Source organism: Neopsephotus bourkii, unplaced genomic scaffold, assembly GCF_033783945.1.
Source record: "Neopsephotus bourkii isolate Nb327-2 ecotype Australia unplaced genomic scaffold, CSIRO-AGI_Nbou_v1 NB_234, whole genome shotgun sequence".
Taxonomy (NCBI): Eukaryota; Metazoa; Chordata; class Aves; order Psittaciformes; family Psittacidae; genus Neopsephotus; species Neopsephotus bourkii.
Window position 1 is genome coordinate 16,688,567 of NW_026900744.1, and position 133,800 is coordinate 16,822,366.

The 133,800-nt window shown below is 42.7% G+C and overlaps 4 protein-coding genes and 1 long non-coding RNA gene across 21 annotated transcripts; 3 read left to right on the forward strand and 2 right to left on the reverse strand.

Annotated features, from left to right (window-relative positions):
- Window positions 1–662: 662 nt before the first annotated feature.
- On the reverse strand, window positions 663–77,223 carry CEP350 (centrosomal protein 350). 7 transcript variants are annotated; one of them, XM_061345568.1, is made up of 39 exons: window positions 77,155–77,223; window positions 67,924–68,009; window positions 66,281–66,324; window positions 65,230–65,344; window positions 61,991–62,123; window positions 58,897–59,513; window positions 58,307–58,417; window positions 54,441–54,554; window positions 50,944–51,087; window positions 49,455–50,107; window positions 48,677–48,798; window positions 47,538–48,601; window positions 46,034–46,187; window positions 44,604–44,767; window positions 44,064–44,253; window positions 42,407–42,627; window positions 42,131–42,294; window positions 41,357–41,467; window positions 40,985–41,116; window positions 38,712–38,839; window positions 38,242–38,361; window positions 36,357–36,523; window positions 35,447–35,643; window positions 34,749–34,933; window positions 33,815–33,902; window positions 33,259–33,405; window positions 32,316–32,473; window positions 28,660–28,782; window positions 24,871–25,070; window positions 23,166–23,374; window positions 21,719–21,863; window positions 18,359–18,519; window positions 17,803–17,942; window positions 16,953–17,035; window positions 14,197–16,271; window positions 12,803–13,204; window positions 12,569–12,715; window positions 11,439–11,561; window positions 663–4,763 (listed from the first exon to the last, which is right to left on the reverse strand). In XM_061345568.1, exons 2-39 carry the CDS (start codon window positions 67,997–67,999, stop codon window positions 4,599–4,601), a joined length of 9,492 nt encoding a protein of 3,163 aa, XP_061201552.1. In that variant the 5' UTR covers window positions 68,000–68,009; window positions 77,155–77,223; the 3' UTR covers window positions 663–4,598. The 7 variants fall into 7 exon arrangements, with proteins under 7 accessions (XP_061201552.1, XP_061201553.1, XP_061201551.1 ...); XM_061345569.1 differs by having other exon boundaries at window positions 35,447–35,622; window positions 49,455–50,110; XM_061345567.1 differs by having other exon boundaries at window positions 49,455–50,110.
- A 5,726-nt stretch (window positions 77,224–82,949) lies between these two features.
- LOC133208016 (torsin-1A-interacting protein 1-like) lies at window positions 82,950–94,186 on the reverse strand. The gene is made up of 6 exons (XM_061345592.1): window positions 93,751–94,186; window positions 93,385–93,453; window positions 89,227–89,346; window positions 87,791–87,847; window positions 85,595–85,654; window positions 82,950–84,767 (listed from the first exon to the last, which is right to left on the reverse strand). Exons 1-6 carry the CDS (start codon window positions 94,148–94,150, stop codon window positions 83,965–83,967), a joined length of 1,509 nt encoding a protein of 502 aa, XP_061201576.1. The 5' UTR covers window positions 94,151–94,186; the 3' UTR covers window positions 82,950–83,964.
- A 3,094-nt stretch (window positions 94,187–97,280) lies between these two features.
- On the forward strand, window positions 97,281–105,652 carry TOR1AIP2 (torsin 1A interacting protein 2). Of its 3 annotated transcripts, none has more exons than XM_061345593.1 (6): window positions 97,281–97,510; window positions 98,466–98,666; window positions 100,374–100,664; window positions 100,883–101,203; window positions 101,595–101,759; window positions 102,644–105,652. In XM_061345593.1, exons 2-6 carry the CDS (start codon window positions 98,633–98,635, stop codon window positions 103,408–103,410), a joined length of 1,578 nt encoding a protein of 525 aa, XP_061201577.1. In that variant the 5' UTR covers window positions 97,281–97,510; window positions 98,466–98,632; the 3' UTR covers window positions 103,411–105,652. The 3 variants fall into 3 exon arrangements, with proteins under 3 accessions (XP_061201577.1, XP_061201579.1, XP_061201578.1); XM_061345595.1 differs by having other exon boundaries at window positions 101,595–101,693; XM_061345594.1 differs by having other exon boundaries at window positions 100,377–100,664.
- Window positions 105,653–106,780: 1,128 nt separating this feature from the next.
- LOC133208018 (uncharacterized) lies at window positions 106,781–109,510 on the forward strand. Its single transcript, XR_009724208.1, has 2 exons — window positions 106,781–106,825; window positions 108,199–109,510. It is a non-coding gene; the product is annotated as an uncharacterized LOC133208018 (long non-coding RNA).
- Window positions 109,511–111,902: 2,392 nt separating this feature from the next.
- On the forward strand, window positions 111,903–133,333 carry LOC133208019 (ADAMTS-like protein 2). Of its 9 annotated transcripts, none has more exons than XR_009724209.1 (18): window positions 111,903–112,123; window positions 118,767–118,909; window positions 121,074–121,149; window positions 121,623–121,725; window positions 122,681–122,826; window positions 123,051–123,174; window positions 124,378–124,458; window positions 124,894–125,069; window positions 125,347–125,764; window positions 126,365–126,785; window positions 127,683–127,789; window positions 127,975–128,104; window positions 128,442–128,655; window positions 129,298–129,453; window positions 129,840–130,010; window positions 131,727–131,903; window positions 132,535–132,674; window positions 132,789–132,918. XR_009724209.1 is itself a non-coding variant. In XM_061345596.1 (18 exons), exons 1-18 carry the CDS (start codon window positions 112,049–112,051, stop codon window positions 132,905–132,907), a joined length of 2,982 nt encoding a protein of 993 aa, XP_061201580.1. In that variant the 5' UTR covers window positions 111,903–112,048; the 3' UTR covers window positions 132,908–133,333. The 9 variants fall into 9 exon arrangements, 8 of the variants coding, with proteins under 8 accessions (XP_061201580.1, XP_061201582.1, XP_061201584.1 ...); XM_061345596.1 differs by having other exon boundaries at window positions 132,530–132,674; window positions 132,789–133,333; XM_061345598.1 differs by having other exon boundaries at window positions 127,978–128,104; window positions 132,530–132,674; window positions 132,789–133,333.
- Window positions 133,334–133,800: the final 467 nt, after the last annotated feature.

Sequence of the window (133,800 nt, forward strand, 5' to 3'; positions counted from 1 at the left end):
TCACCACCTGTGTGCACGCCTCTGATTTGGCACTGGAAGTATTAGGCAGTCTTGTTAGAGAGCTCTGTGACCTTTCACATGTTAAAGCATAGTTGTGTGTTTTCTTTTCTTGAAAACAGCAAAGATTTAGCAAAGTTCCACCAATACATGAAGTTTCCAAGGAGCAACATTTGCCCCCTCGGTGAAGAAGTGATCAGCGCTGGTAACAGCAGCTCTATACAGCTGTAACAATTTAGGAGCCTGAGGGATCCAAAGTAAGACCAAGACTTTGATGAATTTAATTCCAAGATGGTTGTTTTGCATAAAAATAGCACCCCCACCCCCAGTGCTTTAAACCTTGAGTTTTAGAAACCTGTTTTAAGTAAGTATGTCCAAGGAGTAACTTTACTTACAGAGATTATGCAGCACACTCCTCCAATGATTACACAATACTATTTTCTGGTTCTATCAACACTCAGCTTTAAAAATAAGGAAATATCTAATAATGTTATGAATTATAATTAAGGCAACTCTAATGGGATTTTGTGGACTGTGATTGGCATCCCAAGTACGGCATCAGACAGAAAGGGGAACAACAACAGATGATTTCCAGGACACTGTAAGAATTAGCAACCATTTGGGTAATTATAAAGCTCCATTTTATAAAGAACCAGGAAACAAGATTAATTTATAAATCAGTTTATTTACAGATTTTGTTCTCTTAAAGTACATTTCAGTTACCAAAGATATTTACACTGGTGTACACAGGGAGCACCCTGGTTATTTTACAGTTCTTAATTACAAAAAAAACCCAACAAACAAAACCCCTCCACATCCTTGGGTCTGTCTACTGTGCAAAGCTGCTCTGGATGTGAACATTAGCTGAAACTGGCCCAAAACCCAAGTTACCAGGTTATTTACACATACACAGTAAACGGGCTTCTTTTCAGCATCTCCACAACACAGTACACAGGGAGACTGAGCCTCCCAAAAGGCAGCTTTGCAAATGTGTATCAAAAGGCTCTGCAAAGTCAGGGGAAAAAAAATAGTAAATGCAGGTTAATTACAGTATTCTTCTTTCATCTGTATATAATTTTGCATTTAACATTTAAATTACAAGAAAGTTCAACAGCTTGCTTTTCTCCGTTTTAGTTGATTTGTAAACACTTCAGATGCACTAAATACCTTGTAAGAGTCAACTGTTTTTCTGCTGAAAAGTACTTTATTTTCCTAATATTTTTAAGGTAGCAAAGGGATATGAAAGTTGGAACTGCATGCAGCTCCTTCCAGAATAGTAATTTAAAAGGTCTCTATCACTGTGCTACTGAAGATCTTCTGCAGGTACACACTTATTCAAGTATTGCAAAAAGCTAAGGCCACTTTTTCAAGAAAGGAAAGTGAACAAGACGGGATTTTTCAATCCCTCATTCCACCCTGTGAGCAACAAGCCTTTTCTGAAAGGCAGAAGTACTGATACTCCACAGCTCGCCTCAGGGAGCATCCTGCTCTGACAGAGATACTCACACTCCTTGTCCTCACAAGCCTGGGCTTTCCTACCTGGCACCAAGATCGTTCTGAAGAGGGAACTGCATCTCCCCAGTGACAACAGCCACTGCCCCAGACAGCTTAAGGGTCTCAGAAAAATGTCTCAGCCTTGAATCTTCCAATCTAGTTGCACCAAGATAACCAGGACCCAGAAATATCATCTTGTTTTTTACAATGGGAAGGTTAGGGATTAGAAAGAAACAGAGAATTCAGTCTGTCTGTGAGACTCCAGGCTTCCCCATACCTCCTTGCTACCAGCTGCGACAGAGACAGACCATTTCTTCATCGCAGTAATCATCAGTCTACAGGTACTCAACACACTTGAGTATATACTCAACTCAAAGCAACTCAACACACTTGAGGTATTGAGAAGGTAATTCATGTACGTTCAAGTCTTTTTAGGGTTGCTTCTAGCAAGGATTGCTACCAAAAATAAACAGAGATGTTTGCAAAGGAATAACGCCATTAATTAGATACAGCTTCCTTCTGCCCAAACAGCTGCAAAAATAGCTACTACTAGTGTTGAGGGTACTAAACTAGTGCTACCCAAGCCAGCAAGACAACAGGCACATGACCTCCAATGGTCTCTGGCACCACAGACCAACTGTACAACCTTCTCCCTGCTGGTGGGCAGTCCAGAAAAGCTATGCCAGCCCTGCAGAACAGCAAAAAGTTTCAGAGGCACAGGGCAACCTTCCCAACACCCGCCATGGTATCTACAGAACAGAAACCAACTTTGTTTCTCTGATACTCCATCTATAAATCTGTGCTGCTGGTTTCTGCCTTCTTTCTGTAACTGCTACCTATAAAAATAGCAATCCCCACTTTTGAAAGTGATATACCCAGGAAAGGGAATCTGAGGCGGTGACCCAATCAGTGACACCATGCTGGTTAAACATAGCAGCTTTAGTTTGCTTCTATCTTAAGCAGTCAAGAGTTTCTTGGTTCAGCACAATGACATTTTATGTGGACAAATGAACTACTTGGGGGGGGGGGGGGAGGGAAGGGGGTAAACCTGAACACTGCTCCACCAAGACCACTTATTTCCAGCTAGCCAGAAGGGCCACTACAGTGGAAGAGACACACATATGCTTGTCGGAGGTGTTCCTATACACCATTACCTCCTCCTCATTGTTCTTCCACTCATTAAGCTCCCATCAATATGGCTCTCCATTAACTCTCAAGTGAGGTGCTGGCAATACTACATCTGAGAATCTGCATGGACCTCTGACAAATCCAACATTTCCCAGTGCTGTCCCTGAAGAATTACCAGCTATGTGTCATTGTGCAAAATGCAAATATTCCAATGATAGCTCCCCTCCCCCCTCAAAAAAAAAAAAGTGGAAAAGAAAGCAAAATCAAGAACATAGCAGGAAGCCCAAGAACCAAACAGATGAACCAAGTGGTAGAGATCCCTGCCACACCTATTGTGGGCTGCAGCATCTTTGGGGTACCTCTGTGGGCTTCAAAATGTCTTTCTGCACTTCTGTGTGTGTGGAGAAAGTGACACTCCTCTGGGTCTTGACCCACATTAGCAAACACAGACATCCACTATTAAGGCATCAACATTTGACCCCAGATTGTCTATGTTCCTCCAACAAAAACACAAGAATGGGAGGAACAGGTTAGGAACAGCACTCAACAGAAGGATGCTGCAGTTGAACCCAGTACCAAATCAACCATGTAACGGCTGCCTATGGCCTAGAAGGTCTGGGATAGGAAGGAAACAGACAAGAGCTTTTTCAAGCTCAGCCCATTCAACTCTCCACTGTCTCTGAACCAGGTATGGTGAAGCTTCATTCCTAGTGCTTGCCCTTGCACCCACTCCTCGTTACCAGGGTTTGGTTCTTCTCACCTTCCCCCCGTATTTGCCTCAAGAAGCTGGAGGTTTTGTGTGAATAGTACAGGGCTCTGGAATATTCCAGAACAGATGCTTTCTCAAGTTCGGCTGTCTCAAAACTAAGACAGTGCAGCCAACTGCACAGGACACTCTGCTATAATCCACTTAATAAATTATCTGAAAATAAATAAAAAACCCACAAGCACAAAACATGCAGACAGTCAAAGCACCAGACCCCACTTTCTTTGGTGAATACACTCTGTTCTCTAAATTGTTCAAGTAACAGCTTCTCCGAGTTATTAGGGTGACAGTAAGGGAGGAAGCTGAGGGACTGAAGGCCAAATTTTTGGGAGGAAAAGTTTCCTACTCCTGCATGTCTCGTGCCTGAGTAAATCCTGAGTATCCATTATCTGGGAGCAGCTGATGCTCTAGGAAGAGAAGTGCTACACGGTAGGAGGAAAGTTGTCCACGGGCTCACCTTTAACACTTGATGTTAGGCGGTGTTTATCTTGCTCCACCTTGGGACTGAAACTTAAGTTATATAGGAAAAGCAGCAAGAATTTTTTACTTGAATGCAGAAAGCAACATCATCACCCTGGACTGGCTGGCACCACACCTGGCACCATGTCACAGAAGAAAGGTGAAGACCAATTTCACAGAAAAGGGAATTAAACTGGCTCTGGAGCAAAAGAAACTGATGCACATTGGTAAGGTTGGCTGCAGGAGAAGAGGTGTTAGGATTATATAACACTGTTCAGTATGATAAGTCTCCATTTAAGACTAAAACCTGACCAAACCATTTCTTCTCCCAATTACTCACATTTCTAAAGACAAGGTGAATACTGATGGCCGACAGCCATTCCAGCAAAAGAGCTAATATTCCAACTTACCACAACCCTTTCAGAGAACAAGCTGAACATGTCAAACCCCCAGGCCAGGGCTCCAGACAGCTGCTGACAGTTATGTGACATAACTGTACTGGCACACAAACAGTCTTGAGCATTCCCTGGTGCAGCCTCGAGTGAAGGATCAGCTTGTTCCAAATCCAGTGCGAGGTCTCTAGTGGCAGCGGATGCAAATTCAGATTCTTTCAATCACATCTGAACTGCCTTTAAACCCCACACATGGAAGGAAGTCCAGCAGCAGCACTTGCAGTGTGGAGAGTATGTCAGGAGTTGGAAAGGCTGGCTTCTGATTCAGTGGTTAAGCAGCTGTAAGTTTATTTTCAGCACTGTTAGACAAGCAGCAGTCTCCTCTGTTTCTCATTTATCTGGTTGAGCACATCAACAGTGTCTCTGATTAAGGCCTCAAAGATCCCGTCTGCCAGCTGCATCTTTACACACAGTTCATCCTCATCATAGTTCACCCATTGCGCTTCTTCCTCATGAAGTTCCTGTACCTTGGAGGGCAGAAAGGCAATACAAATATTACAATTCTGTTGCTTTAGGATAGTAACTCCTGCAAAGTTCCAGAAAGAGTCAAAAACAGCACACATCTGCCAACAACATATCTGTCTTTGTAAGAGATTACAGGAAATGCTTTGAATAGCAAAATGAACACAGATCTATTTGAACCAGGCTATTTCACTGTATGAATGCTTTCCATCTTTCACTGTAGTACCCATTTTAAAGGAGTTGTGCACAAGTTTTTCATTTGAAAGAACTCAGCTAATGAGATGCTCTTGGCCAACAGCAGAAGCTCCATTTAAAAAATCCCTAATTGTTTATTTGCAAGAAGCTGATTCCATGCAGCTTAATCTGGTCAGAAATTGTGCAAGGGCCTTGAACAGGGTAAGGAGAAAAAGAAAAGACTTTTCTGCAGTTCAGTTTATGTAAATAATAATTAGAAAACCTAAAGGAAATAATTTTTCCAGGAAGACAAAATGCTGGCATGTGTTGTACGACAGTATTACAACTCCCTTTGCACAGAATATGCCATACTTCGTTGGATTTGACATCATTATTACACGTGGAATTTTGTGCCATTACATTTAAAACAGTAACTCGAAAAATATTTATTTCTTTCTATTCCTAAATTGTCTACAAACAAAATCCTGTTTTACTGGCCACTGGCAAATAGGTGTTTTAGTAACAGACAGAAATATGCAATTTCATTTGGCAAATCAAAGTCATATCAAGACTCTCTCCAAACTGGACATTTCCAATTAAACTTCCTAAAAATTTGTCTTAGTGACCGTTTCAGTATTACAGACACATCCTGACAAAGCTCAAACACTTGAGAAAAGAGTGGGTGCAAACATCACTCATTTAAAATGACAAAGAAAACCTGCTAAAAGCTCTTTCCCTGCTCAGCTTCAGCAGAAAGCTCCTCTGACTGTAATTCCTGCACTCTGAACTGAAAATGCATGTCCACATAAACAAGTGAGCCAGACACTTAAGACACTGACAGAACAAGGTTAAAACATACTGAAAATCCAGTATTTCAGTATCAATATCTAATGTTATCATCTAAAGAGAGTACTAGTGCTATACCCCCAATACCCTTCCTTTTGCCTGAAGCTAAACCACCCACAAATTTGGCCATTTGGAAGGTGACAGCTGCTGTAGCCTAATGATGATTCAATAACCCAAATGCAGTGTGAAGCCCAAGATCAGGCTGCTATGGGAACCCCAGGGAACTGGCACTGCTTCAGGGTTTGTAGCTACTCATAAGGTCTTAGTTGTACATGTGGTTTCAGTCTGACAGCTTCTTTCTCCCACTCTTAAGACAGCTTGAGGAAAGGAGCTGGGATTTCATCCTACAAAGAGCTTTGTAAGAGTCATGCTAGGTGCTCACAAATCTGTGTCACCACAGCGAACACTGCTCTTTGGCACAGCCCTCATTTGCTATATAGCTGTGAAAGGTGAGGTGTTAATGGTTTCACTACACTTTCTAACAAGGAAGAAGCAACAATATTGGCAATCAAACTCTGAATGACTGCTGTAAGTGAAAAACAATTTTAAGTGAATACTAATAAGCAGCAGGTAATTGGGTCTAAGTTTGTGTAGACATGGATGTCTGAAACAGCCTTCTGAATTCTCCAGCAGAACTGTGCTCCCTGCAAACACTATGTACTGGCTGTAAATTTTGATAAACATTGGGCTAAAGAATAGCAGCATGTCCCAGATCCTTCCATCAATAAAGAGGCATGGGACAGAAGCACTGATTTTGAGACTTACCATGTGCTGTGTGTCTGCATCACGGACTATTTATATGAGGAAAAGCAAGATACAGGGGTCACAAAAAGAAGAGGTGGCGCTAAAAAGAAAGGTTCCCAAAAAGCAGAAGTGGTCTGAGAAAGAGAACAGGGGTCCCAAAGCATGAAAGGGAAGATCCTGGCTGTAGGGAAGATTCTGGAAATGGGGGAAGATCCTGGAGATGTTGGAGGTGGATGGAAACAAATGCTGGGACACACCCAGGGACCTTGACCGATGACACCCAACACTGGTAACTGGGAGCACTGGCACCACACCAGTGGTGAGATTTTCTGCTGGGCCCTCCCAGGCCAGCAGTGACCTCACTGCTGGGAAGCAAAGTCAAGACCTTGTGAATGTAATGCTGGGGGTGTGTGGAAATGAGTGAGTCAAATAATCAATCAGGCTAAAAGCTTTGATCACACTGGCCCTTAAGCAAACCCCAATATCAAGATCCACACTAGGGTGCTGTTTATTCTGCCTCACCTGCAACAACATGATGGGACAATTCCTTTACTGTGCTCCAGGAGGAAAAAAGGGATACATGGGATAATATAAACAGGGGAGGAGAAGGTAACATGATCCAGGCAGAGAAGGGCTGGATGTTAAATAGCAGTAGAAAGATGAAGAAAGGAAAACAGTTATCAGTGATTGATTTTCTCTTGCCTATGCTATTCCCCTCTCAGATGCTCAATTTCCTTTGACATTAGGACTTCCTCAACTGTAGTTCTGGAAAACTAAAGAGAATATGCAGTTTGTGTTTGTGTGTGTGTACACATGTGTGTGTGTGTTCTGAATATAGTATATCCAAGAGCATGCATGGAAACTGCTGTGCTGCTTTGCAGTCTTAGCTGCAGACATCTGAGCCAAGGCAGTTGCAACTCCTTGGCCAGGGAAAGGTTTGACCCATTTGCTGTATTACCACAAACAACTCTTAAGCAATGGAGTAAGTTTGCTTGTATTTGGTGACTATTACGGCTTTGATGGAAGTGGACTCTGCACTGTCTTTAGTACATGCAGAGCATGTAAGTTCTTGCACATTGTTGTGACAAAAATAAAACTCCACATATTTGATATGGAGAAGTTCTTTATACCAAAGAGAAACTGCATTTGGGGAAAGTCAGGAGAACAAGTTTTAATGAAACTGAATTCCATCCTGCAGGAAAAGATAAACAGGGATACAGTGCAGAAGGCTGTTGTATGTTTGTTTTTTTTAATGTGCCCTTTGTTTTTGTACTCATGTTTGGTTTTTTTAAAAAAACACAGAAGGAAAGCAAGGGGGCATGCACACAAAAGAAAAATCATGAGGTAACAAAATAGTGTGACCCTGCTGGCCATTTAATAAATGCTACAGTACCCAAAGACATTGCTTAAAATAATATAATCTGGAGGAAATTTTAAAGAGTAACTTATTAAGTTTTGATTTCTGAAGGTTTCCATTCAAAAGATGAATATCTGCAAACTAAACTACATTTGATGACTAGATCATTTAGGAGAGTAAAACTGCAGATGTAAACTAGTGCCTTGAAAGAACACCAGTAGCAGGAAGGCAGGCAGATGCATTCTCACAACTTTCTGCTCTCCAAGTGTCTGGAAATCTTAAGACCCTCAAGTGTGTGTGCAAACAGGCTTTGATGCTCTTTAACTCTTACGTTCCCCTTGGGTTTAGAGGTCAGGTGCCACAGAAGTGGGACTCCTCCTTAAGCCAGCTTTATAGGAACAGCTTTGCTTTGTTACAGAGTTTCTGCACAAAGAGAAACACCTTAAATGTTAAGTCAAAAGGTCAGAAGATCGAATACTTTTCAGCGCTCTGTTGGCAAGCTTCTCAGGTGCAAAAGCTAAACACATAGGCTTGGCAGTATCATGTGAGCTTTGCTTTCTCAAGCTCAGGATAAAAGGGAAGAGAGGGTGGCAGGGAAAGCAATAGCAGAGTTTGTTCTAACCCCATGCAAACTGATCAGCATCAGGAGTTTTTGGCTGAAGACCCAAGTGGAAAAAAAAAAAAAGAGTGGAAACAGTCTATTGTTAGCACCTGAAATTAAATGAGGAGGTATGAGAGCTCTTGCTGTAGCTTAAACAGAGGTTTTGAAAGATGAAGGCAGCCCTGATGAACTGAAATGCAGCACCTCAGCCTGCATCTACATTTGTGATTTTCCCACAAAGCACAGACAGCATACACACGATAAAGGTGGCAATGCGAACACACAGAAGAAGAAAGCAAACACCTAAACATTCCTTTAACCTTATTTTGAACAAAGTAGTTTCTCACAAATGAGATCTTCCCTGTACTTATTTACTGAAGATTTGCTCTAAATGTTAATAACCGGAGCAACTATCCAGCAGATGAGAAAGAGCTCTTAAGAAATACCAATATAAATGCCTTCTGAGGACCAAAATGCCTGATCAAACTTAACAGTGCTGCAGAAAAGGGTAAGAGGAAGACATTTTTTTGTCACTGGAAGAAAGAAAAAAGGCTAACTATATTGGTGTCAATGCTAGGGAAGCACAGAGAAAAGTGCAAATGCATTTAGGATGCATTCCCATGCAGTCACCCACACAACCCAGATCACAGAAAAGCAACAATGCAGCACAGGCTGCTTCTACTGCCCTGCCCCTTCCCCACAGGGCTGAACCTTTGGTGGAGATGAGAACTACTGGGAATTGGTGTAGTATAATAAACCCAGAAAGACACATCCAGGGATAAACAGTGAGAGAGTAAGCCTGGCACTTGCTTCTGTGCCTTCAGAAGAAATTAAGTCATGCCTAGTTCCTGTCCAATACTGGGTCAGACCGTATTGAACAGTCAGATGTGTTCAACCCTCTCACTTAAGTAACTAATAATGCATAGTTGCCTCAACAGAAAACTATCAAAGGATGTTTTCATTTGAAAGTTAGTTTTGCTTGGGGAAATGAAGAAACTGGGAAGGACCTGTGCTCAAAGTTTACATGCAAATAACAGAAGCCTAAGAATGTTTACCTTTGCTTTAAAGAAATCATGTTTTATTTTAACAGCCTTTGCCTTATAAGCGGCAAAAGAATGTGAAGAATCAATCAGCTCATATGTATTCACTTGACACTTCCTGCACGTTGCAAGAGGTGTCTATTGGCTAAATTTTCACAAAAACTTGAACAATTTTTATTATGATTTCTGAAGAAGCTTCCACAACACCTAAACTTAACAAAAAAGCCTTGATTTGTCTTTCAGGAAACTGCTGTGTTGCACTACTTAAATATACTTCGAACAAGATTTGTAAAACTCCAGAACTGACCTCTCCGTTTAGGGCTACACTGTGAGTGTACCCACTACTAGGGGGTAGGTAGCAGATCTCTCACAGGCCTGTATATCCGCTTACGACATAGGATTTGTGTTATCACAGAACTCATGACCTTAAGCACAAGTTAGAGGCTCACTAGGAAACTATCCAGATACTTCGTGTTTTACAGAAATTTTAATAAAACAAGGTAAGATAAATTGAGCACTCCTTACATTTTCAGTCAGAAGTTTCTCTTATAGTGTCTCATATTACAGTATGAATTTGCTAGCACTGCCACCAGGACAGCCTTATTCCTAAATCACTGCTGCAACCTTCACAGAGTTATTCCCAGACTTCAGCTAAAATTTTATTACCATATTCTTGTGAGAACAAAATAAAATTAAACACATTACTTATTAAGCCAAACTTGTCAGAGCTCCATTAATCTCTGATGTCTGAGTCTGCATCTAAGTTGCAGATCAGATCATCTGAACTTGTTGATTTAAAGCACTTTGGATGCCTTTAATTAGAATAATTTTTTCCAGTCAGGAATCTTTCTTTCTAGGTATGGTTCAAAGAAATTAGTAATTAGTAAATAAGTTGTACCATTAGTTTTCTCAGGGTTCTAATCATAGGACTTTTTTTGTGCATGCTTTAATAGCCTTTATATCCCCAAGTCAAGCTTCCTATGATATGCAAGTTCTGTGCTTAGATATTCTATTTACACACAATTAAAACCCTGGGAAAAAGCCTGTGTTGGAAACCTTCCACTGATGGACAATTAAAAGACCACACGACCCATGACTCAAAATTACTTATATGTGTGGAATCAATTTCAGGTATAATTAAGTGAAGCACAGTCCATGATGACTCATATTCCCAAACAGAACCTTCACTATCATTATAGCCAATAAAGATGTTAATCTTTGTGCAATACAAGCCAACAGGTAACTTTCAAAAACTAGTACACAGCCAGACACGCTCTCTTACGCAGTTTTAACACAGAACTGTCTCTGCTGTAGTGGCAGCTGCATTCACTAGTTCATGTCAAGTACTAGAGGAAACGCTCAGCTGTGTGTACCATCTGTCAAGACTGGTTACCTTCTACCAGGGACTATCATGTTCCATACTATCTCTTTGAAGTCTTTGCAGTTCTAGCTCAATGACTCTGAAACATTTCAGGTGAATCTGGTTAGCAGTCTGGCCTATTAAATTTTCCATATTACTATCTCCAATGATTGACAGTACTTCAATATTAAAATATTTTAAAATAAAGTAAGAAGAAAAACATATTCCCTTCCCAAAGAAAAAAGTTTACTCTCCTTTCAGTCAAATATTTCAGTGCTTCCTCTGTGAATTCATGCTTTAACCTTTTGGCAGTAAGCAAATTTATAACCCAGCCAAACTAGCAGGTATGAACAGCTAATTCACTCAAGTCACCTTACTTCACTTACTGGTACTAGACTTCTCTTTTTGTCATTCAGGTGCTCTCTTAAATAAAACACAACCTCACAGACACTTTGGATTCTTTAAACAGCATGACTGAATACTGAAAAATGCAACTGTATGTCACGCTTTAGTCTGGTGGACAGTATGTGACATAACTGCTTATTTTCATCCACTGACCAGTATATGATCCACTCGGTCTCGTTTCTTCCGCCCAAATTTCATCATCTTCTGCCAGTCTGTTTTGTGATTAGGCTCCTTCCTGAGGCTGAACAACTTCAGTACTTCAGCTGCAATGAAGCTCTACAGAACAGTAAAGGTAAGATTTATCACACTGGGCCTAAGAAATTGAATGTATGCACAAAGTACCTTTCTGTTTATCTAAGACACACAGGGTGTATGCATGAAGTCAGAACGAAAGTTTTTGAGGCAGAACAGGAGGAACAATTATTAAATCCAGAAGTGTGTGTGTGTGTGTGTGTGTGTGTGTGTGTGTGTGTGTGGAGAATGACACCCACTTCTGTGACAATCCTGAGAACAGAAACTTTCAATTAAACACAACAGCAAACAGATTATGACAATTCATTTTAAATACAATTACCACCTTCCAAAGTGGGGGAGGGGGGCAAGAAGAGCGGGGGGAGAAGGAAGTCTTCATAGTTTGAAATTTTCATTTGTGTCTTGGTGAGCTGTATGGAAGGCTCTTTGTTGTTCATTTTCAGAGACAGTTTTTTTCCAAATGTCTAGCCCTGCAAGTTTAACCTAGGTGCAGTCATGCTCCAGCCTTCTGGAGTTTTGTCCTTTCTTGAGCACTACCTCAGATAACAGGAGACCTCCTCTGGTGTACCAAATACAACAATGCCCTCACTAGTCAATTTTTGGGTCCCTCCTACAAACTCCCACTGTCCTCAGCGAGGCTGGCACAGGTGTGTCTGAGCAAAAAAATCCAGCTCATCCCATTTGGCCCAACCCTACCCTTGGATCCATGCCTGTACAGAGTTCCACTGAAATCTGCTAAAGCAGCAGACTGTCAGCATACCAATTTTATAAAATCAAGGTCATCCTGGCAGTTCAGCACAGAGGACTGAGGTTTAAAAGCAACCAGTACCAGCCAAAAGGACAGGGAAGCAAGCATGTTGAATAAAAACCTGGACCATTTTGACAAACTCCCTTTCAGGTTTGCAATCTCATTTGTTTTCTCAGCTTTTATCTTGGTGGATACACCTGGTATGATCTTTCAACACTCAGGCAAGTGCCAGTACAATGATTTTTCATCTCACATTCCCTGAAATGCAAAGGTTTCTTCCTACCTTGATTTCATCCAGATCATTTGGATCTTTCACTCGGCGAAAGTAAGCAGATGCAATCCTACATGGTTTCATCCAAACAGGCTGATTTAGATTAGGATCCTCAGCAAACATTTCCCCAAAGATCTCTCTTGTTAAATCAAATACCACCTTAATAAAAAAAGAAGTAAAAGCTAAGGCTTCTGTTGTTCATGAGAAACATTAAAAGGGCAAGAACAAACTGTCTGAAGACTGTACCTTCTTGTAAACCTGTTTGCTTATAGTGTCTGTGTCCTGCTCTTTGAGAGTACTATCAAGATCTGTATGAAGGCTGAAACTTTGAAGATCATGACCCAGCTCCTTTAATTTCCAGAGTTCTTCAGCTGCTGCGTGCACCATAACTTCCACCTCCACTGCAGTATGAGGGACTGCCAAAGGCTCCTCACATGGCTTTGTTGGCACTTTCTGAGGTTCTACCTTGGGCAGCACTGCTGGTTCCTCAGCCTGCTTCTGCTGGACCTTACGGGAACTCAGGCCATAGTCCTCATCAAACCAGTCTTGATCATCTCCCAGCACACTCAGGAACTCCCGATTGAGCTCCAGCTCTGCCAGTCTCTTGGCAAGCTCTTCCTGACCACTGGCACCAAACACTGGACTCTCCTGTGAATTAAGAGACACAGATTAAATATAAAAGCAGTGTCACACTCCTGTCTAACTCAGCTTACATTTTTAAATGCCCTACTTGTGTAACTGGCAATATATGCACAAATACTCAGGAAAATAATAAATATCCCACTGTAAAATTAAAAATGTTTTGATTCAAATACTTGGGGTTTCTACCACTTTTGAGAAATGCTTTCAGAGTGTTCCTACAGAGCTTAAAAGACTCTGCATCCTGCCCACTGTCTGTCCTAACATTTAATTCCATAAAAGGCTGAGTGGTTTAAAAACTGGTAATGTGACATACAACTTTTCACTTCTCTTACAAGCAGTCTCAGATCTAAATCAACAGCCTAAAAGCTTTTAGCAGGTGATGGCTGTTTCAGTGACTGAGCAGTGCTCACACTGGTGAAATGGGCCAAAGCTTCCTGTGATGATAATATATTGAGATCAATGGCAAAGCAGACAGATTTACTGGGATCTTCAGCAGAAAGGCCAAGCCCTGTATCTGTATCATTAATGATTGTTCTGAGGAAGCCTGAACTTCCACTACTCATGGTATATTAGTTGAGAGGATAGAGCAGTCTGATACCTTAATGACCTCTAGAGAAACTATGTTTAGAGATCATTATTTCATATCAAGAATAAACAGAGGTAAGCTAACAATCTATTGCATTTTGCCATTTTTAGAGTAAAAACCAAAGATAAGGATTAAATACAAATTGAATGTGTAAGCAGAATGCAACCTAGAAAAAGTATTTTTCACTTTCATGTGCCAAAATGTGTCTTCTGGCCTGTAGGGCTACCAAAACAAGCCATGAACTGGGATATGTAAGAAAAAACACATAAGACAAGACACATAAGACATGGACACATCATCCAACAGAACTTGGGAGAAAACAAACTGGTGCTACATAGCATTCCTCAGATTCAATCATCATCAGTCAAAGGAATTATTAACTTAAAACCAGTGCAAGGCATCTGCTACTCACTGGTCTGGGACACATGTCTGGAGAGGAAAGTTCTTCTCTTTCATCTTCAAATTCAGAACTCAGGAAAAAGCTATTCAGTCCATCAGGAACTTGCTTTTCTACCTGCTGGGATGGGGTACTGTATTCCTCTTTTACATCACAGAGCTCCTGGTTGCTGAGCTGGATTTTCTCATTCCTGACCTTCTTTATTTGCTGTAACTGATCAACTGTGTCTTTTACAAAATCTCTAAGTAGACGGTCTGTCAGCAAACTGACTTTTTCCAGTTGGTCTTTTGACTTGTCTTCTTCTCTAAGTGGCAGTCTAAGCTGTGCTTCCAACTGGTTCTTCTCTTTTGTCAGCAAATCCAGAAGTGGAGTTGCAGGCTTCTCCACAAGTCCAGGAAGGAGGTCATCTACCTTTTCAGCACATTCTTCTCCCAGTGTCTTCTGCCTCTCCAGTTTTTCAGAAAGGAAATCTGAGATGTCATCCAACTGAACAGTGGAAATCTCATCTGCAACACTAGAAATAAGAGGAGCAAGGCTGGCCTCCTCTTTTACAACATGCTTCAGATAACCCACCACTGACTGTTCTTGGGTAAATGATTCAATAGCTACAGAAATGTTTTTGCTGTTTGCTTTAAAAGACAACTTCTCATCAAGCCTTTCCTCAGCTGAGGCTTCTGAAACAGCTGTGTCTGCAGGACCTTTATCCTGGGAATAGTTCCCTGTTACATCTCTGCTCTGGCTTTCATCCTCTTTGCCAGGTTTGGAACTTCCTCTGTCTTTCTGGTAGGCTTTGTATTGCTTCTCCAGTCTATCATCAAAGAATGAGTTTTCATCATTGCTTGTGTCTAAATAGCTATTGGTACTTTCTGTAATGTGAGAGATTTTTTGAGGAGGAGCAAAAATACCATGCTTTTCTTTGCAATCAAAATATTTGATACCATCGTAAGTTCCATTGTTGTTCCCTTCAGGCTTATCCAACTCTACACCAGCCCAAAAGCCTTTGGCAAATTTAGTCAGACCTTTGAATCGCAATGTTCCAGGTTGAACTTTACTCACAAGTACTCTATCACCAATGTTGAAATCTGGCAAACTATCTGTTTCTTCTATGATTGAAACAGCGGCCCACAGTGGTGATTCAACAGAGGCCTGCTCTTGCTCCACATCTCTACGTTCAGTATTTTTTATAAGTTCTGTTGGGGACTTCAGTTCTAATAGCCTCTCTGAATGCACACTGCCAGAGAGAGAGAGAGACCTGTCACTGAGGTATTCACTGACTTCGCCATCACTGCCAAGGCTGGTGGATCTGCTTCTGCTGGTCTGTGTGTGCTGTGACCGCTCTCTCAGTGACTCCCCATTAGGGGAAAGAAGAGATGCTTCAAAGTCATCTTTGTAACGCTCCCCAGGAAGCATTTCTTCAATTGATGCTTGTTTTCTGGAGGTGGATCCTTCAAAGTCTTCAAGGTATGATGGCTCTTTTTCACTAAAGAGATGTTCCGAAAGCAGATAACCTTTTTCCTCTGCAGATCTGCTGAGCTTGCAAGAAGACTCTTCCGTGTTTTGGACAGTTACAGCATGTCTATTTGTCAGTCTCTGTTCCAAGATTTTTTCTGTACCGTGAAGACTTTCCACAGCCGAACTAAACAGTTCCTTCTGAGAGTGTTCATTTTCAGAACAGAGGACTTGCTTTGCAAGGATGTCCTTTGAGCTCTCCTGTTCATTACTTAATGTCAACAAGACATCAGAACTCTCCAAAGGTTTGACATGAGAACCTTCAATTTCATGTTCCTCTGACCTCAGGTATTCCAAGTATTCCTGTATCTCAGATTTGTAACTGAAGGCAGACTTATCACTGGATGCATTTACCGCATTGCTCACTGACCCATGGGATAGTCTGCTAACGTCTTTCACGTCTTTGAGAAAACATGATAACGGTACATTTTCTAAGGAATCACCGGATCCTGTTCTGGAATGCCCTGGTGACATTAAAACTGAGGAAGGTATTCCAGAAGGTTCTTCTCCATGAACATCTGTCACAGCCACCTTCTTGGTGTGTACAGACACAGATCTCTCCGTTTTTGATGACACAGTATCTTGAAGGAAAATAAAAAGTGAATTATAGTTGCATTGTTTAATGGAAAACTGCAACAACAGGCAACAAAATTAACAGTAAGGTTTCTGTGCTAAAGAAGTTACAAACTGGTGCCTTGGAAACATATATTTCTAGCTGTCCCATAAACATGAGCAACATTCTTTTACTTCCAGGTTTCTAATGCTTCTTCTCCGATACTGTTCCTGTACCACTATTTTGCAACGCCATACAACACTGACCCTGAAGTAAGGGCTCAGTTATTTGTTTGCAAGCTGCAAATACAACCAATATTAGAATGGTATATTATTATTAGACAATGATCAACAGCAAACATTGAAGAATATCTATAAAAACCCAACCCTATTCCTAAATTCTTAACTATTTTTTGTTTTCTTACTTTCCTGACGTGACAAATAAACAAGAAATAAAAGAAAGGGAAAAGGTTGTCACTTAATTATGGTTTCACATAAACCTCAGCAGAGTAAAACTAAATGCTGAATATACAGGAAACAATGAAACCAGAAGCCTACTAAATAAATATACAGCTTGATCATTACGCTTTTATGAAGTCTGCATTCTCTCTTAAAACCTCTTCTTGAATCAACAAGGAGAAGTTTAAAGAATTTTAAGAGACAGTCTTCCAAGATCTTCATCTGTAGTACAAATTCTTCCAGTTACATACCTGCATGTTCTGAAATGGATTCCAAAGATGCTTTGCATCGCTCTGATTCAGCCAGTGATTTCCAGTTCTTAGCTGTCTCAGGCCTAAATATGAAAAATATAATTGCATGAATCATGGCTACAACCAGAGTGTGTTGCTTTGTCTTTTTTTCTATTTTTGAATAGATAAAAGTGGAAATGCAAGCATTTATAAGGCCAAACCAATGATAACAAGCAGTTTGCTTTGTCACCATACTGTGACCCTAGAAAATAGGAATGGGGACGCAGAGAAGAGTTTGGCAAGTCCTGAAAAGTGATTTTTTAAAAATATTTTGGTTTTTACTGGCATGCACTAAAATTGCACCATCTGCTGGACAAAATGAAACACTTAAAAATACAGTAGGAAGTGCAGAAATCGGTTGAATTCTCTGCCTTTTAAAACCCAAGAACCAAACCTGATTTAAGTTGCAAAGATGGTCTGCCTCACACAGTGCTGCAGGCAATAATACTGGTCATAAGAAGTGACCAAAACGAGAAAAAAATTTCTTCCCATTTGTAATCCACTAAACCACTTGGCTCAAATCTTGCACAACTGAAAGATGTTCAGAAAGAACTTGAAAATAGGACCTGAAAGACTGGGCAGGAGAAAAGGGAAGTGCATACAATTCCAAGGACAGTCCACCTTATCTGTTTTGGGTTCAGTGAGAGCAGCAAATAGGTCAGCAGGATACTGTCCAGTCTCTAAACTAGCTAAAACTCATGGTTTAATGTTTCAGTTATCTGTTTGGGTTTAAAGTTTCTGCTAAACTCATGGTTTCTCCTAAAACAGTATTCACCACAGTTCCTCAAAAAGAAGAAGAAATCCCAGTTACCTATGGAGCGGTGGTGCCTTGATCTTAGGTTTTTCAGCAGCAACTGAGGATGGAGTTTTAATCTGAGGTTTGGCTGTTGGCGATGTCTCCAGATCTTGGCTCAGCTCTGCTTCAGTCTTCTTGATAAACTCATCATATGACTGCACACAGAAAAGTTATGGCTGTCAATCTATAAAACCACAATTACAATTTGGTAATCAAAACCTGTTAAGTTAATAAAGAAGACACTTGGTTTCTCTGAATACTATACTTAAAAAAATAAATAAAAAATCAATTACACTCTTTAATCTAGGCTCAGATACTAATGTGTATAAACATACATAAGCCCCCTGAGCACTGCTAGTAACCCATTCAAGATATAAATTTTAGAAGGGAATAGCATTTTTGCTTCAAGGCTGTGGTTCATTATTGAAAATGTTTTAATAGCCAGAACACAGTCACAATAATATGTCTTTCATAGCTGTTGATAGGATAGTCTGCCAACAACATCCATACTGTAATGGTTTATCCAAGGCTAATGATCTTTCACGTCACCCTTCTTCCTACTGTTGCTAACCTCTAGTTGTTTGATCAAACTGGCTTCCTGGGCCTTCAGTCTCTCCTTCTGTCTTTTTTTCTGTTCCTTTTTCAGCTGGTAAACCACAGACTTCCTTTTCCGCAGTTCATCCTTCAGGGCCCTGATCCGTCCTTCAATGTCGCTTTGATCAGATGTGGTTTCTGAAAAAGTTTTGTTTTAGTCTTTGCAAACTTCCACCTCACAGAACAGTTTTACACAAAGCAATAAACAGTCTAGTAAATAAAACATATGGTCCAAGCAAAATCTCAAAGAATTTAATGTCAACATGGTAACATCCCAAGTCTCTTAAAGTAGGCTCTCAGATTCATAACACTAGTATACAACATATGAGAGTTGCATCTTATTTAAAAGAGAAAGGCTCTGATACAGTACTTGTTCCTAAACTTGTTCACATCAACCACCGATGTTTATGCTGCTACCTCATTAACAGCTTATCATGTCAGCTGTTGCTGAAATTAATTTTTTCTGACATATTAAAAAATATGACAACTCAAAAATGCATATCAAAAATATATTAAAAAAATACTTGTTTACAATCACAGTACACAGTTTCAAGATGCAGGGTACACTTCAGTGATGAGAATTTTATTTGGAACAGCGGACTGCAAAATAGGGTTCTGGCCCATTTACATTTTTTGCCATGTAGATTAAATCCATCTATGAAATTGAGAGCTGACTGCTCAACTGCTGGAAGGAAAGTCAGTTTGAACCATGCAGAGATTTTTTCACTGTTGTCAGGCTTCAGGATGACAATTTATTCAGGGTGAATGGGGGTAGCACTGAACTTAGACATGTGGTGGACTGCTCAAAAATAGCTTATATAAAGCTACTTGGCTTATCTTTGATCCAAATTTAGTTTTACAGATCCTCCTATGATGTCATTACTGACTGTAGCTGTTTTCCACCTGAACGTTATTTTTCTTTAATGATTATTCTTCATAAATTTTAATATGATCTCCATTCCTTTCCAACCCCAGAACTCCCTGCAACCTGGTTTTCCAGTCCTGATTATGATAATGTTCTACCTCTTTTCCCTTTGGACACTGACACCAGACACTTAGATCCATTCTCTGCATGATAACCCCATTCTACCAGTAACTCTGCTACTTTTGATGTTTTTGCTGTAATTACCTCTCAGTCTCTCAGATTTTACAGAGAGACTGACTTCGTGTCTCGTTACTTATTCTTTTCTGCACACCTGATTATGTCCACTTGTTTCTTGTTTAAAATGTATATGAACACAGTGCAAAATGAGATCTTTGTCTCACACTGGTGCTACCACAGTTAAGTATCAAAACCTCTTCAAAATATTGATCTGACATAGCCTTACTGAAGCTCCTCCCAGCAGCTTATGTCCCACTTCCACTTGTACAGCAGCAGCTACAGCTCTTAAGAAGGAACTTGTCTGGTTTGCTTTTATAATGCTCAGTATTACCTACAATGTTTTCTGGACCAAAAAGCTTGGATGTTCATAATCATCAATCGCTTTATTGAACATCCTAGAATTAAAGTCACCAGTATTATCTGGTCAGCTAGCAGGAACAGCTCGACATTTTGCTAATCAAATTTCCCACGACAACAAACCACCATAATGAAGGATTGCACCACCACCAACAGGCAGTAAATACAATCAAACTACTGTATTCTTTTGCCATTAACAACTGCTGTTAATAATTTAGAGAATTAAAAAAAAAACAACAACAAAGGAAACAGCACAAAAAGAATGGAATCTTACTAGCTAATCAGGAGTACTTCATAATGTCCCTGTAATGAACAAACTCCTCTCACGTGACCACTATATAATTATATCTTTTCTTGATCAACTCATAACGGAAAGATCTGCACATGCTTTCATCTTTAATGATCTTGTCTACGCATGGATAGGATTGACATAGCAATGACTTCATTACTACTCAGCAGCTCGGGAGATTTGTCTCTTTACAATGGAATGATATATTGTGAAACCAGCACCATTGTGATCAGCTTCTCACCTCATAACCTTCCTCAACATTTGAAATCAAAGGTTGCAAACACTTTATTTTACAAAAGATTGTTTTCATGACCCCTTTTTACATGCTTTAATTTTCAAATAGCTTTCTTACGTGGTTGCTCAGTCAGAACTTTAAATAATCAAGTTATTGAATGCTCTCCAGACAGAATCCCAATACAAATCACTCAGTACACATACCTAGGTGTCATGTATTCATTTATCTATCCATCAGGAGAATGGCTGCCTCCAATTTCTGTGTTTCTACTGCAATCACGTATACAATATTAACAGAAAACCCCACCCAAAATAAAAATTATTAAGCTTGTTGCATCAAGCACCACAATGACTGGGTATGTACACATACCAGGAAGCCATCCATCTAGACACGAACAACAGCCAGCACATACAATAGAGCCACTTGTGTTTTTTTTTTCCCAGTAAAGACTTAAGAATGAGTTTAGGAAATTAAAACAAAAAAAGGCAGGAAGATGCTGTCTCATTTGCTAGAAGTATTTCATGATACTCTGTCAACTGCACTGGGGAATACACATTTGAGAACCAGAAGTACAGAAAGGTTCAAAACAGACTTTTAGTTTACCAGAGCTCACAATAGTGACCACTGAACCACGGCGCAGGAAGTCCTGCAATCCATGTGACTAACAGACTGTGAGAACACACCAGGGAAAGGACTGTTCCATACCAGTTCACTTCTAATATTTTCTCCCTTAGCATTTACTGGTAGCCAGCTTTGATACTGGGTAAAAGAGTATAATGAGTCCATATAGTAGATCTTGCAATTTACAGCTCAAAATGCAACCTTAGGCCCTATTTTACTGCACACAGTTCAAACCCTCCTCTAAAAATAAAAACATGGTTCCTGAAGCACCCATCCATTCTGTGCATGCTAGGGCAGGTGCAATGGGCTCACTCATACTGCCATGATAACAAAGCTATACTGCTTCTGAAGCCAGGCTGTGTTCAGAAGGAGAACAATCATGTTTGTACGCTGCTGAACCATATTCTGCTTTCTTACAACATGACAGTTGGAGATGTGTCACCTGTTAAAACACAGATAAGCTTGGTATTTTTAAATTCTAGGACCACCCTGACTACTCACCCTTATTTCATACCTGTTTGCAGGAACCTGTGTTGTTTTCTAAAAGAAGAGGTAATACATAGACCTTCTTAAGCAGAAGTGATCAAATTACGTCATGGGAAAATATTCCCACAAATCCACAAAGCCTGGCAATTTCCAGGCCTCCCCACATCTGTGTCTGCCTTTCAAGTTTATTTGCTAAAAGCAAAAGCTATGGAAAAGCAATTTAAACCCAAGCAGATATTACACTTACCTGACTGTGTCATAGATAAAGATTCATCAGACCAGTTGTGAGATAGCTGATGAGACTTTACAGGTGAACGTAGCTGTCCTCCAGTTCTATGGCTGCCTTTACTGGAATCTTGCCTTGATACAGATATGCTGCTTCTGGAAGGAGACTATGGCAAAAGAGAATGACAAATAAGTTATTGCTTGTAAAGACCTGTTTGAAAAGTAGGAGATCACTGTCATCAGGAGCTAGTTACAAGGAAGGAACAGCATGACTAGAGAGTATCTCACAAGCAGTGGTACCTATCCAACTGTCTTAAGAAGAATATCAGTTTGCTAGACAACAAAACAAGAATACGAAGAGCAGAAATAGCTGACTGCTTACTTTGAGCCTAGATTTCAGTAAACCTGCTTAGACTACTCTATTTTCACCTATGTAAACTGACATGGTTCTGACCCACAGGCATTCGATACAGTTTATGTAATCTTATTTGGTAACAAGCACAGCAATAGGAATTCCCAGTAAATATATCAGTGAAATCAAAAGGACCATTTGATGTAAGGGGTGCAATATGACATTCTAAATAAGTAAAACAACAGAGCATTTCTCTGAGGCGAGGCAAACAATTCTAAGAGCAAACATTCTCCCACAGTGCTGCTTACTGCTTTGACATTATACCACAAACCTTTCACACACCTTGGATGTAACCTCTGGCACATATTAGACATTTTACCTCACTATCTTCTCAGCAAACTTTCCAACAAAATATTTGTAATAACTCTAGAAATATTTCTAGAATATAAAACTGTGTGGATACTCGTATAGCATAACTATAGAAACTCTAGATGAGCAGTTCTTTTACCCCACAGACACCACATTTTCTGTCTCACTAAGCACAGAGCAAAGTTATCAGGATGAAACTGACAAAAATTATAAACCAAGTAGAAATAGCAGTTATGGAACAGCTGGAACAGAACAATAAGGTAGAATTAGCTACTGCACAGACATAATCTGAAACCCAAATGGTTGTGCATGGCATTACAACTCTGCTTCTTCATCCTATACTTATACTTTGGGGTACATTACTTGCAAATAAAGCAATGCGGAAAACCAGAGCATAGTTTCCATGGCCTCAAAGAATTTATACAATGGTAACAAGCTAGCCTACAGCTAATTTATACTGGTAAACTGGGTCAGTGTTCCACCACTTAATACTGCATACTTACGTGACATACGCAAAACGTTTTGCAAGACTACCCACAAGTTTAAAAATATCTAAACTCTGTGATGAAGCAATTTCTCCTCAAGACTTCAGCACGTACCTGATCACAATGCGTATGCACGATAATGCAAAATGGTACTGCCAACAGAAAATAGTTTAATCTCTGCTTTGACAACTGGCATGGCTGTGCTTACTCCTTCTCTCATAGCTTTTTTCAAGCGTTAAAATACATATAGCATAAAAACTCACAAGTTTGCCAGGTGAGGCAGACTTGAACTCCTCAGAATAAACCATTTCTTCATTAGCTGTACTCTGATCTAGGCTTTCTGGCTGTCCATGGCCCATAGTCTCTGATGGGACAGCCTCAGCAGCTAGACTGCCCAGATCTTCTGGGATGGAGCTTTCACTGTTCAGATGAGAGCAAGAAGGTGCTGGAGACTCTTCTTCACTAGCCGTTTCTGAGATTCAACAAAAGACAAAACAAAGCGCTTAAGAACCTGTCCTGATTTACAGGCCTTCAAAGATGCTACTGCCTGTATACAAAGTAGTAACTGCTACCAATACATGTCAAATTGGTGTTATTTCCCCCCCCACCTAGACACTGAGGGTGGAGCACTTGGCAAGAACAAGCATGCTTATTAGAAACTAGCTATGATTTAAGACTGTCAAACCTTCTAAGTGATTGCTGAACATATAAAGAGGGCTTCAGGATATTCTAACATTTTCCAGACAACACACTCAAAAAAGAGCATTAGCGAAACCTGTCCTTCTGGTTGACCATACACCATAGCAAGAGTCACTATTAGTTTGAAGAAGTCATGGAGGAGCATATAATCTCCAAGCCAGATACTGAATTTACAGCTTCCTTTACAGTAGCTGCGGAAAACATTTTAATGTTATGATTTCATCATGAGTGTCTCAACTGGCAGCAACTAAAATAATAAGCTGGGTTTTCAAAATTCCTGTTTATTAAATTCTGCAGGAGTCACAGCATTACTGAGGCAGTCACAGAGAATTATTCAGTATTTGAGCAAAGGCTGGGAAGCAGAACTTCTGAACATGGGCTGTGCTCCAGTGCTTACTAGTAGATACAATTAATAGGAAGCAAGTATATTTTCTCATTCTGAATTTTTGCTAATCTGAACTTACTGACTTATACACATATCTTCAAAATGTCTTACAATACCCAAGATCCACATGTCTCTTCAATAACAACCCTAATAGGGCATAATTCTGAATTTCCTTTGCACATTCAAAGGACATGCTGCCTGCCTTCAGCGAAGTGGGAGATAAAGAAAATTGATTGTTTCTAGAACAATCCCAAAGTTCCATTACTTTCTCTACTTCTCTGTGCTTCATGCTGAAAGTATGGTCCAGTTAAGACAGAACAGTAAAGCTGTGGCTCCCAACATCTGGGAACTTTTTTTTTTCCTAACAATAGCATTATTCATGCTAGTTATATCCTTACACACTTAAGCACAGTTGCACATTTGAAATGGTTATCCTGCATCAACAACAGAGGGTAGAAAAAAATGCTGAAACACAGCCTCTGGTAAGAGCCATCCTCACCAACAGTGAGGAGGCTAACAGGACAGACACTTTGAGCACTACAGAGGTTTTAATAAGAGTAAGTTCAGAAGATGATCAGCAGAAGATCATGAACTATTTTTGTTCTGAATTGTTTGTAGAAATGTCTGATGGGGCTCTGGTACACTGTTCACTTGAGAAGATCCACAGCAAAGGAGGAATACACTTTTAACTGAAGTGTAAAACGGGGCTAAAAGAACAAGGCAACAGAAGGCACTGAAGACTGTAGAAACGGATATTCTAAGGGGGTCCAGAGAAGAACCACCACCACCAAAACATCAAAAACGGAAGAAAGTGCAAACTTAAGCAATCGTGTCAAATTATGCTTTACTTGTTATTTGTATCGCTTCCCCCCACTTCCTTTTACCTTTGGGTTCAGTCCTCTGATCCCCCAGCTCTTTCTTGGCTGTTTTGGTTTTGAGCAGCTCTTTGTCCCAGGCAGCTAGAGCCTGCTTTTCTATCCGCCGTATTTCTGCTTCTTCTGCATCCAGGCGGCGTTTCCACTCCAACAATTCTTCAGCATGTTGTCGACGCTGCATCAGCTTCTGTTCTCGCTTGGTTAGAAACCTAACAGAGCAGAAGACAATGAGAAAAGAGCCAATCACACTCAAAGGTCCCAATACCCAGATGCTCTATTGCCACAATTTCTGGAATTATAGCTGTTCAGATTTTTTTCAAGGATAATACCCACACTAACAACTATCTTCTAGACCTCCCACGTGCTGCTGAGAAACCCCCTACAACTAAAAAAGTTTTTTTTCTTTGCAATAAGTCTTCAACATCCTGTAGTGGTAGGCTACAGCAGACTACAACATATGCTGCTTACATTTTAAAGATCTTCAAAACCATTAAAGTGCTACTAACTATTCAGTAGAACGAACAGGCTAAGTTCCCAATTTCAGTACATGAAAAGTACCAGTGATATTAAACTGGAACCCTCAAGAAAGCAGTGACTGTTTGAAAAAACAAACTTTTCACTAATCCCAATGACAGAAAAATTGTAACTCCAAGTTGCCTCACATATTTTCCAAATACATACTTCTAAGAGAAGGTGATGCTGTATTAATAGATCTCCTGAATTACTGGAGTTTCTATCCTTCTTCCCTTAAGCATCGTCTCTGTGGATAACCACATCTGAAATGTTAATTGTGAGCTGACAGCATCAAGAGAATATGGGACGCGGGACTTTTTTTTCCCAGCTACTAACATATCTGGTTCCTGGTTTAACAACAGATAGAAAGCAAAGCTCATGATGAAAATTATGAAATATTTTCTTTCTGACAAAGATTTCTTAGGTGATCCACAAAACCTCAAAAATGAGGCAATTCTTATAGGACTCTCTAGGTATGTATAAATTTGTGTGAATATATGAACTTGCTTTGACAGCTCTTGAACAACAGTATCTCTGGTCTTATTTCTAAACATTGAAGTAACCAAGACCATAGCATTTAAGCTTTAACACAGTAAAAGAAATCAAGTTCAACATCAACTGCATGCACCTCCTCTGACATGCTAAGTCTAGAGAAGAGCGTGTATCAAGTCATTAATCTCCTACACTTAAGTTATGACATCATAAAATCATTCTGCAGAAAACATAAGGTTTGCCAGCTAGAGTTCACCCTCTACAGGGGGTGGGGTGCCTAAAAAGGCAGTCTTCAAACATTTGCGCTATTTGCTTTGCAAATGCCTTTATAATTTGTAAGTTTCAAGCCATACCAATCACTTGGCATCTAAATTTTTAAGCTGCAAAGCAGATGATGATTTCATTTCTGCTTTTTAATCTCTCATGTTTCAAAAAAGCCCTTTTATTTGCAGACACTGGAATAGCCAACTAGCTAATTTCCACGTCTTGCCTGCTAAGGGACACTTCTTGTTTGTTCACTTCATGTTCATTCTGCTCCCTGGAAAAGTGAGCTGGAAGCTGACCAGAAAGGTTAAGATTCAGGTAAATCCTTCCTAAGATCGATTCATGTAAGGTAGACAGTTATGATTTGAAGATGAAAGTTTTAGAAGCCAGTAAGATTGACCACAATCTTCTTTCCTATGATCAAAACAAAAGCAGGCTCAAACCAGAAGCATCTCAGAGTCTCTGGGAACACCTTCAAGCAACAGATTCAATGATTTTGTGCATTACTTTATTACTTTCTATAGACAAACATCAAACATTGTCTACTTTTAGACAAACCCAACAGATTAATATCATTAAGAAATTAGACTACCAACAGTAATTGCATTACAAACATGACATGGACAGCCATGTTGTGCCTTTCAACAGCACTATCAGATTTGTCAGCTCTTTCTTTCAGATACAAAACAGTTTCAGTTAATCTAGCAGATCATGTATTTGGAACTCTCTATATAGAGTCATCATTGCAATGATCTTACTGCAAAAGGCAACTTTTTCTTCTACCTTGTAAATGGTTTGATATAATCAGAATGTCTGGATCTTCATAGCTTACTGGATCTTTACGAAGGCAAGTCCAGTTGAAATAAAATGCAAGAGACAGGTTGAAATAAATGGATTCAAAAGAATAGGACTCCCTAAAAGCATTAACCCCTAAAACTAGGGGAGACAGAAAGGAGAAGAATTAACTAAATGACAATGAAACTAACCACCACACAAAGACTACTTGCTAGTAATGAAAGTCAAAAGAAGGGATGGGAGTGAAAGAAGTTTCCAACATTCCACCTATAGAAAGAAGAGGATTAAAGCAGCATGCCTAAAGATGCAGACCCTTTTATAACCCTGGGGTTTGAAAGGTCAGAGCCACAAGGTAGTATACACACTGCTTTGACATTTACTACGATCTAGAGGGTTCCAGTTGTAACACCAAAGGTATGCATTTACCCTCAAAAGCAGTAGCACCTTCATGAGAAACAAAAAAAAGGCAAAACCATGCCTGGCATCTACGAAGCTGGAAATCTGGGGGAAAAAAAGAGCAGCAGCACTTGGATTGCATCAGCATGATTTAAAAAATCGAACTATTTCTCTAGTGCTAACATCACACATTTTATCAATGCATCCCAAATATTAACCTGGAAGCATAACTTGCTGTTCTGACCTGTGCTTGTACATTTATATCCAAGGTATACTGACTTCAAATCCAAATTAGACAGTTTCAGCAGGTATTCTGAAGTGCTAACCAGACAGTGGGAACAAACTGAACTATCTGCCATTCAGAACACAGTAGGAATAAGAGATGAGATAGGATGATTTAGATTTGAAGTGACCTTGAAGATCATCCAGTCCAACTTCCCTACCATGGCCTGGAACACCTTTTACTAGATCAGCCTGTTCAAAGCCCCATCTGTTCTGGCCTTCAACACTGCCAGGGACGAGGCATCTACAACTTCTCTGGGCAACCTGTGCCAGTGTCTCACCACCTCCATCATAAAAAAAAACCAAACGAAATCTTCCTTATATTTAATCTAGACCTACTGTTGGTCTAAAACCATTACTCCTTGTCCTATCGCTACACGCCCTAGCAGAAGGTCTTTCTGGTTATTATTTATAAGCCCACTTTATATATTGAAAGGCACAAATAAGGTCTCCCCAGAGCCTTCCCTTCTCCAGGCTGAAAAACCACACTTCTCTCAGCCTTTCTTCATAGGAAAGGTGCTCCAGCCCACTGATCATTTCTGTGGCCCCCTGCTGGACCTCCCCCAACAGATCCATGTATTTTTCATCCTGGTGACCTCAGAACTGGAGGAAGTACTCCAGATGGGGGTCTCATGAGAGCAGACTAGAGGGGAAGCATCAGCTTATATCCAGTGGGTTTTTTTGTCCACCAGCATCCCCAAGTCCTTCTCTGCAGAGTAGCTCTCAATTCATTCATCCCTTAAGTCTACAGTGATTCTGGGGATTGCCCTGACCCAGATGCAGGACCCTGTTATCTCCATGAGGTCCACAGTGGCCCACTCCTCAAGCCTGTCAAGGTCTCTCTGGATGGCACCCCTTCCCTCCAGTGAATCAACCACACCACTCAGCTTGGTGTCATCTGCAGACTTTTTAAAGACATACCCAATCCCACTCACTGTCTATGCCATTAAGAAAAATCTGGAAACAAGTTCACTGATGGAAGAACCTCTTGACTTCCCAGGACTGAACAGAGCATGCTCTATCAAAGAGTCTATCACTTGAAAAAGATGCAGTTACCTGACCAATTGGTTGTAGATATACAGCTGGAATTTGGGGTGAAGGTTGGGAAAACAGACACTGAGAGAGGCCCAGTGGTGAGACGTAAAGACAGAGAAGAAGTAGTGAACAGGAGAGCAGTGTCTACAAAATAAGGAGGAAGAGTTTAAAACTAAGATAGCAAAAAAGGCAGAAAGAATGAGAAAAGGATAGCATCTAGCAAAGAACTTTAAAATTAATTGCATTTAACATTGTATAGTTATTACCCAACGTCTGAAGTAGAAAAACTATACACTGTTATGCAGAAGGTAACAGAAAACACACACACACCACTTCATTTTCTGTTAACTAATGGCAAGCTACTTTCACACTGCTAGATTTTTCTTTAAATTTTGGAAAGAGTTTTATTTTGATGCAGACTTCCACATGTACTGGTTAACATATTTCAATGTGATCTTTTTGCAACTCCTGTTGTTGTAATTGTCTATACAGTATACAATGAGCATTAAATAGCATGCTAGTTTTGCTACATGAACAACTTTGCTTGTCGGAAACTTGAAACACATTTTCATTCACCTGGTGAAACCTCAGTAAAATTAACTCTCCAAAGGTAAGCACCAGTGAAGGGGGGGGGGGGGGATTAAATTACGTATTTTAAAACATGAGCAAATCCAGGAAAAGTCTGAGAAACACCTGTAATTTGACCTCTAGCTGCTGTTTTGGTTTTTGGCAATGAAGTGCAGCCTTGGTCTCAGAATACTTGTACATTGCCTCTTTCATGTGAAGTACTAACTGCAGAAAGATAATGCCTATTTGTTTAAAAAAAATTAATCTACCTACCTAAACTTACAGCTGTGCTTAAAATGGTATTTCTTAAACAATTACCATTTTAAGTTAATTCCTAAAGAATTACAATATTTACAGAAAAATGCCATGCTCCACATAGCTCTATGAACTACAACGCAAGCTAAGCAGCATATTAAGGAAAGGCAAACAAAAATGAGCATTTAATCAGTTCTTCTATAGCACAGATTATCATTAAAGTTGCATATGCAAGGAAAGCAAGGGGAAGTGGTTAATTCTCTTTGACAGAGCATGCTCCTGTTCACATGCAGGCTGTTAAAAAAATAACCATTCCTTCATTCCCCTTTTAGCAGAAGAGAAAAATTAAAGCTGCCTCTTAAAGAAGCCACAGGATTTCCACCTTGCTATGGACAACACCAAATCCAGCATAGTGGGCTCTCCTAATTCCTTATTATAGTTCCTCTACTACTTCACTCAACATTCAGCCTCTTTCCTTTTGCTGTACCTCACTCATACCCTGATTAAGCTGCCCTTCAGACAGCAGCTTCCTATCATTACACCCCAAACCAAATGTCTTTATTATGTTATTATTCTTATGCATTTTACAAATAAGGACATTTAAAAGACTCCAAGTCAGCACTGGTTTTCAACCAATAACCACAGCTATTGCAATCAAAATGCCTGCAAAAGGTGTGCAAAACCTATATAATTGGGAAGATCCAAGTACTACTTCCTTTGAATATGTCTGTATCAATCCAAGACAAAAACATAAAACCAAAAATACATGACCACATATATCGCACACCTTCCACTTGTTCAGACTAAACACAGTTATTTTAGCTCAAATTCTGCTATCTACCTTTTGAAATTTATTCTATTTCGGACTGATGATTCAAACATCTCTAAGGACAGAACATAATTTGTATCTACTACTATCCCTTGCAATAGTAAGAACAATTATTTATTAATAAGTCATTTTTTCTGCATAGTTGTTGCTTAGAAATGAAAGTACTTTGAAACAGTAAAATTTCAAAAACAATACTAACAAAACCACTACCTGATAAAAAGTAGCAAAGGAAGTTTTAAATACAAAAGTGTCATCTCCTATAGTGTTTATTAACACTGTATCTCAAAAATGGTAAAATGTTACTTGGTTTTGTTACACCATCTGAAATTTTGTATGCTGAATCTCAGGTGGTAAAAAAAAATAAAGACCCTCCTTAAAAAAGGATCAGAAGAAACCCCTTGTTTTCTTGAAACTCTGTCAGTCAACGTGGCCTCCAGAGCACATCCTTCTCAAGTCCTCATCTTCAGCCATTTACCAACTTCAAAATACATTTTGAGAAAAAGAGTTTTCCGCTATACCAATGGGGTTGGTTTCCACACGACTTGGAATGCCAAGGGTTTAGTTTTGGAAATATGACAATTCAGAATCTTGAAATCATTTCTCATTTTGGCTGTTAAGTATACCAGAAGAATCTGAATAAAATAGCAATGAATTCAGGCTAGAACACGAGGACTATGTATACCTAGAACACCGTTTTTGATTCTTCCTAATGCTCACTTAGTACTACTGGCTTTTATCTTCATCATATACAAATACATGCAAGTCTTGGAAATGTGCTTCTAAAAAGATTACAAGCAAATAAGGAGCTAAGGAGTCACAAACAGCTTGCAAATGGCAGTGCTTGCTTTTTGATGTTTTAACCAGCTGTGTTAGGAGTCATACGAGAACAAAAAAAACAACCATTACATAAGATCTCCCTTATGGACTAAAATACAGTGACATACCTTGGTTATAATAAAAAAAAATAATAAATGTTTAAGCAAGGACTATCTCTTGCAGAAATTGGCAGAGATCAAATTTTTAATGGATTAGTCTCAAAAATAAATGTAAGGCTTCAAACTAAGGAGCACATGCTGGAAAAGCATTTGGGATGTTTAGTGCACACAAAATAATCCCTACACTGAAAAGATGCAGAAAAATAATTTCATTCAAAACAATTTAATAAGTGAAACCTTCAGCCCTAGTTTTCAGATGCAGGAACTGCACATATATTTCATTGTTTCCTCTGAATACTAACAACCAACTTCAATTTTTTTCAACCCATGGACCAAACAGGATGAAAAGAAAGGTCTTATTAATTGCCCATCTTCTCAGTCACACACATACAACCTCCATTAATTAAGAAAACACTATAAAATGCATCCTAGCTCACTTTAATGCAATTAGAATTGAAATTCTGAAGCTGGATAATAAGGTAGAAATCACAAGCCTGAGAAGCTCAATGACTTTCTGTGAGCCAGATCTCAAACTCCGTTACTAGTTTTTGCATAAAATTATTCCTGTTTTTAAGTTATGCTTCAATTCAAGACAAAATTGGTACTGTAATTGCAGAGTCTCACTTCCCATATTTCTGCCCTTTAAAATAAAATGGGAGATACAAAATACAGGCACTATTTTGACCATTTGACTTCAGAGGTGTCATTGCTAGAGGAACTCTTATATCATCAAGCTGGAGACTGTCCAAATTCCTTGAGCATACAAGTATCAAAATCTCCTAAATTGATGTGCTTTTACGACTCAAAAAAGAAGTACAAAGAATATTAAAATCAATCTTGTATAATAAAAACTTGACACACTGTCTGCCAGCTAACAATGTCCAAATCTTAGTATTCATGCAACAGTTGTAGCCTTTGTATATTATATTCAAGAATTAACACAGTTCTATTAATGCTTCCCAATCAGCTATTTTTCAGGCAACTCAGATCAAAGCTGATGTGATATTAATAGTGCAGATACTGGCCAAACCAACTCGCTCTATTAAAATAGTAAAGTCTTGCATAAGAAGAGAAAAAAATAAATTAATTACTTCTCATCCATTCTGCTGCGCATTTTTTTAAGTTTCTGCATAATGCTGCTAGTCTCACTGCTGGAGATTGAGATTGGGGAAGGGCTGCGTGTTTCTCCATCAGTTGGAAGTGGGCTAGAACCATTGCTCTGTTTGATGTCGTCCTCACTGTGAAGTTCCTGCAATTAAGTGTAAAAAACCCAAAAAGGCAACATTAAAAGTAGGAAAAAAAATATTCTACAATCCTTTTTAGACATTATGATAATTTAGCTTACTTCTCTCCAGACTACATCCAATACTACTTCAGGTAAATCTGTCAGCCTGCAGATTTAACTTGAGTATACAACTTCATTTTTATGTGACACAAAGTTTTTTAGTACATGCTTTTCCACCACAATTTAAGTTCCCTCTAGCTTTATGTAGAAAAATCCCCAACAACACCCCAACATCAGAAATGAGTTACCAAATCAGGAAACAAATCCTTTCTATACTACTATTATTCAATTTGTTTCTCCTCAAAATTTTGTGAAGAAGCAGTCACCAAATCCTGTCTTGCTGTCTTATAAAGCAGATGGAATAAACTTAGTGTAATGACACTAACACTCACACAAGGCAGCAAGTTTTGGGTTTAACACATTTATTACTTTGGAGTCTGAAAAATAATCAAACAAAATCAGAGCCCAAGAGATCTAAGCAACAAAAAGCTGATACTCCCAAAGTTATTGGTTAAGCTTCAGAGTTAAAACACCATTTACTGCACAGTTAAAACATTTAATAATTTCCTTAAAAAATGCTTTTAAGAAATTAAACACTGCTGAGATAAAGAAGATGAGACCATTTGAGGCAGACAAAACTTTCAAGTGATAGGTCCAATCCAGTAGCTTTCCATTACTATAAGCACTGAAATCAAACACTAGATGCATGGACAAAGAGGGAACACTCCAGCTTCTGTATGAACACTTACTAGTTTGTTTTCCCCTGCAGACTTTAGCTTCTCTTGCAGTTTAATTGTAGTCTGACGTATTCGTTCTATTTCCGCCTGCTGTTTAAGGATCAGCTGCCTTTCCTTCCGAGCAGCTTTGTTAGCCTCTTGAAGACGTTTAATTTCTGCCTTTTATGTATAAAAGATTAAGCATAAGAACTGTGACAGACAACTCTCAAGAACACACTCTAAAGCTGCCACAGTGTCCTTGCTGTTTAAAATTACTGCAATTACTGATGAAGCAACTAGCCTGAACTTCAGCAGCGAAGAACAGAAGATAAATTAATACTTCCAAGTCTCAACAGGTGAGATTACTGATATAGAAAGACCCTTTAAATCAATGTGTTACATACCACCAAAATGCAAGTAAGAAATACTGGTAGCTTGCTGGTAATACTCTTGCTGGTAAGAAATACTGCTAGCTTCCTATCCAAAAACCTGGTATGGAAGTTTCTTAATTCTTAGCTTTTACAGTGTCTGAAACATTTAATGGCTACAGAGATGCTTCAACAGGGTTTTCCTATAGAGCATCAGCTACCTTTTCCTGCTGTAATCTCAGCAGCAGACCACGCTGCCTCTTTCGAATAGGAGGCATTTTATCATCCTCGCCCTTGTCTCGCAAATGCCTGCAAACAAATTGGAAGAAAAGATTAAATAAGAAAAAAGTATATAACAAAGAACCACAAGCCTTTTACACTTTAAAGTAAAAAACCAAGATTTACTTTTCCTAATCTGCAGAAGAGTATATGCCTGTAATTAATCACTTGCATGCTCTATAGTGAAATATGTTGTACTGTTCAGTCAGACACACACAGTCGAAAGGCCAGTGCAGGTAATATGAGATTTCACATGAATGGGCAGAAGCTCTCAAAAGGTAGTATTCTCACCCTTTGAGAAAGGCAATAGGAAGGACACTTGGGTCACTACCTCACAATCCTTTGTCAAACCTCCGTTAACAAGAAATTGGAAGAAAATGCCTGTTGAACAATGGTAGTCTCAGGCAGAGAGTGACCATAGAAAAGTATTATTGATTAAATCTGGCCACTACCATCCTTCAAGTGGCATTCCCAGCCAAAGCATATGTTAGGTTGAAACAAATTATTAAGTACTACTCATACCCAGATTCACAAAATTTGGCTTGAGTCAACTAAAATGACCTCAGATAGACATCAAGCAAATACAGGTCTGTTTGACAGTTTTTTAATCTTCTTGAATTAAGACTTGTCAAGTAACAGTTGGGAACTACCTTCTCTGACAACAAATATCTACTGTTTCATGACATTCTCTTTGATCAAACCATGCTCAATGTGGTGCATCAAAGTAGACTTACAATCTGGGTTCTGTTCTTTCCAAGTGACAATAACGTTTGTATACATTACTGATGTCAGAAGATCAGTTCAACCACAGATACTTAAAAAGGGAGGGGTGGAAAACGGTCAGTCACCAACAGTGTATATTCAGAGCTCCCTTACTTCTTCTGGTGTTCCAGCCAAGCTAATTCAGCCTTGGTCTTCTCCTTCAGAGCTTTTTCTCGGAGCCGAAGCAGCGAGGACTGATGAGCTGCTCGCATTTCCTCTTCTTTCATGTACTGTCTTACCATCTCCATGGTAAATTTAGAGAAACTATCTTGTCCCCCTGAGAATGGCATGCTTAGCTCCTGGAATGCAAGAAAAATTTGGCATGATTTAGAGAAATTCCAAGGCTTTTTTCAATTACAAAGTGCGTGTGTCTATACAGACATACACAAAAAAACAGATTAAAGAAGGGAAGCTGCTTTTATTCTGAGCTTTGTGCAGACCAGCTTTTTCTGCCCTTGGCTTTGTGAAAGTTTTGGGGTGTCACCTTCTTGGCCCAGAGGGTCAAAGCATCCTCTTATACTTCCTATCTGTGTGTAGACATAATAGAAAGATTTAATCCACTGAACTTTTATAACCTGCCTCAAAATGTCACAATAGAATAGATAGAGGCGTGTTTTGTAAGTCATCATGCTTGTACAACAGTGACATATTGCATGATTCATTCAACCCTAAGTTTTGAAATGCTCAAAGAACCACAGGGAGGAAAAAAACCCTAACGTTTGCAAAGAGAGCTAAGAACAGCTCACCTGAAGCTCATCAGCTTAACAATTTCAGTTCAGTTAATTTACATTCACTACCGTTGCTTGACCTACCTTGATAGATGACAGAGCTGTTTTTTCTGGGGAAACTTCCTCATCAGAATCATCACGATTACCCCGCTTCTTCTCCAAGTTATTTCTGCGATGACTCTCAGAGGGCAGCAAAGACCGGAAAGACTTTTCCTCAATCTCATCCTCTGTCATGGACTCGTCAAATTTCAGGGAATATTCTGTTGCAACAGAAGCAGAATCTGAGGGAGAAATCAGGGAAGCGGTTGTATGCTTAGGTATGTAACATGAATGAGGTTTTACTCTGTCTAATCTCAATAAAGTCAGAGGGGCAGGTAAGACAGGGAGAGAACTAATGCAGAATAAAATGGGTGTTCAGAAAATCATGGAATACCAGGTTGGAAAGGACCTCAAGGACCATCTGGTCCAACCTTTCTTGGCAAAGCATGACCTAGACTAGATGGCCCAGCACCCTGTCCAGCCAAATCTTAAGTGTCCAGGGTTGGGGAGTCCACCACTTCTCTTGGGAGATTATTCCAATGGCTGATTGCTGTCATTGTGAAAAAGTGAGTGACCTGACCTTGAGTTATAGGACATCATGAAATACCATTATCCAGCTTGACAAACCTAACAGACTTCCATAAACAGGTATAAACGCATTTCTGGGCTGCCGGGTGTTCAGCTTCCACATTCAGCAAGTGAACTTCCAGCCACAGCTAACACAACAGAGCAGAATGGCCCACACACTCCACCACTCTGATGTACAGAATTTCAAAGGTTCCAATTTCCCTACGCCACCCTCTCTTACTTCTTAAGAGACTACCAATTCACCTGGGGCTCAGCTTTCTTCATGTATATTCCCTCATTTATTTCAGAAACTAATTCTGAAACAGCACCTCCCCTCCCTTCCCCCTTACCACCCTCAGATTCATCACATATGAGCAACACAGATTACCTTTTTCATCTGGCAGTGATAAAATACTATCACTTCGCAAGGAATCATCCACACCAGTAGGTGCCTGGTCTTCAATACTGCTATTTATCTTTTCACGACGGGAAAGCTTTTTCTCATTCTCTTTAGAAGATGGAACTGAAGGACTCTCTTGGCGGCTGCTGGTACTACTGTGTTATCAAAGAGATAAGGGTTTTTTTTAAATGACTCTGCACATTTCAAAGTATTTATATTGCATTACTACTGTACATACCATGATTAACATGCCAGCAACAATCCATATGCAGAGGGTTTGGGACTTTTTTTAAATACAGCTTGGCTACTTCAAAATTCCAAGCCACTGACAGCAGGACTTGCACATTTATTCTACCTTCGAATCCAAGTGCTTTTTAGGTATGCACACCCTCTACCTGGCAATGAGCGTGGATGATAAACCACTGCAAACAACTCTCCTTACAGTTTTTAAAAGGATGAGCAAGATGGCAATACTGTTTTAAATTAGAAGAACTACAGGGGACACAATCATTCATCTGGACAAGATCACAGAAGGGCTGTGAGAAACTTCATGAGACCTAACTAGATCAGGTAAGTCAACAGGAAACAAAAAGCTAAAAATCCATTGTTTTTATGGATTTTTAACACAGCTGAGATACTGAAAAGTAACACCAGAAATGAGTCAAACCTAAACCTCAGGCAAATAATAGTCCGTGCGCTTCATGTAAACTCTCAAGCCAGTGCATAGCAGCAGTGATAAAAAGCTCAAAAACTAGAACCTAACAAAATGTTCAGATACACAGAGAACAGAAAGGAAAGTAATACGCATTAGAGCAGAAAGTTGTACAGGTCCCTGAGCTGTGTTTTCAGAACACATGCTCCAGTCTGTGTTCTACTGCATTCCAAAATCACATAGAGCAAAATGAGAAGGGCACAAAATACAAATATTTAGAACAGGGAAAAAGACTCATATAAACAGAGACTTGAAGGGACTTTTAGGTTACAAAGGTGACACAATAAAAGTATGGAAGTAGGCCACAGCACAGAAATTGGAATCATCTCAGATAAAAAATTTCTGAACGTATTTCATCTAGCCAAAGTCAAGGCCATGTCTAAGTTCTGAACACCTTCAACAAAGTACCCCGCAATCTCCCTCTACCCCCAAGACTAGTGTTTGACCAGTTTTACAGTGTTTTTTTCCTCAGTGACTTTCCCCTTTCTGTAATGTCACCATTGCCTTTTGTCATCTCACTGTGCATCTCTAAAGAGAGTCTAACCTTATGTTACATAACAACCCATGTTTTAAGATACTGCAACTAGATGCCTCCCCCGTTAGCCTTCTTTTTTCTAGGTTAAGTTAGCTCAGGCCCTTTATCCTGTCTTTTAATCGTGCACTCTAGCCTCCCCTTGGTGGTTCACCACTAGACTTGTGCCTGTATGCAAATATCTTTTCTTTACCGAGAAGCTCAAAACTGGACACTATATTTCAGATACAGTCTCACAAGAGTCGAACAGAGTAGAATAATCATTTCCCTTCACCTGCTTGCTAGACTTCTGCTAAATCAGCTGAATGAGAAAGTGAAACTCCATTATTCTTAAGTTACAAAAGAGAAAAGCATTCAATTAGAAAAAATACAGCAAATTCAAAACTGAAGACATTAACACACTGTGGGCTACAGTGTATTACGATTTTTTTAATTAAAGACAAAACAAATTCTGGTAGGCATGTAAACCTTCAAGCTCCATAATATGAGACAGGCTTACCTGTTGATGGTTTAATGCTGACCACCTCTCTTTTTATAAAAAAATATTGAAGGAAATATCTTTATATTCCTTTGTATTTTATTTCTTACTTATAGCAAAACCACCCCTGTGTAATCCAAGCCCTTCTTACCTCTGATCATGAACCTTCGATCTTGAGGACTCTGAATAACTATCAAACATCGACGAGTATGTCTGTTTCGAGTCACCTGTCCCCTCTTTACCCTGTGATATGGCACCAGACTCACATTTCCTAAGAAAGCAAAGTGTTTGGTGTAAATCTATGTTATCTTAAACCAAAGAGGAATACAGTTTACTAGAAGTAACAGCTAAAATTTCTGAAGAGATCACTTAAAGCTTAGACTAGTTAAATCATCCCACCAAACATTTAGGACATCTTTTTCTACACTTTTTATATAAAGGTTCACAGGACTAGTAAATGTCAATGTTGTCATACACTATTAAAGGGCATAAAGATGGAATCTGAATTCTTCTTCAATACTCACTCATTACAACATCTCAAAATTCTCTTCAAGAATAGGTGAAGTAGAACCTAATAAATTTTACTTCCCCCTTCCCAAGGTGTGAAACATTAGGCAAAACCTGTTTGTATCAGCTCGGGCTCTCAGTTGTTTCATGAACTCTGAATGATGCTGCCGCTGGTGGTCAAACAAGGTGGTGACTGGAGCAGCTGGAGTGCTGACAGTATCCGTTCGTGCTAACTCAGTCATCTGAGCACAATTGAAAAAAAAATAAAATCCAAGGAATACAATAAGCTTATCAGCACCAAAATCTTTTTGAGCAAGAAAAGTCATCCTCACAATTGAGCAAATATGTAAGATGTGGGTTTACGATGGCTTGTAATTATACATGTATCAGTTTTGGATATGGAAGGTACATACTGCTCTGTAAATACATATTCTTTAACTTATGCAGTGTGGAATTATTAATATGAAGCTACAGATAGGCAAGATACTACTTACCATATCATTCTAATCATCTTAACCAAACTCTGATCAGTCTAATGATCCCCACATAATAAAACATTCCAGACTTCTTATAATTGAAACAAAAAACAAAGCAAATAACCCCCTCCCCAAACAACCTCCAACCACTACCCCACAAACACCAGAAACAATGTTTTCATTTGAAAGTGCATTTTGCACAATACCATGCACACTGCCAGGTCTAAAATTAGCAGCATTAAATAAACATAGCCATAAATTATCCATCTTAATGTATGGCAGTCACTGTGTACTGGACTAGAAATAAGAGCTTCTTCAGAAACTACAGTAGATAACACTAGTTTTCAGAAGCTTCAGAATTACGTATTTTTCTTACTGTTCCAAGGTCTGCCTCTTGCAGAGCAGGGAAGTCTGGTTCATTTTGAAGGTACGTATAAGCTGTATTCCAATGATTTTTAATAAAGATACTGAGTTTCTTCCTTAATTCTTCAATTAATGTATATAAATTTTATAGAAACAGTGAATGTTTTAAATTGTATTGTCTGTATACATCATCCACTGTCTTAGCCTTCATTAATATGACAATCAATTCTAAGCAAACTGAACTGTATAGCAGCATGCTATATTCTTTTGCATAATACAAACTTTTAATTGAAAGCAATGCAGAAAATTAACTCTATTCTGTTATACATAAGAAATTACAGCATATGTCCCAAAATATTCCCAGCATATTGGTAACAGCCATTTCCACTGCTGCATTCCAGTTAGAATAAATGGTTGTTCAACTGAGTATCTGGAGTCACTTGTAAACATGGATGGAAAAGCTACTCTTGCTAGCCCATCATCACTGACTAGGTCATCCTCATCAACCTCTCCACTAGCACCTTTTACTCTAAAGAGTTTGAATTTAAAGCAAAACAAGAGATTAAAACCCTACACCAAATAAAAGCTTTGTTCCTTCTGCCTTGTTTCTTAACTAGTTTCTACCCACTTCAGCTCTATAAGCTACAAATGTTTCTTTGTCTTTATCCAAGACTTCACTACCTTCTATCAACAACCACTGCGTGTATCCAAGATGCCTGAGCTTTTCTGTTCCTTTAACCTAACCCATTCTTTTTATTAAAAAATTATTTAAAAGTCACATATTTGGCAAAGGCCAGAACAAGTACGTCACTGTTATTCTACAGTTACACTATGCATCATACAAGCAGCCTTCCTGAGCACTAACATGTGCATAAGCTGTAAAGAAACACGTTATGTTCACATTCATCAGCCTTCTGCATTCCATCCCATGACCCTAATTTGCAGGCACTGCTGCTGCTGAACTATGAAGCAGCAAAAGCATTTTTTTTTTGTTACTGTGTTTTTTACCTATGTGTGAAGCAGCTGCTACTTTGGAGCAAGTAGTATAAAAACTGATAAAATTATATAAAAACCCTGAAAGCTAATAAATATTCCAGAGGCCACAAAAGAACAAAGACCCAAAAAAAGAAAACTTCAAACTACCAAGTTAAGAGTGAAGATCCTATCTTTTTTTTTTTTTTTCCCCTCACTTCAACCTTCAAAAGTAAGCAAACTGTATTTTCCCTACTTTTCTAATTTGCATATGAAACAGATACATGATCAATCCCTGATGGAGCGCAACTTACAAATTAAAGATGTGCTCACTATTCTCAATCTATCCTGGAAGAACAAACCTCTTAAGAGTCTGCTAACTGGAAGACATTAAGAATAGTGAACAGGGATTTAAGGCTGCTGACTCTTTAGTAATGATGCCAGAAAAGCTCCTCTAAAGTCCTATCATTTGTTACATTATGGTGAAGAATGACATTGAACAGAAAATATCCTAGAGGTAAAAAAGTATGCAAAGTACTACTCAGAACAGTTTTTTCCTTTCATTCAGGGCCTCACCTCACGGGTCTGATGAGCTGCATCTGTAGTGAGATGCACAGTTTCTTCCTGCTTGGCTGAAGCCTTGCATGGGGTCTCCTGTACAGCCTCCTGACGTGCCTGGACAAGATGCTGTAGCGACTCTGCATGGACCTATGCAGAAAACACAGCCAGCTTACCTCTTCAAAGTTTTCTGGCTATAACAACTATACTTTCATTTCTTACAATCTGGTGGAAAAAAGTTTGAAATCAGCTCCTAAGAGTTTTTCAGCTATATTAAACCCCTTCAGCACCTTCATATAGCAGCTTCAAGTTAAGAATACTCGTAGGCATGGATTTACTTACAGCATTCTGCCTCTTACACACTCCACATTTTCTGAAGGGCAGCATTACCTGAGCTGCCTTCTGCCTTGCCTCGTCCAGTTGTCTCTGACTTTCTAAAGCTTCTTGTTCAGCCTTGATTTTTAAAAGAGCTAGGTCCCGTTCATGGAGCTGCTGCTGTGCCTACAAATCAGGAAAACAAGTTTTTAATCATGCAAGTTAAATGTGAACACTTTTTGCCTCAGTCTCTGGCTGCAATGACCTCTGAAAGATCTAAATCTTCTCTACTGTGATGTCTCTTCTGCTAAAGTAAAATTTTCAGGCTACCAACTGTCCTTCTCCCTTTTCAAGCAAGCAGTAGACAATGCACACTCCCTGTACTTTTCCACTACAGTGTAGAAAGAAAGAGGATTTAGGAGACCAATTAATTCAACAAACAAGAACAAGCAATCCTGCCAACATAACGAAATTTCAACCAAAAGTATCCTTTTCATGGGCTAAGACAAATGATCTAGCCTGAACAAACTACACTGCATGGCACTGGGACCCGATATCAAACTCTATAAACAATCAAGTTTTTATTTTACTGAAGTACACAATTAAAGCAGCGTTTCCAGCTAATGGTATATTAATGATACATGTTCGAGTCATCAGTTCCTTGGTGTCAACTTATAGTCAGAAAAAAGAACAAACACTAATCCTCAGAAATGGACACTGGCAGAGACACTCTATCAGGAATATTACGATTTCTCTGTATTGCCCACAAAAGCATAACTCACGCTGATTAATTTTCTTGTAAAATAAAGAAGAAAAGGTGGTTAAGACAAGGAAGTATTTTTCCATTACCTTTAGAATCTGAGCCAAGGAAACACTCTCCTGCTGGGCAAGCGATATGCCTCGTACTCGTTCTACATCTGACAGCTGTCGCACAGACTCCTCAATAGCACTAAGGTAGTTCAATTCTACTGATAAACGATGCTGAAGACCAGCAGGGGAGAAGCGCATACACCCTGCAGGATAAGACTTACTGGTCAACTTCCTTAGACTTTAGTGCCCCACATCAAAAATACAGAAAGAATTTAACTGCTTTGGGATTACTGTGGTTTTAACAAAACAACTCACCGCTTGTCGAGGCTGCTCCTGCTACAGACCTACTAGCTCCCAGACTCAAGTCGGGGGAGGCTGAATTATGCTTCAGCCCTGATGCTGTACTTCCAGCAAAGCCAGCAGGTGACTTGACTCTTTCTGCTGTATTGCCTATAGAGTCAAACTGCAACATTTTTTGGGAACCTGGAGATGGGGAAGAAGTTGGTGTCTTCTGGGATCTTCCCTTGTCTGAGAAACTGACAGTGAAACGAAAAAAGAAAGGAGTCAATAATCTCCTAAATCCAGCCATTTGATACCACAGTAAGGAAATAACCTAGTTCTTCCACTTACACACACCAAAAAGATCCACATAAAAGGCAGTCTTTTATAGTTTGCACTATAAAGGCCCAGTGTGCCTTTAGGAAATGGCCTCATGAGATGGAGTTTGTACCTATATCCCAGATTAAGTTTCTAGAGCACTCTACTTTTCCTCCAACTATTAAACCTAGTTAGCACACACTAAAGGGAAAAAAAAACAAACAACCAAAACCCAAAGCATAGTATCTACCATGTTCTACATGGCCAAACAAGCTGTTTCAATGCCTCCTTGTTAGGAACCTGCCATGACAAAGTCTGGATGCACTCACCTGCATGTGCATTTATATATCTGTTTTGAGAGTCTGAGTGAAGAATTTTGGTTTACTTACAGAAAATTAGGGCCATATTTTGATAACAGAATACAATGAACAGAATTTTTAGAAAGTGAACAGATTGCACATGAATGCAACTGAATGTGGTTAAGTCACTGCCCTGGAGCCAACTCTCAACAAAATGCAATGAAACACTTGAAGGCCAAAACTTGACAAACAATTAGTAAACTACTACGCTTCACAAAGACATCAAGTTTTTTACACATACAGAAAATCATCCAGATGCTTCTTAAATTTACTATTCCAATTTCCTTTTATACCCAATACTGGATATCAGTGAAAGTCACCAGTATAAGTCAATATCTCTGAACCGCCCTGCACCCACAGAGATGAGAGACCATTTGTATTATTTGTTGCTCTTTTAGAAAAAACTGCAATGGAAACTAAATCGAGTATTTCATAATCATCTTCATGGCACAATTAGCAGAAAATTAGTATTTTTTTCCTTTTTTTTCTATACTCTTTTCCAAGGATCAGTTCACCTCTCAGAATGCATCAACTCACGTAGATGGATAGGCTTATGAGTATTAGCTGAATACAAGTCTAGCTAAAAAAGTCTGTGAATTCTACTGAAAAGAGCAAGATGACTTCACATGCTATTTCCCCCCACCCCACACTTCCTACAGAACATCTATAGAAGTGAAAAAAAACCTAAAAATATTGTATTTCAGTGCTGAACCTGACAGGACAACTATATAGGCTGGTTACCCACACAAAAATAGAGGAAGCACCTGGGGAGGAATCACTGTTTTGTATTTTCTCTTACAACAGCCATCTACTTTAGGCTTTGACATTTAAAATACAGAGGACAGGGAGTGGGGCGGGAAAAACTACAAAATATTTTCTGCATTCCCATTTTACTAACATTTGATCATTTCTGTTACTTTCCCTTTGCACATCCAAAGACACTGCCATTTCTGATACATGACATAACACCGTAAAGTTAGTTATATTTGCACACAGTCTTACAAAGTTCATGTTACCTCATCAGGGAGTGTCCAGACAAGTTTTCCAGCGTACTGTCTGTATCTGGGTTCTGCTCATGATCTTTACTAGAAACTCTGCTGCTTGATAAGGATTTCTTTGTCAGTTGGGATGCCCTCTCTAATTCAGATAGCACTTTATCTTCTTCCACAGGTAAGTGGTGAGAAATTCCATTGAAAGAGTCCAACCCTAAGAAGAAACATCATTGCCAAAAGTTTATGTTTGGAAATGAAATATGAATCTCTCACCATCAAGAGCCCCAAAATAGGTAATTGAGAACCTTTTTCCACAATTAAAAAAACCTCTGAGTTAGAAGTTTGTAATTCCAGCAAGCAAGAAATGTAAATTTGGCAGCTTCCTACAAGAGATCAAGTACTCTTCTGCGTATTGTGTCCACTACCAAGAAAACTGTCACTCACCTTTCAGTTCTGCACATTATTGGTTTAAATAAAGAAAATACGCATTTCACTCCTTGATGTTGATGATCTGAATAAAGCCTAGCTTTCTTTGGGTAAGCTACAGTCAGGTATTGCACTTACGTTCCTTTTTCCCTCTCTTTTTAGAGGAAGCAGATGAGCGAGAAGATGCTGCAGACCGTGGTCCAGATGAATGCTGAGAAGCAAGCTCTGCAGATTGAGGTTCATGGGGAGACTTCCTACTCGCAACTTCTTCCTGAATGCTTGAATTACTGCTGCCAGCAACACTAAAAAGGAGCACATTGACAGTGATTAACTATGGATTTCCAGCTCCCACATTGCACTGTGCACAAGAAATCCACTACACTTTAATTAGACAGATGGCTAAAACTAGACTAATTAGTCCAACTTGAAAAGCATTGATTTTAAAATTAAAAACTATGACAGCTGAGACACTAGTAAAGTTTGATGTGATACTGAACATATTGAGACATGCTTCCAACAACATGAAACCGTAAAAGATGGGTAACAACCCTCCTTTCCAATGCTAAAAACTCTTCAGAACTATTTGACTACAGATCTGAACTTAAGAATGACTCCAAGTAAAACTGCATTTTAAATAATCTCTGTGCATACAAGTATCATCAACTGACAGAAATAACAGTGATTTTCAATAAAGGATTAGACAGGATTTGCAAAAAAAGATTGCAACGCATTATATAACAAATAATACCAAGAGAAGACCTATTAAGAAGTTTAATCAGAAAGAAACCCTTTTTGCATTTGTTTTCAGGTTGCAAAATGCCTTCTACCTTCCTTTCTTCTGAGGTAAAGTATTACTATATAAAAAGTATAAAAACAGTACTTCTGGCCTTCTCTGAGGTGCCCAGAAGATGTAAATATCTCTCAATCCAAAAAAGAAAAAAAATGAAATACAAAGGGGTCTTAGGAAATTCAGGACCATGACATGAAGTCAGTAGTAACATGGAGAGCCTAGGATTTGCAGTCTTCAAACTTTAGCCTGAAAGAAAGGTTTTAAAAGTTCTTACAGATGATTTACCTATCCTTTACTAAGCATTACCAAACCTTTACTGAAAGCAATTATAGGCTTTTAAAATTTTTTTGAAGTACTGAAGATATTTTATAATTTTCAAATGTTTTCTCTTTTTTTTTTTTTCCCAAATTACAAAGACTAACCAATTGAGCTTTAGAGCTGCAAAACGATACGGAGAACTAATTTTCACCTGACTACAATGGGTAAAAACCTTGCCTAAAGCTACCTGGCCAGACTAAAGAACAACAAAAATTAGACAGAGAACAAGAATATTTGACTCTAATTTTTGTGTCTTACATATATATATAATATATATAACGACATGCTGGTTGTTATATTAACTGCAAAGGTCCTAAAGTTGTACCTCATCACTTTGACTAGTATTACCATACAGCATAACAGAAAAGATATCCAGCATACTGTGAAACAAATATTGCATTAACTACTTTCTATTGAATTCTGCATTTTGATTTTAACAAGAAGTCTAACATGCAGCTACCTGAGGTCATGTGCAATCTTTTTGTCTGTTAAAGTGCCACTTCCCTGTGATGAGACAAAATCATCTTCATAAGAAACCACACTCTCCGGAGGGCTCATGGCAGGAAGTAAAGGGTGTAGAAGGGCAGACCCTCCATTCAACCTTTCATCAGACACTAAAACGTGGACAAAGAAAGGAAAAAACAAAAATGACACAAAATGACAGTGTGCATCAAGCAGGTATTAAAGCTACAGGAATTATAATGCTCCCAACCATGAGTTACAAAGACTTCCTTTCAAACACAAAAACATCAGGAGAAAAACGGTGCAGCTGTCCTGTGGCAGTTTTAATGCAACATAACAAGCACAGTCCTCTTTTTGTAAATTATGAATTGAATACTGCATTAACAAACTCCAGCTAAAACATTCTTGAAGAGCACAGTGCCTGACTAGAGCCACCATGCAGAAAATTTAAATGCAATAATATTTAAGGGAAATAAAATGAAGCAAAAAAAAAAAAATCATGGGAAAAAAACCCAAGTGAATATAAAAAGCAACTTCTTAGAAAACACTGCTCAAACTTAGGAACTCAAGGCAAGAGAAACTACTCATAAAATGAAGAATGAATTTGTACAAAAAATTAAAATCAAATTACGTGTTCTGCATGGGACACTTGTAAAGCATGCCCTAAGACATTAACACTTGAAAGGGCTCATTTAAACAAGAGACTGTCCCTTATTTTCTCAAGATCCAGTATTGTTAGAGAAGTTTTAATTGCTGCACAACTTTGAGGCATTATCAAGTAACTCGTATGAGGAAAGATGCAAAAGGAAAGAGCACATCATTCACCCACTGAAGCTAGTATAGTTAAGCTATATTCTTGTATAGTAAAGTTTACGGCAACAGCATAGTAAAGCTATATTCTTGCATAGTAAAGCTATATTCTTGCATAGCAAGTTTACGACACTTATGTTTACACCACAAAGTGCTGCATAAAGCATGCATTTCATCTTTCTGCTTTAACTGAAACAGGGATGGCATCTTATTACAGATGATCTGGACTGCATACATAATAGGAGGATACACATTCCAAACCAGAGGGTCTGTTCGCATAGTGGAGAGACCATTTCCAAATGCATTCTGGGCAATTCAAATTTAGCATGTAATTCTGGATACAATTAACTTTACATTCATAATTCCGTAACTATGGGCATCCTTAATAACTGTAACCCAGTATATATGAATTAGCTACTGATCTAGAAACACACAGCCATCTAATATTAAAATAATATTCTTCCAGCCCAAAAGCATGTGTTTTTTTTTTTCTTTTTCCATAGACAAGGCAGCAAAAGAAGGCAAGGGGAAGTAATTTATCATTCGAAAGTAAAGTGAGAAAGCCTTGCACAGATTCATGTTTGAGACACCTAAAAAGCACATTCCTTACCTGTGAAGTATAAAGTGTATGAAATAGTAAAACTGGGAAAACAGAAATTCACAAGAACTTTGAGAATTTTTTCCGATTTTACCTTTTCCATGAAGCTGATAACTTTTTGCAAAGATGTTGATGACACTGTGAGGACTCCCCTTAACCAGCTCCTCCCATGGCCCCTTGTTGTGTGCATCACTTGTCTGAGTGAAAAGTGGCAAATATTTCTCAGCTGCTTTCTGAAACTCCTTTATGGGCTCAAATGCATTTCTCTCCCGAATGCAGAAATCCTTCTCCTTTAATGTCTCCAGCATTTTCAGTGGCAACTGTTTGTGCTGCCCTACTTCCTCTTCAGAGAGGCTTCCGTCACTTAGGAGAGGCCCTTCGCTGATGGACTCAATGCTGGACTCATGAGGAATTACAGCTTTGTTCAGAGTGTAAGCCTGGTTTTCATGCCCTGGGGAGTCTGTCTGTCTCTTACATAAATTTCCTGGTATCCCTTCATGCCTGTTAGCAGCAGGGGACCTCATTCCAAGGCTGACTACATCAGCATGAGGCCTGATAGAGTCAGGGAGCTTTTTAAATTCACTAAGGTTGCCTGCACCAGGAAGGCTGTCATCAAAGGCTGTATGAGACATACAGGTACCCAACATTTTTTGAATTCTGGCTGAAATAGCATCTTCATTTTCCTCTCTCACAGGAGGACTCACAGCCTTTGCCCATTGCCCATCATCCTGTTTTTCTTGCATGAATTCATGGTCAGAGTTCCACATGGTACCATAATTGATGCCAGCCCCAGCCAACTTTTTGGCTTCACTTTCAATCCTGCTAGAAAGCGAAGCAGCTGTAGCTTTCAAAGCTTCAATCCGATCTAATTTGCTCTTATATTGGTTAGAAGTTGGTTTCACTAAGAAGTTTTGCTGCGCTGCAGGTGAATTCAGGTACAGCTGAGGCATCAAGGTCAGTGATCCCATGGGTGCAGCATGGCTCCTCCTGCCTGCCAACACTGCATCACATTCCTTAGACAAAATATCCATCTGCTCCAGACTCCAGTGTTGGGAGCAAGGGCCTCCACTTGAGGCCATGAGCGCTGATGGATGAGAGAGCTGGACTCTTGGGCTCAACCTGTCTGGCTGTATCCATGGAGGTTCCATCAAATCGGTCCTGAAATGAAAAGCCAACATCTAAGTACTGTAGTACTTGAAAAGAGAGAAAGAGGAAAGGCCCACAGTGGCTCACCTCAGCAGCGGCTGCTGCGGTTCCGAAAGTGACATGTCACTACTTGAAGATGCACTTGGAGGACGCTCTTGAGCCTTGTTTTCTTTGTCAGATTCCCCAGATGGCTGATAACCAGGTCTGGGCTAGAAATGAAGACAACCAGAAAAATGAATTTTCAGAATCTGTAGGAGTTTAGAAGCTTGTCTTTTTAAAATTGAAAAGGCTTACATTTCTCAGTGTAGTATCCCATCTTTCCTACCACACAAAGACTTAAAAACACAAGACGTTTATGTTTTTGTCTCAGCAAAATGTACTGGGAAAAAAGCAAAAAGCTTTGCTTACATACTTAACTAGTTCAGCCAAACCCATCAAACTGATATTAGTCTTTTACCATATATTAATCTTTTTTTTCATGTTCAGTTTCTGATTAGCAAATTTAACTCACTGCTGAAGTTTGTCCACTGACTGAAAGCAACCTAAAAGTTCTCCAATTCAGAGTTGGACTTCAGTTTTCTTAACAGACAACCTTTATAGCTGCTTTTAGTTATTATCCAGAATTCTGCTTCTATTTGTAACAGAAAGGTGATTTCCAATCACCTTTCTTATAGGCCTTGTTGTGACAAAAAGCAGCCACTAGCAAGGAGGGTCCAGACCAAAACCACTATATTCAAACAAAATCTATACTTTTCCTTCTATCCTTTTTCTTAACTGATAACTGGACCAACTCATGACCTTCCTAAACATATGACCTCCTATTCCCGCAAACAACTGCAACACAAGTTAGTGAATCAGCTATTACCTGTGTTTCCTGCACTGCAGGCAGCTGAGGTGGCTCTTCTAAAATTGTACGTTCCAGCAATAACTTAGAATAGGTTTCCTGTAACCGTCTGGCTGCTGAAGGCTCAGGAGGAGGCACATTCTTCACTTTAGTAAAAGCCTCCTTCTGCTTTCTGTAAAGCTCTTGGAGCCTTTTGTTCTTCTGTTCCGTTGCCTCCTTCTGTGCTTTCTTTTCTTCATTCTGCTTTTTTTTCCTCTCCTCTTGTTGCCTGATGATGTACTGACGAACCTCATCTGTATCATAGTGACGTTTCTTAGAGATCACCTGAGGCTCCTCACTGGCGGCTATCTTGTCCGGTTTCCTTTTGGTAGGACTGTGACTCCTGGCATTTTGAGTGGACAAAAGAGATTTCTGATTCTGCTTTTCCCCATCTTTCTCCTGCTTTGTACTCATGGAATCCAGCTGCAAGTCATCGAGAATTCCACGTATCTCTATGGGCAGGAAGTCTTTATTTACAGAAGCATGATCTTCTTGCTTATCATCTGGAAGAGCAGCTTCCAGTTTCTTCAGATTATTCTCGGAACGTACTTTACTTCTTGACCTTTCAAAACTTCTTGAAGAGGTTTTACAGGTAACATCCAGTCTAGAATCTGAGCCTGTCCTTCCAATACAGCCTGCTAAAGAATAAGACTAGTCACATATTTCAGGTAAAAATAAAATTTAGGAAATTGCATGAGAACATTGCAACAGCTGCAGAAGTGGGGATGAGGGAGGAGTGCAAATCTCACTGTAAATGTGCTTTTGCTTCATTCGGTGTCATAATCTGAATACAGTAGCCTTTGCTTCGACTGAGCTCACACCCTTTATAGTCTTAACCAGCCTCACCACCTCACAGGCAGTAAGAAGCATCACAGCTACCACCATTCCTTACTTGTGCTGTCTGAGATTCTGGATAAATTCTAAAAAGGGTTGGTGGAGGAGTCAGTGAAGATTTATGATGCACATAGGTGATGGGATAGTATCTGGAAGAACCCCAATTCCTGTAAAACAGGGATGCCCAATTCTAGCTTACATATTATATACAGCATATCTGGAAAGTTCATCGGGCCTGTGGACCATTGCTAGCCATTCCTTTCCTCGCTAGCTTCAAGAGGTAAAGACTGACTGCAGGTGAACTATTTTTTTGGTTGCAAACTTATCTCCCATCTTTTCCTGAGCACCTTTGCAGCATGTAACGTACCTCAAGTCATATTCATAGGGTAAGCTTCCCATGACACCAAGCAAAGTTCATAATCCACCCAGAAAGAGAGGTTATCCATCACAACTGTGGACATGAGCAAAATCCCTCCCCCAAATCCCAGGTTAAAAATAGGAGTTACTAAAATAAGAACCTGATTTAATTCTATCTCAGAAGTCTGCCTTATTCTGCAGACACACAGTGTTACGTAATAAAGTAGTAAAAAAAAAAATATTAAAAATTAAAAAGTCCAGCAATAAAAGTACAACTTACCAGTCTTGGCAGCTCTCTCTCGTCCTGTTCTGTCACTAGATACAGCTCTTCTGTCCTGTTCTATTCTGGGAGCTGGACCCAGTATCTTTTTTACTAGCTTTTGTCCCTCCCGCCAGGAGGATGCATTTATTACATAGTTTCCACCTGTACAGTAAGTAATAAATAAAAGTCAAGCATCAGATGGATTTTCCAACATATTAAACAATATTTATTGCAGCCACAGATTATTTCTATACCATTTAGTTCTGGCGTAAGTGGTAGGACTGCAGTTATGGCATAACATTAATGTACCACAAAGACACTCAACAGCTCACACAACTACCAGTGCTTCATGCCTAACACAATCTAAACATCCAAACCCCACTGTAGCACATTAATGCCCTACAAAACTTGATTTAAAAAAGAAAAAAGGAAAAGAAAAAAAAAGGGGGGGGGATTACACAGGTCTAAACCATATAACCAAATGTTACTGGGGTGAGGGAAAATATCTGTAGAGGTCTGAGAAGAAGCTGTTCATCTTCACTCAAATAAGGAAAATAAGAACAAATAAAAGGAACAGAAAAAGAACAACAATAAAGGTGGGAGATAAAGAACAATTCACCTTCATACAAAAAGAACATTAGTTGTTACTCTAAGGGGAAAAAACAACCTTCAGAAATGTTCAGATAACCACTGCAATACGTGTCTTGGGAGAGGCTAGACAAAATAGAGAGCAGCAGTTGTTCTAAGCCAATGCTAACACTCTGTCCTCCATCTGGGATTTCCATACTAAGACTGAAAATATTTAAAATAAATGCTATTAGTCGATACTTAATTCAAGAGCAGACTACCTTGTGACAGAAGCCAAATCAAAATGTTATTAGTATTATTATATCATACCACATATAATTATATGATAAAAAACTGGGTATGATGGCTTCTTTACCTAATACTGGTTTGATCAAATGCTGTTATTCAGCAAACCTTTCATCCCAATAACTTCCAATATTGTTAATTTTTTATTATTTTTTTAATAATGACCTTAAAGAGCTCTGGAGAAAAGCATCATATAAAAAAATAAAACCATTAATACCCTGCTTCAGACAATTCAGCAGTATCTTATTACAATCTGCAGTTGCTTTCTAACCATTCAGTTTCAGGTTCTACCTCTGACAGCACTGACTAAACAAACCCAAACACTGCAGCGTGAAAACCACACAGCCAAAGTAAAAGAGACTGTTGTCTGGGCCCAACAGGATTTGAAGATAAAATCCAAATGAACTTCAAGTGAAATCCAGGCCAGCAGAACAACGGTGTTTCAGTAATCCGAGTCCTTAATTTCCACACTCTGTCCCCCTCCTTTTGTTTTTGTTATTATAAAACAGGAGGAAACTTGCTCAGTCAGAAGTCTATAGCTCACTATTCTTCCATTCACTAACAGTATTCTTTGATTGCATTGTAAATTACCCAAGTATTTTATAAATCTGTCACCTAAAACACATCACTACAAGCCTCTTTGAAACAGATGTATCAAAGTGGTTCTCTTGTGGAACTCACTGTTCTCCATTACTTCTATGTGCTTTTAAAAAGGCAGTGTAAAGTCTCATCTTCCATTTCAAGTCAGCTGTTGGAACTAAAACACGCTAACAGAGCAGAACATGAGCTCTGGCTATTTATAGCCTTGGCTATGTAAAGCATTTTCTTATTGCCATGACTGGAGGCAGACAGACCATCACAGATATACCACTCAGTTATGCTTTTTATCTTCTAGGGATTTCAGGACATCATTCTCCTCACATTTAATCCATTACGGAGAATAATCATAGCACTAAAACTTGCAGCAATCTTTGCGCTCCCCCATTACTAGGAACTGTCACAAATACGTAAGTTAAGATAGTTTTGTTCCTTAAGTATGAACTGATCAGCACAGGAAGGAGCAAAACCATATTATCACTCTAAGTGACAGGCTGAGAAAGTCAGGGCTGTTCAGACTGGAGAAGAGGCGGCTGCGCGGAGACCACCCAGCAGCCTTCCAGTATCTGAAGAGGGCTTACAGGAAAAGTTTAGATTGGATATAAGGAAGAAGTTCTTCTACTGTGAGGGTGGTGAGGCACTGGAATGCGCTGCCCAGGAAAGTTGTGATTGCTCCATCCCTGGCGGTGTTCAACAAGGCCAGGCTGGACAGAGCCTTGGGTGGCATGGTTTAGTGTGAGGTGTCCCTGCCCATGGCGGGGGTGGGGGGAGGAACTAGATGCTCTTAAGGTCCTTTGCAACCCTAACTATTCTATGGTTCTATGATTCTATGATTCATTATCACAAAATAGTCACATGCAGCTTCATGATTTACAGCTTGCAGAAGCACATTCACTAAAAAAAATCTTTGCAATGATTTTTTAAAGCATTTTTTTTTTTCCAACAAAGTATTTACCAATTATGGGTCACTGTATGTAAGGAGAAATCAAATCTTTAGAGGTGCAAGAGATACCTAATACCACATGTATTCAAAGAAAAAAAAACCTACTCTGTAATGGGATTGCAGTCATAACCACTTACTTTGTATGAAAAATAAAACCAAATGCAAAGCAGATGTGGAAGTCTTCCTAATTCTTTTGCTACACACAATCAAAGATTAACATTACTGGAAAATGAAGAAGTGCTGACAGAATTGCACATATAGTTAACTCAATTTTCTACTGTAGAGGAGTGCCTTATAGTAATCTCACAGTCTTCTCCTAATACTTTAATTTTACTTGACAGACAGTGGAAATATCAGACAACAGTGGAAAAAATTAATTGGTTAAAGAAATAAACATTCCTTTAAAAATATCAAAATCTGTAAGTCTTGTCAAGGAACAGGTTTTTATAAGTTTCACTAACTTAAAAAGCCAGGAACGGGTCAAGCCAGAACTAAGGGTGCAGGACAGCAACAACTTGACAAAGGACATAGAAGGGCAACAGCCAGAGAAAAGCCAGAAGGACATCTGTTCTCTGCTTCTCCACTGAGCAATCATGCAAGTGAACAGCCTTTGCTGCAGCCCCTCTTTGCAGAGGAGGTCAACCTGACAAATCCCACTGGCACTGATTTCAATACGACTGCCATTCCTCTTCTCAACATTAGTTGAGAAGGCACTAATCAGCTTTGACACAAGCAAAACAGAAGAAGAATCCGAACAGAGCTATTGCTACTTTTTGTCTGTGTTAGCCTGACTGGTACCTAAGGATACCCATCCCCACACCCCAAGAAATACATGCTCTTTAGCAGTTTCCATAAAGTGCGCACAGCAAGTGGAGAGGCAGAAAATTAGAACAAACAAAAAATAGCACATACAGCCAACCAACCAGTAACAAAACCACACACATCCCCAGTGCAGCATATAGTCTACAAACACACTACAACAGCACTGTCACAGATCTGAGAAGACTTGGAAAGTAACATGCTTTTATTTCTCTTAATTTCTTGAGACACCTCATCTCTGATGGACAAGTGACAGCCTTCCCCCTACAGTAGAGCTAGTCACCTTGTTTGGACTCTGGACTTGACAACCGTGTCAGTTTTTGTACTTTCCGCACTGGTCTGGTTGTTTTTTTCTCTTTGTTTCTCTCACTAGGTTTTCCTTTCACTGTTGAATGCTCTAAAAACAAACAAAAACTGTTTAGTGATATCCCATAGTAAAGAACATAGAATGACAAGCTTGCTTCAACATTTACCTTAAAAAAAAGGGAACTCAGAAAAACACAATAAAATTCGCTGACTTTCACACATTATATGTTGAGACCAACTACTCCCAGTCCAGCATTTTAAAATCCTGGTAGCATGAAAACTTTAAACCAAATGTTGCTTACCTACCCACTGGAATGCAGCAAACGCACAGCAATGCCATAATAGATCTTTACAAAGTTCATGTTAAATTTTAAAAGAAATGCTAACAGTTTGGCAGGAACAATTGTTGGTTTGCTTCTACTACAGATATTTTTCAGTATTAATGTTCCACAAGAACATGTAGCTCCTTCAGCTTCTGAAACGCACAGGCTGCTGTTTCCACTTTACCACGAGAGCACATTCACTCGTTGCTGCCATGCTGCAGCATGAAAGACAGGATACCCGTGTACTCTACTTTCTGCAAAACTTGTCATAGAATTCACCCAGCAATGCAGAACTATTCTGTATTACTTAAGCCCTCATCTACAACACAGTTAGGTTTTGGCTTTAGAGATGCCAGGAACACTTACCAAAGTCATATTTTACCATGTTCTCATGTTGGGGCAAAAAAAAAAAAAAAAAAGGAAACCAGAAATGTGGCTCAACCACCACCCCACTGAGTGGGTTTCCCAGCTCCTCAAGGTGCAAAGCAGAGACAAACATTACTCAAGAAGGAGAGGCAAGCTATATGTTCGGTCTCAGCAGTCTACACCAGACATGTTCAAAGATTTCTTAAAGCACTTCAGTTTGCATGCCTTGAAGATGCTCTCAATCCTGAAATGATAAGGCACTCCATGGCCATTACAATCACTGTTTTCCTGTACCCCTTTAGAAAGAGTGTGATCGACAACCTAAAATAACCTCTCCATGGACAGACCTGAGGCATTATTTAGATGCCAATACTTTTACAGTCACTAATTTCAGCTGAATCTGCTCTCTAGTGGATGTCCATAGGAACTATAAGAGACAGAACAACAGGTCTTATTAAAGGATGTAGGAAAGGAATTTTAAGAGTCTTTCTCCCTTTTAACATCCTTTCCTTACAAATTTTCCAGTCGTCTTTGAGGCTTACAAGTGCAGGGAAGACAGAATAAATGCATCAAGTACTAGTGGCCTCAGTGACTGCATTTACAGAAGTCTAGCTTGCCTCCTCACCTCTTCCAGTGAAAAACAGTTCCTTCCTGATACCAGGAAACTGCAGGCTGCCTCCCACTCTATTCATATTATAGCAGTTTTGTTTTAGTACTGCAAGTCCTGAACATCTTTCAGACAGAATTACTGGAAGCTTGGGGTCCATACAAGTCCTTCAGCCTAACTGCTAAACAAAGAAAAAGACGTTCTGTATGTTCTACACTTACATGTAAAAATCTTGTTACAGTAAAGAACAATGCTTCTCAAGATATAAGAGGTATTACAGCTTATTTTAGCACCACAGAACACAGACCACTTTTGATACAACTGACTGTACACACCCAAACCTTAAGGCTGTAATTTAAAGGCTGTACCTTTAATACAGAATTAACACATAGATAGATAATCCAAAAATCTAAAAATACATTTAGAGAATATATTATGTACAGCACCAGCATCTGATTACTTGGAATCAGCTATTCAGTATTATCTTTTCAGGTCAGAAAGAAGACATGTTCCACAACAGCTGTTCTTTGCATGGCATCAAAACAGGAATATGGGTGAATGCACACACAGCTTCTTGCTTTTGTAGGCAGAAGTCCACTGAACACATTATCCAAATGCCTTTTTAATAAGACCTCTTCAATGAAACTTCTAAAAAATTTTGATTTCTACAAAAAGCTCATTAATTATTTATATTTTGCTTGTCAAAACTACAAAAACCCCCAAAATTAAATGCGAGTGTAGATTAAAAGTCTTTGGAAATTTTCATAGGCTTCACTACTTTCACAGGCTGATGCTGAACAGAGTATTTGAAAAACAACCTTACTGAAAAGAAGTGGCTCTTCTTTCTCAAGAAGAGGTTTTTATGAGTGATTCCAGAAAATTTCCTTAGCATCTTGTCAAGTTGTACTGGAATCTAATAATTTCTATACCAGCCACTATACTATCAGCATACAAAGACACCTACAAGTTTACAATCTCATCACATACTCCTCTGGTCTTGAATGTATTGCTCAATAAGAAAGGTTATTTTTAATACACAAATTCTTAAGCTGCAAAACTATAGGCTGTTAAGGGATTTGATTTTCCATTTCCTTCCTTTTCATTCACCTAGTATCTCCTCCCCCTCTCCCAAGTCAGTCAAAAGCAACTCAACCTTACAGCACTCCACTGTAACCAGCCTAGCAAATTAAAATGCACACTTGAGCATCCTACCCTTCATTACCCAGAGAAATGAGCTGCCAATCATACTACAGTTTTCCAAACTGAAAAATTAATAAAGACTGTGACTTGGAGCATTACATTTGAGGACATAACGCATGTTATCACTGTTGGTCTTTTAGCAATGTAACTGTTAAGTAAATACAGGTTTTTTAATTATTTTTGCTCACAGATTTAAGTGTCAGAATACTTTGTTGCTAAATGAACTCATCACCTAGAAAGAGATCTTTTCTCCTGTGTTGACATTTTGCAACAATGGTGTTTAATGTTTTTCAAAAGACCATTAGGCAAAGAGGACTGAGTAACAGTTTTCTAAGCTTTTAGCATTTAAGGTTCCTTCCTACACCTTCATGTGGAATAAATCCCAAAGTTAACAGATTCTGTTATTTTCTCAATGCAAAGTCATTCAGTCTTTCACCCCACATCCTATCCATGCCTTATAATACTGAAGGTAAAAGTTGACAAGAAATAAAACATAGAATATTTACAAGATTTCTTAAATCTTCCTGATCTATCTGTTCTTCCCCTCCTCAAGGAATTCATGTAAGAGACCTCTAAAAAAAAGTGCATGTGTGCAAATCTTTAGGATACAAATTTCTCCAACAGTTATAATACTGTTCTACAAGTTCAGAGATATTAAATCAACTTCATGTCATATAAACTCACCACCACCCTTACTGCAGGCTACCTACCCCATTTTAAATAAGGATTCCCAGAGACCTTCTACAGCAGACAACTCCCATCTCCCCTTTAGCTACATGTATGTTCCAATTAAACCACTAACAATTCCCACAGCAGCTTCAGGTCCAACACTGTGTTAATAACATACTGAAGTATGCAGAATGCAGCCTCCAACGTAACACTGTATCACATTAATGGTGTTTAAAATGCCAAAAATAACCTCAGATTGTTCCCATGAGTGAATACAGGTTTCATCAAAACCAAAAGTGGATTGGATTTGTGCTTTTAACAGGAAATTGCACTCATTCATGCAGACGCATATAAAGAAGTTACAAACTTAAATGACAATTGTTCTAACAAAGAGTTGTTTGTGGTTTGCTTTTTTGTCTATTTCAAAGAAAAGACATCATTTGATTCTTTTCAGTATTGGTTTCCTATTAAAAGTATTTTAATGAGAGAATGGGGAGATGGATTTTTGTATTCATTTTAGAGTTCAGTGAGTTACTCCTCCCATGTAAAGAATACAATATATTTAACACTCATTGCTTCGATTTTTTGTTTCCAGGACTTTGCAGAGTTACTAAAAATATACTTTTCTGCCTCTTAAGAACAGGTTGTGTGGTTTAATCAATTCAGTTTGTATCTCACCTGTTAACTGTAGTGCTATATCTCTATACAACTCCCGACTAATGTGAAATTTTTCCTCATGCCAGATCTTCCCATCTGGAGTGCGAATTCTTGTTTCAGCTGCATTGAAACCTGAAAGTAAACAATTCAGGAACTTAAAATAACTGCAACAAGATGTAAATAAAGCTTTCTCGTGGTGGAAGGGGTGGGAAACTTCAAGTAAGAAAGTCTGGCAGTTGTGCACAGTTGAAAAAACAGTAGACTGCGTGAAGAAAAGATTATTAAAAATGTGAAAGGCTTTCTCAATCAATAAGCTCTGGGACCACAAAAAAAACCATACTAAAATAAAATTAAATGCTAATACAGTGTGGGTTTTTTATACAGTAATGTGGAATGAGACAGGAAAAATTTCAAAAGAATCCACACTTCTCTAAATAGGCAATAATTTCCTTTTTTTCTTGTCCATATCTTTGATCAAACCATGCTATTCCACTTCTGTACTGCCAAACACAGTTATGAGTCACATCCATGCTTTGATGTGTTGCTCAATGAATTGAACTCTACTCTTTCACCATGTATAACCAACAGGTAGGGATTCTGCACCTCCATACCTCTGTATGATGGAGCAGCAGCTGCAGTTGCCACTTTCCTGACTTTGGGAGTTACTGTATTCTCCATGTTTGTGATCACAACAGGCTGCTCAACATAGCCTGAGTGCTGCCCTCTGACACCCAACTCTTCAGAATGCTCCCACTGCTTCCGAATCCGCTCCTTCAGCTTCTCCAGTTTAGCATCATGCTGTTGCCGCTTCAAAATCTCCAGCCTATGAGCACTAGAAGTACTGGTGGCAGAAGAGGAAGATGCTTTCAGTTCACTGTCCTGGGATGTGTTACTCTGAGGAGTTTTAGTGCTACTCTCATCTCCTCCAGAGCCACTAGTTTTTTCCTCATCCAATCTTGGAGGTGTTGCAACCTTAAGAAATGCCTCATTATTCTGCAAGGCATCAATTGCTGGTCGGTCATTCAAATACCTAACAACAGTCTCGCCTGCAGCAGAAGAACATGGGCTTTCAAAACCTCTGCTCTGTAGATCCCGCTCATCTCGGTCATGTATCATACGGCTTATTATTTCCATCTTCCCTTGTGCTTCGCTGAAGTCCAAACTAGAGAGCAACTGACTGGCCTCAAGTTGGCTGGAACCATGATGAGAGAGAGAACTGTATGTATCCCTGATGCAATAGAAGGAAAAAAAGAAGTCACCATCAGAAATGCAACCATACGACCTTCCAACCCAGCAATCAACATACTCATTAACTGCAAGAATGACTTCCTATACCTCATCTCCACTTTAAAGGTAAGCTCTTTTAAAGTTTGATCACCACACATTTAATAGTGCAAGTGTGATGAAACTGAAAGAGGTTTCCTATTAAAGATTTCATTTTCTGCACTCTCTGTCTCAACATGACTATATATAAAGTTGAAAAGCTGAACTTAGGTTATGTAGAAAACCAGCAAACAGTAATGTTGCCCCTCAGTTTAAAAAAAAACCTTTACATTAAAAAATAAGTGTAAAACTTGAGAAGTATAATTAATAGCCGTTTTCTGAAACAAAGCAATGCCCAGTTTCTTGACAGCAGTCATTAGCTGAGAAAACAAATAAAATGGACAAGAAAACCCTGTCCTGTATTTGAGCATTAAAAAGGCAAGCCCCTGACAAGAACTTCAGACTGAACGGGATGTACTGCAACAAATATAAAGCCTACTGAGAGCTTAAAAATTCAACAAACTGAGGATCTCTTAGCATTTTGTATATGATGTATTTAATGTTTTCACCAATGAAGGGCTGAAGTTACTAAAACCTGGCACTTAAGCTACCTGGTTTGCTTCTTCAGCAAGTATGTTTAAAGAACTGACCTGAAGCCAAGTCATAACACTGTACTTGTGAAATTGTCTACCGCTCTTTCTCTAACAGCACACTGCTGTTACATAGTGCACTAATCATTACCAACCAACAAAACAGTTGCGTGGTTTAAATGCACAAAATTTCACCAAAACTACATATAAATATACAGAGAAGCAGGTTGTTCTACCCATTAATCTGGCTTTCTGGGTTTTGTTTACTTATGCACACTGTAAGCATTGACTACAGGCTGCTCTTAGAGCAGGAGTAATATGTTAACCTAGCAGCTCTGATGTTACTTCCCAAATTATTGCCCCCAGCACCACATAGTATTTTGACTGTAAAAAAGCCATTCTTTCCACCTGGATGTAACAGCATGAGTCTAGCTGCTCTCATTTTCTTGCTTTCCCCAAATTCCATTAAATTTACTATGTAGTTTTGACACAAATAACTGATGTAAATTATTGCAGATAGGGAAGACAATAAAACTGACCAGAGATTACACAACTGATTCACATCAGCCTCCCATGCAACAAACAAGGGAAAAAAGCCTCACAGCTGGCAAGAAGTGGAAAAGGGGACCAAAATTCAGGTCTTAGGATAATGATTATTAATAGAGACCTAGTAGAATTAAAAAAAAAATACCACTGTCCCAACTCCACTCTAATCAGCCATCAGCAACCCCCAAATCATTGTGAGAACATTTAGAAAAATACTCAAACTGTGCGTTAGAATCCAATAAACAGACTATTAGGAACCTAACAAAGCTAATCATCAGGGATGCCTGTGCAAAGAACACACACTGCTTAAAACTCATGAAGAATTAAAGAAGTTATGCTAGAAGTCTTTTAGGCTCTGATATTACAGCAAGTTATAGGGAGTTATTTTGACTGCATGTTCTCTAAGTTTTTAAGGCACCGTACAGCACTTAACATACACTAAGAAAAACAGGCTTTCCATATTTTCCTTCATTCCTCATACCCCACCATGCCTTATGTTCTCAAATATTCCACGCCACTTCTTCTCCTTGATACAGCTATTTTTATTTGGGTTTCTCACACAAAAGAACTGAATGCAAAATTAGTACTTAAATGTTCTTGCTATACACTGTCTTATGATAAAAAATTTGGAAATATGTGATGAAGAACTAATAAAACAAAGTTGGATAAACAGGAGGAAATACTCTTTTTAGTCCTTATAACTAAACCAAAATAGAATCATAGAATAGTTAGGGTTGGAAAGGACCTTAAGATGATCAAGTTCCAACCCCCCTGCCATGGGCAGGCACAACTCGCTCTAAACCATATCACCCAAGGCCTCGTCCAACCTGGCCTTGAACACTGCCAGGGATGGAGCATTCACAACCTCCCTGGGCAACCTATTCCAGTGCCTCACCACCCTAACAGGAAAGAATTTCCTCCTTATATCCAATCTAAGCTTCCCCTGTTTAAGTTTTAACCCATTACCCCTTGTCCTATCACTACAGTAAATAGTAGATAATAGTAGTAAAAATACCTGTCAAACTTATCAGGCCACTGAGGCCACAGTCACACCAAGTTGATGATCTGGCTCTATTTCAAGACATCTGGCTTTAAACACACATTCACTGAATGATAAATAAATTTGTATTTTATTTAATATTTTTTTTAAAGGAAAACACTTTTGTCCAACACCACATGCTAGTCATGTGGGTGGGTGAGGGGAGGAAGCAAATAATTTTTTGAGGAGCTTTCAAAAACATCACTATTAGCTTAATTTTGATCTTAGCATATTTTTCTTTTAACAGTCAACTGCCTCAGCACTAACCTGTATGAAGCCAGTGGTTCACGAAATTCCACATGACTGCTTTTTTTCACATTGCTTTCAAGAGTGGTTGCTCGAAGAGGGCTGCGTGAGGACTTCTCCTTGCTTGATTTATTTTGGCTGGAGGAATGGGAAGCTGAAGCAGAAACCAAAGAATTCTCTATGTACCTATCTCTCCAGAATGAGAAAACTCTTGGGGGAACAATTAAGAACACAGTTTTTCTTAGGTTTAAGCAGCACTCCAAAATAGCATCTAAAGTACTTCTTCTATATTTCAACAAGCTGATTTCAACAGCTAGGAGGCAAGGTGGCAAGTACTTGAAACAACGATCATATTTAAAGATATTATAATAATGTTTAAACATCAATTATAAGTAATTGAATTTGTGAAAGCCGTGTTGCCACTAGAGGTCGACCTGTCTGTTCTTCTCCAGTGGCACGCTACCAGAATGCTCTAAACAGTATTTAAAATGAGGGCTCATTTCTTATAAGCAAATGCTTTCCTTAAATGAAATAAAGGGACTGTCCTGGGTTTAGCAGTGGCAGTCATTTTTCTCTTTCTTGGTAGCTGGTGCAGGGCTGTGTTTTGACTTTCAGCTGGGAACAGAGCTGATAAAAATGATGTTTTGGTTTGGCCAAGGACTTTGTGAGTCTCATGCTCTGCCAGGGAGGAGGGGAGCCGGGAGGAAGCAGAGACAGGACACCTGACCCAAACTGACCAAAGAGGTATTCCATACCACAGCACGTCATGCCCAGGATGTAACTGGGAGTTACCCGGAAGGGCAGGTGGTCGGCGCGTGGTGTTGTATTCTCTTCCCTTGTTATTTCCTTTATCATTACTATTATTGGTGGTAGCAGTAGTGATTTGTGTTATACCTTAGTTACTAAACTGTTCTTATCTCAACCCGTGGGAGTTGCATTTCTTTTTGATTCTCCTCTCCGTTCCCCCAGGAGTAGGGGGAGGGCAAGAAGGGGGGGAGTGGGTAACAAGCTGTCTGGCTGTGGGTTAAACCACGACAGTTCTTTTTGGCGCCCAACGTGGGGCACGAGGGGTTGAGATAACGACAGATCTGACCGTCACAATGCTGATTTATTGGGTCTCAGAGTTGTTCCTCTTGATCTCACAGCTTCAGAATGTTGTAACTTACTTAGAGCCGGTATTTGCTGTGTTAGTGTTTATCAAGTGTGGGGCTTGGGCTAAGGTTCCTGTCTCACTGTACTTTATGGCAATGACTTGTAATACGGTCGGGCTCCAGCAGCAGGGCGGGACGAACGTGGCCGTGGACGGGTCCCTGGCCGTCCGGCTGCTCCTCAGCGTCCTGGCCCTCGCCCTCACCTCCGTCTGCGTGAGGCTCTGGGGAGCCGAGGGGGGGCGGCCCCGGGAGCCGGCGGCTGCTGAAGCGGCCCGGGAGAGCGGCCCCGGGGACCAAGCGGGAGCGGGACGGGAGGCCGCAAGGGGACGGCTGCCGGTGGAGGAGGTCGGGGCGGTCGAGGAGCGGGAGCAGGCGGCTGCCGAGCAGCGGGAGAAGGCGGCGGAGGAGCCGAGCCCCGCGGAGGGGCCGAGCCCAGCCCCGCGACGGCCGAGAGCATTTCCCGGAAGTCGCCCGCCGAGCCCCAGGAGGACGCAGGAGACCCCGCAGCATTTCCCAGCAAGGCAGAGGAGGAAGAGCTGGACTCAGGGAAAGAGAAGCTGGTGGTGGGAGAGCCGGCAAGCACAGGAGCTACACCAGCCCCAGTGACATGCACAGCAGCATTGCTTGAGAGTTCGGGTTTTGAATGGCCTTTGGGTACCCTTGGGGCCTGCCTGCTGATTGTGATGGGGATCAGCATGTTGGCACACACACAGAGTGTGTTTTACCCACCACCATTGTGTCTGATCCCAAAATTTAAGCAGAGTCGGGTTTGGGTCTTGTCTGGGGTTAGACAACAATATGGGAGGACCAAGAGGTTTTCCCCAAGGCTGGACAGCCATGAGTGGCAGGGCATGTGGGACAGTATGGGCAAGTATCTAGTCCACTGGGCCCCTCCAGTGCTTTGGAAACATTGGAGATGGAAGGACAATGAATTATTTTGAACCTGGTGGGCCCATGACCCTTAAGGCCAACAGAGCAGAGATGCAACATCGAGATGGACTCATGATCGAGGGGTGGACCTAACAATGGACACTACTGCCCAGGTTATTCATGTGTGTGAACACTGCACACAGCCTCTCCTGCTCTGAAAGACTGTTACAAGAGATGGAGCCTGGCATCATGGACCAGATGGACTCAGCAGCTTTATAGGGACTGGTCCATGCACTACGATGAGAGTGCACTTAGATAAGAGTGAGGGTATATTGAAAATGTGGGATCTGAGCATGACGTGAATGGTATGGAATAAGGGGTGGATAATGTCCTGGGTTTAGCAGTGGCAGTCATTTTTCTCTTTCTTGGTAGCTGGTGCAGGGCTGTGTTTTGACTTTCAGCTGGGAACAGAGCTGAAAAACATGATGTTTTGGTTTGGCCAAGGACTTTGTGGGCCTCATGCTCTGCCAGGGAGGAGGGGAGCCGGGAGGAAGCAGAGACAGGACACCTGACCCAAACTGACCAAAGAGGTATTCCATACCACAGCACGTCATGCCCAGGAGGTAACTGGGAGTTACCCGGAAGGACTGGCGGTTCGGCGCGTGGTATTGTACTCCTTTCCTTTGCTGTTTTCTCTTATCATTGTTGTCGTTGGTGGTAGCAGTGGTGATTCGTATTGTACCTTAGTTACTAAACTGTTCTTATCTCAAGCCGTGGGAGTTGCATTTCTTTTTGATTCTCCTCTCCGTTCCCCCAGGAGTAGGGGGAGGGCAAGAAGGGGGGGAGTGGGTAACAAGCTGTCTGGCTGTGGGTTAAACCACGACAGGGACCATCAGGGTGTAACAGTTGGCAAACAATAAAAAATAGAAACAGCTAATCCAGCATAAACAATTGTCACCCACCTGCCCCCCCCAGAGAACGCATGGTATCAGAATGGGATAAACACTGCTCACTCACAACGTCGAAAAGTCTTGTCCCTCCCTGTAACCCACTGACTGTGATAGTACACTTTACTCCCTAAGCTAAGGGAAGAAAATTTTAGTTTCTCATGGGCAATTAGTTTCATGAATAAAGATCATTAGCAGGAGACAACTTGAGGGCAGGGAGAAAAAAATCAAGTTTTCGCAGATCACAGTGGCTTTACCCTGCTGTACACACTATACCCTCAATAACACATACCTTTTCTGCTTATTTTCCTGTTAGCACTAGCAGAGGGCTTCTTGGCATCCATGACAGAATCAAATACAGCTGTGCTGGTGGGAGCTATTTCCAATTTGTTCTCTATATGACGTAACTAGAATTTGAAGATAATTCAAATTAGAATAGTGTTTGCAGTTTTTAGGCTACAGGGTTTTATTCCTCTAATGTGACCAATATTTCCTCATGTCATAAAGAATAAAGCCACAGGCAAAAGCAACTTCACAAGGCTAATACTGTAAAACTGCACAGCCTTATGGCCAGAAACTACATCAGATTATTAAGTTTTGTTTAAGAGGATTATCTAAATTAGGTTTTGTTACATAGTTCTGCTGCATAGTTTTGTTTCCATAAGCAGGCTATTGTGAAAAAAATAAAATTAAAAAATTAATAACAACATGCCATGCAGAGTCTTAATGCTTGGCCTGAATGAAATACTAATCTCATTTGGAATAAATTCTTTAATACTCTTTTCAAAATCGAGCATGATACAAGATTCCACATGTAAAACCCTACACTGATGCTAAGCTATTAAAAAAGAGAGATGGACAAGGCTATGTGAAAGAGCTGAATTCCATGAAAAAACAAGATGTTCGGCTTACCTGAAGCCAGGTTTTAGAAACAGGTTAAATTCTCACAGAAAAACAGCAATTCCAGTGCTCAAAGGTGAAATACACTGGTGTTGTCCCAGTTTCTGACCAGTAAGCAGGGGAGAGCTATTTTTTCAAGTTTTCAGAAGTCACCGCTTTCTTACATAGAAAGGTAATACTAAACTCAAGACTCAGCCTGTGTTACTACGCTCAAGACTGAGCTTCCTGTGGCAAACATTTCTTCCACTGCACGCGGAAAACTGCTTCCAAGATAGAACAGTGGCCAACATGCATGTACTCCAACTGCTTGCCTTATTTCAAACTGTTTAACAATCACTGAACAATACCTTAGTTAAAAGTTGTGTAGCCATTAACTGATTTGAAGAGGAGTAAGACCAAACAAAAAAAAAGGCGCAAAAGAAAAAAAATTAATCAGTACTTACAGCAGCCTTAGTCTGAGAAAAAGTAGCCCATGCTGCAGTTAGATCTTATGGAGCAGAAAAAAACAGAAATACGTTTCTCGTTAGTACATGTAAAACAATGAAATAAAATGCTGCTTCAAAACAATTTTCATGGGCTCACTAATCACATTATTTTAATGACTCAATTCCATCCTGTCAATGTCCTCTAGGAGAGGCTGCTATCAGTCAAGATACCAGAGCAATAAAGTATGTAATGTAAAATGAGCATGTAATGTTAACGAGTTCACTACACTAGGTCAAGTATATTATTACACTTGAAATTGAATCTGCCACATAATAGAAGTTGTTTAGAAGGCAAAATAAAAGCTGGTTATCTACCCCAATGCAAATATCTTGCATTTTTCCATTACACTATAGTTTAGCTACTTTTTTTCCCTTCCATTTTCTTCTTCGGTAAATTAAGAATGAATACATGATCATTGAAAGACGCTACTCAACAACAAGCTTTGAGCATGTGAATTTTGAACTGTACACCCTACAAACAAAATAGAAGCAATGTTTGCAAAGAACAAGCATAAGGCACTAATCAATTTCAGACTTTTAATCTAAACAGCACTTGCTCTTTGTGCAAACTAGTTCAGTTAGATGCATTAGTATTTTCCTCTAAAAGTATTTACTTTTTCAGTTCCCCTCTTCTTTGGATACTAATGGTTTTCTTATAATGTAATGGTTTACACAACACAACATCCAAAACTTTAACATGTGTCAGAACCATGGAGAGTAGTAGGGTCAGAGTGGTTTTTTTTTTAATAAATAAATAAATAAGTATTTTCCTTACAGTTGAAAAGCTGCCAATTTAATTTCAGGTAAGATAACCCTCTTCCTTTGTGCTGCTGTACAGAAGTAGAATAGTAACAACTTCACTTTGATTTTGAGAGATGGTGCTTCATGCCTACAGAACACCTCAGTTTCACAAAGTACATAATTTTAAAAGAAACTGAACATACTGCAGAAAACAATAAGCAATAATGTCCTCTTACAGAAAAATAATAACCTGCCTCTACTTTCAAAATAGCTTCTGGAGTCCAGTTTTGTCATAGTGGAGATCATAAGTCTAATCTTGAACCACAGACTTAACATGCAGCTCAGCTTTACAGACTACAGCTTTCTTCCTCCCAGGGATATACTGTAATTACATGACAGTGGAAAGCAAACAGGATTTCTCCAGTTCAGGGAGAGAGAAGTTCTGCAAGTCATCCTAGTTGAGATGTACTGCTGCTACTCAAGTGTCCTTAGCTCTTCACTGCTTTGGAACTGAGAAAGTATCAGAAGCTACTGCCTCCCAGGCTCTTCTTCACTTCTTTCAAAAGCCTATGGTTCACCTTCTGTTCCCTCACTGCTCACTCTCCACAGTACTAAAAAAAAATATAATCCATCTCTGTGTCATCTTGGCAACCATACGATAGGCTGGCAATTCCTAATGCAGATCAGCAAATAACTGCAGATCAGAATATGAAACTGCTATCTCTGCAAAAATGAAGCCATTCATTTTTGAACACATGGTCTTTGCTTCCAAATTGAGGAACTCCTCAAAGTTTCAAACAACATGTTTTTCCTGATAAAACATCTTCCAAAACAAGGCAATAAACACAGAAAATTCCTACCTCTGGCAGAGTCCTTGGTTTGGTTATGCCTCAGATTTTGTAGAGGCACCTCTTTTGACTTGTTGCTCCACATCATGTCAATTTATCTATTAAAAGAAAAATTTACAAAAAAAGTGATGTAAGAATCAAAGAGGTATAAAGTAAGAACAAATATATCTTATGCTAACTTTGATCACTATAATGAATTTTCACCTCATATGATTACAAAATCAGATTGTGAACATTATCACGAAATCACAAACGTGTTTACAGCTTGCACTTTTTCTGAAACCATGTAATTCTGTGCATAAAGAGGGGTTTTGCTTTTGTTCTTGTATGTTACAAAGAATAGTGAACTTGAAAAAAGGAAACCCAGGTCATACAATTTAGATCACAGTCATAAGTATTCCAGCAAATCTGAAGATGACCATACTGAAATACTGTACACGAAGGAGTAACAGAGACAGCACTATATGGATTATAGTAACAGACTATATGAGATATATGGATTAGAGTAACAGATACATATATAGATTAAAGTAACAGAGACAGTACAATATGGATTGAACCTACAAACTATCCAATTCTGCCAATAACAGATGAATGTGTCACCTCTATCTGTGAAAGGATCAGGCAGAACAGAATTGTGCAGCAGGACTCTACAGCCAAGAAAGAAGACCAGAGCTGCCATGGTTTTCCTGTGTGCTTCAGCAGCAATCTAAAAGAGTGTCACCAAAGGATTTTTTTTTATACGGGAGAAAAAAATGAAAAGCTATGCAATCAGGAAAGGTAATTTTAAGAAAAGGCAGGTCATTTATGCAACTTTTTATTTCTCGTTAGTTTCCCTGGGAAGGATGAGCTGTCCTACTCAAACCTGTAACACACTTGAAAGAACTGCTATATAAGAAAAGTAGTAAGTATAAGAAATCTAGGAGGAGTTCATAGAGCCAACAAGAACTCTGACTAGCAAGTACTGCCACCATCCTCTCACCAAGGACCTCCTGTCTTGGAAGTCATGTGCTTGCATGTGGAGGCCACTGCATGTGCTTACTGATCTGTCTTCACAACAGACTGAAGAGGTTTCTGTTATGGAAAAGAAAAAATTAGGTAACCACGATTTCATACAGGAAGTTCTAGAATTCTGAAAGAGTCGTAAAGCACATTCCCCTCTCTATTTCTGAAGTTTTCTTTTGCTTTCACTTCCCTACAGAGCGTGCCACATAAAAAGGGCATTCAAATATAGAGGTCATCCTTCTGAATAAAAGTGACCAAACATTCCACAAAATTAATACTGTGTATTACTTACTGAAACAAATCATTACCTGTGTATTTTATGACACGGATTTTTATCATATATGGGTTAACGGATGCTCAGTGACCAGCAGTGAAGCTTGGTCCTCACATTCAGTTATACAGCTTATCTCTAACTTACTCCACCAAAACTGCTCTTATACCCCAAGACTATCAATAACAACAACACAGGTCTTCAAAAGACCTTTACTTGGACTTTCTTTACAGAATACAAATATGTGTTCAAAGGATTATGGAAAATTGAGTTTATATATGTAGGCACAGAAAAAACATGCATATACACAGAGTGACATCCACAATAACACAGAAGTAGAAAGAAGTAGGTGGTATTTTGTTTCTTAAGTATCTAGTTACAGGCAGCAAGCCAAGCGAAGTTAGAAGATTCTGCTTCTAGGACAGGTGCTGCAGAGCTCATTCGTGCAACCACAGCTTTGTGCCTCACATCATTCATGCTGTAAATCATAACACTGCCCTGCCCTGGAAATCATCTAATTGATTTTCTCCATCACTGAAGCAAAGAGCAGTTACAGCAGAAACACAGACAAACAAATATTAATAAAAATGGGGAATTTTTTTACACAGAATCAATTTTGAGAGCCACTGAAAATGTCATAACATACCATGATGTGTCTTGCCCAAACAAAAACATAAGACAACCTACTCAAAATGTAAATATAGCGTAATAGAACTTCTGAGAAAGCAACCATTTCTGAAGGGATTAAGTATTACTCTTCATTGCTTGAATTTTTATCATCAGAATTACTGGTATAGACACGAAAACTTAGGTACTAGACACAGGACATAACACCACTCTCTTCTACAAACACTATTCCTGTGGGAAGACATGGAAGAGAACTGACAGATCAGAAAGACACTAGAGAGGAGGAAATGGAAACAAAGAGAAAACCACCATCAAGTAAAAAAGATGATAAACTAGTATTACATTTACTAATAAGCGTACCAAAGATGGTATTGAAGGTACAACAGATAAAATAACTATACAGTTAAGAGGACAGCATTTTAAAAGGAACAGGAGATATGAAAGTAGAATATGCTTAGCAAAGGTACACAAAAATGTGAAGACAGGAAAAACAGGACTGTTAAGAAAAGAAAGAAAAGTGGTGAGAGAAGCAGGATATAAAAAAAGAAGAGAATGGAGAAAGACAGGAAGGAGAGAAATTGAATGAACTTTTGAAGAACTGGCATAGAGAGCACAAAAAAGGAAGAAAAGAAACCGGTATATTGGTCCAATTGTAAAGTTTTTCCAAATGTACTCAGTATGATTTTTTTTTTCTTAGTAGTACAGCCTCTGTAAGAAAAGGAAAGAGGAAACTCAGAAGTCACGGCATGGCACTCAAGCAAGGAAACAGGAGAGGAAGATGAATCATACAGACGCAAAAAAGGCAGAGAATGTGAGCAAGAGATCACACACTGTTTTCATTGACATTTAGTGGTTATGCAAAAAAAAACACCCCAATATGCGTAGGGAACAGTATTCCTCAAGAACTAATTTCTTATAAGAACAGAAGGGATATGAAATGAGAGGGACACCACAAAAGGAAACAAGAAGCTTTGCAAAAAGTAGGGAAAGCAACAAATTATTGATTTATGTGATATTCTTAAATGTTTAATCCCCAAGAAGTGGGTTTTGCTACAAACTGGGTACACAGTGCAGGGGCCAGCAATTCACACAGTTTGAGCTACACTAAGGCAGCAGTGCCAATAAAATAAGCCATCTTTTCCTTTATTTATGTGTTGGTCTCTCTTGCCCTATTCAGACAGAAAGTCAACGGGATTAAGTGGTAAAGCAGACCGGACTGGTAATCTGGTAAAGACGACAAGTAGCTTTTTTGGGTTTTTTTGCTTTACTAGTTTTATCTATGTCATACCATAAGCTACAATCTCCCTGCAAGCAGAATGAGAAGCATGGAAACATTGGGGAACAGCCAGATCAGTCCCAGTCCTATAATAGCTACTGTGGAATACCATAATCTACAGTGTTCCCCAAAAGCAAATGCCTCAGGCTGCTACTGCTTTCACCTTGAGGAGAGCAAGAGGGACTGAGGAAAACAAGAACTATTCCCATCACCTTCTTCTTACCAGTGGAGACACCACTGGAGCTCGAAGACACCAGGGGAGCCAGAGTCTACACACCTTGCTCTAGTGCGTCCCACTGCACCCATGCCTCGCACTGAGCAACTTGTCCATGGGGAAATAGACACAGGGACATATGAAAGGTTTTAGGGATGTTTCTTCCTGTTTATAAAAATATTTTAAGTTTCCATGTACAAATAATTGAAAGCTGACTTCTGAGTCCTTAAAATCCCTCTGGAGCACACATCTGTTCTGCTACAGTTCTGTGTTACTGGCAGTAACAGACACACACAGGTGAACAGACAAAATCAGACCAGGTCAAGCAAACTATTTTTCTGAGCCAGCCCACTGAAAGTGATGGAATTTCTATTTAAAGATGCCAGAACCACTTTCCATGTGTCCTCAAATACCACAGAATACAGTTTATGATGATACGCTTGACTGTGGAATACAAATACCTTTACCTACTTGTTTTTCTGGAACCCAAGTTTTTAACAGATTGCATTATCACATTTAAATGAGAGCTAAAAAAATCCATAATACACTGTTTTAAGACATACGTGTGTGTGTATATATATGCATATATACACGTTTATGGGCTTTTAAAATGTTGTGGGGTTTTTTGATACAAGAGTAATATATCTTTGTTTTTTTTGCCTCAAGGTATTTTGAGAAAGCTTTGCCTCTCAAGGCAAGATGCAGGGGATTTACTGACCTTCCTCAGGACTGAAGACAAGTTCCAGTGCAACAAACACATCATGACACATTTATCAAAACAAGTGCCACATCTCCAGCATCTATAGCCAACTCTGCAGAATCAGCAGGTCCTCCCCCCACCTTCTTTCAATACTCATTTATATAAGCCTTCAAATTAAATGTCTTTCAGGGGCAAAAGTTCTGAAAGGAAGTTAATGTTCACAATCCAAGTACAATTCCAACTGCACAACACTTCATGGACCCAAACTTCATCTTAACACTTCTCCACCATATTATTTTGAGTCTGTAACCTCCACTTTGTTCCTCCAAAATTATTTCTGTTACAAAGCTGGGGATTCTTCTTCTTATGATTTTTAAGGGGTGCAGAGCTAAAGAGCAGGATAAAACTATTCAGTGCCTTTATGGGTAGTTTTGCTGGTATTTAATCTGAGTGGCTGTTAGAATATTGCCTTAGAAATACTCTACTGGTTCAGACTGCACTGCATCCCAAGAGCAAGGCTGCATGTAATTACAATGGACACAATTATGTAAAGCTGATGCAAGAAAAAGCTAGAAGTAACGAATACCAACAATGCCCAAGGAGCCTTTGAATGTTAGCTGCTCTGAATGAGTAGTTTTAGATAATATTCAGTACTTTGCCTTGTAATGCAAATAGTAAATATACCAGAACTCCTCACATTTTAATCATTATGACTTTGGAAAACAATAATTACACCAAAAAAAGCCTCAAAAGTAAAATAAATGTACTGATAAACTTTGATATGTCTTAAGCTAGAAAAAAGTAAAAAAGTTTTTAGGGATATTAAGGTAGAAAAGAAAAAGAAAAAAATAAAGAGAGCAATCATGATACAACACACACTTGCAGACAGAAAAGCAGGAAAGAATTTCAAAGCACGTGTTGCTACATCTAACTGTTAACCAGAAAGATAAATGACATCCACAGTCATACATCCATCAGATGTCAGAAAATATAGTTGAAAAATATGAACATGTTTTATGAACTCTAAGATGAAATCCCTGGTATCAGTCAGCTACTAAATTTGGATCCACACTATAGTGAAGTTTGTTCTATAAATGAAACATTTCTGAATCTGATTCTCTCCAACTGTTTGCTCAGAATGGACATTTACAACACCTTTCTTGGTCATGGCAACTTGCAAAAGTGTCTCCGCTTCATCACAAGTGATGTAAAAATGAAAAAAATTACACTAAAAAGCTGATTAAGTGGTTTTACTGAAAGTAAAAGGCAGTCTTGCTCTGCTGCATCGCATGCTAGAAGGTACTTTTGAGGAAATCTACTGAAATGAATGTTGTGACAGCTAGTGTAACTTGATTCATTACTCATGAAGAGAGTACAAAGGCACAGAGAATGCACCCATTTATTAAGCAGATGCACACAGGGATTTGTCTATCCATTCAGAAGTTATGTATTTTCTCTGACTTCAAAGATCATGGTATTTATGACAGAAAATAGTCAACTACCTTAGCTTCAGGAACAAACAAAATACTCCCGCATTCGTTTCCTTGGCTTTCAACACAAAAAAATATCACTCATTCCATCTCCAGTTACTAAAAATCACACATCAGAAGATTTCAATTCTTGCAGCCCATAATAAATCCATTCAGCAGAATATGCTCAAATTCTCATCTCGGAAGGAACACTCCACTGTGAGCAAGTCTTATTTTACGATTCTATGATTCTTAGAAGTTACAGGCAAACCTCCCAGTCAAGTAGAAGAACCAGACCTGCCAATTTTGAGAGTCTAAGACAACAGCTTTCAAATGCTCAACAATGCCAAGGACCTATGACCACAGCGGCAACTTCATTTGCAGCTGTCAACTGCAGATGGGTTAGTATTTTCTCTCAAAACAGAATAAAGTGCATGAAAACTTCAGTGAATGTGTTTCAAATGCCACTCTCTCAAGTTTGATGCCTTTGCTTTGAAACTGCATTCAGAAGCAGTGTCTGAAAAATGTCTCAGTAACAACACGAGACATCAAAAAGAAAACCAAACCAAACCCCATGACAAGCTGAACAGTGACCACCAACTCTGTCTCTGATCTGGCATTATAAAGACTGACACTAGGACTCTGCTGAGAAGAATTTCTTGAACTAGCTAAAAAAAGCAGTAACATATTTTCCCAGGTCTAAATAATTCCACCCCATTAAAAGCATCCCACAAGAAAGTACCTAAACCCAAACTTCTGTTTCAGACAATTCCACATGATGTATTTTGCTATTAGCAACCATGACACATCACGTTAACATGACTGGAAAATAATGGAGAAAAATGTAACTGTTCTTTAAACTTTTACGCTCTTTTGCCAGGGATCAGGCTTTGTGTGAAATTCTGCAATCAGTAAGGAGTGTTCTTATGAAGCTAAAACATAGACAGAATTTCTGTTAGCTCTCAGGAAGCTTCAATTGACCCAGCATAACTGATTAGTTAATTTATTTGCTCTCTTCTTTCTCCACTATATTGGCAAAGGTTTCAGACTTACGTGTACAAGTGATTTTATTCTCAACCGAGTAGTCCATTAAAGGCTGTTTTATCATTAGCAGAATGATATACATGTATCTTCCAAGCACTTACACCTATGGATAAATTTTACCCTCAGACATTCTGATGCAGCCACATGCCTAATATATTAACTGTAGTGGGAAAGTTTCCTCTCTGCACTCAGCTACTAAACCCCTTGTATTATTATTATTATGCCACTATACCTGTCTCATATTAACACAACTTACATTGGTTTGAATAGGATGAATTATACTAGTTTATCAGCAGCACAGCTCAAACAGTGCTGCTGTACTGATAAAAAGTCACACTCCTGATGTTCATTTCTAAGGCACAGTTGAGCAGATAAAGCATGCCGACACTGATGAAAGAATGGATATATTCCTCCCTGCCTTCCCTAGCAATCTTGCCACTCTTTTGTGACAGAGGCACTGCTCATTTGACTATACAAGCCAGTTCAACTCACTAACCCAGAAGAAAAGTAGTCACCTTTTCCTTCTTTGTTGGCTCTGTTTTCTATCAGTTTATCACACTGAATCAAGTTGCTGCGTGGGCAATAGCCACGCACTGCCAAAGTGGGGGAAGAGAAGCAACAGTAAAACATCATGCTTGCTCACCTTATGCTGTGTAGCTTCACCTAACTGCCACAGATACAATAATCTAAAATGTATCTAGTGCTATGTGCACTAATATTCAAACTTCAAACACGTTTCACTTTAAATACATTAATAGGACTACAGCCTCATTTGGGCACACTGAAGTAAATGAGACTGATCATATTAGTGACTTTATCCATGGGTATGTCTGATACAACATAACTTTCTCAGCAGAAGTTCACAGTATGGCTGGTGAAGGGGTGCAAGGAGATGCAGAAAGTTCATTGTACCCAAGTCAACAAAACCTTTAGGGTAGATGTAGCCATTCTAAGATTTAGATTCTTGTACATTCAAGTGATGCTTTTACTATGGTGGCACAAATTACTGATGAAGTTATTTCAAGACAGGAAGGACACCATCCACACTGGGACTGTTACATCTGCAAAGCCTTTCCAATGTTACTGCAGCAAACTTAAGCTATGCACCAAGGCTTGGTGAGCTTAGTAAAATAAATCCATGCAAACAAAACATTTTATAGCTTTAAAACTGCAGTCTTTCAGTTACCACCACACCTAGCCTATGCAATCTACCAGAATATCTATACCAGTCAGCAATATAATTTTCCACAATACCCTGGCCCCTTGTAGAAATGTGTCATTACTACATAAATGAAGTTGCTCTATTCAGTGGATGCAGCATACCTTTGTTTCAGGTCACTCATAGAAACTGAAGCCTTCAACAGTTTACAAGTGTTCCCGTGGCCACACCCTCAGTTGCATTCAATTATCCACAACATTACCTAATGAGACTGTTGTAGCAATCAGAACAGTACGAAAGAGAATGCAGTTCACATGACTTCACCTGTCCGTGCAGACAGCCTGCCAGAACATTTTGAGCCCACGTGCAAAACAAGCGCCCGACTACAGCTCCACAGGCGTTAGTCCCACCAAGTCCCACTTCTGGTTACTGCAGACTCCTGAATGAGTTTTAAAGGCTGTAGACCCTGTAGCCCTGTGAGGCGGTTTAAAACGCCAGAAATACGGAACTGACCAGTGAAATAATAAATTTTCAATTACAAGACACTAGATCGTTCACTTACACTGTGAAGCTACTTGATATAAACCTCTACATGCAGGTATGACACCGTGAGCCAAGAAATGCTTGGTTGCTGAGATACAGCTTATGTCCAAAGACAGAACAGGATTCCAGAAAAACTACATCAACAGTAGGCACTGTGTCACGGAAAACACTGCATCCACAGAAGAAAAGCTGCAGTCACACTAGTATAAAAATCTCTATGCCAACAACAGCCAAAATAAATGGCACCAATTAAGTCGAAAGACACTTGGGGCAGATGTTACCCAGGGATGTAAGGAGCACTTTCAGCGGTCAGATACCAGGCGATGCCGATCCTCTTCCCCAGCCCGGCAAGCTCCAGAGCCAGGGCAGGAAGCCCACACACAGCACAGGCCCTAGCATAGTGTGCATTTAAACTTTAAAAGCACCGTCACAAGCCTGACCCAGTTCGGCGGGCCGGTTTCCGAGGGCAGCGGCGCAGGCCGGGCTCGGAAGACCCTCGGCAGGCAGAGAGCGAACCGGAGCCAGCACAGCTTCGCAGAAACACCCCGTTTCGACGGTTTCCCCATACAAGGCGAAAATACAACAGCGAAACTAGAGCTCCCCTATCCTTTCCCTTCCTCCGCTAACCCGATATAATAAGAGCAGGAAACAAACTAAAACTAAGAGAAGGAAGAGAGAGAGACTTAATGGGTACGATGAGCACTGCAGAGGCCGTCGGGACCCGGCGGCATCACCAGCGAAGACCGACACAAATGACAGCCGGCACCCCGGACCCGCCGAGCTCCGCGAGCTGCCGAACCCGGCTCCCGCCACCAGCCTCGCCCCGGCTCCACTTCGCTCGGTGTCCCGGCCCCTAGCGGGACGGCAGCCGCCAGCGGCAGAGGGCCGAGCGCGGCCTGGGGCGGAGGCACGGGCCGCTCCCGGCGCCTCCTTACCTGGTGGCGGCGGCGGCTATCGACGCTCCCTGTCCGGGAGCAGGTCCCTGCACATCCCGCAAAAGAAGAAGAGAGAAGGACAGCGGAAGACTAGCAGTGCCCCGAGATCGGCTCCGCTGCCCGCAGGCGCGCAGCCCCGTCAGCGGCACCAACCCGCCGCCATTACCGGCCAACGACTGACACGGACCTGCAGCGGCAGAGAGAGCGGCGGCGCGGGGCACGGCGGGAGCGACCGGCCAAGTCTCGCGAGAACCAGTCAGCCACGGACCTTCCCAACATGGCAGTCCCCCGCCGCACGCGTGTCCTTCCCCTCCTCATCGCTGCTAGTGGCCATGTTGGGTGCGGTGCAGCCTCCCTCCACTGCCCCACCGCCTCAGCGGACTGCGTGCGGCCGAGCAGCGGGGCTGCCCCACAGTCCGCCTAACTTGCTGAAGCTGAGCTCCGGCGAGGAGCGGAGCGCAGTGCCCCGAGTGCACCCAGGGCGGCGGGAAGGGCTGAGGGCGGTGCCGGCAGAGCGCACCTTTCATGGAGGCCGGGAAGCCCACGCAGCGGCGAGCCTGGCCCCGGGCAAGGTGGTGCCGGCGGCTCCGGACTTCGGGGAGGCCGGGCGTCCCGCCGGCCTCCTGTCGCCGCACAGGCCCGGGGAGGCCGAAGCTCTCACGCTTCTGCAGGCGCCAGGCCGTCCCTCAGCTTCAGAAAAACGTCGTTCACCAGTATTTTCATCAAAGCTGTTTTGTTTCTCCCCCCCGCGGTTGTGCAGGCTTGACTTGCCCGTTCAGTTCACATGAAAATCGTGTAAAAATAAAAGGTGGCAAAGCTCTCGGTTTTGATGAAAGAACAGGACTTCGCAATGTTTATTAAACCACCACTGCAGCACGGTGCCAACGCTGATGCTGGCATTCCTGAAGCAGCTCCAGCCGAAACTAGGGCACCACTTTTCAGTCATTTGTATTCATAGCTAAGTCATCTTTATAAAAATAATTCACTTTTTTTTGGTTGCAAAATGAAAGCAGCCCTGATTACAGTCTCCCAGTTGCCAAGTTTAAATAAACAACATTTGCAAAACTTCAGAGAGATGACTGAGTGCCACTGGCTTAATTTCACTTTTAACAAGTCATTATAAACCCGGAAGTGTTTGGTAGTATACTATCTTCTATTGCATAGCTACCACCCCAAAGATGCATTAAAACCACCCACGTTTCTAAAATAGGTCCAAGATGTTATCCAGCTATAACAAAATTGTTTCCACTGAAGAAATAAAGTTATTAGAATAGTAAAGAAATTCTTCCTGCAGCTATTTTGGGAATGTCTCCTTCGGGACTTGTCTACAACTTCAGCAGAGTCTGGTTTTCAGTCATTAGGATGAGTGTCTGACTACAGATGACAAAATTTCTTGGGGGAGCATAGGGATGGAGAGTTATTTACCCCAACCACTGAAGGACCACTAAAACTGATGGAGCTTCCCCCACCCCCCTTTTTATTTAACCGTATGAGAATCAAGCTGTTTTTACATAGCCTATCGTCTTGTGAATGGTCAATATTTTGCATGTCAGTTATTCAAATATGGGAACAACATACAAACCCACTCTGAACACTGGGAGACCATTATAGCTATGAAGCTTAGGCAATGTAGAACTTAAATCACATCACAATTACAGGATACACATTTAACTTTAATTTGGCTCTTTTACATACACTAATTACAGCGTATATTTTTCAGCGTAAGCAAACCTCCTTCAAAATGAGGTAAGCTTGAGATGTCAGTGGTTAAACCTTTGAAAACGATTTTGTTTTGCCAGGTGAGGGAAAAAAACACCAGCAAATGTGAACACCGAAAGATAAGCACAGCTCCGATGGGAAAAAGTAGTTAAGTAGTGCCTAATTCCCACCCAAATCCTCAAAGAACAAACCTGCTCCCTCCAAATGCAGAAGACAGTAGTAAATAATAACAATGACGATTTCAGTCAATGAAAAATATTACCAGTGATTGGAAGCCCTGATCACAGACTAAGGCAAATTAAATAACTACATTCCCCGTCATCACCTGGTGTTTACTTAAATTTACTGCTTAATATTGCTGGATTGGCAGCCTGTTTACTCAGCACTTTTGTAATACACTACCTCTTTAATTATGCTTTTAAACATAGCTTCTCTTCTGTGCTAGGAAGCACTAATGTAGTTTCATGTTCCTCCTTTTCATCTTCAGGCAAATAAGGCATCACATTAGGATTTTCTCAAACATGAAAATTGGTTTTGGTCAGTCAAATAAAATTAAAAGGCATTGTTTGCCTTCCTGTTTTGCTTCTATTTATTATCTGTATCTGCCAGTGGAACTGAATTGTAAAACTTTACTTTTTCAAAGATTCCCCACCAATGAACAGAAAGCTCTGACAGGCAAACATCATAGAATCATAGAATAGTTAGGGTTGGAAAGGACCTTAAGATCATCAAGTTCCAACCCCCCTGCCATAGGCAGGGACACCTCACACAGAAAGAGAAACACATTCTTAAGGGAAACGTAATAATCTTGTGAAATTCTCCAAGATTAGAAGAAACTGTTTACCTGCAAACAGCCAGAGCTGAGAGAAGATGAAGAACTGAACACACTCCAGTTTGATGAACTGCTCACTAAACTGCTCAGCAGAGATAAACACAGTAAGCACTGCCCAAGCACTGAAAGCAGTGGATGGAGACATACAGTAGGTTAAAAGCAGAGACTCAATCTCATCTTATTCTAACTTGGATATTACAGCTTTAAGAGAGAGGCTTAGAAAGTTTTCCACTCCATACTATTCTTGCACACCCCTTCTAAAATTAGAAGGGCAGCTGGCTATTGCAGCTGAAAAGATAGGCTGGAGCCCCCCAGACTCCCTCCTCTCTTTCCTTGACTGACGTGGCTCCCAAGAGCCAAGCTGGAATCTAGGGAAGGGTGCTTCCACCTGTTGGATATGGAATGAGTTTGTCCAGGAATTCAATTATAAATCCAGCTGTCAGGAGCTGACAGTAAAGCAGGACACAGGACAGCTGTGAAGACTGTTCAACAACTCCCAACCTACTTCTCCATACTCCCTCAATTTTGCAGTTTGTCCTACAGCAGAAACAATGCATGAAAAATTGTTCTCTGTGTGAACTGGACTTATAAAATAAAGAGATCACTTCAGATTTATTATCATAGTTTTCCAGCTATGCTACAGGGTCCTCACATAGAAACTGTCATTACACACCTCCAAAACCAGATTCTTTTTCCCAAATACAGAATACTGGTGACTGCACTGCAGATGGTGCATATGCATACTGCATTCTGTGCAGCAAATACGTTTATACTTAGCATGGAGCTCATCTTGCCTTTTGCACTCATTCAGTTTCAGCTGAATCAATTATTAATTCAAAACAAATGCATTTTTCAGGAAATGGTGTGAAAAAAATGGGGGGGGAAATTAGTCCTTTTAACAAACCTGCTTAGCAAGCTCAAAACTCCACTGCTCAGCACATGACTCAGAACAGGGTGTGAGAGGGAAGGTAAGAACAGATGGGGCAGTGCATTGTTGTATGTCCCTTTAGCAACATCCACTCTTGAAGGCAATGTGGGTATTGCCATCCTCCAGGTGTTCCAAGGCAAGAGCAGGAGCAGAAGAGAGGCCATGCTCCACTTCTGCCTGCCTGGCTATCTGAAAGGGGACTCTCTCCATCCATAGGCGTCGATCTGCTTGCAGCCCAAGGATTGGTTTTCATATTCCAGTTCACTTTGCACAGCAGTGGAAATTTTGTCTGCAAATTGGTGTGCAGCTGGTCCAGCTTTCTGAAGATCGAGTTCTGCCCATAGAGCAAAGTTTGTTAGCTGTAAGCCCACAGAACAAGAAACATGCGCTTCAGTCCCCAGGCCAGACCTGGTGTCTGCTGTACGTAAGTACATTTTTCCCATCACAGACAATTTAATTTGCTTATCTGCTGACAGTTCAACTTCAGAATTGAGATTTCTCGAGCAGAAACCAAAGTTTATAATTTTACAGTTTGGAAAACATCAAATGGCTATGTTTGCTGCAGGCAATGAAACAATTGCACAAGGAGGGTAGTGATCAGCTGCCTGTGAGCAACAGACAGACATCACTTCTCACCTCTGGCATTAAGTACCTGTAGATGGTTAATGTGAGTCTTTTAAGGACAAAGACACTAACAGCTACAAAACTAACCTACCTCTATAAGAGCAGTAACAATCTAATCCTGAGCCTTTCCCCTCCTTCAGAAGGGGCCACTGGATATACCATCTTGCTTTTATTCTTCCAAATTTAGCAGCACACCATATATTTGGATATACACCTCAGAAAAAGCGATTCTCCTTTGTGTGACACAATATTAAGTAGAACATTAGATCTTCCTATTTTGTCTTGAAACTGAGGAACATAGTTCTTTAATACCTCATAATTAGGGGGTAGGAGCTGTTTTAGAAACAGAAAATAACCCGGATTACATGTTTTATTTGTATGAGAACATGGAATCTTCTGCCTTCGTGTCACAACTTAGTCTTTTTGTGGTTGCCAATTCTGCTCATTATATACTTTTTTTCTAAGCCAGTTTTTAGCAAGGCTGTCTCTCCTGTCAGTTCACAGGGCACCAGCTTGCAACAGCAGAGGTACAGAGCATGCAGCTAGGAGTGGAACAAGAATGATGTCATCCCTTTTGTCAGCAGCTGACTCTTGTATCAGACTAATGAAACAAGTGAACCATATCTTATCATTAGTTCCAGCTGAAATCAGAACTGAGGAATTAGTACAAGAACACCAAGTAAAAGACAATTCAGAGCTATTACAATTTCCTTAAATGATCCTTGTTAGGGAAAAGCTCTGGTACTGATGAAATACATGCATCTGCATCCTACCACTGCAATCAAGTTTCTTAGAAGTTCTTAATTTTGCAAAAGGTTGCAAAGATATCTTAGGCATCTGTATTTGATCCAAGGTAAAAGAAACAATCTTAAACATGCAAAAGATGTAAAAAAAAAAAAAACCACATGTAAAACACAGTCTGACCACTTACAATTGAATGGACAAATCTGAAAACAGCTTATGAAATAAACAAGTATATTTATTTTCAATGATTGCTAAACTAGTTTACATAATATACAAATAAACTATCAGGACACACTTGAAAATAAGTCACAGTTGTTTTATTTAAAAACAAAACCCGAAAAACGTTTGTCCAGTGAAATGTCCAAATTGTAAATGCCATCTTTTCCTTCCTGAGCTTAAACATCCAGAACAGCAGCACTTCCATGTCTTTTTACCATTTCTATTTCTTCCCATTAAAATAAGAAGCACTACCCACTGCTGGCTCTCAGTGGCTACAATAATCCCACCTCTGGTTTAAGAGACTACCTCTGTCTCTCTCAAACTGTGTTCTTTTATGTTTATGGTGGTTTTGGTTCATTCTACTTCACACCCCAAACCTTTCCTTGCACGAAGAACCCAGAAGCTCCAGCCCCTCAAGAGGTTTTCCTGCTTAAGAAGGACTTTTTGCAACAGGACAACTCAAGGGGCTTGTGAATAAAGGATGACTCCAGGATCCACTAATCTCCCAGCTGTTACAGAAAATATCCTATTAATCTGAGAGCAGTCTTCACACATTTCCTTCATACGCAATAAAACCAAATGCACACAGACCAACAGTTTAAGAGCATACAGTGACAGCAATGAAATGGAAGTGCTGCAATTCTCTCTCTCTCTCCCCCCCCAATAGAAACAAGTACACGTTTTTAGTCTGGTGAGAGAAATTCTTGGCATGTGGCACGCTAATAATAATGTATTTTAAAAACACACATTGCAAACCTGTTCTTCACTAGAAGCTTATAGAGCAAGCAGCAGGTTATACACAAACACATGAAGAAAGGCTATTTTTTTAGGGTACCAGGTATCACAAATAAATAAATTCTCTTGATGCAAAAATAATTATTTTATTAAAATGAGAAATAATCTATGTCTTCCTAAACTTTTGTTTGAAAGGAGATATTAAACACACATGGATGACATTTTATCATTTCCCCCCAAATTTTAAGACTTGCAGAACTTTGACAAAGAGCAGAGAATTCCTGGAAGCAGCGAGGCAGAGAGGCGCTGAGGGATTATTTAACTGACATCAGTACTACTAAGGTTAAGCAATCCTTGTACTTCAGCTTTTCTCACTCTCCAGAACTGTTTGGGGGAGGCTTATTTAAGGAAGAAATGCTTGCTGAAAGTTCTCTATAAGTCACAAATGTTTCAAGAAGTTTTATCATTTCAGGAAGTTCCCAGAGACAGCTGACATTACATTGCAAACAGATGGATAAAGAAAAAGCTGGTGCTTAGATTCACAACACTATCATAATTTTCAGTTTCTGGTTTTTTTCTTGTGTTAGAAGAAAAGTAAGCAATTCTGGCAGTTGAAGGTGATGTTTTTGCATCCTCTTACCTTGTCAAGTGCAATACCAGCTTTATGCAATGCCAGAAAAGAAACCTCATAGCAAAGCCAGTAGTGCACCAAGAAAGCTTCAGGAGATGGGTGGTTCTGCACTACTTACTTCCTGTTCAAGGACACCAAGCCTGAGTAAGTCACTGAACACAACTAACCAAAAAACCAGCAAGTTGTTTGCTTACATTCTGCAGCTGATTTAGAGAAGTCCCAGTTACTTTAGAAGAAATAGCCTGCCAGTTGGTAGAATTTCTTTGCACAGAAAAGACTGCAGCCCAAGCTCAACAGCCACAATATGTTCTTCCCTGTTCAGCCATTGCAACATACATTTTGTGTGTTCATCCTTTTCCAAGTCCTCTCCAACAACTTCTATGTGCACCCCTCCACAGGAAGTCCTTTTTCAGGCCAAATAGGCAACACAAGATGAGATATACGGCTCCACAGTCCACTCAGCTTATCTGTGTCCATGCTATTGTAAGAACTAGGAATATCCGAACTGGTAAACTTTGCCCAGAGGAAATCCCGGACTTTCTCCTCAACTTCTTGCAAGGTGAGGCTCTTTCCCAGTGACTGTTCATCCAGGAGAACTGTCAGCAGAAGAGCCACATCTTTAAATGCTGCATTTTCATGGTCACAGTACTTGTAAAAGATTAAGGTGGAACCTGCAGGCAGTAATTCAAAACGATGCACCACTGCTACTTTCTTGCCTTCACTGAACCCAGAGCTGAGCTCTTCATCTACCTCCAGTTTGACAATGTCACTATCCAGTATAGCTTTGTCTGCCCCATTAATTTTGATTGCAGTAGCATTCTGGGAGAAGGCAAAAGCATTGGCAATCTCATTACTTAGGCATCTCAGTGCTTTCTCAGCTTCTTGGCCAGCTGTGAACAGTAAGATGGCTGGCTCCAAATGGAGATGGGAAGCATTAAGATGTTTCTCAAGGAACACATGGGTCCTTTTCCACAGTCTGGGGTCCTGACTTTGGTAAGTATTTTTTAGTTTATTCATCTGGGCTCGAAATGCTTGCAGAATTTCAATATCTCTACGTGACAAAGTTGTATCTAGAAGACTTGGCATTCCACTCCACAGGACATAAAGCAATGTGACACAAATTAACAGAACCAGTAACAAAGTCCAGCTCTTGTGAAATCCACTCTGAGATTCACCATCACCTACAGAAAAGAGGAGCAAACAGGAAGAAAATGTTTTCAAAGTAAAACAAAAGTCAACAAGCGAGATGAAAGTAAGAGGGAATAGCAGAATTCAGTGAACTCATTATTCCACTCTCAAGCCACTTGTACAGCAGTTGAAGAGCATAAAGATATTCTACTTTAAAAAAAAAAGAAAGAGCTTCTTTAACAACTTAGTGAAGTGACAGCATTAAAAAGGGACATTTTTATTAGCACATTTCCAGATTGACTGAGAAATCAGACATTCTTCTGAAAAAGGAGCTCTTCTGAAAGTTTATCAGTATTTCATTCTATTTAATCAAATCCAAACTAAGAGCTTAAAACAGTTCTGAAAAAGGCTAATATTTTTCCTACACTTAGGCTCTGCAGAAAAAACCCTATACAAAACCTGGCAACACCAGAATTGTTTCTGTGTTATTTCTCCTCTCCTTCAATTGGTGATGAAGTATACCAATGTCTTTGGAAACAAAAAAGAAGTGTATACTTTATGCTACGTTTTTATATCCTAACTTCTATCAGGACAGAAACACAACTGTTAAATAAGAACACCACTAGGCCTACCTCAGTTTTAATCTTGCAACAAATCTTGTAAACACTACAGGTGAAAGACCTTAAATTCAGATGGAAGTGTTACCTATTATATGACACCTTTCCTTCATGCTGAAAACACATGCCCTAGCAAGCAAGTCATCTGCTCTGGCAAAGACTCTCAGTTTAACATCAGCTACCAGGAATTAAAGCACTTGGACAGGCATGAAAATGGTTAAATGTAACATAACCATGAAAGAGAAGTGAAACAGAAGTCTTACTTTTGGTTGAAGACAGTGAATGCTTCCCTATACTGGACTGATCTCGAAATCTGCTTCTGCCTGTTAAAAGATTAAGAAAGGAACATGAGAAAAATACTAAGACAACAATCATAACCAAAATTCCAGTGCAAAATTCAGCATGGAGTTGAAATCATTAAACTGCATTATTTTCAACAAAAAGCTGTTCTTATTTACACTTTACATACAAAATTCCATGAGGCTTACAGGAGGATTAACAAAGCACCCTTACATAGTGCTTTGTTGAAGCGAGCACAGTCCTGGTAAGTAGGAGCAAAGGCAAGGCTGTGACCTCATCCCAGGTAGGCCTGTATCAAGTATGGGGCTTTTTGTTCTTTTCTGCATCATTCACCTTCCTGTACTTAAGCAAGGCTAGTCTTGTACAAGGAAAATGACATGGTCACCACTATTATTAGCCTGAGAAGACGCATTCGACTGGTAGACCAACCCTCCATCTATGCAATTTGCCAAATGTCAGTTCTTAAGTCATCTTGACAAACTTACATAAAAAGCACAAGTACCCAACCTATCACAAGTCACCCCCAAAGATTTTTAACTCTTGAAAAGTTACACAAATAAAGACATGGGCATTTCAAGCACAAGAGACAAAATAGCAGAGGTTTAGTAACCTGCCACTTTCTGCACAAGGATCTCATGTCCCAGGTTTCCTGATTCCGCTCAAGAATTAGAGGAACGGAAAAATGGAAGCTCAATTAATACATATTTAGAAAAAACAACAGAATATAAGTAGCAAAAGCAAAGCAATGTGTTACACGCATAGTCTCATATACCCTCCCCTCCATGTTGGGTCAGAGGCCTGCTTTATCAGCAGTCAGTGTCTTAGAATGAATTGTGGTTTTAAAGCAAAATGCAAGCTGTCAAGTTCAAAATAGTGTTACCCTGTTAAATGGGCTCAGACAGCAAAGTACATGAGATATTATCCATAAAAGAGTGTTATGAAAAACTTTCCCAAGAGGCCAATATGAATATATGCAGTTACTGGTCAGCACCTTGCCTTCATTTACTCAGTTAATTAAAACAATCACAATAATTTCTGTCTTCTTAATGAACTACAGCAACTGGTTCAAAGCTGAAACCTCTTTAATAATATATAACCAAATAAGAATACTGTCATTACTATTGAGAATAAATTGAACACACACACCCACACCCTGCAGTAGTTGCTTCAAGAATACTAAAATAAATTCTGTAACCTTGTTTCTGTATAAATGTAATAGCAGACAGTGGTAAAAGCAGCTCTGGTTTAAGCTTGAGCTTAACTGGCTCAATGAGCTACGCTACTCTGTAATTTAAACCTCATACCCTGACAGGGCACAGACATGGAGCTTATAACTGGCTAAACATAGAAGTCTTCTAATAGTTAACAGATCAAAATCACCTCAATTCTGTAATATTTCACAATGCAATGTTTGCAGGGACTATGTTTCATATTTAGGAGACAGCTGTGATTCAAAAGAAAAAAAAAAAAGAAAAAATATTTCAATAAACTGTCTAAAACCAGATCCTAGCCTACCAAAGGATCTTGCCTTATTTACAACCCAATTTGCATGAGGCCCAAGAAAATTATTTGTCTTGCCTAACATCTGCAGATACGTTAGAGCTTTCAGAGCTTCAAGTGATTTCCCAAAGTTCTTCACCCAACATACAACTGGTCACTCCCGCAGCACCTATTACCTCTGGCACAGGAAAGAAAAAGTACCAGACGAGCAAGAACTCCTTGCAACAATCCATATTTCAAAGGCACTTCACACATACGCAGCTACCACAGGATGAGCTTCTCTTCTGGAAGGCACTGTGGCTTTCAAAAACCAAAGCCCTAACAGCCCCCCAGGTTCTCCACACTGAATTCTAACTTTGTTTATCTGTATTTGCTCAGGATAGAAACAAGCACTGAGATAAAAAAGAAAAACAAAAAACAAAAAAACAAACCAAAGAAAAGCAGGTCATTTTCTGTGGTCAAGAAGTTGAATAATCTCATAGGAGAGCTCTGGCTCTGCAATGTGGTGCCTTCTCCAGCTTCCATTTGGATCTGCCTCGTGGGTCCCTCTCTACCTTCCCAGACAGTGTCCCCCAGGGGATAGGAAAAACCATAAGCAGAGAAAAGGAAAAGAATATTGTACTTTTCACTTCATTACAGGGAAAGACTTTTCAACTTACTCGCTGATATTGTTGAGCGGTGCTCTTGTTTCTTCTCAAGGAAGTCAGCCTTTCTTTCTGAAAACAAAGTACAAATGAAAGAACTTGGTTGTCACATCGCAGGTAAGAGTAAGACAGACAAGCCATACATGCTTTTAGCTCTATGAAATTTTCAAAGGTTATTAGGGAAGAAGTATACACTATTTTGCCAAGCCAAGCCTGCACGATGACAACCCTTGCAACCCTCTGTAGATGGAGAGAACTACTACTGTCTAAGAGAAAAGGTTTAATTTGGCCCTTCATCCTGCTATTCCCTGTATGACACAAAATTATCCTTGTTATTTCATCAAAAAAAGTAATGACACTATAATAATAAATGCAAAGGTTGGGAAATTAGCAGCTTTAATGATTACTAACGGAGGGCATTGGATTTGTCACTTCTGAAACCAAACCTATTCAGCAGGAGAGAAAATAAAAAATAAACAGTGTAAAGCTACCACCTTAACAACACTGCTTTCAGATCTGGGGAATTCCGACACACACAGGCATGTTCTTAGCTGCCTGAGTAAAATGCCTGTGCGTGCCACTGGGAAACAGCAGGCTGCACAGATGTCTTCCTGTGCTCATCTCAGCTACCTGGGCTCATGTCTGCGTTTTGTCAGTCTGTACTCACAATTGCCTTCAGTACTCTCCCATAAACACTGTGTGATTAGGACTGTCACTGACCAAATGAATGCAAGCCATTACCTCACTCTATGACTAGTTACCAGCTCTCCTATATAACCCTTACACAGCGTATGTATACAGGTGGTATTCAAACCACGTGTAGTAACACAACCACTTTCTGCTGGGCTAAAAAGTATCCCTTATTTTCTTCTTCACTGTATTTCCCTATTGATTCTGTGAAACAAAGAGAAAAGTCTCTTGAGCAATGAAACGAAAAAGTACTCTCACTTTGAAATCACTTGGTATACCCTGTTTCTCCCTGCTAAAGTCAGAAGTAACTAATCTTTTTTAAAAAAAGAACAGATTTACTTTGCTTTGCCAAAGGCAATTAAAGATCCACTCTTGTAACAGTTGTTGAAGGAGGCAGGATATTACCCATCTTTTTATTTTGGTTTTGAGAAAACAGACAGCTATATATTTATCTAAGTTTAAAACTGTGCTTTATTGAACTTTAAGATTTTACACCCAAGCAGATGACTGTCATAATACAATCAGTTTTAATTTGACTCATAGGCAGGAGTACACCCTTTGGGGTTGTTTTTTTTTGGCTGGGTTTTTTTGTTTTGTTTTGTTTTTGTTTTTAAACACCTTCATCCATTCAGATTTAAACTCAACAACTCACCCTTTCAGTAACAGAACTGAAGGCATGTCATTTCAGCACATTTAAGCAATCACTTGTTACATCATGGAAAAGATATTGATAAAACTATCAGTTTTGATAAAGTTGTTACCTTTTAACGGTGTATAAAGGTTTGATTGATGCTCTGCTGGTATCTCGGGTTCATTACTGTTATAAGCCTTTGCTTTTTCCTTTGTTGGATTCTCTGCAGGAAAGTAAACTGAAGGACTGCCTATCAAGACGCAAAAAAAGAAAATATAAAAAGAAAATTGGTATAGGTGCACTATCATTTGTGCTCGTAACATCACAAAACTCCAAGACCAAGACGTAGTTACATGATCTAAATCAAGTGATTTTCAAGTTGTGATCTCCCAAGAGTTACTTACTTGAAAAGCTTATTCACCATATTGAATTGAATGAACACAATTAATTGAATTCACTACATCACCACAGGGTTGTTGTTTTTTTTAATCCTCTTTTTATTTTTTTGATTTTTAATTTTCATTTTTTAGGAGCCCTTGGCTTAAAAATAGTTGAAAGCAAGCCAGATATGAAGACACCAAATGCTGAGAACCAACAAGTATCTTACTCTAAAGGGCACCACTGCAAACTGCTAAATATACAAGCATGGGTGTAAAGAGAATTTTGCCCATAGCTTTGGGCAAACAACTTACAAACAATTAGTTGTGCTGTCTTCCACAGCATTGGGCAGAGGGGCAAAGAGAGAGAAGCAAATAGAGAACGTAAGTCCCCTTTTTATGTAGTCCAAGCCATTCTTCAGTTAGGTCTCCTCTCTCTTTCTCACTAACCATAATGGCAATCTAGGGGACCTATAATTTAATTCCCTCATGTAACTGGGAAGAATCTAAGCCAACACCTCTAGATTGTTTGCCAAATTACACAGCTATTCAGATGCTGAAAGTAATTTAGTTAATGTTAACTAAGTTAATGTAGTTAATTAACTACAACGAATAAAGGCAGGAAGATGGCAGGAGTCACAAAAGCAAAGGTCAGGGCTGGAAAGCTAGTCAAAAGCCAAATACCAGGAGAAGATGTTTGAAAGGATAAAGTGCAACCACATAATTGCCCAGATTCCAGGTGGGGGAAAACAGTTCAGGATATGGAATGAAAGCTGTAATACAGCTGTGGAACAGAGACCATGACACAGTGATCACACTGAAGGGCGTACGCAGAGGAAACAGCAAAGTGACATTCACACTGGGCCTTTTTCTTTTTTCTTTTAATAGTACTGGGTTCTCCCAGGGTTTAATGTATTTGTGTAGCAATTTTACTGTATGTGTGAGGGCAACACACAGCTTGCCACCTAGTGTTTATTAATTTTACTTCAAGAAATGAAACCATAGCCTTTTTCTAATATGTTCTGGCAGCTTTAGCATGTCAGTGTATATGACACATAAAAAGGAGGAAAAAACCCAAACCAAACCACAAATATGAACAAGTGAGAAAATTGTAAGCTTTAAGCAAACATATTAAGTCACAGGTACAAATACTAAAGTATTTCCACATAGTGAGTGGGATGCTGTATTTTCACAACCATCTTAAAAAGTTAAGTGACTGATTTCCCACCAAGCTAAGAATGAAGATACTCAAATTACTTGATCTTCAGGAATGTCAAACAACATACTCATATTTCACTTTGTACTGAGGTTTTGCAAGGAAAATCTCACTAGTAGCAGTAGCTAGTAATCACAAGACCAGGAAGATCTATGAATCTAAAAAAGGCTACTCATGCAGTCCATACATTCTAATTCCTCTCCCCTTCTTTGCATCAATCAGTACACTATGTCTCTTGAGGTGTTCATAGAAGTTGCTGTAAAAGGAGATTTAAATACATACAACTTCATTTCTCACATGATGACAGCTTGTGAATCAGCACCTTCTGTAACAACGGCTATCACCAACAGGAAGATTATTAGTGCAAGCAGACAGAACACATGGCATCCCCTACAGAAAAAAGTAAACTCTCCCTTTATGAAGCTTAACTTTCCTAGAAATAAATATACATTCCAGTCCAGACATGCCTGTTCTTTCCTTACATGGCATTAAGCCTCCCACCCAAAGGATCATTCCTGCCTCCCAGCTGTTGAGGATATCCCAATCCACCTTAAATCTGCTAGCCAAGCACTTACTGCACAGTCACCTGCCAAGAAAGAGTGATCTTCTTACTATACCCATTTTTAATCAAAAGGATTAGAAATCTGTGATTTCATAAACTACGGGTTTATAAACCAAAATATAAAGCCACTATTTCAGCGCAGTGGAATTTGTTCTTTTAAGTCTAGTGTGTATCTATCCCTATGGGTTCAATCTTTTCCAACAGAGATAAGCCCACAACACAGTTGCTGGAATGTATCCACAGCAACGACAGACACTATAAACTTGAATGCCAAAACCACCCAGCACCTACTTTTAACTTATACAGTTGTATACCCTACTTGCATATTTTAAGACGACTTAAGTGGAGACTGCAATATATATCTTTAGCCTGCTGATCTAGAAGATGCCTGGTTTAAGGTAGGGTTTGTAGGCTCTTCTTTTTAGCTCTAGAAGCAAATTTCCTAATCCATATTTAAAACCTCTAAGCAGATGCCAGAAATCAGTTTCTCTAGTCATGGTTTTGCTTCCATTCTGCTCAGGGAAGCATGACAATTATGTCCTTATGAAAATCTATTCTGCCTGTCCTGCTGCCTCACAGACCTTCCATTCCCCTAAACTCTGCAGAAAAAAACAGCACTGTATAGCTACAGGACTGTGAGGGGGAAAATTACATCTTCATTCCTATATAAAGCATTAGGGTCATGATTTTATGCCTGCTGTGACTATAATGAAATACCACTGTTAAGAGTTTGGGGGGTGGGGGGACTATATTTCTCCCCCAGTTTCATTTTTAGAGATGCTTAGTTAAAAAATCTGCACACCTCTGTATCTCCCAAAGCAGCCCAGCCACATTTAAAATACCATGCATGTTAGTACTGTTAGATATCATTTGGGAGTAACAGCTTCCCACAGCTTTTTTTCAGATAAACCTTTGTACTTTCCCAAAGAAATACTCATAACCCCCCTATTCCTCCCTCAAGATGCTTCCACACCTCCTTTGAATTCTGCTTCTGAAGCGTAATATTGGCAACATTTTTTAAGGACAGTGCCACATAACTAAGGCCATGCCCTACAGCTACAACAAGAGCTTGATCAGAGCCCTTATCCATCTGAAAATTGCCACATACTAATAATGTACACAGTCCAACCCAAAACAGACCAACAGACTAAAAGGGAAGGAAATACAATTTACTTGCAGTTTTCTGATGGAATGACAGGCTAAAGACATGTAACTGTATTACATAAAGTTAACACCTCTCTGAGTTAGGATACAGTTTTCATCAGCTAAAGAAACAAGGTACCAAACAGAGCTAACCCAACAGCTTGTCTAGTCCAGTGTCCAAGAGCAAGTACTGATACGTGCTTGGTACTTCAGAGAAAGGCCAGGAAAGCCCAAATTACTCACTTCCTCATAAGCAACACTGCTCGGTATACCAAGCAGAATCTCACACTGATCTGTTTTTGCAGCTCAAGATACTTAATTTTAATGCAGCCCTTACAAACCAAGCAGTGTTAGTAAAATAAGTTAGTCTCTATTTTAATGCTGTGTCAAAATACCACCCCAGGTGATGCACTAGATAAAATAGCCACCTAAGGGCTTCAGCATGCTCTACGTGCATGGATCCCGTGGAAGACCAATAAGCACTCCTCATAGAATAGTTAGAGTTGGAAAGGGCCTTAAGATCATCTAGTTCCAACCCCCCTGCCATGGGCAGGGACACCTCGCTCTAAACCATATTACCCAAGGCCTTGTCCAACTTGGCCTTGAACACTGCCAGGGATGGAGCATTCACAACCTCCCTGGGCAACCTATTCCAGCGCCTCAGCACCCTAACAGGAAAGAATTTCCTCCTTATATCCAATCTAAACTTCCCCTGTTTAAGTTTTAACCTGTTACCCCTTGTCCTATCACTACAGTCCCTAATGAGTCCCTCCCCAGCATCACTATAGGCCCCCTTCAGATACTGGAAGGCTGCTATGAGGTCATCTCTTATGTTTGCAATATAAACCACAGTGGGATTTATTCACTTGTATGCCAGAATCACGGTAAAATCCACAAAAGAACTAAAACCCAACTCATTTTCCTCCAGTCTTGGGCATTTCAGCACTTTGCACGCAGCATACACAGTAACCTCTCCAGGTTAAAGCCTACCTGGCGATCTACATGCTTTAATAGGAGGCCGAGTCAAGGAGTCCGGAATCCCAAAGCGATGCTCGTCTCCTGAAACGAGAAGTGGGTGAGGGGAGTGGCAAGCCCGGGCAGCTCAGCTCAAGCCCACCGGACTCCAGACTGACAGCCTTCCAGCAGCACCAAACACCCATTTCAGACTCACTGAGACGCCCCAGTGCTTCCAGCGGGGCTATCCGGGAGGACACCCGCGACTCAACATAGCCCCGGGCGACGCTGCGCCCTCCAGCAAGGCGCTCGGGGGGAAGCAGAGAGTGAGCCCGCCCGCCCCACTTCCTGCCGCCCCAACACGCCTCAACCGCAGGATCCACCGCAACACGCTGCGCTCACCCTCCAGCGCCCCTCCGGGGCCGGGCTCGGCCACGGCTTCCGCCTCGGCCTCCTCCGCCCGCGCCGCCGCCAAACGGGGGCTCTTCCGCCTGTGCTTCAGCTCGGTGGCGTCCGGCGGAGCCTGCCCATCGCTGTCCCCCACCATCCTGCCCGCTGCAGCCCCACGGCGCCGCCGTCCCCGCCGCCCCGCGCCCCGACCGCCAGCTGCTGCTCCTCCGCGCCTCGCGGGACCGAAGCTGCCGCCTTCCCGCCGCGGGGGCGGCTCCGCGAACCTCACTTCCCGCCGGGCCCGCCGCGGGGCGGTCCCAACCACCAGAGCTTCCGCCACCTCACTGCCCACTGCCGCCTGCGCACGGATGGGACGCCGCGGCGTCACGTGGTACAGCGGCAGGCCTGCCATGGCTTGCGCTGCTGCCCTGCGCCAGCGCCGCTACGTCCTGCGCACACCCCTCCTCTCCTCGTAGCCGTAACCCGCCTGCCCACGGAACGGGATCGCCGGCGGTGCCTGCGGCCGCAGCCAAGGGAGGAACCCGAGGGAGGCCGTGAGGCGGGAGCGGCCGTCCCGTGGCCCGGCTGCGCCGCGGCTGCCCTCCAGTGAAAAAAATGAGGGAGCGCCCGGCGCGCCAAGCCGGCCCCTCGGCCGCGGCCTCCCCTAGGCCGGCGGGGCCCCGCGGGGGCGGCCCTTGAGGGGAGGCCGGGCCCGACCGGAGCCTTGCAGGCAGCAAAGGCCCGCTGCCGGCCGTCCAGGGGAGGGCGAGGCTCGGCGGCCGCGGCGGGCAGTTTTGCTGTCCCCACCTGAGGGGCCGGGGCGTGTAGGGGCGCGAGCAGCCAGCGGGGCCCCACCGGCTGGGGTGACCGTCCGCGAGGTCCCGGGAGCGGCCTCCCGAGTGGCAGCGCGGGAGGGTGGGCCGGGCCTTGCAGCGGGGCCTGCAGCGGGGGCCCCCGGAGGGACGGCAGCGGTCGGAAGGCTCCCAAGTGGAAAGTTACGGTCGGTGCTCACTGTCATAGGGCACGCACGGTAGTTGTGCTTGAAACTGGCACACCTGCATGTGTCTGGTAAAACCAGGCGGTTTTCCCGTCTTTCAGCAGGAGACTTGGGTTTTCTGTAGCTGTTGCACAGATGGTTACCGGAGCAGCAAACAGTTGAGGACCAGTTCAGAATCAAGCTGCTAAGCAAATAAGAGATCTTTTTACAAATCCCAAAGGGTTTTTCATGCTAAAAACCCCCAAACAAACCAAAGCCCAAGATTAAGGAAGATGATACTGTTATCTGTAGTGGCAGTATCTTTATCTCCCATGCTCTAAAATCTGTTTGTTCATGTTTGATGTTAGTTGTTTTGCAGGATTGTAAACGGTTAGGTGTTCCGTGTGCTCAGATGAGAAGGCTGGGTGAGGGAAGTGCCATTCAGTCTTCTGCTACTGTCTTGACTGTACATGTATTTAAAAAAACACGATTTTAATGCTATACTATTGCACCATAAATATTCCAGGTTCATTTAGAAGCAAGTGAGGATTTGTGAGAGACATTACACATACCTCCTTCTGTACCAGCAACAGAGTACATGTTATTTTTTTAAGATGTAAAAGCAGAACACAGATAGTGAGCAATGTTTTCTAATGGAGAAATGAAAGAGGATGTAACAAATACCACATCAGGAGGTTTCAAAGTATAGCTGAACCATCATGCAGTTCAAATCACGTAGAAGATGACCTGCTGGTGACTGGCTCATGATTCCTGACCAAGTGATAGCTTCTACTATCAATTTATTCACAAGTTTCCAAACAAAGTTTCTAAACGACTACCTTGTGTAAATACTTACATAGCATGACCTTCATAACTCACCTGGTCACTGCTGATTCTCCCGCAGATTGAGAGAAAATGTTTTTCCTATTTAAATAAAATGCTTTCTCAAACTTGAGTTAAAAAAAGACTGGATTTGTTGAGTTACAATGCTATATCCCAGTTATTATCCCATTACTTTGTGGACACTAAAGGAAGAAAAGCAGCATAAGATAATGTCAACATGCCTTTTGTGATGGTGGATGACTTCATGTCATAGACCTACCAGTTAATTCTCCTGCCAAACTGCTTTTGGGGTTCTCATCCTGCACAGGATGAAGCTACCCCTTGACTTTGTCACACACTTGCCTTTCCTCGCCACTTGCTATGCTAGCATTCCACCACTGGTTTCATGACCCTTATGCTTCTGTGATGAGGGCCCTCCCTCTGCCTGCTCCCAATTGCCTCCTGTAGTGAAGGGACTGGCTGGTTGTAAGGACAGAGGGATGTAAAATACTTTGATTTTCATGACACCTTTGACACCTGCGGCTCCCATCTGCTTTGGCCATGTTGGCTATCTCTTATGGTTAGAAGCAGACCAAGTCAAACGTGCCATTGGCTGGGGTATGAGATGGACAACAACCAAGAGCAGGGTGCTTGGGAGATCTTGGTCTCCATACATGAGCCTCTCAGGCTTTTTCCTCCCTGCTTTGTCATTCTGTTGGTTTTACAGCCTCTACTGAACCCAGTAGGAGGTTGGCCATTATAAAGGAATGTGCTGAATCTACCAGGGAGGGAGGGGATGGCCACCAGCATCAGAGTAACTGTGTGAGTCTCAGAGGAAGCCACTGTTTTTCTGTGCTGCTGGAAAGAAGGTGCAGTTCTGCAGTTGCTACATGCACTGTGCCCATACATGCCTCACCTTCCTGATATGACCAGCATCGGTATTGATACCCCTGCACATGCTCACCCCTTGTGTAGTGTGACACATGTGTTTCATAATTGCTCAGTTACAATGCAGTCAAGTGATGGACACACAGTTGGCCATAGGGCAGGAGGCAGCTTGTGAAGGCTTGGGAAGAGACAGAGATGGAGCAGGGCACACTCTGGCTGGTTCTGTCCCAGGGGCACAAGCAGCCCCTTTTTGGCTTGGCATCCCCAGTGGAAGTCGCCACCTCTGTGCTGCTCCTTGTGCCTTTCTCCTGGCATGCCCTCCACCATGCCGCTGCTTCCTATGAAAAGTGCCCTGGGCAGGGGGTGAACAGGGAAGAGGCTGGAACTTGTCCCCTCTGTGGGCACAGCAAGTCAGATCAGCACTTTTTGGAAAACCATTGCCCAAATGAGGCCAGAAGCAGCTGCACACACACTCTCTGATCTTTCCCCATTGCAGCGTCTGGACCACAGTGGACAGGAAGCACTGGGGGGCTGATGCTAAAGGCACTCCATTTCACAGCCCATGGCTCCCCATCTTCCCTGCACTTGCACAGTGTGACATTTCCAGAGCCCAGGGTTTGCTGGCTACATGTTTGGCTTTTTTTCTTGTGGCACTTTTAATCTACATAAATCAACTCTCAAAACAGTTCCCTCCTCCCTGTCATTTAGTTTAAATCTGCAGCGCTGTTACCTAATGCAGGAAGCTGACGGTCATCCAGTTTGCCAGAAAGAAATTGCTCACGATCGCATTCAGAAATACAGCCAAAGAAAAGTTCCAGTTTCCTGAACGCTCCCGAGAACGAGTGCGGTGAGAAGGAGGGAAGGAGAACTACAGCTCCCAGCAGCCTCCCGGCAGCCGGGGAAGGGCAGAGTTCACTGTCGCGTTGACAGTGGAGGACTAAGGGTGTGTGTCGGGTGCCGGGGCTGTCCGGCCCTCAGCGGAGCCGAAGGGCCTTTGGGAAGGGCAAGTGGAACGGCCAGCGCTGGCCTTCTCCTGGCGCCCCTCTGCTTCACTTCGGCGCCCCGAGCAGCTCCGAACCTGCCCGGGTAAGCATCTGACTCTGCAAACCACTTTGTTCCTCTGACTTCCTTCTTCTGCCAGAGGCAGCAGCACAGGGAGGGGAGGGACGAGAGCCGAGCGCAAGGAGCAGCAGTTTTACACCTTCCCACCCTGCCGCCCAAATCTGGTGTTTAGCAAGAAAGCGCAATTGTAGAGACAGTGCGGCTGGGAGAAGGTGCCCTGCTATGCTAGACGGGCTGCTGAGAAGGCTGTGCTTGAAGATTTCTCTATGGAAATCCCCACAAACCACTCCCAGTGGGGAAAGCTTCTCAGGAGTTTTCCATGCTGCACAGCTTTCCGCAGGCAGGCGTTGCTCTTGTAAAGCCATCCACTTTCTGAGGTTGCACTAGCAGGCCAGCATGGCCATCCAGTCCCAAAGCATCTTAGCAGAGGGGGAAGTATTTCGGGGGGTGTAGGAGAGTCAGTGTGTTGCTCCATGTTCACAGCACCCAGCTAGGGCACTGCTGAGGGTCAGCTGGGGGGTAACCCTGCTGCACACAGGCCAGTCGGTGTTTCTGTCAGTGGCTTCACCTCCCAGCACCACTGTTTCCCGTTCTGACGTGCCAGAAGCAGGGAGGTAAGGTGGAACAGGCTCATTGCTCTGCGTCAGCCTGGCTGGCTGTGGGATACCAGGTGCCTGGAAGCACATGGGGCAGCCTGCCAAGCCCCAGTCTCCAGGCCTGCCAAGCCCCAGGCTCCAGGCCTGCCATCTCAAGAGCACACGAGTCCATCCAAGTCCACCTGGGTGACAGACCGGTGCCTCCCTCCACTGGCTTGCCCCAAGACAGCAGCCTGCTGGGAAGCAAAATATCTAATAGCTCTTGGGCTAAAGGTTTCTGTTTATCAGCAGTATCTGTCCATTTTCAAACCACCTTGGTAACTGAGGAGGGAGTAGCCTCCTTCTTCACCATGAATCACTGCTCCTATGTTTCTGGTTATCAGGTTTATGGGCATTTAATAGCAACTCCAAAGACCTAGACAGGATGGTGTCTGTGAGGAGGGTAGGATTTGATCAGCCACTCAGACAGGAGGGAGATACGTGTTCTTATGACCAAAGAAGAAAGTGAAACAAAGCGGTGCAGAAGCCGGAGCTCCAGGGAAGAAATAAAATGGAAGAGAATCTAAGTGTGGATCTCTCTGGAGGTAAGTGAATCATATGCTTAACTCCATCTACTAGGAAAACCCCCTTGCAAGAACACTTCAACAGTGATATGGGAAATCTAAACAAAATAAAAATAATAAAAAGAATAAAAAGAATCCCCTGTTTTCCAGACCCAGAAAAGCAAGTTGCTATCTTTTTTTGAAGGGTGAAAGATTAATAAGGTAGTTCAGTTTTGGATTCCAGTCTGCAACAGGTTTAGACTCTGTGTCCAGGATGGCAGCACAAGAAAGGCTAAAGAAGCAGCTACAGCTGGGAGAGCTTTCTTCCGTGCATCGCAGTGCCTCCCATCTACAGATGCTTACATAATAGGCCAGTTTTTCCATCACCTATGGATGCAAAACCTTTGGAGGAGGCACAACAAGGAGTACTGCTTGAACAGCAGGATATCCTGAGGTTCCTCCTGGTTCAGTTTCTACCATGTACTTATATCTTCCATGTGCCTCATTATGACTACTACATATTTCAGTGATACTGGGATGCTATAACTAGTTCAGATCCATCCTAAGTGATCAGAAGTTTTCCCATCATAATCGGCAACAAGGAATGTAAAAGTCATGCTCCAAAGGACAGCATGTTCTGACACGTGACAAGTGCCGGTTTTTCTCCCATTTTCAAATTAGCAGGGAGTTCCTTGCCATTTTTATCAGTCTTTATTCTAGTTTTAGCATAATCATTTCTGTCATTATAGTGCTTGATCATTCATAAGCAGTTTTTCGCAAATAGTGCCTGAAATTTGAGCTGCACTGTTTGGTTTTGTAAGATTCAGAATAGGTTACAAACACTTACTTTCAGCCTGAGAATTTCTCTATGGAATTATGCTCCACTGTTTGCTTTTAATTATATGTTACCATAGCTGTTTGGGAGAGCAGCTCCAGAACAGGAGCAGAGAAGGAGCATGAGCAGAGCTGACATCTACAATTCAGACAGATGCTTGAAGTGCTTTGGCGTAACTATTCTGGCCAGTTCTTAACAACAACCTTAGAAATTCTTCAAATCCATCACCTTAATTTGCCAACCTAGGAAACCCCACTATCTGTGGAAGGTGTGGTAACATATCCTACCACGTAATAAAATAATTGCTTGCCCCAGCATGGCACATAGACTGAGATTGAGTTAACTTTGCTCACAGCAGCCTGTACAGTGCTGTATTTTGGATTTGTGGTTAAAAAAAAAATAGTGTTGATAACACGGCAGTGTTTTGGTGATTGCTGAACAGTGCTGGCATGGCATCAAGGCTTTCTCTTCCCCCCTCCTCTCCCTGCTCCAAGCAAATAATTTAGGGTGGGCAGAAGATTGGGTGGAGATCCAAGATGGGAAATGAGTTATTGCATGAAGTATAACATCACGCTCAGCAACAAAAAACAGGGTACAGGAAGAAGGGGAGAGGGGGTTTGGTTCAGGCTGGACAGTGCTCGAAGAGTGGCCTGGCATCAGTCCACTTGTAGGAGATGGTGAGCAGTTGCTTTTACATTACTTGTGGTTTCCTCTCCTTTCCTTCACTTATTCAGCTGTCCTGATCTCAAGCCATGAGTTTTCTCACTTCCGGTCACCTATTCTCTCCCCCATCTCACCCGGGGTAGACGTTTCTGAAATGCAAGAACTGGGAATTTTACAGGGTGGTGGTAAAGCACAGGGTATTCTTTATTCCTGTATGCCTAGCTGAGCTTACTGAACTCTGATCTCAACAGCAGGGCCAGCCCAGGATGAGGTGCACAGCACAGCAGAGCATCCTGTCCACCAAGAACCCACCCAAGAAACACTTGACCACCAAGTGGCAAGCAGGTGGCCTGAGACCTCCCGCAAACTGGAGGAGGACTCTTCAGTATGTAAATCACCAACTCCTGATGGAGACACAAGACTGTCTGATTTAGCTGTACCCACAGCAGAGGAGAAGGTTAACCAGGAAGCTGAAATAGAATTCGGGAAGACAAGTGATGGTGTCTCCAAAAGATGCCAGGAAGAAGATGGCTTGGATGAAGGTGAGTCTCTCCCCATCCAGCATTTCCAAAAGTGCATAAATGCATATATGATTCTATATAGAGATATCTGACCCAGGTAAAGTGCTGTGTTCACTGCCTTGTGTTCATCTCTGTACAGAATCATAAAACGCGTTTCCAAAAATGCAGGAGGGGGTTGTTGGTTCTTGAATAAGAACAAAGAGAGTTAAGTGTAGGTCTGTAAATTTTATTCCCCATAGCCAAGCTCGCCCATGATAAAATGGACAGCAAAGGAGACAGCCCTGTACAGCAGGAAACATGGGAGGACCAGGAGATAAGCAGGCAATGTGAAAGCTCCTACACAGCGGAGGAAGATGCTTCATCAAGAAGCAAGTCACTAAGCTCTGACAGTAAAGTGACACATTTTTCTGGGACTGCCACAGAAGATGTCACAGAGGACCCCTTGCCAGAGAAGAGTACCAGTGCTCCTCTCCTAGATCAGGAGCCAGAAGAGAACATGGAGCAAGAAACACAGGAAAACGGATCCCAAGGCATGTTAAGGAACAGACATGGAATGAAAGGTGAGCTGGTGGCTGCATGTTGCTGCTCTTTCACTATTCACATGCCTACACTTTGCATAGGTGTTAGAAAAATGGTAAGGTGAAATCTCTAGTGCCTGTTGTCAATTTTCCAGACTCAAGCATGAAAGAAGGTATATGAAATTATCTGGCTTCTCGCTCTCCTTTGGGTGCTGTTCTGCGTGAAATCACACTGCACTCTGCATTATCTTTCTCCTTCCCCTGCTCAAATAGCAGACTGTTAAGACTCAAAGCAGTATTAATGCAAAGCAGTATTGACTTCTAACTCTTTCTCTCAGCTGGGAGCTCCTGGCAGCTCTGTTGCTTTTCTTATTACAGCTCAATTTACCTGTTCCCTCAACCGTGAGTGGCACATTTCTTTTTCTTACTGTAGGGCACATATCCCCAAAGCCAGAGGCTCAGTCCTGCTTGCAGAATGTCACCACCCAAAACACAGACCAGGAGAAGGCAAAAAAGTCCCTCTTCCTGAAAGGTGAGGAAAAGAAGCTTCCCTTGCATGTTACTCATCGACTGGAAGGCCCTGATCCTCCAGGAACAAGTAATGAAGCACATTTAATAATTCTTCTCTCTTGGGACCTTTCACAGCCTTTTCTGAGGGCTTGAGGGAAAAAACATTCCCTTAAAAATAGGCTCTGTTTGAGCCTATAGTAACAGCTTTCATCCAGTTCTGCATACTCAAAAGCAGGCATACATGCTCATGAAAAGCATGTTCAGCCTGCTGGGATTGGCATGCCCTGGGAGGTCTGATGATACTAAATTGATGGTTTCCCTTCCCAGTCTCCCTCTGTGTCATGCGGCCCCAAGCAGGAACTGTGATGCTGATCTGGAGAGGGACAGAAGCAGTTGTGTCTGGACCTCACTGTCCTTTTCGGGGCAGAAGCATGGTAGCCTTTGTTCCCCCAGCATAGCTAGGAGGGAGGCGGAGAACACAACACTTTAGCTGGGTCAGACACCTCTATACAGAATCATAGAATCAGCTAGGTTGGAGAAGTCCTTTAAGATCATCATGTCCAACCTTTACTGAAGGACTGGCAAGTCCCCCACTAAACCATGTCACTATGTGGAGATAGGTGCTCTGAACAGCCACAAACCCTGAGGCAAACAGAGGGTGAAAGAGAGAAAAGATTGTAGACAGCTGCAATTTCCTCAGGAAATTCTGCACCAAGGCTGTGGCCTTGCCTCCATCTCTGGAGCTGTAGCCCCCCCATCTGGTGGGTAGGAGCATGGGTCTCAATATGGACGGAGCAGTTGCGTCATTCCTGGGTCCCCAGAGAACATGTCAATTTGAACCACTTTCCGAGTGTAGGGGAAAAGGTCTGAAATGAGCAAAAAGAACCTTCATAGCTACTTTGTAGCATATCATTGCAGGTCACTTGGGACTGACTTCTGTTCCCCATCTTGGGTCTCTCCCCTGTTGAACAGGGCTTATCACCTTGAGCCTTCTATTACTTGGTCTCTGCCTACTCTGCTTCAGCAACCCAACCTCCAGTTCCCAGCAAGCTCCCAGGAACCCTACGGTGGAGGCATTCCTGTCCCAGTTCAACCAACTGCAGGAGAGGTTTCCGGGGCAGAGTCCTCAATTCTGGCTTCGTGGGCGCAAGTTCCTGCAGAAGCACCTCAATGCATCTCACCACACGCAGCCAGCCATTGTTATCTTTACAGCTGCCCGCAAGGGTGAGCAGACCTTGCGATGCCTTAGCGCCCATGTGGCTGAAACCTACTCGGCTGCCCTGCATGGCAACATGGTCCAGATTGATGGCATGGGGAAATCCAGGCTCCAGAGTGACAAGGCCAAGCTGGAGGTGGACATGGAGCTGAGCTCAGCTTTCCAGGCTAGGAGCCGTGCTGCAGTGATCCACCGCTTTGAGTTGCTGCCAGCAGAGGCCACCCTCATTTTCTACAAGTATTGTGACCACGAAAGTGCTGCTTTCAAGGATGTGGCCCTGCTGCTGACTGTGCTGCTGGAGGAGGAGACGCTGGAGACCCACATCAGCCTCCAGCAGGTGGAGGAGAGTGTCCGTGACTTCCTCTGGGCCAAGTTCATTGACACCAGGACCCCCAGCTCCCACGACCACATGGACTCTGACAAGCTCAGTGGGCTGTGGAGCCGCATCTCCCACCTGGTCCTACCGATCTACCCAGTGCAGGCCATCGAGAAGGGAGGCTGCCATGTCCATACCAAACCCTAGGGGCAGAGGCTGCCAGGGCCCCAGAGGAGGGTTGGAGGATGGTCCTGTCAACTCTGGTGGAGGCATACACAAACAGTGCTATTTCTCTTCAATTTGTTTCTCGCATCTTCCTGGAAAGAGTTTGACAGGTATAAGTTGACTCAGGCTTTTTGCCAGCCTGGAGATGGTAGATTGCACACTTCCTTCTGGCAGATGGGAAGAGTGGGTACTCTAGACTGCTAATTGCACAGGAGAACATTGCTGTGTGGGGAGGCAGGAGGGAAAACAGGACTTTAAGGTAGCATTTCTATCAGAAGATACACAAATAACGTACACAACTAGTATGCCACAAAGATACTTCAGTATCTCTTTCATTTCTCCTTGCCTCTTAGTTCACTAGTGTCATGTACATTGGTCTCCGAATGTACTTTATCTAGAAGGTTTCTCTTCATTTGCAGAGTGCTGTTGAAACACAGGAAGGTCAAATTCCTCAAAGCCCAACATTTTGAAGGATACGTCAAAAAACTCATTTGCTAGTTAGGGGGTTGACCAGTCAGTCCTGATAGGGTCACACTTGCACAGACAGATTGACACCTTGCAAAGACCAGATCCTAAATATAGAATGTCCAAACAAGCCTGCAATTCAGAAATCCCCTAAACATCAACTAGAAGAAACTTCAGAGAGCAGTGAAACAGAAACCACCTCACTGTTGCTCTGATTGCACAGGTAAAAGAATGAGTAACACAGTTTAACTTATGCTACCTCTTTTAAAAAATGTCCACTCTTGATCCCTTTGCTGCCACAAAACTATGACTGTATCTTTGGGCTGATGCATCAGCTTTGGTCCTACATGATGGATTGCTCTTCACCTAGGTCTCTGATCTGTGTCAGGACAGGAAACCTGTCTCTCCCCAGCCAACTTTTATTGATGAATGTAGATGTTAGCATTGATATTTATTTCAAATCACATAGGGTAGCACTCCAGGTCTTTGCCCTCCGAAGGTGTATTTGCCTCCCTGACAGGCATCTGGTGCTCTGTCATATGCTAAAGCAACTAGGAACAGAGCTGGGATTAGCTGGTAAAGACAAAATCTCTCACGTTAACACTAAAATTCCCCAACAAAGCAAGTCGGTTTCTTACTGTGCCTTCTCTTCTGCATACCAGGAAGAGAAATCTGAGTCCTGGAAACACTGTGTTGCCCCTGCACACTGCACTTCTGCAGGTGCTCTGGGACTCTGAGACAGAGCAGACAACTCAGGGAATACCTCAGGGGTAGGTGCAGGTTGCAGCATTTATAGCAACACAACGACCTGCCCCGGGTGTCAGACCCTCGTGCCTACAGGGTTGTCTGCCAGGGAAGGAGCAGCTGTAGCAGAGCATGGCTTATTTCCATATAAGCAGCACAGGCTGGGGCCTTACAGAGCCAGGCTCTGTATCCGAACAGGACACAAACTGAGAACACTATGGTGTTTTTAGAAGTAGCACACGTGAGTGCTCCTTAGAGCAACTGGACCCTGGTGCCGTCCAGGTCTTCTGCCAATGGTGCCTTGCTGATGTGCCCCACTGATGGGTCAGCTGACGTACAACCCTGCACCCTAAAACCACAGCCTGTCTCTTCTTTCCTCCTGCTGCGTGCCTTGGACCTCTCTTAGGAGATATGTGGCCACTAACTTGGAGGAGGGGACAAAACAAAGGAAGAGGAAGAGGTTATTTGTTCATGTTCCAGTCAAAGGACAACTTTGTTGGTTGGGGACATGAAGACACAACCAAAGGGTTTTAACCGTGACAAACACTAGGCTAGATGTGAGAGTTACCTGCTGCAGCTCACCATCAGCAGGGCAGCCGAGGGTGTGGTTTTGTACAAGATACAGGTTGCTTCCTCCCCTTCCTCCTCTTTATTGCTAAACATTACTTTGGTAACAGAAAATACTGTTTCTGCTCTGCATGGTTCAGTATGGGCGCTGATGTAAGAACCAGCAGAGCATTAATCATGTCAATATCTTGAAGGAAGTCTGTATTTTAATGTTATCTCACTCTCAGTTTTATGCACTGTTTTTGTAATGCATAGCCAGGGTATGGAAGGTCAAATTCACACTGCTTGGGCACATCACTGTAAGCTTCACCCACCCGAGCTGGTCTAATAGAGAGATAGATATTTTTATGACCTTTTAAAGACAAACTGTCTGCTTGCTTCTGAACCAAAACTTCTATTTAAAAATAAATAATGAGATTGCGAAAGAAACCAGAAGTCCTCAGAGTGAGACTGGAATCTTACCATACGTATTCTGGTTTTGTTATTGGTTGATTTATTTGCTTGCTTTTTTGGTGGTGGTTTTTGTTGGGATTTTTTGGGTGTTTTGGTTTTGTTCTTTTTTTTTTTTTTTTCCCTACCACTAGCTATTTTCAGTTTAGTAAGGAAAAAGGATCATTAGATATTAGACAAAGGGTTTTTTAGGTCAGGGCTATATTTGTGCAAACAAATTGAATATTAGCTTTTTCCAGAAAAAACCCAAACAACCTTTTTCTCAGTTGTCTGTGGCAAACATTTACAGCTTTTTCAACTAAAGCAAAACTAAAACTCCCAAACAGCCGCTGAATTCAATGCAGGCTGGAACATACTGAGGTTTGCGTAATGCTTAATGATAATAATTAAACTAAAATCCATGGACAACTGAAATATTTGAGAAATACAGAAAGCAAATATTTCTCATTTCAACACCCTTCATCAGATCGGTTCCACCCAATGCCACACCATGTCAGCACGCACAAATTCTTCTATTTGTGATGAATTACTTTGCCCAGCTCTGGCCTAAACAGAGAAAAGGTTGAACAAAAGAGGATTTACCCTTTTTCTGGATTTTCTTCAGTCCCTGTCCAGGCCCTGACAACCTAAATGCTCATAACATTGGCATCTATTTTCACATAGATGTTCACGTGATCGATTGCCAGAAGTAAACATCACTCGTCTTCTGTTGTCTGATGCAAGAGAACAAGACTTGGTCCTAGCCCAAAGATTAAGATGCAAGTCTGATGTCACCAGGTTAAATGATTGGTGGATGACAAACCCAGGCTGCTTTTTTAGTCACGCACATGAATTTGAAAGTGAGTGCAAAGGGACTGGCTGAACAAGCTCCGAGAGCGTCTCCAGGCAGAAGGATGCACTGGTATTTTTCCCCTAAATGGTGTGCTCACCATAGAATCATAGAATAGTTAGGGTTGGAAAGGACCTTAAGATCCTTAAGAAACAGAATCGTCATCCTTGTAGCTGCTCCAAAAAACAGGTTGAACCAGGAATGGGAGTGGTGCCCGCCAGGTGACACAGAGGCCGTGGGGCACAGGGAGCAGATACATCTATGGCAGCTCAGGAGGAACTAAAGCTTCCCCTTCCCAGGCCAGGATGAAGCAGGACATGGTCCAGCTCTGCAGCATCACAGGTAAATTATTCTTCCTAGGCCTAGTTAATAATCTCTCTGGGAACATCTCTTCCTGCACATACACATCACCCAAGCCCAGCAAGGCCATGGGTTTGGCTGGGGCTTTTCAGTTGCCTACTGTTACATCAATGCAAAAAAAATTATTTTTCAATTCCTGATTGTCGTGGTTTAACCCATCCAGACAGCTTGTCCACTCACTTCCCCCCCCCCCCCCTCTTCTTGCCCTCCCCCTACTCCTGGAGGGATGGAGAGGAGAATCAGAAAGAATGCAGCTCCCACGGGTTGAGATAAGAACAGTTTAGTAACTAAGGTATAACACAAATCACTGCTGCTACCACCAATAATAGTAATGAGAAAGTAAATAACAACGGAAGAGAATACAACACCTCAGCGCCAGCCGACCGATAACTCGCCCCCCCAGCCTGACCAAGCACTGACCGATACCTCCTCCAACCCTGCAGGCCCTCCTAGCCCCTTCCGGCTCCCCCTCAGTTACCTCCAGGGCATGACGTGCTGTGGTATGGAATACCTCTTTGGTCACTTTGGGTCAGATGTCCTGTCTCTGCTTCCTCCCGGCTCCCCTCCTCCCTGGCAGAGCATGAGGCTCACAAAGTCCTTGGCCAAACCAAAACATTATTGTTTTCAGCTCTGTTCCCAGCTGAAAGTCAAAACACAGCACTGCACCAGGTACCAAGAAAGAGAAAAATGACTGCTACTGCTGAACTCAGGACACTCATCTTCAAAAAAAAAAAAAATTTAAAATTTTATTCTACTTGGCCTATTAAAGCATTCCACTCCCCAGCTAGCCTTCTCTTTTTTTTAGTCCTGCTCTCTGCAGCAGTAGTTCTGCAGGGAGGGATGTGCTGCCACAGGGTGCTCAACAACCCTAAAAATCACCTTGAAAATTACATAGCAGCTCAACTGAGGGGCAAAACCAGTTCTGGAAGGCCACTCTGGACTGCACCACCACAAAATGAGCACTGATAATATGTGTGAATGTGTCACTGCCTTGTGATAGGACATAAACTTACCATCTCCAGCTCTCTGTGCAGCATCCCTGTCCCTGCAACAGGCACGTCATGCCACATCTCTGTTTGCCCCTCTGCACCAGCACAGGCTAAAACTGGAAGAAGGCAGGACATAGAGAGACAAGTAGTGAACCCAGCTGAGCTACATCTCTCCTTTTGAGCTTTAACCTCCATGAGCTCTCTGACAGCTTAACTCTCCTGCAGCTCCATGCATGGGCAGGCTCTGCTGCCAGAGGGCTGGTTTCTTTGGTGTCACTTTTAGGCCTACAAAACCTCCATTGTAAGAGAGATTTGCATATACCAGGAGATTAACAGGTTTTTTATTTCCCTCCTTCACCTCTTCAGGGGAAGCAGCCATACAATCAGCTGCACAAAGGAGCTTGGCATCAGCCTGTGGGCTGTGGATCTAGGAGCCGGCAATGAAGAAAGGCTTGAAGAATACAGTTTGCACGTGTATTGCCCGCACAGGGAGGAGGCAAAGCCATGAACAGACCTCCTGCTGGCCTCTCCCCGATTTGGCTGGAGTGTGCAGTTTTGCTCAGGCCGAGAGAGGGCACCCGAGAGCTGAGGCAGCCCCGCCGTTCAACACAAGGGATGGAAACAGCCTCCCCACACCACACATCCTTTGAGGTCTGCTTCATCCTCTGCCCCAGCCAACCTAGGGACCACTCAGACACCTCCAGGAAGCAGTTTCAGGTCGTGGTGATCTCTACAGGAGAGCAGACATGGCCTCTTCCCCCAGTTACAGCTTGAGCTGAATGAAGCCACTGTTTTTTCTATGTTAACAGAGCTGACCCCTTAGAGCCGGTCAGAATGATAGAAAGAAGGACCAGGCATTTCCCTGGTCAGAGCTTGTGTCTGCAGTGGGAAGCCTCGGACCACACAGGTTCTTCCACAACAGGGAGAGCAAAGTCCAGTTGTTTCTGCTCCAAGGGCCAGGAAGGGGCATCTGTGCTGGCGCAAACACCAGGTAAAGCCAGCTGAGTTACTGTGACTGTTCAGCCAGAGGTATGAACTAAAAACCCATTCCAGTGTTCTGCAAGACTGCTGTCAAAGACAGGCTTCCTCCAGCAGCTTGGCCAATGGGAGGAAAATATACACTCAGAGAAATAGAGGTCCAAATACCTTCACACTTCAGGCCCTTCTCTCACATATGTTTTTTTTAATTCACAACCTCTACAATTACGATGCTGAAACTTTCCCTGTGGGAAGATAGCTGCCATCCTGACATCTGCAAGTGAATTGTGAGCAGAATAAATCCCTTCAGGTAATGTTAAAGGACGGCGTACTGCAGTCCTGCAGGACCTGCTGCAACAGCAGCCACAAACATTGGTTCTCCTTTCCAGAGGCAATATGTCTTGATTGCTCTTCCTGACTGTGTTTGGAAGCTTTTTGAAGAAACGGTTGATGAAACACAATTTAATGCAACAAGAAGTTGAAATAACCCTAGGCAACTTCCAGAGGGCAGATGAGCACAGATCAAATCCCCATAAGCAGCCCATATGTCCAAATGTGCCTGGCACCTACAGTGAAACTCACTGGCTGGCCCCAGCTCAAATTTGGTTATGGAGAGGCTGTTAGGATGAAACTATATGGCTCTGCTCTTGGGTGCTAATAAAGGGGAGATCCTCAACCTCATAAATCCTTTAAACATTCACTGGTGGTATACAGACCTACTTTCTGTTAACAGGGCACATGAAACTGGGAAGCAGCAGAGGAAAAGCCCTTTTCAATGGTAAGGCTGAATGCAAGACCACAAAGAGCTGCTGCACATGCAGAGCTCAGCCTGTACATGTACATAATACAGCAGAACCAGCTGGCCCAGTTAGAAAGTGGCAAATTTACTTTAAATAAAGACAGTAGGGAAAAAAAAAAACAACCAAATTGAGAGAGGTGGATTAGAAATGATTACAAGACTGGAAGCTGGTTGTGGCGGCTGGTGATGGTTTTATTAGCAAAGTTTTAAGTGTATTAAAATCAGTTCAATACACTACCAAACCCTTCCATATATTGATTAGTGGGGGTTGGGTTCTCAAGACTAAGAGGGAACCTTCATCTCCTATACCGCTGCTCTCACATTGACTGAGATTATTCAAAATGTGCTCTGAACATCAAGAAAACAACCATGCTGCTTAAACTCAGGGTGTAAAATGGCATGCAGCATTTTAACAGTGTCCTGCTGCCTTTCACACTGCACTTGCATCACCCCTGTGAACAGAAGAGGCCCAGGAGTTGTGCTTAAGAGATGCAAACTGGCCTAGCAAGAAAGGTCAGGAGAGGGGGCACAGAGGGGCCCTGGAGGGGAGAGCACTGAGAGCCACCTGGATTTGCCCCATCACACTCCCTTAGCGCCTCACATGCAGATCTCCCGCCTCAAATTGTCTTTGCACTGAACAGCATACAACAGCCTGTTTCTGCCTCCCTGGGCTCCTGCTCATATACTGGGTTTGAGCTGTAGAACATCAGACACATCATAACTCACGTGAGACCCGAACTGCTACTGGCTCTATCACTCAGCTGGAGCCAGATGCTTTTCTTCTTCAGCACAGCCTCTCCCTCATCTCACGGCCTCTCCACAGCTTTGCTTATCTGCAGTGCAGGAGCTGGGTCCAGATGAACATTATACAGGGCTGCAGCGGGGCAGGAAGGCCAAGAATTGATTCTGAAGCTTCCTCCCCATTTGTAGAAGGCAGCTCATGATGCAACCATGCTACTGTCAGTGCTCCTCACTTTCATTTTCTCTGGATGGGTCAGAACATTGCTCCCCTCCCCTCCTTGCCCCCTGCCTGCTAGCAAACAGCTTTGATGGGAGCTCACAGTTGTTCCCTCCTCCTGCTGACACCCCTCCATCATTCCTCTCCCCTTCCTCCCCTCCACCTTGAGGCTGAAACCCTTGGTAGGGGAGAGGTGTGGAGTGCTCGGATCACCTTCCTACACTAATTACAGCACATCTGGCAGGCAGGAACTGCTGCTGCCCAGGAGCCTGCCCCAGGTCAGGGACACCTAATGCCGTTTTTGTACAGCCTCTGTCCATGGCTTGCAGCGGCTGGAGACTCACAGGATATCACCAAGAGCTGTCTTCTGATCACAAGCACAACAAATGGGGATCCAGAAAGGAGGGCAAGTAAATTCATTCCTCTTAAGTTACACATCTCAGTGTTCCAGCCTGAAAGCAGCACCTGGAGACAGGCATCAACAGATTTCTTTAGCCTGAAAGGTCTCAGAGAGCATATGGGGGCTTTTGAGGTGCCATTGCATCTTCTGAGAAGGCCTCTAGCAAAGAGCAGACTGCTGGAGTAGGTTCAAATGGTCTGATATTGCACCGTGCTTTTTGCAGTGACTGCCTAAGGTCAGGATGCACAAACTGAACAACTTCCATGTGTGGCTTAAGCTGCCCTTTAGTATGCAACTTAACAAACCATGGCGGAGATCTGGGGGCCTCTGGGCAACTATATCCTCTTTTAGCATGGGCCAGGTCATCGGGCTCACTACCCACAGGCACGATCCATTTGCAGCGCCAGAAAGAGCAGCTCTCTGTGTGCCGGGTCGTTTCCCTTCTTTCCGGCGCGGACCGCATGCTCCCGTTGAGTCCCAGAACAGAAAGGGATGCACCAAAAAGCATAGCTTGCCCAGAAAGGGCAGGAAATAGGAACTGGGTAGAGCAAATGGTTTTTGTGCAGGAGGAAACCAGCGGAGGGAAGGACTTCGCTTGGGAGCTCGGGGTGTGCGCGGTGCAGAGGGCAGCGCGGGTGGCCACGGTTCTGCAGGGACGCTCGCTGCATCCCGCCGCTGCCGGGAGACGCTGCGGGGCTACGAAGGAGCCGCAGAAAGCGGCGAGAGAAACTGGTGCTGGGCCGGGCGCTGAGACCGGCAGCGGGCAGGGCGGTACGAGGCGGCAGGCCCACGCTGCCCGGCCCCCTGCCGGCCCCGGCCCCGCAAGCTCGCAGGCGGGACGTGGGACCGAGCCCCGGGGCGGCGGGGCCTCAGAAGCGCCCGGCCCCCTGCCCCCCCGCCGAGCGGCCGCGCCGCGGGTCGCCGCCCGCCACCCGGCAGGTTGTAAAGTCATTAACTCCCTCAGCCATGCCGGCCCGCGCGCCGGCGGCGGCTGCTCCTGCCACCACCGCTGGTGGGCCGCCGCGCCGCCTCGCCGTCTCCTCCGAGGCTCCGGCAGCGGCAGCGGCAGCAGCAGGGCGGCATGGCCGCCGCTCCCCACCGCCTCCGCCTCCTCCTCCTCCTTCTCAGCGCCGCCGCCGCCCCCTTCGGCGCTAAGGTAAGCGGCAGCGGGTGGGCCCGCGGCGGAGCCTCCCTTCGCCCCCTCCTTCCTTCCCTCCCCTCAGGGAGCCGCGGTGGGCCCGGGGCCAGGAGGGGCGCTCCGAGGTGGCGGGGCCGGTCCTGGCCACCCCGGGCCTGCGCGGGGCAGGGAGCGGGCGGTCGCCTTACGGAATCGGCGGTCTCTCGCCTTTCGTCGTAGGTTTCTGGTTCCTGCAGGGGGTAACCTGAACTTGGGGCTTCCCCCGCTGCCCTCCTTCAGCCTTGAAGTACTTGAGGAGGGGGTTTTATTGTGTCTTCCCCCAAATTTACCCCAAGGACCAGACGCTTTGCCCGTTGCCCAGCGCCTGACTTTATAAAAGGCCGACGGGGAATAGCGGTGCCTGAGGAAGCTTCCCAGCCTCACCTGAAGGACCATGGCGAGCAGGGCCTTTCCCTGGTGGGGGGTTTGCCAGGGGCTGCCCCCCATGCTCATCTTTAGCAGAGGGCTGACTCCAGTTTATGGCTGTAAACGGACTTTGATCCTCCCTGGCCCTCCTGCCACCCCACGCATGGGTTCAGGCAGCAGATTTCTCTGATAAGTGGGGTGCATGTCCAGGCACTGAAGCTCCATGCTCCTGTCATCTCTGCTCTCCTCCATAGAGGACTTTCTCAGCCTGCCCCCCCAGCAGCACTTTTTTCCACAGCAACACCAGAACCCCTCTGCCAGTCCCCTTCTCCCTGGGGCCCAGCCTGGGAGAGTTGCCCCTGTTACTGTGGCAGGGAGGAAGAAATCCCAGCTTTGCAGGGCACCGGCTTTGCCCCTGCCTTCATGGGTCACTGCCTGCATTCTGGCTCAGCGCTCCTGTTTCCCAAGGGGAACCCGGCCAGATTCCCTTGCTGCTAAAGGGATTCTGCTCTGCAGAAGGGAAAAGAGGGTTTGGGGTTGTGTTTCCCACCCCCACAAGCCAGCCTCTGTCGGGGTGAAGCAATCTCACGGGAGCTATTTTAAATGCAGAGAAGACCAGACACCAGTGTTACTGTGTATAATCCAGGTTTAAGGAGCAGCAGCATCTCCTGGTTTGGGGTTATCTTAATTTTACAGCTGAAGTGTGTCATTTCCACTTTGTTTTTACCTTCACACACATCCACTGCCCATTCTGTTTACCCCTTAGCTATAGGGCCAAGTCAGAGAAAACTTCAGGCAGAGCAAGCTTGGTCAAGTTAAACAGATGTGAAGTCCTTCATTTAAGAGTGACCTGGATGGACTCCTCCATCAGCATGTGCACGCAAGCCTTGGCAGAGAGAACCTGGTGGTTCTCTCTGCCCCCAACAGCTGTGTTTGTACAGCACTAAGCTGAGGGTATCTGGCCCTGGGAGAAGGGCTGCTAAGCTCTCCCCAGGACAAACACACACCAGTACTGTTGACAGGTCTGCTCTGAAGACTCCCTTACTCCAGAATCCCACAGAGCACTCTGATCAAGGATTGCGTAGTGCAAGTTGGCCTATCAGGTGTTCCTAGTATTGATTGGCATCTCCAGTGCAAGCCAGTGCACAAAATGATCATTCAGGAATTAACCTACAGTTTCTCTTGCTGTCCTGTTTTCTTTATACAACATTATACAGAAAGCGTCATAGAAAGCCTAAATCTATAGATGGGGTAATCAAATTCCTTCCTATGTGGGGCTAATTGCATTCAGTGCCTTTGAAAAAACTGACAATGAGATGCCTGTCATACACACCGCCTGTTACTTACTTCTTCCCCTTCACAGATTTCCATCCTTTTTACCAGCTTGCCCCAGAATGAGTTATCCCACTTGAAGTGAAGAACCTAACTGACTTGGATCAAGTATTTTGTAATGACATGCAGCATTTGCCTGTGAAATTCCTGTCACAACAGGGTTACGAACAGTACTTGATAGTTTTTCTCTGGCTTTTGTTCACTGGTTTTCTAATTTGCTTCTCATCTGCACCTCATTATGTGTCTAGATTCCTGTTACATACCTGCTGTGATATCACATCTTTAGCAAGCTACCATTTCCACCCAGATTAATGTTCTTCCTGATCCCCTAAAATTTATGCTGCATTGCTTATTTTACCTCAGGATACCTTCACTTCATGGAAGACTCCTCAGATACCTTGTTTCAACTTTTCTAAAGAAAATTGGGGTTTGTGGCTGCTTCCAACACTGAATCTCTCATACAAACTATTTAGCCTATGCAAATAGGATAAAACCATGACAGGATGAGAAGCAGCTTTACACAAACACCAGTTCTTTCGCAAAACATTAAGGCATAGTTGCAAATGCTATTGTTTTTTTCAGGGCTGTGGTAGAATATTTCACCACAGCTTTAGTCAGAGAATGACATGGGGAACTCAAAGAAGGGGAGTTGAACATGGTCATTCATTTTCAGATAATAATCTGACATCCATTCCAGGCATTAAGACATCTGAAGCCACTTAGTATTTCAGTTAAGTAGTGTGTATGGTTTGCTGTAGAAAGAAGCCCTTCAGTAAAGGGGTCATGGAAATTTTTGGTAGAGGACGTACAGTTAATAGCCTCAGAAGAAGTCTGTGAAGAATTCTTCATTTTCAGCTGCTGTTTCTAGTAGTCTTACAAGCTTAGACAGGGCTGAGCAGAACAGTTTATAAGAGCTACTGTGCCCCTCAGGGGTGGACCAGTGCTTAAGGCATGCCAGGCTGCAGCAGGAGAGCTTCCCCCCCAAGCTCCTCTATTAAGGGAACTAGACAGGCATGTTTGTGGTCTCTCTTCCCAGACAGCATTTTTCCAGGACCCAGGCTCTAATGAATCTCAAGATTAGGCACAACAATAAGCAACACAGGAGACTGGGCCACCGACACAGTAATTGCAGTTTTTCCCAGGTTTCTGGGAAACCCAGCATAGCTTAGAGCTGATCCAGGGCATGACAGGGAGTCAGTGGAGAATTTATTTTATCCCTTTCAGCTCTTCAGAAACACCGCCTGGAAATCTGATAGGATGTCAGTCCAAGCCCACCCTTCTTTGCAGGACTGAAGCATTTTGTTTGTGTCAGCCTTTGTTTGGCAGGGGGGAGAGGGGAAGCAGCTGCTGGGGCTTCAGTTACACCAAAAAAGCTTTCAGTGATGCTGGCTGAGAGACATTTCTGCTATTGATACTGGCAAATCTGGAGACAGATATTTTGTCATTAGAAAGTTCTCTGCAGGCTGGGGTTCAAAGATGTGGTTCCCCCAACAAGGAGACAGGAGGGCAACTCTCACTCAGTTGCATGACCTCCCGTGTAGGTGCAGAAGCATAGAAATTGGTTGGTTAACCTCAGAGAGGAAGAGCTGCAGCTATATTATCACCGGTGCCAAGCCACAAATGCCTGAGGGGAAATTCTTGTGGAAAGCACCTGAGTGAACTGGAGTATGGTCCCTCTTTTCTACAGATGTAAATTCTAGCCCTTATATTCCTCATTACCTAAGGAATCACATCTGACTCTCTTTATCTCCTTTAGGCAGAGCCCTCACTCAAGCCCAGACAGAACCAGCCTTATAAAGACTGGACCTACTCACATTTCCTGCTCCATTGTTTCTAGCCTGCTCTGTTTCTGTTATTTGCAGAGTGCAAATTAGAGCAGTTCCAGCATCTCCTACAACAAGGAGAATGCACTGTGATACTGTGATACTGTGAGTTGTTTTTAAGCACCTTTGATTTATCCTACAAGGAGGAGGTGGGGGAGAGGAATTCACTTGGCCAGAAGGTAATTTGGGATTTGCTGAAGGGCTTGGGAAACTAAAGCTAGGAGCTAATCTAATCTGGAGTCTTTCCCACAGTCTTTAATTTACTATCTGAGAATTTGAAAAATGCAAGTATCACTAATGAAAAACAAGAACCATTTGTGTGTCACGGTTAGTGCAAATTTATTTCTGACTGTATAATAAATTCAGCACAGATTGAAACCAGCTGTCCCAGCTCTTAAGTACCTGGAGTTCCCCCTCTATGTCACCAGGCCTAAGACTGTGGTGTAGTCATGCTGTAAGTCTTACTGGTCAAGGGAACAGCTCAGCATTGTCCTTACTTACACAAGAAAATAAGCATTCCTAGGCAAAGATCGGCAAGGGAGCTTGGTCATGGAAAACCTGAGAGCCAAATCAATTTACTTTAAAAGTGATTGATTACTCCAGTGCAATGAGGAAGCAGGAACAGAATTTATGGATATAGGGAAACACGTTCTCTTTTTAAAAAAGGTTTTGCCTAGCATCCTTCAAGAAATCTTCCTCTGGGCTCCTGTCATCCCTGAAAGTCCTAGTGTGGAGAGAAACGTATCTTATTCTAACCATAAGAAAGAGGCACACAAAGGGAGAGATGATGATCTTCCCCAAACGTACCAAGTCTCCTTTTATCAAGGCAAAACACCCAAGAGCAGTACCCCAGGAAATAAGTCTGCAACTTTCCACCACTCCAGATACACAAAGTCTTTTTCATTATCTAGGGATAGGTCAGTAGAACAGCCCATCTAACTTCCCTTCTCCTGTTTCCTTTCTGCCTCGTCTTGCCTATTTGGATTGTAAGATCTGTGGAGCAGGATTATCTTGCTGGTTAGTGTCAGATTTTTACTGCCACCTGGGGAAAAGCTGTGTAAATATTGCAGCTTTTAGTCCACATGCCTTCTCCCCAGGCTGTCCATGCATCTCATGCAACTATTCAGTGAAGTGGTAAGACACAAGCTTTGATTATTACCCCAGGAATGGGAGAATCTGTATTGTGCTGAGCTATCTGGACAGACACCAGATAAATCATTGGCATTCTCCATCCCAACAATTGTGAAGAGCTCTTTCTCCACAGGCCATGAGATGCTTATCACAGAGAAGCATAGAAGAGGTCAGGGAAAGATTCTAGCCAAAAGTACCTTACAATAAGACACCTTTGGTTTATTTCATTTCTAAGTGTGAAAGCAACATAGCATTTCCATTTACAGTCTGATAGTATACAGTCAGACAAAAATTCTCATAGGAAATAGGTTGAGATGATCATTTGGAAGAAGAGAAGAAGTTATTTGTGAAAATGTCTGTTTTCTGTAAGCTTAATTTTTCTCTCGAGCAGCTCAGCTGCTGACCACAGCATTTGGTCCCTGTCAGGCAAGTCAACTCCAGCCAGAACATCTAAGTACAGCAAAAAGTTTGGCTGTATTACTGTTTGCAAAAATTAACTATTGTAATCACTAGAGAGTAAAGTATTGGGTATTATGGTGCTTTTCTGCAGCAGAAAAGGATACTTTCAGCATGTTCTGGCTATCTCCAAGAAGCAGCACTATGCATATTTCAGCCACTCTAAGTTACAACTTAAAAACATTTGCATGAACCAGCTGCATCTCCTCTGCCCAGAGGGTGTTCTGTTGGCAGATGCTGTAAAAACAAGTTTTCAGGCAGGAATTGCACTACAAGATGAACACTTTGACTGTATTACACTATGAAAGAGCATAAAGCCAAGAGACAGAAAACCAAAACAGCATACAGAGCACATTTAGTGATGAGCAAACCCTGATGAGTTTTCTTTCACATCCATCAGTTAAGCTTTGCAGACTGGTTCTTTGCAACAGGATTATTTGTCATTGCCACAGACAGTAGCACTGATACAACTTCCCTGAGCCTTTACTTCAACATAGCAGACTTCACACACACACATTATTTATTTTCTTCTACTAGTACTCAAACATTGTCAGTGTTTTCAACTGGATAAATCCCTTCTAGTCACTGCCCTGTGTTAAACTCATTGCTGCATTTAACACTACTCACAGCTGTATTTCAACGAACAGCAAATTAATTCCTGCACAGGCTAGTTTGCCAAAGTCCTTGGGAGTTTTCAAGCCATCAGACAGACACTAAACAGGAAAATATTCTAAGAAAGAAACCCAAACCTGAAGCTAAAGCACAGAATCTCTTACCTGCTGGGAATTGTGAAGGCACACACAGCAGCCTGCTGCAATGACCATACTGGGCCAGGAGAGCTCAGTTTTGCCAAAATTAAAAGCTCAGCCCCAGCAAGGCATGCTGGGAGATGGAGTAATCCACCTTGGAGACTAGTGGGGTGCATAGGGAAAGGGAACAACAGCAATTGCAGGAGACTCAGGTTCTGAAGCACTCTTGAAAATGACTTGTGAGGGCTGGAGGGAGAGGAGCTTGGATGTGAGCTGATTTAATCACAAAGAGTTTACCTGGTGAAATGCAGCTCCAGTGAGTGATAGATGTGTATCCCCAGCTTCCCCACAGGCAGGCATCTGCATGGCCAAGCACTGCAGATCTTCCTCTTCTCTCCTGACCTTGCATCAGACCCTGGCAGGCAGCATGACCTGTGATCTGCTGTTCTATCTGACCCAGGCTGCAGCTGGTGATACTGTCACACATAACTAGCCCAACAGACCTTCTCTACAACATGGCATAAGATCCCAGAGGCATTCTCCTTCCTATAACTCAGTCTTTGAGGGAAATGTGAATTTTGAGATGCATGAGCTTGGTGTGACCCCACAGGGATCTTGATGCTGCCATGATTGTCACAGTGCTGCCCATTTAGAGGGCATCCAGGTGACATGGTCCCTGAGGGAGCTGCCTTTGGAAGGCCCTTCTGTGTTTCAGGGCTGGTGAGGAACCAGGTTCTCCAGCTAACCATGCTCTGTTTCTGTCAGGACAGTAGTGAGGCAGCAGATGGAGCTGGCTTCTGGGATGAAGAAGTCACCAAGTGGTGGGGAGAGTGGAGCTCCTGGTCCACCTGCTCCCGATCCTGTGGAGGAGGTGTGATGTCCCGGGAGAGGCACTGCTTGCAACAGAGGTGAGTTGTGTCCTAGCCTAAGCCTTTGGCCAGGTCTGAAGTGGCAGAGGGGAAGTGGTGTGCCCCTGACCTATGTTTTAGGGCTGAACCTCCTGAGTTTGTAGGGTCAGCTGTTCTGTCTTCATCCCTGGTCTTTTGGAAAGGAAGGTGGTGGTGACCCGTGGGGTAGGTGATGAGCAGGCAGTGGTGGGGAGGGATGGCAAGGGAGAAGCATGCTGCAGTGGGGCAAGCCACAGGCCCCCTGAACACGTCACTCACTCAGCCTGGTTCATCTGATAGGGAGCAAGGGGTTGATCCCCTTTGGAGTCTGTGGGAGATTTGACAGAGTTGTGAGCTCAAGAAAGCTAGCTCTATTCCACTTCCCCTTCACTTGCTGTGGTAGCTCTGACCAACCTAAACCTGATTTGTAGGCAGTTCCTGTGCTAAGGATATGGGTACATATTCCCAGACGCCTTATGGGAACTTGATTTACTCCTGACAGCAGTTAGCTCAGCCACATCTCAGCAGTTTCCCCTCTTTATTCTCTGCAGAGCTTGCAAGTTTATTTCGCTCTGTGATATATCTGGCATCTCCGTTTGTCCGCTACAGCCACATTTGTCTCCTACAGCTGCTACAGTCCTGGTATCAGTTGGACTGGGTTTGTGGGAGTGAGGAGTACTGGGGAACTTCAGCTGCCTGAACTCCTGCTGTATCTTCTGAGTCACCTTGCCACCAAGCTCTCCTCTTCCTGCACACCTCACTAACCTCCTACTCCAGGCTCCTGTGATGTTAATGAGAGTCAGCATCCTGCAGCACAGCAAGCTCACAGGTGCTGCCCACCGCATACTCTGCCCCTTTCCCTTCTGCGTAGATGCACTCCTGAGTGGAGGAAGCTCAAGCTAGGATCCTGCTCTCCTTCCTTCAACAGAAAACTTACTTTATGTGGGCTCTTTGACAGCATGGTGAGGGTCCAGATGTGCTGCAGTACCTTCCGTCTGGACGTAGTCTCTATGCTGCCTTGCCAATGTCTCTGCTATTGCTTTTCCCTGGCACACTATGGCCATGATGGGAGAGGAGTGGGAAACAAAGGGTGGGAAGGAGCCTGGGGCTGTCCCATACCCCCCACAGCCAGAGCAGCCTGTTTGCCCTTTGTGTGCTGACAGAAGAGACATACTCCTCTCCATTTGGCATCTGCTCTATCCTTGACACCACAACCGGGGAGGGGAGGACTTTGCTATGGCATTTTACTCCAGGGATTGAGTCAGATTCAAGCAAACAAACAAACAAAAAACCCCTCACCATAAAAGCCAGTCAAAAGGTTTCTTCAGCTTTAAGGAGTCTGAGCCAGGTATGCTGACAAAATGATTTCTGAGGCTGCAGGCAGCCTCTACTTCAGCTGGAAAGGATGGCAGTTTTCAAGCTGGTTGGTGTAAATTTAGGCTTTGCCTACATCATGTAAAGCATTGTTCTGGAGGGACAGTTGCAGAGCCTCCAGCTAGTCCAGCCTGAGTATGCCTACAGACTTCTTCATTACAAAGTGCACCCTAAGTTCCAAATACTGTTAACACATTGTCTGCTACTCCTGTTCACACACACTGTTGCCTTAATCTGTGGTCTCGGCCATTCTCCATATGTCTTACCAGCTTTCAAGAATTTGTTTCCCTTTGCATCAGTCCAGGCTGCAGTGTCCCATGGATAACCCTTGCTGTCCAGAGCTGAAGTGTTGAGAAATTCCCATGGTTTTGGTCCATCATCTGCTAATCTTTTAACTGGGCCAGTCCCCATGAGAGGTTCCATCTCTGCCTTCTGCAGAGTGAATTCTGAGATCAGCTTCCCTAGTCACTGCAAATCCTGTGTGCTTCCATGGGAGTGAAGCATCATCAGGGTCTGTTGTCGTTTCATCACATCAACCTTTTTGGAGCTCAGAGGTCAAGAGACACAGAGGTGGTGGTGCTGGTTGCTTCCTGTCTGCACAACCTGTCCCAAAATGAGAGTAATCTAAAATCGCAGTTCACCTAAAACCACAGAAAATGGGCTTCAGAGATGTTGGCTAGTCTAGATCCAGAAAGCTTTCCTGTGATAAAATACCTGCCTTGCTTCCCCTCCTTAAGTCAGGCCTAGCTTCTCTGTCATTACTACTTCAGTACTTCACAGACCTCCAGCTCATTTTCTTTCTGGTTTGCAGGCTACAGATACCCCAGGCAACAAACAGTACCATATGTGTTGGTCAAGCCAAGCACTACCAACTGTGTCAGCAGCAGGTAAGAGCAACTTCCAGTACTAACTGGTCCTCACTGGGGAATGTGAAATTCAGAGAGCTGCAAGAGTAGCAGCATTCAGAGTGCAGATGGGGGTGTGATCGACTCCTGGAGTGGGTGACAGTGTGCCTTTGAAGATATAAGAGATGGGCTCTACTCTCTGGGACTGGGAGGTGGGGGAAGAGGATATAAAAATGTATTTGTTGTGGGGTGGGGAGGTGAATAACGTTTTTCCAGTATGTTTTTTCTTTGCTGGAAGTAAGTTTTGCAGGACTGTTAAATACAGCTGTCCGAAGGGCCCTTGGCAACAGAGGCCTGGCCTTTCTGCTTGTATTACAGCATCTCAGAGCCCATCACTGATTCCTTCCAGGGTGGACAGGGCATTTTCATCCTCCAGGGATGCAGAAGGGATAAGCAGCTGTCACAACCATGGCTGTGACATAGGGAGCTTTTGATCACATTTATTCCCTCCATAGCCCTGCCCAGCCAATACAGCAAGCTTCAAACAGCAGCAGTGCTCCAGTTTCAATGCCAAAGCCTTTGGGAAGCGTTACTACCACTGGATGCCTCTCTATCCAGGTGGGTTTTCACAGCTTCACTCAAAGGATCAGGGAGAGAAAAAAACTACAGTATTTTCTGACACAGGAGAAGGGGAAGGTCCCAGGGGAAAAGGGATGGATGCTCCTGGCTGGTCTGGAAGTGCTTCCCTATGCTCCCTGCTTTGGAGAAATCGTTCCCTGTCTTTTCACAGAACTGCTCCACCCAGCCAGGCCTCCTCTCTCACCACATTGCTCCTGTTTTGGATCCTACATCAGCAAGCACTGGTGGGCAGACAGGACACAGGCTTCTCTGAGTTGTCTTGGCTAACCAGCAGTCATCTTGGCAGAGTGGGTGTTCACGCTCTTTGTGCCTTCTTACAATTTTGGCTGCCTGTCACCCAGCATGCTTTATACGGGGTTGGTGGTGGGTTGTTCTGAACAGGATGCCCATCTATTTCCTGTACAAGCAAGATGACAGATTGCTTCACATGGGTTACCAGTTGTGCCTTGAGGCCCAGACTGAGCTCACCACAGATATTACCCTCTTTCTGGACCCACCTGTTTTTCCGTTAGCTGCCAAGGGGACATAGCTGCATCTCTAGCTTCACTTTCTGAGCTGAATGGGGTGGACCTGCCCACAGCCCCACATAGTCAGTATCCCTCTTACAGGTCTTGCTTGCTCTTTTGTATTAATGTGTGGCCTGGGATCTGCTAATGCATAGTCCCATGTTTGGCACAGGGCATTGCAAAGGGGAGAGGGTATGGCAAAGAAAAGGGCTTGCCAGCAAGAACTATTTCTGCTAGGCATAGTTCCCAGCTGCAGCCCCATACCATGCCCACTTTGGTACTACAAAATCTGTAACCTTGGGGTCTCATCTCAAGCAGCAAGAATATCCAAGCTGACATCAGTATGAGTAAGAGGAAAGTCCCCTTTCTCACTGCCCATCTCTGAGTACCTTGATCTGCCTGGTGACTTTCTGCCTCTGTCCCTTCAGATGACTACACCAGTATCTCCAATAAACCATGTGACCTCCAGTGCACTACCCAAAGTGGAGAGAGGCAGCTGATGGTCCAAGCCCAGGATGGTACCTCCTGCAAGGACAGGACCTATCAAGGGGTCTGCATCAATGGGAAATGTGAGGTGAGGCTCTGGGAGGAATTAGTATAGAAATCAGGAGCATGTAAGTGCATGCCTGGGTGAATTACTGCTGCTGTGGGGTTCATTCATTACTCTATTCCAAGCTAACCTGTATCACCCACTCCCAGAGCCTCACCAAAAGAGCATGGTAGCATTTTCTTGAAAAGACCCTGACCTGTGGAGATATGCTGGCCCCGGGAAACCCTCTCTTCTTCTATTCCTTGCAGCCAGTTGGGTGCGATGGGAGCCTGTACTCACCCCAGACGATGGACAGATGCAGGGTGTGTGGAGGGGACGGCAGCACTTGCCACCGTGTCTCGGGCAGCTTCCGAAAGGCAATCTCACAGATAGGTACTCCCTGCTACCACAGTCTGGAGACTTCACCTGCTACTTCTTACACCAGCGGGCATGAAGGGTGACTGGCTTGGATGCGGGTAGGAGTTTCCCAGCTGCTTGATGGAAAGACCTGAAGAGTACCATGCCTGCTTAAATGCCTGTAATTTGTCCTTTTCACTTATTCACCAGAGGAGATAGGTTTTGATGTGCTGTATATTAGGCTGGTAAGGTTTCCCTTCACTTCTTTACAACAGGAAGCATCTGGGGATCTATTTGTTCCTATTGATTTTGGCATCTTGACTACCTCAGATAATGTGAAGAGATCAATGAATCTTTTTTTTATTTGTGCTATGTATTCATTTTAAACTTAAGCTCCTATGATGAGGGTCACAGTGTTTCAGCCTTCAATTAGACTCCTGCTTTACCCAGTCCTATGGCTGGCACGGCTGAAGAGAACCCCCCTGAAACTGGGCTGAGATTCATCCCTTGCAACTTCATGGCCCATTCTTCCACCCACAGAAGGAAAAGACTGTGGTATACTCAGTAGTAGTTAATTAACTCGTGTTTGAGAGTGTTTTGGAACATTTCATACTGTTGATGTTTCACTAGTCTGCATCACTCCCTACGGACACCAGACCAGGAAAGCACTCAGGCCCCTTTCCAGAGCAGGGGTAATGGTGCTAACCTCTCCAGCAGTACATGTATGGATTTGGCTTCCAATTCCAGTCCTCATAAAATCTTACAGAATGGACAAGACCTGCATTTCTAGCAGGAAAGACAAGCTGCCAAACCCACAACTTTTAAGAGCCTTCTTATTTCCTCTCCTTTTAAAGGTCAATTTTTATGCTACTCCTGAGACAAATTCTGTTGAGTCAGTTGCTGAGGGGCCCTGTGTTTTTTCCATCCTCTGTTTAGCATCAATCCTGATCACTAGTAAGCTTTTTCTCTGCTCTTGCCAGAAAGACTGCAACAGCACATTCAACCACACATTAAAGCCAGACTGTTATACTTGTGCAGCTCCTTCCTCACTCCAGACCCAGTAGTGCTCAGGCTGAGCCTTAGAGATCTATAGCAGTGATTTGTAATGCAAATAAGAGTCCTACCCCTAAAGGGCAGCATTGCCCTCCTACATACACACTTGTCCTGCCACCTGCTTTTCCTACCCAGACCTTTTTATTTTGTCCTTGAGGTTTCCTCACACCCTGTTCTGTTCATCAGGTTATGTGTTCATCACCAACATTCCAGCTGGTGCCACAGACATCCTTATCATTGAGCGCAGGAAAACAGAAAACATCCTAGGTAAGCAGAGGAACCAGATGGATGTGGAGATCCCAGTTCAGCTGCCTGGGAGGTGGGAAGATGGCTCTGTGCACTCCTGTCATTCCTGTGAGAGAGCTATCTGTGAGCATTTCCTCTAGGGTAGCATAGGGGCACTTCATCTATCCATAAATCAAAGTTATATCTCCAGCAACCAGTGACAAGAGGGACATTTGGAAACAGCTCACTATAGACTGTCCCTGTTGTGAAGACATTTGCGCTGTTGTTGGAGAGGGAAATGAAAGCACCAGGCACTGAACACTGCTGACCTGATGTGGAAGATGAATGCTGGAAGGCCTATAGTTCTTTTTCTGTTGGATTTTTCTTGGTCTTGAGCTGTTTGCTCTCCTCAGTACCAGTGCAGCCCCAGTGTTCTGAACAGAGTATCACATTTACCCATTTTCTCTCTCTTTGAAGCACTTGCAGATGAGTCTGGACATTTCTTCTTCAATGGTAACTCTGCCATTGACAACCCTCAGAACTTCAGGGTAGCTGGCACAGTCTTCAAGTACCGGCGGCCCTTGAGCCTGAACTCAGATGGACTGGAGTATATCATAGCTCACGGACCCACTAACCAGTCTCTAAATGCCATGGTATGTAAGGAACTAGTTTTAAGCTTTCCTATCTTGCCTATACGAAAACTGTAAGCCTCCCTCAGACAAGGGGAGTATTAACCTGGTTCCCAAGTCAAACCGGTAGGTTGCTGAGGAAGCCGTATATTGGTTTGGCTGTGTGTACTTCTCTTGGATTTATGAGGATGCTGTCTTCTTTTATCATCCATCACAAGATGGCTGTGGCTAGGGAAGTTCTCTGGGAAATACATGCCCTTAAGATAAAGAGAGTTTTGTTTTCTTTCTCCGTTTCCTCCAGTACTACAACTTCAATGGGAAAATGCCACACATAACTTACGACTACACTGTACCACGGATACTGCCTCTCCAAACTGCAGCCCCTGATATAGACAGACCTCTCTACCACCACCTACCAGAGACCAGCCAGAACTATCCCATTCCAGCTAACTCCAGAGCTGCCCAGGACTTCAACGCCACATGGCTCACTCTGTCGCCAGATGATACCAGTGAACAGCTTCCTCTAAGAGAAGGGCATGAAGATTTAGGGTTGGGTCACCCACACTTCTTCCCGACCAACTCCACCAGTCAGGCTCAGGACTGGGGCTGGGAACAAGGTGAAGAGAAGAAGTATGACTTCCAGATAAGACAGATCTATCCCACAAACACAGCAGGAGAGGAGGAGGAAGCAGCAGCAGTTGATGGAGAAACAGAGTTGGGTTGGTTGCTTTGTCGTTCCTTCTCTCCCAGTTTATTCATTGGAAGAGGACATCCCACACTGGTCTTCTTGAAGTCTAAGGTGGCTTTATCATCAGGGTGGACAGGAAGGAATGACACTTGGTAGTGGTGTGGAGACTGTCAGGGAGCAGCAAGGGCTAGTAACTGTTAGGGAAGGGGAGCTGGGAGAGAGTGACCGCAGCAGAGATCAGTCAATGCCCTCATAGGCAGAGCAGCCCCACAGCACCTGAGCTTGGCAGGCAGGGCAGGGACAGGAGCAGGTCCTAGCAACAGTCCAGAGATCATCAGGTAAAAACAAGGGGAGAAGTCCAATCTGAGGTCAGTCTGGGGAAGCCAAACAACAATTTAGGAAGAAAGAACACCAGAAATGAAGGCCCAGGCCTGCACTTAATTGGAGCTCCTGAGCAATGGCAGAGTGTGTGTGAAGCTGCTCAGGGCAGTTAAGGCCTGTTGGTGCACTCTGGTGGCAAAAAAAAAAAAAGTGATTTTGAGGCCAAATAAGTTCTTTTTTCTTGTTAAATACCACATGCTGAAGTATAAGCCATTCAATATAGTTCAAGCATGCCTGTATTTTTTTCCAGCTCTTAGGTTCAATCAGATTTCCATCAGCACAGCTGTACCTTACAGCATGAGGAGATCCGAGCTCCCAGAGAACAGCCACATAGCATCCTCCAGGCTTCATCTCTTCAGACGCCTGTGTCACCGAGACCCACACAACACTGCCTTCTGTAGGGAGCTGCAGCACCTGGCCGCCAGGCTGACCTCAAGAAACTCCACAGCGGGGCTATGGACTGAGACAGCTGCTCGGTGGCCACAGGGCCTCCACAAAGTGCCGGCCCGTAAGAACTCACTGGAAGACTTGAAGGTGGATGCATTTGCTGGGAGTCAGGGGGAAGCAGCCAACTACAGCATGATGGCACCTGTGGAGAGCCCTCTGCTAGGTGCCAGCCCAACCATGGACATCAGCCAAGCAGAGCCTTTGCAAGCTCCTGGCACTGAAAGGTGGCACTTGATTTCATGGGCAAAAAAATGCATGGTTAGCTAGGGAGGGAAAGACAAGTCAGTCCTTTGGTAGTCCCACTGCTGTCCTTGATGTACCCATTCACCAGTGTCTGCCCGTGGCAGCTGATGTAGATGCTTGACCAATGGTATGTCCTCCAAAGACTGATTGTTACAATCGGCTTGAGACAGGGCTCCCAGAATGTATTTCAGGTCCCTTGCATCTAGGGGATCCATTTAAACACATGCTGAAGGACCTGTGAAGCCAACACTGATGTAGTTGTAAAGATGCCCATGGCAGGGGCGTTGGAACTTGATGATCTTAAGGTCCTTTCCAACCCTAACTATTCTATGATTCTAAGGCTAGGAGTCTGTAGCATGTCACGTGTTTACCACTACATCATGCCCCTTCTGTTCCATTCCTCTGAGCACATAAACTTGTTGAAGCTTCTGTAACATCAGTAAATATTTGGCAGGAGAATGAGGGCCAACTTTTAAACATTTCTGGCAAGCCACATGTGAATTCTTCTCACCAAATTATATACTAAGAAGGACCATGCTTGAGCTCCCCTTTCCAACCTAGTATACCTCTCAAAGTGATAGTGTGAACTGAGGCTGAGGGCACCGGCTTGGTCAAAAGACCATAATATACACAAGACTCATTATGAGTGTTGCCTTCTCTCAACAGTGATGTTGATAACACTGCCTTGCTTATTGAATTCAGGAGGTGGATCAAGGCTTTACATGTTCATCAGTGGTTCATCTTGCCCAATGTGGGGGAGGTGGAGAGCAGAAACACTAGGTTTTTTCACATCTTCAGAGACACTGAAGAGGAATTTCGGTATATTATGTGTGTGTTAATTCTTCATTTTTAGCTCTTATTGCCTCCTTTTTCCACAGCAATGAGTTTGATGTGAGCCCTGTCGGCCATGATGACATAAGCTTGGCTGACATGTATCGGTGGAAAGTCTCAGCTTATGCCCCCTGCAGCTCCACATGCACTTCAGGTAGGTTTGGCTTTGAGTGACTGATCTTGTGAAGTCCTTTTTGGCTGTTGATGGAGTGAGTACTGGTATTTTTTAAAATGGCAGGTAGCATTTCAGATGCAGTGAGCACTCCAGCAATTTAATCATGGTGAGCGGAGGCTTTTAATCCAATGGAGTGTGACCAAGGGAGTGTCTTGATTGCTCAGCAGGTATCAGTGCCTCTTACGCGATATGTGTCCGGTATGATGGAGTGGAAGTGGATGAAACATACTGCGATGCCCTAACCCGACCAGAACCTACTCACGAATTTTGCACAGGGAGAGATTGCCAGCCTAGGTGAGTGGAAATTACATCAGCTGTCCACAGGGACAAGATGTCTTTCTAAGGATCATTTTTTGCTCAATGTGTACAGCCATTTCTGGGCTGGAAGATATGCTTAAACTTGAAAGTATCCTTTTTAAGCAAAAAGAGGGAAGAAATTTGCTGTCTGAATTGCCTGCAGTTAGGCCAGCATTGCCTTAATACAGACATATATGTGATGAGCAGATTTATAGCAGCAGCTACTGGGTGAGAGGTTTCCAGGTATGCAGGCATTCCCCAGCCATCCCATGCCCCTTGTCTCCCTTACCTGGGTTTTCCTTTGTGCCCTCTCTCCTTGGAACTGCCCGTGGAGGTGGGAGACCAGCCGGTGGAGCGAGTGCTCCAGAACCTGCAGTGAGGGCTATCAGTACCGCACCGTGCGCTGCTGGAAGATGCTGGCTCCAGGCTTCGACAGCTCTGTTTATGATGACCTCTGTGAGTCAGCTGGGCTGGCCAGGCCCATGGAGAGGAAAGCCTGCAAGAACAAGGCCTGTGGGCCCCAGTGGGAGCTCTCCGAGTGGTCTGAGGTAGGTAAGCACCAGGAGAGCTTTGCTTCCAGAGGTAAGCAGCCAGGGCTGGGCTGGGGCCTGGAGGAAGGTGGCTAGTAGATGTTGGGTGCTAAAGAACCCCTTGGCTAAATGCATCCTGAGGAAGCAAGGACTCCCTTTATGCGTGGCTACCCGGTTCTGGCACTGCTCAGCAGACAAAATCCATTGCAAAACGTTTTTTCTAAGGTCACTTCTCAAGCAGGATGTAGACCAAATTAAAGCCCTGCAAGCAAGAGGCTTTACCTCCCTCTCCAGAGGTTCTAAACAATTCTATGATTCTAAGAGCAAATAGGGAAACAGTAGCATGGAGACACAGAGAAGCTAAAATTCAATCAAAATTCTTTTGATTAACTCTCCACAGTCTGCTTGGTACTGGGCCAGGGAACTAGTGACTTTGAACAGCACTCCAGGTATCAGCGTCTTGGAGTGTTGGAACTCTAGGACCCAAATTAAATAAGCAGCAGAGATAGAGACGGACCCACCTTTTCCTGTCCCTGCTGGTGCTCTTCCCCTCTCACCTAGTGCTGCAGAAGGAAATGGGAGGAGGCATAGCTGCCTCCCTCGCTTTTGCTCATCCTTCTTGGTCTCAGCCCCAGGGCTGACTGTGTATGGCCGTTGCAGTGTTCAGCCCGGTGTGGCACTCAGGGGATGATGAAGCGGGAGGTGCGCTGCTCGGTGGAAGCACCCCTCTGTGATGAGTCCCAGAAGCCCAGCAGCGAGAAGGCTTGCACAGGCCCACCCTGCGACCGCCACTGGACTGCGTCGGATTGGGGCCCGGTGAGTGCTGAGGGTCTCCTTCTGCTTGTACCTGATGCTGGGGAGGCAGGGCTGGCAGGAGGCAGCAGGCAGGCTGTCATGCTACTGCTCTCTTTTGGCTTTCTTCTGGAAGAGGCTAATCTAAAGAAACTAGAGTATTTTTGCCTCTTCATGCTGTAAATGTTGGTTAGCTGTTAGAGGTGAGTTACATTCAATTACCTGGGAAGCTCATAGCACCAGGAAAATGAAAGCCCCTGACCAGATGTACCTCTAAAGACCCTTGGGATCCAGTGTCACAGTCCCAGTGGCAGGGCCAGGCTCTGGACTCAGGTCTCCTGGCACCACCAACCCTGACCCCTCCAGCTTCCTGCTTTCTGATGTGTCTGTATGCCCTTTATTCCTCCAAGTGCTCAGGTTCGTGTGGTGAGGGACGCATGAGCCGCTTCATCGCGTGTCGCAACCTGGAGGGCAAGGTGATCTCCAACTCGCAGTGTGACCCAGTCACGAAGCCCCTGGCTGTCCATCCGTGTGGAGACAAGAACTGCCCCGCACATTGGGTGGAGCAGGAGTGGGACCAGGTAAAGCCAAGCACAGCCCTGTGTCCTCAGCCCTCCTTTCCACCCTTTATCCCATAGGAGACGGTAGGAGCCTGGCTGCCTTGGAATAAGGTTGTATGGTGTGACCTCTAGCCTTGGGGCTGTATCCTTCTCCTAGTTCCTTTTAGAAAGGAGGAACAAGTAATGAATACCCCAGCTTGCCCCCAGCCTCCAATACCCTATAGTCTGCCAGAGTCTGTGGCATTTGCTGTCTTCCTAGGGACCTCCATTGGAGGGCAGCAATGACTTATAGAAACTACACTCTTCCGCTTCTGGCTCATAGGTGGGTTATTGCAGACACCTCAGCAGAGCTTTTTGTCCACAACCTGCACTCACTCATCTCAAGAGTTTGGTCCTACATGCTAAAGAGAAAGGCTCAACAAACATAGCTTCATCTCTGATAAATAATATCTGAAGATAAACCTGAACTATAGTCCACATCTCTGTCCTGGAAGTTGTGTCCAGGCCACTGACTGTGTACTTGCCTCAGAACTTTTACTTGGTCTAGTAAAAATGGTCCAGGGCCCTGTTCTAACAATCAGTCAATTGGTCTCTGTCGATCTTCATACTTCCCTTCTGTTACTTAAGGCCTTGAGGCTTTAGGCTTCCTCATACAAGCTGATCCAAATCCCAGTGTACCTAGAAGAGCACACTGAGCCAATTTTGGGATTTGTCCTTAAAGTCCTAAGCAAAACATGGATTCACAGAGTAGTAAGAAAAAAGATTTCTAGGGAACCAGAGAAGCAATGAAGTCTTGTCTCTGTTCTCATTTTGCTATCCTTTATAGCTGTTGACTACATTCAGCTGAGTCTCTCTCCAGCACTGGTAACAATCACAGACTAGTTAAACTTGGGGACCTGTGGCAGTTCTGTAACCCTCTTTAGCTCTGGCCTATAGTGTGGGTCACAGACAATACTGCAGTGCAGTTTTTCAGCTGTATCCAGGTTATTAAACTCGCTTGAATCCAAATTCCCCACCTTTGTATGTGCCAGGTTCTTTGCCTTTGCTGTGTTCTCTCTCTCAGCTGGTAAGCTCTGAGTTCACAGGATGACTAAGGGCAGACACAAGCTAGTTATGCTGGCCCTGCTGTGGTGAAGGGACAAAGCAGTGAAATCTGAAACTGGCAGTTGTCTCCGTGGGCATCAGGAAGCAGAGCTAAGCTGGAATGAGCTGCTTCTCTTGGTGGTGTCCCGAGAGGGTGAGTCCTCCCAGCTAGGCACATGTAGCTTTGGGCTCAGTAGTACTTGTCCATGCAACTTACCTCCACTGTACCAGTTTAGTCCCCTGGGTCTCACACAAAGCTTGTCCGTATTCCAAAACATAGGTTGCTACATGAATAGGGTATGTGTTTTTTGAGACCATAGATACACGTAAAATAAGACAGAAACAGTATCTTGTAATCTTACCTTGGCTACTCCAGATCCCTTGTAGCTGCTCTCAAGGCTAGCAGAGGTGAATTTGGCATCCCCAGCGCTGGCTAAACACTAATTACCACTAACTAGAGAGTCCCCGCTCCCTACAAAACTCAGCTCTTTTGCAGACACCCATTGCTGCTGTGACCTGGGCAGCACTAGCTCCATTAGACTGGTATTAGCAGAGACATTATGCACCCTGCTTCTGAGCAGGATGCCATACTACTTGAAGCTCTACAGCTGACAAGCATCATTTGTTACCTGGCTTTTATGTTCTCTTTCCCAGTGTGACGCCAGCTGTGGGCGAGGGGTGAAGAGCCGGGTTGTCTTGTGTGCAGGCCTGGAGAATGGAGTGTACAGGGAGTACCCTGAGAAGCACTGTGAAGCTTCTCAGAAACCTGAGGAACAAGCTACCTGTTTCAGGAGGCCATGTGCAACGTGGTTCACTACGTCATGGTCTCAGGTAGGGCTCAGGGTGGTGGGGAAGGGGGAGAGGAGGCCTCATAATCCTGGTTGGTGGAGCACAACCTGCATTAAGGTTTTCTAGCAGGATGTTCTGCTGATGGCTCTGTCAGGTCTGGATGGGACCCCATAAGCTCTACTCTTCTGCAGACCAGGCAGCAGGTGAAGGGACTGGCACATGCAAGCTGGGGAAAACCTTCTAGCCATGAGCATGCGCCATACTGCAGACATACAGGATACAGCCAGCATTGAGTGTTCTGGCTTTCCCTTGATTTAACTGGTGAGCCTTTATGGAATGGAGGACAGGGGAAACTGGGCCTGGCTCACAGCAGCCATTTTTCTCCTACTGCAGTCCATTGACAGTCCAAGAAAAAAACATTGCAAGTTGCACTAAAGAGGTGAAAGCAAACACCTTCATTGCTCTGTCCTGACCCCAGCTCTGGGAGGTTCCGCTCCAGCAACAAAAAGGGAGCGTAAGTTTGTGATCAGTGTGAAATTTACCCAGACCTCCTCAAGAACAGTACCCAAAGCAGGGACTGGGAGGCCTCACTGGAAGAACAAACTTGGAAACTACAGAAAAATAAAAGAATATCTCTCATGATTCCTTTATCCTCTTGATGCTGACAGTGCAGCAAGACATGTGGTGCTGGTGTGCGACTGCGTGAAGTAAAGTGCTACCAAGGGGAAGCACTGGCTCAGGGTTGTGACCCTACTTCCAAACCAGAAGCCAGGCAGACATGCCAGCTCCAGCCATGCCCCACAGAGGCACCAGGTAAGTGTGGGAGGGTAGGGAGGGAGTGGAGCCCTTGGGAGCCCTTTGTCCAGCTGTTTGCTGGGGAAGCACATCTCCTTTTTAATGCCTTCTGTGGATGCTTCTGTTCCCTAGAAGAGGACTGTGAAGATAAAGCGACAGCCAACTGTGTGCTGGTGCTGAAGGTGAAGCTGTGCTCCCACTGGTACTACAGAAAGGCTTGCTGCTGGTCATGTCGGCTCAGGTCACCATGACTGCTGTCAGGTCATATTTCCCTTCCATGTTAAGGGGCAAGAGCTCTCTCGAGCCAGACTTTACCACTTGAAGCCACACCACTTGGCTTGGCTGTGGAGCCAGTCCCTGTAGACCAGCCTGCTCACTGAGGAAGAATTCCTAGGAGTTAGTCATCACTGTGCCCTCTCCACCAAGAGGATTTTACACAAGATAACCCATCAGTTCCTCAAAAGCTACTGAGAAGTGAGTTGTCAAAGCCTGTCCCTGCTGTCATCATCTCTGAAGAGCTCTAGCTGGAGGCAGTGGGGGGCAGAGGCCAGCCTGCAACAGGGCACAGACAAGAGCAGCCATCTCTCTGGTCAGCCCTGCAGATTTTTATACTAGAAGGACAATTTCCAAAACACACTGAAAAATTCTGTGTCACAATAAAGAGCTAAACTATAAAACTGTGGTTTTGGGATGCATGCACCTAGACCAGAGGCAAGGGAAGAGAGGGGCCACAAGGAACAAAAGCAGGAGCAGGAAGGGTGGGGAGGAAAAATTCTTGCATCAGTATAGCTTCCAGGCAACACCAGGTAACCCCATTTTGTGTTGCCTGCCAGAGAACAGAAACCAATCCTGTTTGTATTTCAAAGTCCTCATTTATTTCTGACATTGAATTTGGACCCATAGCTGAGCAACAAAGACACAGAATAATACCAGGAGGAATCTGAAGTTGAAAAAATCTGGGATCCCTGCCTCTACCCCATCCTGTTCCTCCACCATCCCCCAAATCTTCGAACCCACATCTGCATTTCCTGTGTTTCCAACCCTTTCAGACTCACCCGTTTCCCTGTAGCTGTGCCAGACCCAGGGTGTTGTGTTGCCTGTGAGGCTAGCCCTCTTCCTTGGTTATCCAGCTATTCTGGAACTG

Bases quoted from the DNA above. Each gene is read 5' to 3' on its own strand.
- CEP350 (XM_061345567.1), bottom strand. From the start codon at position 67,999: ATGATGTGGAGCAACAAGTCAAAAGAGGTGCCTCTACAAAATCTGAGG. The intron at 35,644-36,356 runs GTAATCTGTGTT...TTTCTCCCTCAG, and splicing joins ATCACTGCCAGATGAAAAAG to ATTCTGCTTCTGTTGCAACA. The intron at 4,764-11,438 runs GTCAGTGGATGA...CTGCCCTCCAAG, and splicing joins ACCGAGTGGATCATATACTG to GTACAGGAACTTCATGAGGA.
- LOC133208016 (XM_061345592.1), bottom strand. From the start codon at position 94,150: ATGGCAGGCCTGCCGCTGTACCACGTGACGCCGCGGCGTCCCATCCGT. The intron at 89,347-93,384 runs GTAGGCTTTAAC...GCGTCTTGATAG, and splicing joins TAAAGCATGTAGATCGCCAG to GCAGTCCTTCAGTTTACTTT. The intron at 87,848-89,226 runs GTAACAACTTTA...CTTTGTTTTCAG, and splicing joins CCTTTATACACCGTTAAAAG to AAAGAAAGGCTGACTTCCTT.
- TOR1AIP2 (XM_061345593.1), top strand. From the start codon at position 98,633: ATGGAAGAGAATCTAAGTGTGGATCTCTCTGGAG. The intron at 100,665-100,882 runs GTGAGTCTCTCC...TATTCCCCATAG, and splicing joins AGAAGATGGCTTGGATGAAG to CCAAGCTCGCCCATGATAAA. The intron at 101,204-101,594 runs GTGAGCTGGTGG...TTCTTACTGTAG, and splicing joins GAACAGACATGGAATGAAAG to GGCACATATCCCCAAAGCCA.
- LOC133208019 (XM_061345596.1), top strand. From the start codon at position 112,049: ATGGCCGCCGCTCCCCACCGCCTCCGCCTCCTCCTCCTCCTTCTCAGC. The intron at 122,827-123,050 runs GTGAGGCTCTGG...TATTCCTTGCAG, and splicing joins GCATCAATGGGAAATGTGAG to CCAGTTGGGTGCGATGGGAG. The intron at 123,175-124,377 runs GTACTCCCTGCT...TCTGTTCATCAG, and splicing joins AAAGGCAATCTCACAGATAG to GTTATGTGTTCATCACCAAC.